At 39.8% G+C, this 144,179-nt stretch overlaps 2 protein-coding genes and 2 non-coding genes across 20 annotated transcripts; 2 read left to right on the forward strand and 2 right to left on the reverse strand.

The window, feature by feature from the left end:
- Positions 1 to 15,271: 15,271 nt before the first annotated feature.
- LOC148791843 (small nucleolar RNA R71) lies at positions 15,272 to 15,380 on the reverse strand. The gene has a single exon (XR_016076871.1). It is a non-coding gene; the product is annotated as a small nucleolar RNA R71 (small nucleolar RNA).
- A 7,299-nt stretch (positions 15,381 to 22,679) lies between these two features.
- LOC148791844 (uncharacterized) lies at positions 22,680 to 23,345 on the forward strand. Its single transcript, XM_088888313.1, has one exon. It carries the CDS (start codon positions 22,680 to 22,682, stop codon positions 23,343 to 23,345), a length of 666 nt encoding a protein of 221 aa, XP_088744439.1.
- Positions 23,346 to 30,879: 7,534 nt separating this feature from the next.
- Positions 30,880 to 99,276, reverse strand: LOC104610190 (uncharacterized). 17 transcript variants are annotated; one of them, XM_088887929.1, is made up of 12 exons: positions 98,759 to 99,275; positions 97,438 to 97,558; positions 97,286 to 97,349; positions 86,135 to 86,205; positions 74,233 to 74,297; positions 73,931 to 73,975; positions 73,735 to 73,815; positions 38,732 to 38,799; positions 36,126 to 36,171; positions 31,749 to 31,909; positions 31,295 to 31,373; positions 30,880 to 31,214 (listed from the first exon to the last, which is right to left on the reverse strand). In XM_088887929.1, exons 2-11 carry the CDS (start codon positions 97,544 to 97,546, stop codon positions 31,304 to 31,306), a joined length of 780 nt encoding a protein of 259 aa, XP_088744055.1. In that variant the 5' UTR covers positions 97,547 to 97,558; positions 98,759 to 99,275; the 3' UTR covers positions 30,880 to 31,214; positions 31,295 to 31,303. The 17 variants fall into 17 exon arrangements, with proteins under 17 accessions (XP_088744055.1, XP_088744056.1, XP_088744052.1 ...); XM_088887930.1 differs by having other exon boundaries at positions 97,286 to 97,346; positions 98,759 to 99,273; XM_088887926.1 differs by having other exon boundaries at positions 36,126 to 36,174; positions 98,833 to 99,270.
- A 33,193-nt stretch (positions 99,277 to 132,469) lies between these two features.
- Positions 132,470 to 132,576, forward strand: LOC148791845 (small nucleolar RNA R71). The gene has a single exon (XR_016076856.1). It is a non-coding gene; the product is annotated as a small nucleolar RNA R71 (small nucleolar RNA).
- The last annotated feature ends 11,603 nt before the right edge of the window (positions 132,577 to 144,179 follow it).

Below are 144,179 nucleotides of genomic sequence, written 5' to 3' on the forward strand. Positions count from 1 at the left end.
TGTACTTAAGGACTTCACATGCGCCATTGGTCATGATACCATCATGATGTATTTGAACAACACCAATGATCATTGTGGTGTAGTTTTCAGTGACAAATTGGAGGAGTTAAAATTGAAGTCTTAGTCACAAGACATACTAGAGTTCAAGCCTGACTTAAAAGATCGTGTTACTAAGGCGTAGAAGTTATCTCCCTTAGGGATGACTACCTCTATACACTTGGTCTCCATGATTTGTTGCTTTTTCAGGACAAGAGGCAGATCTTCCTCAGTTTGGGGTTTCGCATATGCTTCTCTTGTAATTGGGTGACCGATAACCATAATAAGTTGGGATTCATCCTCAAGCACTGTCTCTACATTGTACATGACATCCAGAAGGTGAGCCTTAGTGGCCATAAAGGGTGCCCTGGTTCTTCCTATTCTCACAATCTTTTCGTGACGGACTGACGGACGGCCTTGGCACTGTTGGATTTTAATCTCATGAGAGATTAAATCCAATGGGTTTGATTGATCAATTACATGAGAAATTGCACCTGTACACTTGATTGAAAAAATCAGTTTTTCTCTTACAAAATCAGTTTTGAACTTGTCCCACATTGGAAAATTAAACGGTGATTTAAATGAAGAGGTTTACATGGAACAACCAGAAGGATTTGTTCTTCCTGGAAACGAGAAGAAAGTCTGTAAACTGGTTAAATCACTATATGGATTAAAACAAGCACCTAAACAGTAGCATGAGAAATTTGATTCTTGCATTCTAGCTTTTGGTTTTAAACATAATAGTGCTGATAGATGCATCTACTCAAAATTCACTGAAAATTATGGAGTAATTGTATGTTTTTATGTTGATGATATGCTTATTGTGGGTACAAATATGGTTGGCATAAATGAAACTAAAAACTATTTATCCTCTATCTTCAAGATGAAAGATTTAGGAGAAGTAGATACCATATTGGGAATAAAAGTTAAAAACATGGTAGGGCTATGCATTAAGCCAATCACATTATATTGAGAAAGTACTTGAGAAATTTAAGCATTTAGGGTTTAAAGAATATAACACACCATATGATTCTAGTATAAGGCTAGTAGAAAATACTGGTAGAGCAATTGCATAAATTGAGTATGCTAGTGCAGTAGGAAGCTTGATGTATGTTATGCTTTGTACCTGACCTGATATTGCATTTGCAGTAAGTAAACTCAATCGGTTTACAAGTAATCTCGGTGCAGAGCACTGGAAGGCAATTGGGAGAGTTTTTGGGTATCTCAAGAGAACCTTGGAACTTGGCTTGTTTTACTGTGATTATCTAGCTGTACTAGAAGGGTACACTGATGCAAGTTGGATTACCGGTAATGGAGATAACAAGTCCACATCTCGATGGATTTTCGTCCTTGGTGAGGGTGCAATCTCTTGGGCATCCAAAAGACAAACTTGTATATCTCACTCGACCATGGAATCCGAGTTCATAGCCTTAGCGGCTGCTGGAAAAGAGGCTGAATGGATTATGAATTTATTATTGGATATAAAACTTTGGCCTAGTCCTATGCCTCCAATTTCCATTTACTGTAATAGTGAGGCAACTCTGTCAAGGGCCTATAGTGGTACCTACAATGGTAAGTCCAGATATATAAGTCTGAGACATGAATTTGTTAGACAACTGATTCAAGATGGAGTCATCACTATAACCTATGTGAGGTCAAGTAAAAACTTGGTTGATCCTCTTACCAAGGGCTTGGCCAGAGAATTGGTAAGAATAACAACCAAAGAGATGGGATTAAAACCCTTTACTTAGTCACTTGTAATGGTAACCCAACCTGAACTGAAAACCATCAGTATTGGGTTTAATGGGTAACAACAAGTTACAACAATGTGACTATTAGCACTGGCATTGAGAAATTTCCCATCACAACATAAATAGTGTTGTCCGTTATGATGAGAGGTTGAGATAAACTCTTAATGAAGTTCTGAAATGTGTCAAATAACGGAGCACATAGTTGAACTTCACCTATGTGAACATAGAAGTGGTGCCGCTTCTCATGAGGGTTTGGATTTGCTCTCGGGATTGTTCATGAAACCAGGAAAGAAGCACATGGCGATAACAGTGTTGAGCAAAACTTGAAACTCTTGCAGAGACTAGACATTTTTGTGTGTATAGGTGTCTCCGATCTGTCTTGAGAGTAATTGGTTTAAGGTCTTACCACCAATAACTTTGACAAGGCTCTGAGATAACTATACTAACCAGAGGTTTAAGTTGATAAACACCTTTTGTATGCATAATTGTGTCATAGTAATTTGGATTGAGAGAGAACTATGTAATTGATCAATCAATGTGGAGGATTGTTGGATTTTAATCTCATGAGAGATTAAATCCAATGGGTTTGATTGATCAATTACATGAGAAATTGCACCTGTACACTTGATTGAAAAAATCAGTTTTTCTCTTACAAAACCAGTTTTGAACTTGTCCCACATTGGAAAATTATAAATTTTGTTTTCAGTATTTCAATAGGAGCTGATTTACACTCCTTAGAATTAGTAGAGGAGAGTATGGGGATTCGATACCGCGCAACGCGTGCGCGCGCGTGTGCGCGCATGTGTGCGGCGCAATGGGGCACTTTAGAGGCGCACTTTGCTCGCACCCGCGTGGCTCGCGATGGGCGGCTCTGGTTTTGGTAGGTTGATGACCGTTGATGAGATCAACAGTCATGATTCGATCGAGTGTGATCAAGAGGCACAATTCAAAGTTAACAGTCACCAACTATTAACTACTTTGTAAACAGTCACAATGTTTGAAATTGTGACTATTCAAGGTGCCTTCTCTAAACCAGCACCCACCTTTTCCTCATACCTCTTCACAAATTATTTAAGGAGCACGAATCAGACTCCAAAACACACAATTTCGAAATTCAATCTCTCTCTCTCTCTCAGTCCGGTCTGCTACAGTCTCACAGAAGGTTTCTTTGGAGACTCTTCAACTTTGCTGGTTGCAGATTCTCACCCAAGGCTCTGTTGTATCCTGGGAACGAATTTGCCTGTAACCCAATAGAAAACTCAGTAAAACTAAGTGGGGGTAAATAACGTTTTAAAGACAGTGTCTTCAGACGCGCCTCAGAGCTTCTCCTCCAAAGTTACAGTGACCCCATCTTCTCCAACAGGCACACTAATGGTAGGTTGAGGGGGCCAACTACAAGCAATGGATGAACAACCTACCCAAGAATACATGGTACGTGGTTCAACCTACCATGATCTAAAACTCCACTTTGAGACTGTAGAGTGTGCATGAACTCCACGTATTGAAGTGAGGGCCCTCTACTATCATTTTTCCTCAAGTCCAAAAGAAATGGTCCTAGTCCACTATCTTGTTCCTTATGGTCCAATCTCGACTAGGGCTCTAGCCATCCTATGTTGTGCCTCCGTGGGAATGCCTTCCTCCTGGAAAAATTGCGGGAGATGTCTACTCTTGAAGAACCTCACCACCAACACCACAGGTGAAGCCATATTGAAGATGGTGCTATTAAGCATATTGATGCATCCCACGAACGAGTGAGGTAGCAGGGGCTGGTCTTCTACTCCTCCAGCTATCATATGGGTCAAGTCCTTCAATCACACAAACTCCTCAAAGTACTTTTGCAGCTTGTAGAAGTCCATGATGTTGTGGGAGACTGTCTGGTGGAACTCATAGAAATACTTGCTACGCTTCTCCTCCTTGGTAGGTGGTTGTACTACTAATGGCCTCTAAACCTTACCATGAACGATCAACCTCTCCATGATGACTAGTGATGTAGACACCTTAGCCTGGCCAATGACACATCGACACGTGCCCGAGGGTGGAGCCAATCAGCGCATCCAACAGGGCGGAGGTCGGCGCTCAATGTGGGACCAATGGCATGACCACACGTGGCGACCTCGGATGGCTGCACGCCCAGGGCCGGATCGCATCCTAGCCGTCTGCACCCATCCACCGCCAAGCAATCTCAAGTATAAATTGGGCATGATTACCCCAAGGTAAGGGGCTGGGTCCTAGACTTTGGGCTAGACACTCATCTCTCTCAGTCCTCCAGCTTACTAGCAACCTCGTCCGATCTCCTCAGACCTCGCCTGCCCTCTTTGCTAGAAGGTAAGGGGCTGGATCCTGACATTCCCTTCTCCGTAGGTTCTCGTCCTTGGTTAACCTCAGACACTCATAGGAACTCGACCTCGACCGCACTACAGGCCTCAGACTCTACTGGTCCTCGACCTCAGCAGCCCTCGGATCCTTCCACCAGTAGCTCGTCTAGGAAGCAAATTTATAGTGTTGTCCTCAGCCCTTTCTGAGCAACAACAATTGGCGCCATCTGGGAATGACTGCTAATACTTCCCCCAATCTACAGCTAAGCTTCCAACAAAATGGATAGGAACAATAGAACTACCCAGAACTAGGTCACAAGGGACCAACTCCAAGCAGTCCTCAACCGGCTGGATGACCTCTAGCAAAGGCTAGATGAGGTGGAGCGACTGGTAGGAGGCCACCCTGTTGGAATCCTAGGGTACTGCCGCCAACGCTCTTCACGATCTCCGCCGACTCAGCACCCTATCAGACCTACCCGTGCTGACTTCCTAGAGTCTGGCAGAAGCGGCCGAAGTGTGAGTCAGCCGTCGAGGACCCTCCAACCTCCCAGCCGAAGGGAGAACGAATCAGCATGGTCTCGCAACCACCGCCGAAGCCAAAGACACCTCCGCCAATGAGAAAGCCCTCTGTACGAAGGCGAGCGATCGGGCCACCACAACCCCCCTCTTAGACCTTTGAGAACTCCTTGAGGACCAATAGGCCAAAAGGAACCAAGAAGCATCTGCATCCGCCAACCTGATGAGCAAGGCCAGCCCATCCCACTTTCAAGGAGACCTGGATGAGGCTGAGGTGCCTGTCGGCTAGAAGATCGCCGACCTACAGGTGCAGCTCAGCGCGGTGAAAGACAAAATTCGACAAGTAAAGGAGAGTAGAGGTGACACCTTGGCAAGTCAGAACCTCTCCACCAAGATGGACGCCTTCACCATTGCCATCACCTCGGAGCCTCTTCAACATCACTTCAAAGCTCCCACATTGGAGACTTACGCTGGCACCTTGGACCCAGACGAGCAGTTGGAGAGCTTCTAGGCACTCATGCTCCTATATGGGGTATTCCAACACCTTGATGTGCCGAGCTTTCCAGGCAACCTTCAAGGGGGCAGCTCGCCTATGGTTCTCCAGGCTCCCGCCTTGCTCCATCAGCTCGTGGGAGAAGCTCACCAACCTTTTCCTCGCCCATTTCATCAGCAGTCGACGGTCCCAAAAGAGCATCGTCTCACTTATGGTCGTCTGACAGAGACATGGCGAGAGTCTGTGATCCTACATCGACCGCTTCAAGAAAGAAGAACTCGAGGTCCGCGACCTTAACCCCATGGTCTCCATGCATGCAGCAATCCAAGGCCTCCTCCCCGAGTTGGCCCTTAAGTGCTTTATCACTAAGACACCACCCAAAACCAAGGCGGAATTTTTGAGAAAGGCACAAAAGTACATCACTGCCAAGGAAGCCTCAGCCAACGAGCACCGAGGTGGAGAGGCTGACCACGACCATGGTGACACTAAGAAGAAGAGGAAGAACAGAGATAGTCGTGACAACAACGATAACAAGAAACCGTCAGCCCTGACCTACGATCAGTATGCACCACTCAACTCCACCTGAGCCCATATCCTCATGCAGGTAGGAGAAGAGGAGTATATGAAGTGGCCTAAGAAGATGAAGAGGAACCCCAAGAGGGGTAACCCAAGGAAATACTGCACATATCACTGCGGCATTGGCCACGACACCGAGGACTATTATGAGCTCCAAGACGAGATCGAGTCCCTCATCCGCCACAGATATTTGAAGTAGTACATTGACAACATCCTCATCTCCTTGCCCCAGCAGCAACAATTGTAATTAGTCATCATCAAGAGCTCGGCCTCGGGCGTACCCTCATGACCGACCATAAGAGCTCAGCCTTGAGCATACCCACAGGCCCGATCATGTAAAAAAATTTTGAATTAAAGCAAGTTTCTCTCACCTCGCCTCAAACCCTCAGCGTATACGTTCTCATCCCAATCAAGCGACCAGCCACAACATACAACATTTACCAAGGTTACATAAATTACACGCTCGAACTGGACCTCGATCCACGGCACACGGCTCTTTGAGGTCATATGCCTAGTCGCGAGGTCCCCCTCAATCGACCGGCTGGCGGCGGCCTACAACATTCACCAAGGTTACGCACCCGAACTGGACGTCAACCCAAGACATACGATCATTGGAGGCCACACACCTACTTGCCCCTTTTGACAAGGGATCTAATGGACCTCGGCCGTAGCTGACGGGGTGGCCCTCGATATTGGCCTCAGCCTCAGAAGACCCTCCTACAAAACCGAGCGAGTCTTTATCCAGGATGGAGAGCCGGCACCGGCCCTTTGCTTAGCACAAACCATGGCAGAACAAACACGTTGAAGGGAACAACGCCACCTTGCTAAGACCAGGGTGCTCTGCGGCACCGGCCAGGCACCACATAGCCTCGACTACGCAAGGGTTCACATGCTCTGTCCCCTATGGAAAGGGTATCCAAGATAGATAAGGTGTGTGCCTCCCTTTCCTTCTCGCTAAGGAAAGGGGCCTAGTATCCTGGGCAATGAAGCATGGCCTTGGCCTGACCCACCTGATTGCTTGAGTAGAAGAAATGCAACCGCAAAAAGGCACAAGATACGCAAAAATTACATTCTATATCGGGCAACTCATAACAAGCTTCAAGCCACGGCTGCCATAGACTCCTCCCTGGCAAAGTCACCTCGGACGCCGGCCACCTCTTGATGGATGCACACCCCTTGCCATTGACCTAACCACCTCAGCTCGTGGCATCATCACCTTGGACACCAGCCACACCCCGGAGGATGCACGTCCCTCCTCGCTGAAGGGACGTGCACCACACCCCGGGGTGTCATCACCTTGGATGCATGCCCCACCTAGGCGGCCCCCTCTTCCCTCCTCTCAACGGACGTGCACCCCACCTCGGATCGGGGCAGCGTCACCTTGGATGCATGTAGCTTTTCGTCTGTCACCCTCCTTGCGTAGAAGTTGCAAGATGATGGCATGACAAGTAACCCACAGTGGAAGCGCAATCGCCAATGAAGTACTCACCTCGGCTACCCCTACGGGCAACCCGGTTGAGGTGCCCTCCCGGCCGAGGTGCTCTCCTGGCTAGCGCCCTCCCGGCCGAGGTGCTCTCTTGACTAGCGCCCTCCCGGCCGAGGTGCCCTCTTGATTGGAGCCCTCCTAGTCGACCTGATCGAGGTGCCCTATTGACACCTGTCTACCGAACGGGCCCTCGCCCAGTGCCCTTTCTAGGTACTTACCTTGGTCACCCCTACAGGAAGCCCGGCCAAGGCGCCCTCCTAGCTGAGGTGCCCTCCAGACTAGAACCCTCTTGGCCGACCTAGCCGAGGCACCCTCCTCGCCAAGGCGTTCCCTTGACACCTGTCTACTGAACGAGCCCTCGCCTAACGCCCTCCCCAGCAACTTGGCCTTCTCAATCAGCAAGTGCCTGGCGTTCAGCGACACCCTTACACAAGCACGAGCTACTCAATGCTTACAAATGGAAAGCTAAGCCGATGTATCGGGCTGATAGCAGGAATCCTCCTACCAATGTGAATGAAGCCGAGGCCAGCTCGCGTCAAATCTTCCTTCGCCACTAGGGGCTCAGCTCGGCTCCCCACCAAATCGACCTAAACGACCAACCCTCTACACTGGAAGCAAAGAAAGACCACCTTCGTCTCGCACAACCAGACGCCCACCTCGGACACGGTCTGAACCTTCAATGCTAAGACTCGTCACACACGCGAACAATACCCGACTCTGGAACTCATCTCGTGCACGACCACTGGTGTGTCCGGAAGCATGTTGTTAAACACTTCGGAACACCAGTTTAAACATTTATCAAATTTTTCTGACTCTCAAACAACAACTAACATAGTAAATGGGTGAGAATAGGTCGTATCCATAGGGAAGCAAGTGAAAAATTAATATATACTTAGATCCAAACAAGAGAATGCAATCGAGAATGGCAGAAAATACGAAAATAAAATCTATTATTGCTGAAATTAAATGTTTCAAATTTAAACAAGACAATAGATAAAAATAAGAATTTAATAAAGTATGGGAATCAACAAAGGAAATAAAAGAAATAAATAAAAAAATGATCCATAATCCGGATCCGGTGGCGGTAGATGTAGATCGACCAAACAACTTGCAGAAACCCCTCCTAACAAGAACCAGGCGTCTATCCTTTCTACAACCCTTGAACCCCTCGAGACAGCTTAGCCTTGAACCGAACGAATTCAGATCTACAAAACAGAGAAACGAAAAAAAGAATTAAATCTAAAAGATTGCAGAAATAAACATAATAGAAAAGAAATTAAAGAAAAGAAAAGAATGGTTGATCAGATCTAGTGGCGGTAGTTGCATAATGGTTGCACAGCTTGCAAGAACCCCTCTTGACAAGATCTAAGTGTCCTCCCCTTCTATAACCCTTGACCTCCTCAAGAAACATTATCCTTGTTAACTAGGTGAATTGACCAACCCCTTCTACAGGGCCCCTGGGACCCTTTTTATAGAGAAGGGTGGACACAACTGGAAATAGGGAGAAAGATGGGGGGCAGCAGTTGGGATTTAGCAAAGTTAGGGCTGCCCTAGGGTTTCTAATGGATGGCTAAGATGGTCTTGGGGTGATCCTATGGCAGAAAATAAAAGGAGAGGGCGCCCAATATTTTGTAGGGATGAGATTTGGGCGCCCAGAAATGGAGGGTGTAGATTAGAACATCTAGGGTTGAAGGGTTAAGATTAAAAGAATAGGTGGTGCCCTAGATTGAATGGTTGGGATATAAGATGGAGGGAGTGGCTGAGATTTAATGGTGGGGAGCTGAATGGTGAGGATTAGCAAAATAGGTGGCACCCTAGGGTTTAAAAACTATAAAGGAGAGCCCTAAAATGAGTGGTTGAGATTAAAAGAGGTGGAGGATGGAGGTTAAACACCAAGGGCGGCTAGGGTTTGCTAAGAGTGAAAGGCTTAGGTTAAAAAGGCTCCATAGGGTTTGCTAAGGAGAGAGGAGAATGGTAATACAATAGGATGGGCGCCAATTGGGTTTAGTAGATAGGAGGCGCCCTCCTGTTCTCAGTTCTTTACAAAAACACCCCCTCTCTCAGCAAAACTTCACAGCAGCTTCCCAAAAACAGAATTTCAGCCTAGAAAAATTCTCAGTTTTCTACATAATTTGCATAGAGACCCCTAGAGGTCACATACTTGATTTTAACTGGGAAAAGGGAACATTTTGACTTTTTTAAGGCCAAAAATACCCCTGAATTGATGCCCTTAAGGCATCAAAATGCGGAGTTATCATCCACGGCACGCCCGCTCATCATCTATATCTCACACGTTGGTGATCGGCCAGAAGCTGACGTCTGGCCCACGCACGGACTCATCAGCTCATCTAAAGCACACGACTGGGGGGCACGCACACCTCATACCCGTGCAAAGCATAGTACTGAGCACTCTGAGACCGAGGCTAATGCCTCCACACTCTTCGGTTCTCCACAACCCTCTCAAGAGGTAGAATCAACACAATAGCTAACGGAAGCCCCTCGAAGCCGAGGACGACGTCTATACGCTCATAGGCCAAACTACCTCCAACGAGGCCTCGGCCAAAGCCAACGTCTCCATGCTTCCAATCCAAGCTATCCTTAGCAACTTCAAAATCGAGGCCATCACCTGCATGCCCGAAGACCGCTCTCTCCATATCAGCCATTGCTGAGGTCCTCGCCATAGAAGGCCACTCAGCACCTCCTAGCAAAAATGACACTCCCTTCCGCCGAAGCCAAGGTCCTCAGCTAAGACCTCTACCACGGCCTTCAGAGTGGTTGTAGGCGCTTTAGACAGGCCAATGGCGCATCGACACATGGCCGAGGGCGGATCCAATCAGTGCGTCCAACATGGCCAGGCGCAACCACACACAACGACCTCGAATGGCTACGCACCCAAGGTTGGATCACATTTTATCCGTCCATGCCCATCCACCTCTAGGTGACCTCAAGTATAAATAGGGCATGACTCCCCTAAGGTAAGGGGCTGGATCCTAAACTATGGACTACACACTCATCTCTCTCAACTCTCCAACTTACTAGCGACCTCGTTCGAGCTCCTCGGACATCACCCACCCTCTTTGCTATGCCCTCACTAACTTGACCGTTGGAGTCCCTGCCTCGGGTTAGCACCTGGGGCCTCTAATGTTCCCTTCTCCATAGTTTCTCGGCCTTAGCCGACCTCAGACACTCGTAGGCACTCGACCTCGACCACACCATGGGCCTCGGACTCTACCGGTCCTCGACTTTTAGTAGCCCTCGGATCCTTCCACCAGCCAGCTCGTCTAGCAAGCACATTTACAGTGTTGTTCTTAGCCCAATGTAAGCAACAACAACTAGCACCTCCTTCCTGCAAGCAAATGACATAAGGGCTAGCTACCACGGTGAGCCTGATCCTCCTCTTCTTCCTTCAACTAAGTACATTTCCTCTGCCCTTTTCCCTCTTCAATGTACGAGTTGTTTTCCTAGCACACTACCATAGGCTGGTGAAGTCTTGCAGGTTCTTGAGGTTGATTATGTAATGAGGGTGCATGTTCCTGATGTACTCCTCCACCAAATCAACTTTCTTCACCTTGTCATCATGCAGCTTGTGGGTAGCACTTTGATAGCATAGTATTGGGCTTCCATTAGGTGGTAAGCCTCATCTCCATGATGAACTATTTGGATAGGAACTTCTCCACCATCTCCTCCCATGGTTGGAGGTTCCCAGCGGCAAATTGATAAACCAAGTGTAAGTTAGGCTAGTCAAAGACTTAGTAATCTCCTTGACCTTCAGATCTCCATCCATGGAGAATAGGCCAAGGGAATCCTCGAACTTATTGATGTCCTTCCTAGAATTTTCATTGATGCCATCATACTATTATAAAGAAGGTGGAAAGTATCACTACGAGTAGGGATTCTAAGTGATGTGCAAACAATAAGGCTTCTAGTACAAAGATTTATAGACTTTGTTGCTTAAACCACCTCTAATGGCCGATTGGAGCAGTTCAATAACTCTTCCTTGGACATCTACTACAAACAATCATGCCAATAACCTCCAATTGGTGATCATGGATTTGACATTCCTAGAATTTGGGACGTTGGTTGATAACCCTGCATTTTGATGCCTTGAGGGCATCAATAAAGGGGTATTTTTGGCCTTAGAATAGTCAAGGTGTGCCCTTTTCCTAGTTAAATGCAATGTTGTGGCCTCTAAGGGTCTCTGTGCAAATTTTGGGGAAAACTAGAAAGTTTTCATGGTTGAAATGCAGATTTTGGGAAGCTAGTGTGAAGTCCAACTAAGAGAGGGGGTGTTTTTGTAAAAACTAAAAGCAGGAGGGCGCCTCCTAGCTGCTAAACCCAGTTTGGCGCCCCTCCTATTGTATTAGCATGCTCCCCACTTCTTAGCAAACCCTAGGGCGCCTTTTAACCCATTCTTTTCACTCTTAACAAACCCTAGCCACCCCTAACTGCTAAATCCTCACCTTCCATACCTTCTAATCTCCACCATTCATTCTAGGGCACTCTCTTTTTAGCATTATAACCCTAAGAGCCACCTAACTTCCAATCTTCACCATTCAGCCTTTAGCCATTAAATCTCAGCCTTACATAATATTGGGTGTCTTCTCCTTTTCTTCTTAGCCTTAGGATCACCCTAGAACCATCCTAACCCTTCATTCTAAACCCTTGGGCACCCATGTTTTTGCTAAAACCCAGCTATCACCCCCTTCTTTCTCTCTATTCCCAGTTGTGTCCACCCTTCTCTATAAAAAGGGTCCCAGGGGCCCTATAGAAGGGGTTGGTCAATTCACCCACTTAACAAGGCTAAGGTTTCTTGAGGAGTTCAAGAGTTGTAGAAGGGGAGGATGCCCAGATCTTGTCAGGAGGGGTTCCTGCAAACTGTTCAACCATTCTACCACTACCGCCACTAGATCTGATAAACCATTCTTTTCTTTTCTTTGTTTTCTTTTCTGTTATTTTTATTTATGAAATCTTTTAAATTTAATTCTTGTTCATTTCTCTGTTTTGTAAATCTGAATTTGTTCGGTTCAAGGCTAAGGTGTCTCGAGGGGTTTGAGGGTTGTACAGAGGACGAACGCTTGGTTCTTGTCAGGAGGGGTTTCTGCAAGCTGTTTGGCCGATCTACAGCTACCGCCACCAGATCCGGATTTTGAATCATTTTTTTTAATTTATTTCTTTTATTTCCTTTGTTGATTCCCATACTTTATTAAATTCTGATTTGTATTTATTGTCTCGTTTAAATTCAAAACATTTAATTTCAGCAATAATAGATTTTATTTTCCTATTTTCTGCCATTCCTGATTGCATTCTCTTGTCCGGATCTAAGTATATATTAATTTTTCACTCGCTTCCTTGTGGATACGACCCGTTCTCATCCCTTTACTGCGTTAGTAGTTGTTTGAGAATTGGTAAAAATTATAAATGTTTATACTGGTGTTCCGGAGTGTTTAACAACGCACTTTCAGTCACACCAAGTTTTTGGTGCCGTTGTCGGGGAAGCACAGAGAAAAATTTTTATTTACTTTTTCCGGATCTATTTCATTATTTTTTCCTTTTTGTTTTATTACTTGATCCGTTATCTCAGTTTAATTCTTGTTTCTCTTTGATTCTGAAGGACGGAATAGCGAAAGGTGGGATACCGGAGCATTGCGGGACTACGGGACGGAAGAGAAGAGAAGAGAAATTGGATTCCGTTTCAGGTGTAATCATTCCACTTTACTTTTGATTTTTTTATTTTTATTTTCGAACTCTTTTTTTAGTTGAATAGTGATTTTTGAATTTTTATTTAATTTTTTTAGATCCGATTTCTTTTTTTTTCTAGTATTATTTTTCTTCCATTTTGTTTCTAGATCTATTCTTCTTTCTTTATTTTAGCTTCTTGTTCAATTTTTTTTGCTTTATTAGGTTTGTGTTTTTCTTTTATTCAGATTTAAAAAAATTGTTTATTTTATTTTATTTTATTTTATTTCTTGCAGCATAATTTTCTTTTCTTTATTTTATTTTGTTTTATTTTCGGTTTAAATTTTAGATTCGTTTTTTTCTTTTATTTCAGATAAAAAAACAAAAAAAAGAAATAAAAAAATTTCATTTATTTTATTTTATTTATTTTTGCAGCATATTTTTCTTCGTTAAATTTATTTTCGTATTAATTTTTAGATTTGTGTTTTTCTTTTATTAAAAAAACGAAAAAAAATATAAATACAAAAAAATCCGATTATTTTTTTTCTTTTGTTTATTTTATTTTTGGTTTAATTTTTTTAGATTTGTATTTTTTTCTTTTTTTTAATCTAGTTCTTGCATAATTTTCTTTTTGATCATTTTATTTTCAGTTTAATTTTTAGATTATTAATTAGTTTGTTAGAATTTATTTTTGGTAGTTGTCAATTCTGTTTAGCACAATTAATTGTTGTTTTATTTAATTTCTTTTCTTTTAGTTATTTAATTGAATAATTAATCATTAAATAGGAAATTGTTTAAATTTTTTATTTTGAGTTTAAATTTCGAATTTGAATTTAAATTTAAATTTTAATTCACATCTGAATTTGAATTTGAATTTCTCGAATTTCAAAAAAAATTAAAAAAAATAAAAAAATCGAAAAATATATTAAAAAAATAATTAAAATTTTAAAAGTTTTGCATTTGCATTCCAACATCTAGGATTTGATATGTTTTAGAGCATGCATCATATAGGATTATTTAATTGCTGAAATTATTTTGTTAGTTATGAATGTGGTAGGTTTCTTTTTATTTTAATTGCTTCTTGTGCTTAGTTTATTTTATTCTTTTATGTTATATTGCTGAATTGCATTTTAGAAATAATTGTGTATACATTGTAATTAGTTGCACTTGCTTTGTTTATTTTGTTTCTTTTATTCTTTTATGTTATATTGCTGAATTGCATTTTAGAAATAAATGTGCATACATTGTAATTAGTTGCACTTGCTTTGTTTATTTTGTTTCTTTTCGTTAATCCATTCTAAGGGCATCCAACTTAAATAAGATAAGGTGGGGATTTCATCGCCCTTCCTTGGCCCAAAAATCACCACCCTTCATGTGCGGTTTACCCCAAACCCTAATTTGAAATTTGGATAGCAAGATCCTTTAGGGAAGCCTCACATTTGGTTCAAAGGTGTGCTGAATTTTAGGAAAGCTTGTAATTACTTTCCATAATCGGTGGTTGGTGTCTAAGGAAAGAGGTTAAATGGCTACACCAAAGCGGGTTTTGTGGTTACTTAATTAGGTCCTTGCGAGAGCAAGGGGAGCCTCCCACATCCCCACCTCTTACCTGGCTAACCAAAGGAAGTGGTGTAATTCCAAGTGAACCTAAGAGGATTCACATTGGTTGAACCCTTAGTTTAGGAAACCCTAGGTCAGCCCCTAGGTCGTGTGGTTGATTTGTTTGCCTTTACAAAAAAAATGAAAAAAAAAGAAGAAAAAAAATTTAAAAATTCCAACTTGAATTTAGATTTTAGGAATTTAAATTTCAAAGGCTGAGTTTGAATTTAAATTTCAGAAAAAAAGGAGAAAGTTTCAAAAGTTGAGTTTAAATTTCAGAATTCAAGTTGCAAAATCCACATTTGAAATTAAACTCAAAATTTTAAATTCAAATAAGAAGAAAAGGGACTTCTATGTTGTATGTTAGGAAGGAGATCTTTAAGGAGAGAAACTGTAGAACCTATACCTGAAATAGAGAGATACCTCCATCATCAACACCGAAATCAAATGGTCAGAATCAATGATGCCCAACCTAGAAAGTTGAAGGAATACTTCACTCCAACACAATACAACCCTTCATCTTGCATCCAGTTACCTGATACTCAGGCCTTACAGTATGAAATTAAGTCAAGTACAATCTAGATGCTCCCATCCTTCTATGGGAACCCAAGTGAGGACCCATACAAGCACATAGATGAGTTCCTAGAAATATGTTCAACTGTAAGGATTCAGAATTTCAATGGTGATGACCTTAGATTGGCTCTTTTCCCCTTCTCCTTGAAGGATAAGGCCAAGCATTGGTTAGGGACTATAGGGAGACCCATTAGGACTTGGGCAGAAATGCAACAAGAATTCCTTAGGAAGTTCTATCCTATAGGCAGAACCAATACCATGTGGAAAGCTATCACAGGATTCACTCAAACACCGGGTGAACAAATTCATGAGGCTTGGGAGAGGATGAAAGAGTTAATGAGAAAATGCCCACACCATGGCCTGTCTCAATGGCAAATTCTCCAGGCCTAACCAATCAATACAGGTAGATGGTAGATGCATCGTGTGGGGGGGCATTTATGAGCAAGAGCGAGGATGAAGCTTATAATCTTTTCGAAACCCTGAGTGAGAGTTCTATCAATAATGCGTCGTTGCATTCCTATGAAAGGTCGGTGGGACCCTCAAAGAGGGCAGGGCTCTATGAGGTCAGAAATAATATAGAGCCCGAGGCAAAAATGGACTTGAATGCCATTTATAGAAAGTTGGATAGGGTAGACCTTCTAGCCCAGAAACTCGACCAGTTTTTCACTCTTAACCAGCAATCGGGCCCATCTACTTCTTATCCCAAAGTATGTTCCATTTGTGCCAGCCTGACCCACCAGGTTGATGATTGTCCTACTGTGGCTCAATTTCCACCTTTTATCCAAGAACAAGTTCAGGCAGCCCAGAGTTTCTCAAGGCCCAATAATGATCCATATTCTAATACTTATAACCTTGGGTGGAGAAACCATCCTAACTTTTCTTGGAGGACACATCAACCCAATGTACAGTCTCATCAGCATCTGTCCAACTCCATGGCCCAACAGTTTCAGAGGCCAGTAGTACAAAACTAGTTCCAGTAGGTGTACCCTAGGAGTCAACCAGCCCAACCATATCAGGGCTACCCACAACCCCCTCAATCCCGATCAGTAGACAACCAATTTATGTAGTTGCAGCAGTTGATCCTAAATCAACAGTAGTCCATTGCTAGGTTAGAAAGCCAAATAGGACAGCTAGCTGAAGCTAATGCAAGGAGGGCAGTGGGGCAACTACCGAGTCAACTAGTTGCAAACCCTAGGAATCAACCACCGGGTTTCTCTCAACAAATTCAACCACCTCCTCATAATCCTCAATTCGAAAATGCTAAAGCTATAACAACTTTAAGGAGTGGGAGAATTTCGGAAGACCCGTATGAGAAAGAAAGTAAAGAAGAAGAAAAGGAGTCAAAAAACCCTAAGTTGGGGGGGGGGGGAAGAAAAAGAAAGGGAAAACTTAGAAAAAGAGCCTAAAGTAAACCAATTTATAGTCCCCTTTCCTACCGCACTCACAGTCGGGCCGTCACGAAAAAAGAAAGAGATTCGCAATGAGGAGATCAGGAAACTTTTCAAACAAGTATACATTAACATCTCGCTCCTCGATGCGATTCAACATGTCCCAGCTTATGCAAAGTTTCTGAAAGAGCTATGCACCCAAATGAGGGAGCCATGATCGGCCTCACAAAAAGTGATGCTCTCAGCAGATGTGAGTGCGGTCCTCCTGAAACAACTTTCCCGGAAAATGAAAGACCCGGTTGCTCCTCTTAGTAGCTGTATAATTTTTGGAATCACCTTTGATAGGGCCCTATTGGATCTAGGGGCTAGTGTGAACCTACTTCCGTCCATTATTTATGAAAGGTTCAGTCGGTCAAGACTGAACCTACCCCAATAATTCTACAACTTGCTGATCAGTCGGTCAAGACCCCTCAAGGTGTCATTGAGGATGTTATTGTTCGGATAGAAAACTATTATTTCCCTGTAGATTTTGTTGTCTTAGACATGACCCCAACCGAAGAACTGAGCCACAACTCGATAATCTTAGGACGGTCGTTTTTAGCAATGACTAATGCAAATATCAATTATAAATCGGGGGAAATGGACATCTCATTTGGGGAGCAGAAGGTCCAATTGAATGTTTTTAATGCCTCTAAGCATCCAAACCTAGGGGAAGATTAAGGCAGTGTGGACATAGTGGACAATCTTGTGAATGACCAACCTACCCCTTGATTAGCCTGATCCGGTCCTGGTTGGTATGAAAACGAAAGTGAGTATGAGAGTTTGGATGAGAGAGATGAATAGTTGCATCTGGCTGAAGACATTAAACTTAGCGTTGGTTGGGAGGCAACCCAACGTAATTTTTTCAATTAATTTTAGGATTAGTTTTTTTTTATTTTATTTTCTTGATCAAGACCAAGTGGCATACCTTGAACCCCTCAAGAAAACCCTACTCATTGTTCCCTTTGGCCCAAATCTTCTTTGCATCATTCTAGTTATGCCATTAGGGACAATGGCATTTAAGTTGGGGGTGAGGAAAGAGAGAGAAAATTTGAAAAAAAAATTGTGAAGCTAAGCCTTTAAAGATGGAGAATTAAAATTTCACTGAAATTTTTAAAATTTTCCATTAAAAGATATTCCCAAACAGAAAAAGTTAAGGAAATTGATAAAAGAATATTGAATTCTATAGAAATTGGTAGCAAATGATAGGAGTCAAAAATTGGTCTTGTTTGAATATTGTCGAATCCGTTTAGGAATTAGAAAACTCCCAAGTTTGCCCCTATCAAGATAGGAAGAGAAAGATTGAGAAATTAGACAAAATTCTTCAAATTGTTAAGAGACAGTTGACTACCCTGAACAATGTTGCAAAAAAAGAGAGAGAGAGAGAGAGAGAGAATAAAAGGTCAATGGACACCCTAGACTTAGTAACCGGGTCTCTTCACCTAAGTCAAGTGTCGAGATTTGCGTCAATTAGAAAAGGGAATGCCAAAGACACTTACCTAACACTCAGTAACAGGGTCTCTTCACCTAAGTCAAGTGTCGAGATTCGTGTAAAACGGTGAAAGGTAACAAAAAAAATAAGTTCAGGGGTAGAAATCCGTTGTTAGAAATAATAAGAAGAATACCTGTTTGATTTTAAAATCAATCTCATCTTATCAAGACAGTTTGCAAATGAAAGGGTAAATAAGATTTTTAAGCAATGTTTCAGTAATATTCAAAATAAGACAATTTTACCCCTAAAGCCCAATATCGATCTATACAAAGTTTGAGAATGTTGGAATCAGGATGCTTGATTAATTCTATTAGGGATGACCTTGTAATGGGAAAGATCTATATACTCAGTGTAATTTTAAGGCTGCATTGCAAAGGGACTAGTAATGTTTAAGTTGGGGAGTGTGATAACCCTACATTTTGATGCCTTAAGGGCATCAATTCAGGGGTTTTTTCGGCTTTAGAATAGTCAAGATGTGCCATTTCCCCAGTTAAATGCAATGTTGTGGCCTCTAAGGGTCTCTGTGCAAATTTTGGGGAAAATTGGAAAGTTTTCATGGCTGAAATGCAGATTTTAGGAAGCTGGTGTGAAGTCCAGCTGAGAGAGGGGGTGTTTTTGTGAAAAACTGAAAGCAAAAGGGCGCCTCCTAGCTACTAAATCCATTTTGCGCCCCTCCTACTGTATTAGCATGCTCCCCACGCCTTAGCAAACCCTAGGGTGCCTTTTAACCCATTCTTTTCACTCTTAACAAACCCTAGCCACCCCTAATTGCTAAGTCCTCACCTTCCATCCCTTCTAATCTCCACCATCCATTCTAGGGCACTCTCTTTTTAGCATTCTAACCCTAGGAGCCACCTAACTTCTAATCTTCACCATTCAGCCTTTAGCCATTAAATCTCAGCCTTACATAATATTGGGTGCCTTCTCCTTTTCTTCTCAGCCTTAGGATCACCCTAGAACCATCCTAACCCTTCATTCTAAACCCTAGGCACCCATATTTTTGCTAAAACCCAGCTATCACCCCCTCTTTCTCTTTATTCCCAGTTGTGTCCACCCTTCTCTATAAAAAGGGTCCTAGGGGCCCTGTAGAAGGGGTTGGTCAATTCACCCAGTTAACAAGGCTAAGGTTTCTTGAGGAGTTTAAGGGTTGTAGAAGGGGAGGACACCTAGATCTTGTCAAGAGGGGTTCATGCAAGCTGCTCAACCATTCTACCGCTACCGCCACTGGATCTGATCAACCATTATTTTCTTTTCTTTGTTTTCTTTTCTATTATTTTTATTTATGCAATCTTTTAGATTTAATTCTTGTTTGTTTCTCTGTTTTGCAGATCTGAATTTGTCCGATTCAAGGCTAAGGTGTCTCGAGGGGTTCGAGGATTGTAGAATGGACAGACACCTAGTTCTTGTCAGGAGGGGTTTCTACAAGGTGTCTGGCGGATCTGCAACTAGACCTATTCATGGGCCGGGCCGGAGTTTTACTCTTCATTAACAGAAATATGTTAGGCCCGAGCCCAAGCCCGGCCCGACCAACGGGCCTACAACATGGGCCCGAGCCCGACCCTAATAAAAAGCCCGAAACCCGAGCCCGAGCCCGAAGCCCGACCTAATAAAAAAAATTAGAAATTTTTCCTATTCAATAATCAATATAAATCAGAATTTATTTACATTAAAAAAATATATAAATTCAAAATTTATTTATATTAAAAAATATATATATATAAAGAAGGGAAAGAGGATGTGGAGAAGAAGAATTCGGTTGAAAAAAGAAGGGAAAGGGATGAAAAAAGAGGGGTATTCAATTAGGGTTTTTAGGTTTATTTATAGGTCGAGCCGGGCCGGGCTCGGGCAGGGCTATTTTGGCAAATCCCGAGCCCAACTCGAATTTATTGCGGGCCGGGCTTTTTGGCCCGAGGTTAAGTCCGCGGGCCTATATAGGTGTTCAAGCCCGTCCGGGGGCCGGGCCGGCCCGTCGAGCCACCTGGCCCATGAACAGGTCTATCTGCAACTACCACCACCAGATCCAAATTCTGGATCATTTTTTTAATTTATTTCTTTTATTTCCTTTGTAGATTCCCATACTTTATTAAATTCTGATTTTTATTTATTGTCTTGTTTAAATTCGAAACATTTAATTTCAGCAATAATAGATTTTATTTTCGTATTTTCTGCCATTCCCGATTGCATTCTCTTGTCCGGATCTAAGTATATATTATTTTTTCACTCGCTTCCCTATGGATTCGACACGTTCTCATCCCTTTACTGCGTTAGTAGTTGTTTGAGAATTGGTAAAAATTATAAATGTTTAAACTGGTGTTCTGGAGTGTCTATCGGACACACCATTGGTGACGAGGGTCGAAGTGGAGTCAATGGTATTCTTGGTGAAGTTTTGACTTACGAAGAATTAGTCTGGTGGTGCTCCTACTCTCGAGATGGCCCAACATTCAGTTCTTGGTCATTGTGATGGTGGATCGATGGCTAAGATGTTGATCTGGGCTCTAGAGCTCCTACTACCATTGGGTTTCTAGTGCTGTAAAATTTTCTTTCAACCATTTGAAAAGTTGGTCCTACTTCTCCTCAATCTTGGTGAAGCATTGGTGCTTGATGTCTTCCAGTCAAGGTTTAAAATATCATAACGTACTGGGCCGTACCGGTCAATACGTACCATTCCGATAAGAACCCGATACATGGAACGCATATAAATCATTTGCTCCATTTCTTTTCATATGTATCAGTCGATACGGGCCCGCATCGGGTTGTTTCGGATATGTATCGGTCAATACGAGGCCGAAATAGGCCGATACAAACCGAATTGTTTCGGTTCTCCTTCTTCCATTAATTTGGTAAATTTATATTTATTATTGATTCTCTCTCATTAATGTCATTTGTTACTCCTATATTTATGTCTAACTTCTCCTTCATTAATTAGTTCATTAGTCCTATATTTATGTCTAACTTTTCCTTCATTAATTAGTTAATTAGTCCTATATTTTCAAAAAAAATAGTCCTATAGCCAAATTTAAATTCAAATTTGAATTTTAGTGTCTTCTATTAATTAATGATCCTCTCTATCATTAATTTTGTTTTGTTAGTATAAAAACTACAAATATTAACAATAGCAAGACTTAAACCTTAGTCACTAGATTTTAACACCTATAACTTCGCCACTAAGCCATTCCAATTTATTTGTTATAAGTATATACATTTTTAGTTTTAAGTAAATTTTATCTTTCCTTAGTGGTACTTGTTAATAAATGCTGAAATTAATTATTAAAATTTATATACTAATAAATATTAAGATAAATTATATTGGTTATTTTAAAATTAATGTATATACATTCACATTTTAGTTTTTTTTTTTTTGCTTTTTTCACATTTTAGTTATTCCATCATTTTTCAATGGTTACTAATTATATCTTGCTGTCACATTTTATATAAATATTAAATAATGGTTTTTTTACATTTAAATGACTTATTTACAATCATATAAAACTTGTAAGTATTGTTACTAATATATTTTTTATGGTTTATTTGAATTTCCTATCATATTTATGCGTATCTTGATTTTTTGTTTGTATCCATGCGTATCTAAAATGTATCCTGATACGTTTCTTAAAATTGTCTTTCCGATACACCTTGTGTTCCAATACTACAAGCCTTGCTTCCAGTTTGTTGGGACACTCCTCCATGCCGTAGACTTTGCCAACTAGACTGGCCAGGTGATCATGAATGGGATCTTCGTTTGAGAACTCTTCCTAATGTGCATGCATTAGAGAAACTGGTGATATATCCTTTGGTGCTGGTTATTGTTGTTCTTCTCTGACGGTGACATTAATATTCTTGTGAGACAGCATCCTGCTGAGAGATTCTAATGTAGGTATGCCACTATAGAGATGGTCTAAGTTGGAGGTAGAGAGTAGAATACCGACTAGAACAAAGGCATCAAGGATGAGACTGGATTGGGAAGATGAGAATGAAACTCTTAGGGAATAAAGGACGGAATTATGCTAAGTTTAGAATGCTCAATTGCTCGGAGTGATAGAACGGTTAGAGCTGAAATAACTCTATGGTTAGGTCATTGGTGACAAAATGACTCCAAAGGTATCAAATGATTCGAATTTTGAATATGACCCCCTTCATGTCATGTACCCTGCTATTTATAAATGAATAGATGTCTTGCTTCATGCATGGGCAAGGAACATGAATTACAAAATAGTCCTTAGGCAGTTAAAGGTAGTTCGTCTCAAAGGAGACGATCTATCGTACAAACAATTTTTTTAGTTATTTGCTTCCTAGACTACAACTTGCTTTAGTTACTTTGCCTTACGTCCAATTGAAGGGTGAAGAGTGTCCTCTTTGGACAAATCCTACTAACCAGACAATCACAGAGCCTGTAGTTCTGCTGTTGTAGTTAGTCCATGGTGATACTTCAGAATTATATAAGTGTATCCCCTTTACACTAGTGATAATGAGGAGTTATTATAACAAATCATTTACAAGTTAGGAGTGTACTCTTAAAGATATGGGGAATCTCTCCTTCCTTGGCATCAAGCTTTATCACATTCTTAGCATTGAATTTATATGGCCTGCTTTTCTCCATATTGGCTTCACATTTCTAAGATCTAACACCGCTACAACTATTTCATGATAATCTTATTATATTCTATACGTCCATTAACCCTGTTTTACTTGTCAAAACTAAACATATTGAATTACAAGATATGTAGGGGGGAAACTGGAACAAAATGGGGGAGCAGCCTGGGGATTCTCGAGGTGCTCCTTCCTTTGCTTCGGTGGTTGCTGCTATCGTGAATCCTTTTTCTGTTGTTCTTGATCCACCAGCGGTGGATATTCCTTTGAAGGTACCTTCGATCAAATGGGGAGAATCGGCGGTGCTGTTCTCAGAAGAAGGTATTGAGAAATCTCTCTCCCCTCTCCAATTTGCTTTGGTAGGAAAATGTTCGTATGGTCGTCCTTCCCTAGCGGACATCAGGGAATTTTTGGTAGGTACTTTTAGACTCCAAAAAGCCATTATGGTCACTGCATTAGATCCGAGACATGTGCTTCTCAGATTTGAAAGTGAGGAGGAATACCTTAGGGTTTGGCTGAGAGAGGCTGTTATTATCAAAGACTTTCTGCTAAGATTTCTGAAATGGACCCCTGGGTTGGAGTTAGATTGGGAACCATTAGTGGTTCCTCTTTGGATTTATCTACCAATGTTGTCGATCAATTTGTACAATGACAAGTACCTGCAATCAATTGTGCATGTAGTAGGAAGGGTGCTAAAAGTTGATCCGACTATTGCTCATTTGACCAAAACAACCGCAGCTAGGGTTTGCGTGGAGGTGGATCTGCAAAAAGAAAACCCTAGTCGTGTTTGGGTTGGGCTCAGCAAGGAAGGTTTCTGGTAGAAAATTGTTTATGAGAACCTCCCCAAATATTGCGCTTTCTGCTTCAAACATGGTCATGGTGAGGGGGAATGCAAACTAAAACTGAAGAGAAATTCAAAATCTGAGGGAGAAGTCGCCAAGTCTAAAACCCACTTCAGATAAAATGCCTGGTAATCCTGAAGCACCCAAGAAAAAACAAACTGTGAAGCAGGTTTACCAGGAGGTTCGAAGAACCCCAGCACCGGTCTCAGAAGTTGTAGTGATAGAAAACACAGACACAGAAGAGATCCAGGATCAGCAACCTGAAATCCTAGAAGAGATGATATTACTTGCAGAGGGGGTGTGGACATCTTTTGCTTCTAAAGATGATATCAGTTTGAAGCCTGTTCGGCCAGTCAGTCTGGAGATGATCTTTTTCTCGTCTAGGAAACCTGATAGAATCTGGAGTCTAGAGGAGCTGCAACAATCCAAGTTGGAATTGGACGAGAGGCTTTCTTGTAGGGGGTACAACACTGGCCTCAGTTCTAATGCCGAGCTATTCGATAAAATTACTGAGAGAGCTCAAAATTCTTCCTACGCCTTATCTGAGGACGAAGTCGGCCTAGAAGTGGAACCGAACTGGACACAAGTGGTTTGCAAGAAAAGGCCTCGAAAAATATATGTACAGAGTGAGAACAAACTAGTTATCAGATCGCAGACTGGCCAAGGTATGACTACTTCTAGATGTTCTTAATGAATGATCGTTTCTGGAATATTAGAGGGATTGCAAATAATCCCTCTATCACTCATCTGAAATAACTTTGTAAACTGCATAAGTTAGTGGTAGTAGGAGACTCAATATGACTGGTTTTATGGTGAACATCAATAGTAAAATTGTTATTTTTTGGAATAGCCTTTTCTCTGTACAGTTGATTGATGACTGTGATCAAATCCTATCGGTGAAAGTCACCACCACTACCAATGAGAGTTTCATTCTCTCTATAGTTTATGCCAAATGTGATCGGCTAGAAAGAATGTCTCTTTGGGATAGAATTCAGAACTTAGCCTCTGGTATTTTTAAACCCTGGTTGTTAGCTGGAAATTTCAATGTGATCACTTGTAGAGAGGAGAAAGTGGGGGGAAGAAATCTTGATGTGTCTACAATGGAGGATTTTGTGGATCTAATAAATGTTGCAGGACTGGTTGATTTGGGTTTAACTGGAAGTCGATTTACTTGGTGCAATAACAGAGAGAGCTTGGGCTGTGTTTGGGCTCGTCTAGATCGACTTTTGGTTAATCCAAGCTGGGCGCAATCCTTCCCTTTGAAGCCTATGACTCATCTTAATTGCAGCTATTTAGACCACTGCCCTCTAGTTTTTTCTATGGAGGAGGAAAGGCAAACAGGTCCTAAACCTTTTAGGTTTCAGCAGATGTGGCACTCTCATCCCTCTTTTCACACGATGGTCAGGGATTGTTGGACTAAGGAGGTTCATGCCAATCCATTGATGAGTTTATTTCTCAAACTACATAAATTAAGGAGTAAACTCAAGCAATGGAAGTAGGAGGTCTTTGGGAATGTTCATCAGGTTGTCAAGGAGGCCGAAGACAGGGTTCAACAGGCTGAATTGAATCATTTATAGATGAACTCTACCGCTAGCTCCACGGAGTTAAGGGAGGAGAGGAAGAAACTTCATGAAGTTCACAAACAGGAGGAAATTTTCTGGAGGAAGGAATCGAGAATTAAATGGTTGAAAGAGGGGGATAGAAACTCAAAATTTTTTCATATGTCTGTAAGCTTAACCGAATGTGGAGCATAATTAGCAAGATTAAAAATTCCACATGTGATTGGATTTTTAACCTTGAGGAGTTGAAACAAGGTGCTGTAAACTATTTTTGTAGTGTTCTCTTAGAGGAAGGCGTAGTTGGTGATGAGGAATTGTTGGATACCATTCCATGTGTGGTTAATCAGGAAGACAATGCCAATCTTTTGGCCGTACCTTTTGAGACAGAAATTCAAGAGGTGGTCCATGCCATGGACAGAGACGGCGCACCAGGGCTTGATGGTTTTACAGGACACTTTTTTGTCTCGTGCTGGGACATTGTTGGAGCAGATGTGGTAGGGGTTGTCTAGTTCTTTTTTAATGGTGGCCAGCTTTCGGTGAGTTACACTTTCTCCTTTATTTCTTTGATACCAAAATGCAAGGTCCTTGAGAGTTTCACAGATTTTCGTCCCATCAGCTTAGGTAATTTCTACTACAAACTTATTGCAAAGATCTTTACTAAAAGACTACCTAATATTTTACCTAAGTTAATTTCACTAGAACAAGGTGTTTTTATTCAGGGGCGAAACATCATGGATAATGTATCTTTGGTACAGGAAATGGTAACAGATATTGATAAAAAGGTTGTGGGGGGAAATGTTGTGCTAAAACTGGATATGCCTAAAGCCTACGACTGGCTGAATTGGGACTTCCTCTTCAAAGTCCTGAGACGGTTCAGTTTTAGTGAACATTGGATTGATCTTATTAGAAAAATGGTTGTGAATTGTTGGTTTCCAGTTCTTTGGAATGGAGCAGTCACAGGGTTTTTTCAGTCCACCAGAGGCTTGCGGCAAGGGTCCCCTTTCGCCATATTTGTTTATCATTGCAGAGGAGGTACTCAGCAGAAACTTGTCCAAGCTGGGCGTACAGTATCCTGCAAATGCTTATGTGACTCACAGGGGATGCCCTCCTATCACCCACAATCTCTATGCTGATGACACCATTATCTTCACAAGAGGGTCCAAGCAGGTGTTAGACAAAGTAATGTCAATAATCCGAAGGTACGTGCAATGTTCGGGTTAATTGGTGAACAAGGCGAAGAACTATTTTTTCACTTCAACAAAAGCCTCTCATAGCAGAATCCAAATCATAAATTCAATCATGGGCTACGTACATAAGTCTCTAACCTTCACCTACCTGGGGATCCCCATTGGTAAGGGCCGAGTGAAAGCAGAAGCATTTGATGGGATTGTGCAGAAAGTGGCAACTAAAATTTTTGGCTGAAAAGGGAAAATGATTTTAGCTGGAGGTATGTTTGTCCTAATTAAACATGTATTGAGAAGTATTCCGATATACTTGATGTCGGCAGTTGCAACTCCCAAGAAGATTATCAAATGCCTGGATCAATTGATGAAAGGATTTCTTTGGTCTAATTCAGAGACAGGTAGTCATCACCATTGGATAGCTTGGAGGAAATTTGTGAGTCCTTTTTCTGAAGGTGGGCTGCACATTAAAAGCTTATCTGATGTCCAAAAAGCACTCAGGTTGAAAGCTTTGTGGCGAGTGTTGTTTCAAAATTCTTTGTGGGCTGAATTCTTTAGAGCCAAGGTGCTGAAGGGTGATCATTCCTATACAACCATCCCTTCGTGCTATACTTCTCATACCTAGAAGGTGAGCATGGAACTAAGAGGTGACTTAGTCCTTCTCTCGAGGTGGTTAGCGGGAAGGAGAGAAATCAGCTTCTGGCTGGATAATTGAACCATGATGGTCCTTTAATTGGGAAATTCATTCAGCTAGATGGTCTTAATTTGCAATTGAGAGTTTGTGATATTGTTGATGAGGCAGGAATTTGGAGTCTGGATCATGTTAGGAGGTTTCTTGAGGATGAGGCTCTCCGACATGTTCAGAGGTCAGGTGTAAAGCTCTCTAACAGACAAGACAAGATAGTTTGGCTTCCTGAAATGAAAGGGGAGTTCTCTATTAAAACAGCTTGGTCCTTCTATAGGGATGCTCATTCTACGGTGGAATGGTACAAGGTAGTTTGGAATGCTCTAGTGCCCACTAAGATAAGCTTCTTTGTCTGGAAACTTATGGTGGGGAAGGTATGGGTGGACTCTGATATAAAGGAGTTGGGGATCCCTTTTGTATCCAGATGTGTCTATTGCCGTGACCACTTAGAGGAGAATGTTAATCATTTGTTGGTGCATGGCTGTCTAGCTAGAAGAGTTTGGCTTTTCTTTAGCCGATTGTTTGGGCTTCCCTTCAGGGGTAACGAGAGTATTAAGGAGCTCCTCTCTGTTTGGTTTTCAGCAGCCTCAGAAAAAAACCAATGGGCTGTTACAGTAGGGCTGGTTGCTTGTTTTGCAGTCTGGAAAATATGGAAGGAAAGAAACAGGCGCAGAATAGAAAATAAATTCAGATGCTCTAATATGGTGATGCGATGGATTCATGAGGTATCCTCTCCTCTAAATCTCACCCATAGAGTGAGTTTTACTCAACAGCTCTCTATAGGGTTTGGGGTTGCGAATTCATCCCACTAAGAATAGGTACATCAAGGTGGTGCATTTATTAGAAGTTCCAGAGGGTTACTTTAAGTTGAATGTTGATGGTGCTTTTAGAGGAAATCCTGGCCCATGTGGTGGAGAGGGTATCATCAGAGATGGAAAAAATTGTTTCATTAGTGCTTTCTCTAACACTTATGGTTCAGACTCCAATTTAGCTGTAGAGGCTATGACTTTGCTGGATGGCTTACACCTGGCGGTTGCACTTAATTTAGAGAAGATAATGGTGGAGTCAGACTCTAAACTTCTAATTGATATTCTCAATGGTACTTGTACAACCCCTTGGAAACTTTGGTTTTGGTTATCTCAGGTTCAAGAGCTTAGAAATAGATTGGACTTCTTTTGTGTCCATATTTACAGAGAGGCTAACCAACCGGCGGATGCTCTTGCGAAGCTTGGTTGCTTAGAGTCTCAAAAGACTGTTTATGATTGCACAAATACACTTCCTTCACACGTATAGTACTTGATTACAGCAGATGGTTTAGGCCTTCCTTTTTTGAGAATTTATTGATTTTAGGTTGCTTGGACGCTTAATGTTTATACGAGTCAGACTCCCTTTTATATAGAGCGAGGGGTAAGGTTTCACGTTCCCCTCCACAGTTTTCTACATATTAATAAAATTTCGGTGGGCACCCCTCCACCGGGAGTAAATTTTGGGGCTCAAAAAAAAAACAGAATTACAAAATACGTCTCATCTAGCTCACAATTTGCAAATATATTCACCAAACCCTTATAAGCCCAAGACATTCTTCAACAATTTGTTCAAACTAGAAGTTCAAGCACCAATGGGGTTTGATAGAAGAGGCAACAATGGGGTTTACGGGGGATTGTAAGAGATCAAGGGCAATGAGCCCAATATTCTTGAGGCCTTGATGGAAGATGCAACAATAGAGTTTCCTATTGGGAAACTTAATTTCTTTCCCGTTACTTCTTTCTATTGTAATTGTAATTCTAATAGACATTGAATTGTGCTTCCTATTGTATCAAGGACAGCCATCCCTCTCTTTTATTTAATACAATTAATTCTTGTGAGTCATGACATTGGACTCACACGCTCTCTCTCCTACTCTCTTTCTTAAACTTCATTACGTAGGTCAATTAATTGCTATTGAATATTTGTCCGAACTTTTTTGAAGTTGTTTATTAACATTTTGGACTATCAACATATCCAATTTTACCACTAGTCAAAACTTGTTAGATATATGAATTTTACCCCCAAAACTGGAAAAAATCTAATAATTAAAAAAAGTATTTTTTATATGTTTTAAATGATTTTCATTGCATAAAAGAACCATAAGATGGATATATCAATGATCAATCAAACTCATTGATCTAACAATACTTTATGCGGAATGATTTTTTTCTTAATTTTTTAGGAAAAATCCCAAAATTAATAAAACAATTAATTTTGTATATTATAAATGATTTTAATGGCAAGTAACAACTATAAGATGAATCCATCAATTATCTTTCAAACTCAAAGATCTAACAACAATTTAATGTATCTTGTACTAAACTTTTTGTAGGTTGGAAGATCACACATTGTTTGGCATATTATCAATGAAACTATCGTATATCTACATTCTTAGACTTGTATTGTTGATTTGATTGTAATGTATCATTTCATGTAAACTATTGAAGTGTGTATTCCTACAGTATTTAAACTTGGTATTATTGATGTATTTGTGGGATTTGTAAGAATTTCCCCAATGCATCCAAGTGTATCTATATCTTTCCATTATATCAATGTATATCCAAAGCATATAGTGATGCACATCCATATCCAATCTTACAATATGCTTTTTTGAACCGCGAAGCCCAAGCTTACATACTTAAGCCCCTTGCCTTAGCTCCCCAACTGGAATGGGCAAGCCAGCAAATAGCTATAACCAGATCCTACCTATCAAGGCTGCTACAGTTGATCATTAAAAACCGAAAAACTGAAAAGCCAAACCCAACTAACAAGACTGAATTGAAAATTCTAGTTAACCGAACTAATTAGTTCAATATTTTTGAAAAATTGAAGGTATCAGTTCACTTTTGTTTAACGAATATAAAACCAACATATGTTTATATATATTATATATATTTTTCACATATATCTATAATATATAATATGTAATATATTATTTATTATTTATAATATAACATTTTACATGTATTTCTAAAATTCTAATTTCTTTATTATATATTTATATATTTATTTTAATATATATTATAAAAATAAAAAACCAAAAAACCGATGAACCAAATCGACGATTTACCGAACCAATTAACCAGTTAACTGATCGGCTTTTATTCAATTTCAGTTACCAATTTTCCTAAAAATGGTACCATCGGTTTGGTTTGGAAAGAGGCCCATAATTTGGTTAACTGAACCATCAGCACCCTAAAGACTATGTCCATGTTCAAATCACCTTGAAGCCCCCACAAGAGTGACAATCTCACGCTATCGAGCCCAACAAGCTTACAATATGATATGCAATACATGTATGTAGAAAATTTGACCAAACCAGCCATTCGAATCGATTAAGCCATTGAAATAACTAGAAACCGGTGAAAACCAACTGACCTACAAGTTTAACCAAAAATCAGATGAGCCGATCCCAATTTCATGAAACATTTCAGGTTATTAAGTAATTGAAATTTAAAACGTGTACAATAGTATTTGAACCCATGAGTTCTTGCTTTCAAGTATTACTTAATTACCACTAGCCCATCTCTTTATTTGTGTCAATTAATGACTATTGTATATGTTACTTTATTATGCATGTATTTTAAAGAAAATGTAAATTAAAAAACTTAAACATTGGTAATATATTTAGTATCTATGACTTGTAAGATATATATGTATATGCCACATCATCACGATTCAACCTCCAATTAAACCCTACTTGAATCTTTGACCCAAAAACCTCTCCCTTTTCCAATTCTATGCCCAGTCCAGTTCTCTGAACATTGTGCAAAACCAATATTTTGAACATTGCTTAGAAGCGCATGTTAACAAATGGTCTGTCTTCAAAGATCAGCCCCCAAAAGCTCAGTAGGTCTTTTGATCAATTGAGCTTTTGAAAAATCTTTAGAAAGACTTGGCAAACACCACTAAGATATACTTATATATCTTAATTCAGAAAATCAACATAATTATCGTTAATCTTAATAAATATATAAATCAATTATTAAATTTGTTAATAGGCATAAACTAAGAAGAGAAAATGTCAATTAAAATATAGAATTTAACTAACAATTAAAATATATAGTACAAAGAGAATTTTACCAAAAAAAAGTACAAAGAGAATAAGCAGTAGTGTTATTGCAACGACGAACATGTTGAAAAAGACACCAATGGAATGATTCAAAGAAGTTTCCCTTGCGTCCAAAATAGTTGTTTGAATTTGCCATGAAAACAGTTTATCGTCAAACTTCATGTAAACGATGACACTAAGGCAATCACCGAAAACACTAATCTTATATCCATTGACCTCTTTTCAAACCATTAGCCTTAACTATTACAGATTTTTTGAAGCCAAACCTTCTTACAATTCCCTCACCTCCATTTGTCAGCCTTCCGACAAACAGAAGTGTATAAACTGAAAAGAAAACAGCAAGGCATTAATTGGGTTTTCCAGTAATAAACAAATGTGCAGCTGGGGGTGGGGGTATTACTTACCTCAAAATGTTAAATGATCATCTTTCTGAGGGTATTCACGTACGTGTAACTGGAGAATGAGACAAACAGTTTCCGAAACCTACAGAATCACAAAAGAAGAGAATATAAAAAGGATCAAAGAAACAACTCTGACAAGATATATGGGTTATGCCCTATCAAGGCCAGGCCCCAGAAACTGAATGATCCAGAATGTCAACTTGCTGACCCATGTATTATAGTGCAGAGGCAGGGATATGGTTATGGGTGCAGGTTGGGTAACCGATTTGAAGAACTTACACAGGTCCAGGCCCATTCAAATTCTAACAAACCTTCCCAAGTTGCACCCCTAGCTATGGTTCATTCGCTTGCCCCCTGCATTAGCTTTTTCATGTTTGCCTAATGAAATATTTCTTTACCAACTTTAACAGACAAGGGCATTTTCATAAAGTAGAAGATGAAAGAAAGGTACGCATACCAGATCCATTGGCTCTCATGCTGTGACATTACAAGGAAGCTTTTACAAGGGTTCTCATTAAGCAAGCAATGCATTTGTCCTCTTTGGTAATAGTGGGCATATAAGACTGACAACCACAAATCCACTGGTCCACTATACTTTCGAATTATGCTTGTACTAAGCTGGAAGAAAGAAACACTAAACATCATAATAAATATTGACCCATCCATCAAATATCTCCGGGCAAAAGCTGTTAGTAGAAAGAATAAAAAGATTTGTACAATAACCTATAAGACTGGAAGACAGAAACTTGAATGTGCAAGGGTTTTTTGAAATTTTTCCATTTTTCTAATAAATTTTCAGTATACTTGATCTTGAGAAGGGCGGACTGGATACAGACTTAATCTCTTTTTTCTTTCTTTTTTTTCTTTTTACTTTTTTTTTGGGGGGTGGCACAAAGTGGTTATTCTCAAGTTCAAACCTGCAGTCTCATGCTTGTCTACATCAGCCAAGCTTTTACCATTACATGAAGCAGTGGCTCCTGTGAACAACGTCCTAACCTATATTGTTCCTTTTCTTACGTTTGTAATGAATAAATGAAGTTTTGAAACCACTGGTTACTCGAGTTGTTTGATGAAATTACATCTAGGAGTGATTCCTAGATCTTCAAATGCAATTCCGAGATAAGCAATAGTTCTAGGGCTTTCAAAGAAAACTGATTATGGGGTTCAATACAACTCCCACTTCTTTTATACTTTATGAAATGAACGAGCAGCTATATATCCGCCCCTTATTAAATGAATGTGTGATGTCCTCCAGGCCACGCTACACCCCCATGAAGCACTCAAAGAGAAGTATGGTCCATAGCGCACCAAGTACCCATGCCGCAACCGTCTGTTAATTTGCATAAGATCACATTGCTTAACCCATCCATGACAAGTAACAAACAGAACAAGGAATATAAGCTTCTGTACACATCTCTAAGTAAGAACAAAAACCACATTGCCATTATTGAAAGAGATTAATAATGACATCTTTACAAGTTGGGAACCACAAAGTTTTTTACAAAATAAAGTAATGACCATAAGTACAAAACTGCAATTTCACATAAACATTTTGTCCCTAGCACTGATGAGCGAGGCATATCCTACAGCAGCAATGGACGCCTCTACCAACAGCAGCTGCTTCTCCAACTCGACAGCACTTCCCACACCAATGGGCGAGGAGGTAACCAATCCAACCTTCCAAAAGTAGTGCGTTAACTGCACTACCCTGTGATGCATGAGCCACACTTTGAAGCCCATCATCTTGTAGACATCACACATCTTCGTCCATTGTGCGAACACTACCTAGCTAAGCTCCTCCACAAGCTTAACTGTTAGACAGTGTATGCCCTTAGCTCCAATTAGTTTGATGTACAAATACATTTATTGTAAATGAATAAAAGTACATTATTGTTTCATGTTGTCATTGGTATGTTTTTGTAAAATTATTCTTTAAACTGGACACTTAAGAGACTCGTGTTAGTTTAGAATGTTCTCAGCCGTTGGATAGACTTGGGGAGTATCCTGCCAAGGTTGATACTGATGTGCTGCCAAAGAAGTTGGGGCAGCTAAGGTTGGACCCAAAGCACATGCAGTGAATGTTATGCCCGAACCAATTTCCAATTATACCCTGGACCTTGGAGACTGATGTGCAAAACTAGGAAGTTACATATAACCCCTAGACATGATTATGGTACTGTACTGGGTGTCAGATTGGGTTGTTTTTGATATACCAATCAATGAGATCCTTTGGGGGTCAAAACCTGGGTATATTGGGGCAGTCTGAGAATTCACTTAAGTGGATGATCATAGTGATAGGATCGGCCCCTTTGTCGAACAAAGTGAATGATCGGGACTACACTCTCTCTGATGGAAACCTAAACTACTAGCAGTGGATTTCAACCATGCTTGAGATTTGTTTTGCAAAATATATTTATATATATCATGTTTTAAGAAAAGTGTTGGCAAAAAGGTTTTAATTCCTGGGACCCATCTGTGTAGAGAGTGTGACATTGCACCTTGCAGTCAGGGGAGAGGTAACAAAAATGCTTGTTGGGCCTTGCAACAATGCCCAAGCCCAAACTTCTCTTTACAATTGTAACATAACCCCTTCTCCCTTCTAGCTTGCATCTTGGCCCATGTCAGCCTCTTAAAGGGAATATTAGGCCCAACTTGGTTGCTGTTGTGATTTCCCCAGATGCCCATCCTATTTAACAACTCCGACCGGGTCTCTATTAACCGATACACCCGACCAGTCCAGCCTTCTTACACGGTTCAACTTCTCATCCTATAGCTAGGCTTACCTGACTGCAGCCATCACCATACCCGGTTGCATGGCCTTCACTTCCAACCTAATCTCTTCCTTCAACCCCCTAACAAAACAGCCAACTAAGGCCTTCTCTGACCACCCTGAATGCGGGTAGTTAAGTGTTCAAACTCCATCTAATACTCCCTCACCAATCCAAATTGCCTGAGTTTTGACAATGTCTCATCATAGTCCATGAACCTTGATGGCCCAAATCGAGTTGTGACTGGATCAGTCGGGTCAAGCCAAGGGCACCCTATCCAGCCCAGGTACTTCATTGTAATCAAAATATTGCTCAGCTCGAAAAATCCAGGGGACTGGATCATCATCGCTCTCGATTAATGGTCACCATTTGCACTCAACCCTTCTTGATCACTTTCCTTGTTTCTGCCCTGAAACATCTGATCCACCTTAGATAGCACCGCCGATAAGGCTTCTTTGATGTCCTTTAGGTTAGTGTTCACCTTTTTAAGGTCCTCTTCCACCTGATTTACCTTCGTCTCCATCGTTGAGGCTCGGGAGTTAGCCATGAAACCTGCCTCTAATACTTGATCATAGGTTACTGCCTATCATAGAGTTCCTTCGAGGGGAACCGACCTCTAAAGAAGAAGACAGAAAATTGAAAGGGTTTTTTTGATGCCTTTATTATATGATCGATAGAGTTCATATATATGGCTCAGTTTACTACAGGTGCTCTACTCAAGTTGTTACATGGGATTATCTTGCGCCTGGAATCATTCCAGGGAAGGTGTTGCATGTGCTCTACGACTATAGACCTGTTTAATGGTGGGTAAGTCGCATGTGATAGGTGAGTAGCCAATGGTTGTAGTCGTGGTCTGAATGAGTCGTAACACTATAGCTATAAGGGTGCCCACATGAGAGTCTTAGGAAGCAAGAAAATCCTGATCCCAAGAGATTCTCATTATACATGTGGCAAAACCCTAGAGGAGCTTACCCGTTATGAATGTGGTGAATTAGAACCGCCTTTCTAAGACAAGAAAGTTCCCTCTTGTCATTTTCTTGTCTCCCTTTATAGCCTCACCCACTCATCTATAAACAGGAGAGCCCCAAAAACCTCCACACGAGATTGTCTTGAGAGCATTGAGAAAATCATTACCTTCCTGCTTCCCTTGCTAACATCCTTATATCCCTCTCACCGAGACCTTTTCTTTTCCCCACATGTTCCTAGTCATCTGTCTTTCAAGCGGACCAATCACTCTTGCCTTACCACCATACTTAGATGCTTTAAAAAATATCTTGGACAAAGGGATTTTGTTCTCCAAACATGGGCATTTCAGAGTGAAAGTATATGCAGGTGCTGATTAGACAAGTTTAATGATTGATAGGCAACCTACATTGCACATGGAGAATTAAAATACAAACTATTATGGCAAGGTCAAATTTAAAGATGGAATATAGAGTAATGTTTCATGGTATACTTGTAGTTTGGTGGTTGACAAACCTGTTAGAAGAGTTGGCTTTTCCAATTTCTAGTACCATGTTACTATGACAATAGGAAAATTACTAGTGTTGCCTGTAACTCCATTCAGCACAAAAGCAGTTGACTGAAATATTCACTAAAGATTGTAAATAGCTGATGACATGATCTGTGTAGTAAGTTGGGTATGTATGATATATATATATATATATATATATATCCACTTTAAGGGGAGTGTTGTAATACTTAATGCACTAGCAGCAGGGACATTCTTGTCCTTACGCTGAGATTTACATTATTAATTTAATATAAATAAGAGACTGGGTGCCACCATTCATAACATTCTCTCTAGTCTACGACTGTTCACACTTGACTTTATTTCTTCAACTGATTTATTGCAAAAAAATGAAAAATAAAAAATAAACATTGAATAGAGATGAAGTTTATATCTGTAATACTTGTACGTATATCTTAGAGAAACAAAATAAATCTTGGATGAAAAAAAAATGAATAAGATTTTTTACTTGGATACAAAAACGCATTCATTAGAATACCAAGGAAAAAGAGAAATGAAAAACTCAACTGATAGACGAAGGTAAAAGAAAACATACAAGTTCCCAAGCTTCAATATCTCTATGCGGTCTTTCATATAAGGTCCTACTGTTCATCAAATTTTCCAGAATAACATAAATATCAAAGAATACCATCAGAACATTATAAATTACCAACTAGTCATTGTACAACTAGAAATTTTAAACATACCATGAATGGACTAATCAAATTCATAGCAGAATCTCACAGAAAACATCTAAAAATTGTTGATAAAAATAAAAAAAAAAGAACTCCTAAATCTGTTTCAACATACATAGACTAAAGTGCAAGTCTGTCATATATGACCCAGAAAAGATCTTTAAAGTAAGAATATCCAGAAAGTAATTGAACTTGATCTTATCTTCAAGTCAGATGGATTATTCCACATTGCCCAAGCTTGGCATATCACCTTCCATGATCTTTATTTCTAAATCAACACTGTCTTCAACTTTCTCATTCTTGGTTTATAAGTTAGTTTTTTTTTACTGATATTGATCAAATTATCTTTTTCGTAAATTTTCCATATTGCTCATCAACACAAATGTTCCAATCTAAAATCCAACACAAGCCCTCAACTTTGTTAATAGTCTCATGTTTATGTATTCAGGGTGGTTTTGTATGAATATTTACATAACTGTGGATTGTAATTTCTTTATTTTTATTTCAGTTTTTTTGATAGATGTTATTTTTATTTGAGTTTAGTATAGATATTTGTGCAAGTATTGATTGACCATGGACATCTCTCTTTCCTAGAATTTTGCATTGTCTAACAGTAAAAGAAAATACATATTAGAATTGGTTTCTTCTGCAAACATGGACCTTTCATAGGACTTGGTTTTAGAAGATCCCTAAGAGATTCTGAAACTGAAGAGTAAACAAACTTTTCGGAAGAAATAAAGGCAGTTTTATTTAGTCCAACTAAGGAGGATACAAGAATTTGGTTCCTAAAGCAACATGGATGACTTATTTAGGGGTGCAACTTGGGTGTGCTCGGGTTGGGCTTTTGTCAAAATTTGAATGGACCTGGCTTGAAGGCCCAAGCCCAAAGCACTATAAAATGGGGCCAACCTGAGTTGCACCCCTTGACTTATTTGAGGAGGTGGGAGATTGTCATGGGATTTTCTGTTAGAAAACTGGAAAAGGGTGCTGAATGGTTAGCAACAGACCTTGGGAAAAGAAAATTAAATTTTAGCTACTTCTGTTTAGGTAATCAAGGAGTTTCTAGAATTGAAAGTGATAAGGAATGTTGAAAATTATTACCAAAAAAATGCTGGAAAACATTCTTCCCGGATTTTTAGGACCTCTTGATGTGGTTAATTATATTAGAGCATAAATATATTATAAATTAGATGATGCTAGGGAATGGAGTAATTAGAAATTATAAAGTTGACTTCTTTCAAGAACTGCTCATTCAGGTGGACTTCTAGAGCTGCAAATTGTTTGGCATACTTTCCTGCAAGATCCGTGGTTTAGGGCTGCAAACAGTATCTGATTGTCTGAATTCAAATTCAAATTCAATCCCATTAAGGGTGATTGAATGTTGTGTTTAAAATTTATATTGTATCTATTAGAAGAGTAGGTTTAAATGTTGTGTTTTTACTAAATTGTCATAGATTTAAGTTTCATACAAGTAATTTTCAATACATTTTGTTCATTAAATACAATACCAAAGCCATTTTTAGTTGATTTAGTTAATAATATAATATTGATCATTTTTAGTTTAATTTATTTATACTATTCAATATTCAATTGCAACCTAAATTCACATTCAAATTTGATGGATAACATCTAATTCAAATCCAAATATAAATGAAAGTAGGTATGGTTCAGTTCAGCAGTACCAATTCCTGTGTCTTCCAGTTGACTCTAAAATAACAGCAATAGTTTTTCTTATTAATAGTCTCAGCTTAAAGTTGCTTACCAAAAAAGGTGATGATATGCAGGGAGAAGCTAAATTTGGCAAGGTTCAGAGATCATTCACACAAGGGATGAAAAAACAACTACATGTTCAAACCTGAAAACTTCGGGAAACTGGAGTTCTAGGTAGAGCTTTGGGATGAAAATTTGAAGGATTAATGGAAATAACGAATTTAGAGCTACTTCAACAGCTGATCAACTGGAATCAAAAACAGGGATAAAAAAGCATGAAAGAAAGAGAGAGATGATCCTGGAATTACTTGATAGGGGCTCAGAATCATTCTAGGGTTTATGGGAATCATTCATCATAGCAGGAATAAGCAAAATTTCACTGAACAAATCAATTGCCTAATTTTTTACTCAAAATATATATAGACTCTAGGGTCAGCCATGCTCCTACTAAATTCAATTACTAACTACTCAGCTTATCACTCTAGAATTTTAAACATAACTATTAGAAGCCTACTGAGATTCCAAGACAAACCTTGAAAAAAAAACAAATCCATGTTCCCTATAAATGAAAAAATTCAAACAAATTTTAATCTTAACTTTGCTCCCGCCCCACCTAGAACATACTGAGGAAATAAAGTGTAAACAATAACCAAATAAAGAGCACTTCCAGAAAAGAGGAATAAAAAGTGACATCTTATAGCATAAAGCAGGAAATGCGTTCATAAAGTCAAAGAAGGTAGAAAAAATATCAACTTACCATACACCATGATGCACATCACGGTGATTCCTATGACCCGAAACTCCATAATTGTCAAAAGTAATTAACTAAGAGCCACCAAATAAATGAAGGGAAATAAGAAACACAAACATATTATTATGAATGAAAATAAACCAGGACCTTACTGGTTCTAAAAAAACAGTTTGAAAATGTTTTATATCACTAGGAATATCACTCAAGGGAAATGGAGATATTTTGTGGATATATCACCCATCACTGCTAACAATATTATAAAACTTGGGAACATTCAAAATAATGATTGAATGTTCAGAAAAAAAATTGAAATTTTTTTAATGAAATCCCAGAAAATGTTTAAAGAAGAATATTTATAGTATTTAGGATCAACATATCTATCAAAAAATTCACATCTCCAAAAAGGAGAATAAGAAATAAAAAAGACGCACCCTATGATTCTAGCAAAATAAAATTCTTGCATCTTCTCTACCACTAACTACTACGAATTATTGGTGCAGATATGATCAAGCATAAATCATATCCAAATAGCCTCCAATTATGGTTTAAATTGATAAGAAAACATTACCTACATTTGCTTTTCATTTTTTTTTTATCAATAACACACAATTCATTAATTATCACAATAATTACAAAGAGGAGGAAGACAAACTTTCTTATTTTCCAACTACATTATGAGCCCCAAGAGAAGAAACAAGAGAGAAAGAGAGAACATATGAAGAGAAAAATTAAAATACATCTGTGCCCAAAACATGACATCCCTGTCCACCCCTTGTTTAGCTAACCTATCAGCAAAAGAATTAGCTGATCTTTTTACCCAACTGATTTTAACTTCCATTTCTCGAACCAGCCATCTGAATTTCCTCTTCAAGTTACTATTACTCCATAAACCACTCTCTTCTTTGTTCAGCTACCCAGCCACCACCTCCGAGTCTCCTTCAATTATAAGTTTTCTGATATTCATCTCCCTAGCTTTCTGGACACCTTCCATAACTGCGTGGATCTCAGCTCTAAGAGAGTCACCCACTCCAATTGGGCCTTATAACATGGCAGAAACGACCACATTCTCATCCCTGAAGGCACCCCCCAATCCCTGATTGACCGGGTTCCCTATGCTACTTCCATCAAAGTTTAGTTTTATGAAGCCCGCAAGTGGGGGAGTCCAAGACACACTCACCCCAGCTTTAGTCTGGGTACAGCTAGCAATCTCACCCCACTTCCTCAGCATATCATCCACTATATATTCTGTGAAAAGCTCTAGGGACTTCATCCACTGAATAACCCTTATGTGGATCAAGGCCCTCAACTCTTCATCACCTCTCTCTACATCAGAGAAGATTCTAAAATTTCTTTCTTCCCACAAAGACCAGCATATTGCTGCCCTCAGTCCTCTCCACATAGTCCTTCCCCTTTTCATATGCCACCTAGAAAAAGAAGGATAAAAAAGGCCTTGCAAATTCGAAGGAGGAATCCAGGTACACCCAAAAAGAGAGCAAGCCCACTCCCAAATAGACTTTGCTATATGGCAAGACACCAGAAGATGAAAACCAATCTCCCCATCAGCTTTACAAAGAACACACCGATGAGGGGACAAACAAGTATTGGGTCTCTTCTTTTGGAGCAGATCACCAGTATTGATTCTTTCCAAAAGGGCTTCCCAACAAAAACTACCAACCTTAGGAGGGATTCGTCTGCACCAAACCTCATTAACAAGGAAAGGGGGGGGGGGGTTTACAGGATTGGTGGGCTGGCTTAGTACTTTAAAGAAAGAGGCACAGGAGAAACAACCAGTAGGGGTGGGGGTCCAGATTCTGCAGTCATCCTTAAAAGGGTCCAAGAAAACATTATTAAGAATAAAGAGGAGACATGAGATACTGTCTAGGTCTAAGTCTCTCACAGCCCTTCTCAAACCCAAATTCCAACCAAACCCAGAAATGGAAGATGATGGGGTCAAAAAAGAGGAAACTAGCTCATTTTTAAAATCAAAAAGAGCATACAAAGAAGGAAACTAGTCCTTAAGAGGTGCATTCCCCACCCACATTTGTTCCCAGAATTTTATGGAGTTGCCTAAGTTCAAATTATACATGATAAGAGGGGAGAAAACTGGTAATAAGTCATGAATGGCTTTCCAAAGCGAGGCACTTGTGGTCCTAGCCAGAATTCCAACATCCCATCTTACCACTATTTTGGCCCATAGTTTATCCTTCTCTAGTGGGAATCTCCACAACCATTTCCCCAAGAGTACCAAATTCCTTTCTCTAATATTCCCAAGCCCTAACCCACCATTGTTTTTACTCCTGGTCACCACCTTCCAGCTTACCCTATGGTCCCTCTTCTCCTCTCCCGACTCCCAAAGGAAGTCTCTCATCATTTTTTCCAATCTATTAGCAACCTTTACTGGGATTTTGAACACTGAAAGGAAATAGATGGGTGAATTTGCTAGAGTAGCCTTAATCAATGTTGTCCTACCTCCAAGAGAAAGATAATTCTTTTTCCAAGCTACAAGTCTCTTCTCAAATCTTTCCACCATCGGATTCCAGAAACTCTCCCTCTTTGGATTGCCACTCAAAGGAAACCCCAAGTAGTTCAATGGCCATCCTAAGACCACACACCCTAGCACTTCTGCACTCTCCCTAGTTTCTTGCTCCTCCAAATTCACACCCACTACACAACTTTTCTCAAAGTTCACCTTCAAATTTGACATTCGTTCAAAAAGTAGTACCACCAAGTTCATGTTCCTAATATACCCCAAGTTTCCTCCTTCACAAAACAAAATCGTGTCATCTGCAAATTGTAGGTGGGTGAGGGGGTTTCCTCCCTAGAGTCAGCTCTATGAATTAGTCTCCTCAAAACATCAGCAATCAATGTGAACAAGAAAGGAAAGAGGGGCTCCCCTTGTCTTATACCCCTAATAGCTAGAAAGAAATCAACCACTGGCCCATTCACTAGTACAAAATAATGACAATTCCTAACACACCCTATAATCCACTTGCACCATCTATCCCCAAATCCAAATTTGAACATGACGCTCCTCAAAAAGTCCCAATCTACCAAGTCATAAGCCTTTTCTAGATCCAGCTTACATACCACTCCCTTCTTCCCATCCTTTCTGAAATGCTCAACACTCTCATTAGCAATTAGGATTTGGTCGGTAATTTGTCTTCCACTCACAAAGGCTCCTTGATTTGGTGTAATGATATCCGGCAATACTTCCTTCAATCTCAAAGACAACACCTTAACCACAATCTTATACAAACTATTTACCAAACTAATTGACCTAAAGTTCTTTGGGTGGGATGCATCTTTCTTTTATAGAACTACAGCTAAAAAGGTGGAATTCACACCTGGGTTAACCACTCCTCTCCTATGAAATTCCTCAAACATCAACAATAGATCATCTTTCAAAGTATCCCAACAATCTTGATAAAAAGCCATTGTGAAACCATCTGGACCTAGAGCTTTTGTTCTATCCATTGAGAAGACAGCCTCCTTAATTTCTTCCAACTCAAACCTTCTTTCCAATCTTCTCTTATTATCAACCCCCACATCTGGCCAGTCCAAGCCTTCCAACCACACCCCCTACTCACAGGCCTCCTTAAGATAGATTTAAAATGTCCTACAAAGGCCCCTACAATCTCATCTTGTTGTGTCAACTCCATCCACCTCTAGTTTGGAAATAAAATTTCTCCTTCTCCTTCCATTAAACAAAGAATGAAAGAACCTGGTATTCCTATCCCCCTCTTGCAGCCACTTACATCTAGATTTTTGCCTCCAACTTATTTCCTCCTTATGTAGGCAGTCCTCTAAACTGTCTTCTCAAACTTCTTCTTTGCTCCTTGTTTGTCTCCCCAAACTCTCCCCTCTCTTCTTTCACATCTAAGCTCACAATTTGGTCCATCAAAGCTCTCTTTCTATCTTCAGTCCTTCCAAACTCCAATTGATTCCATTCCTTGATCTTTGCTTTCAGAAATTGTAATTTATTATGGAATCCCATTCCTTCCCATTCCACCATTGGGTTACATTCACTCCACCACTCCCTTACTCTTTTAGTGAACCCCGAATGGAGTAACCACATATTTTCAAACTTAAATGGGGAAGGACCTCCACTCCTCCTCTGCTCCTTGCAGATCACAATAGGCCAGTGGTCAGAGGTCAATCTAGGATGAACTCTAGAATCTAAATTCCCCCAATGTTCCTCCCAATCCAAAGAGAACATGAACCTATCTAGCTTGGAGCAAATGGGATTTGCTTGGAGATTTGACCAGGTGAATATCTTATGGGCTAAGGGAATCTCTTTAAGTTCAAATGCATCCACAAACCGGTTAAACTTCCTCATACTAGTTGTCACCCTTTGATTGGTATTATTGGTTTCCTCCTTGAATCTTACCACATTAAAGTCCCCACCCACACACCAGGGCCCATCCCAAAGCCCTCTGATATCAGCCAGCTCCTCCCACAATTCCTTTCTCTCTCTCTAGTCATTTGGTCCATAAACATTTGTGAGCACCCACATAAAACCAGTCCTCCTGTTGCTTGAACTTCAATGATACTGAGTACTTTCCAATCAATTCCTCCATGCCTAAAACTACATCCCTCTTCCACATTGTCACTATCCCCCCCGAGGCACCCCAAGAGGGAGCAGCCACCCAGCTAATCCCCCTGGCTTTCAAGACACTCCTTGCCCATCTATCATAAAACCCCATTCTCTCGGATTCCTGTATTAAAACAATGTCTAGGTCATACTTCTTAATTACCTCTTTGGTCGTAGCTCTCTTCCTTGCACTTCCTATGCCCCTCACATTCCAACTAAGTATCTTCATAGTCACCTTTTCCTTATCTCCCTACTACTACTCACCACTACTTCTCCCCTTTTCTTCTATCACCTTTCATCCCAAAGCTCTTATCAAATTCCACATCCCTTTTCAATCTCTCAATTTCACTCATTTTCCTTTTCTTTGTTTTGATTTCCTTCTTCTTCTTCTGTAGGCCATTTTTCAAATCATTCAAGTCCTTCATTCTACATCCAAGCTTCCCCACAAAGTCTGCTATCAAGTCTTCTCTATTAGATCCCTCCACCGCTTTCCTCTCTAAAAATTCCTTTCCATTTCTCCCTTCCTCTCCTTCTCCCCACTCAATTGATCCCTCCCCTCTTCTTTCTTTTAAATCCTTCCTCCACATCACATTCTGTTCAATTTCACTGAAGATACTTTCAATAATTTCCCATATTTTCTCATTCCTATGCCTTCCTTCCACCATCTCCCCATAGTCCATCAAACCCTTTTCCATAAGCTTAGCTGACCCACCATCTTGGTTGGCTACACATACACGGGCTGCTGGACTTGGAGTGGGAACTGAATCTGGAACATAGGACATAGAAAAGACATTAGTAGCACAAACTGAATTCACTTGGTTACCTGGGTTTGACCAGCAAGTGGGAGAGGTACAAGTGGCACTGTTCCCAGCCCCCCTTTCATGTTCAGAGGATTGGTAAAATATTGTCTCCTTAGGTTGGTTGGGAAGCCCTTCAGTCCTTTGGACACCATGGCAATCTCTCCTCTTAGCCCTTGGTTCATCCCTTATTAGTACATTTTGGCTTTACCGCAAGTTCCCTCGGTTTACAACTTCTTTTACGCCTTGCCCGATCTGAAGTCTTGAGAGTGGGTTATTCCGGCAATTGTCCTTAGTCTCATTTACTTCATGAGTCCCAAATCTGCTTCCATTCCCTATCGTACCTCCTTGGCCGTCTGGAGTAGAGATTTGTTTTTCCTCTAAGTCTTCTTGAAAAAGACTTTCAGCATTCAGCAGGACCATCTCAACCACATTGCATCCACCTTCGTCATTCACACTTCCTATGCTAGTTCCGCCCTCTAAACTCTCTCCTAGATCTTCCTTGTCTGCGCTACAGTGCACCCAGCCTTCGTCCAGTTCTTCCCTCTCTTCATTTCTCTATCTTGCATACCTTGGATTCAATTTTTCTGAAGAACGTCGCACCGAACTTCGAATCTCAAAATTTCTTCTAGGCATCCACTAGAACACTGAGTTGTTCATCTCTCCGCCTTTGTAACTGAGCACTCGCAGATTTCGCCGTTTTAGACAAAGATAGACCCAAACCCAAGTCTGCAGTCGAAACTATTTCCAACCCCTTGCCCCAACCCACATGATTCTTTAAGTTAGCACGTGGGTGCTTAAAATTAAAACTCGGTTTATTATTCGGCCTGCCTAACACCGGTTCAGACTAAGCGTTTCGAGTGCAACATCCTTCTAATCCCTTTGCTACATCAGCATAAGAAAGGTGGCCCACTCTGATTGAATTCAAGTCTATTAAATTTGAATTAAATTCCTTTACTGGCATGTGTGTCGTTTGGTTTACCCTAGACGACTAAATACGTGCCAATTTAATTTCCCCCTGTAAATCCTTTTCACACCCCAATCTCTTTCCTCCATGTGTCCACCACCCTACCACCTCACCTTCGTCTTCGACCTTGGGAGTTCTTCCCCACCACACCTGTTCTGTTAGACAGTGTATGCCCTTAGCTCCAACCAAATTAATGTACTAATACATTTACTGTAAATGAGTAAAAGTACATAATTGTTTCATTTTATGATTGGTGTGTTTTTGTGTAATTACCCTTTAAACTATGAGACTTGTGTTAGTTTAGAAAGTTCTCGACTGTTGGATAGACTTGGGGAGTTTATCCTGTCAAGGCTGACACATAATGTGCTGCCAAAAAGGTTGGGGCAATCTGTCTCAGTTGGCAGGGTTGGACTTGAAGCACATGTAGTGTGTGTTTGTTTGAAACACTGAACCCAAACCAATTTCCAATTACGCCCTAGACCTTGGAGATTGATGGGCAAAATTGGAAAGTTACACCTAACCCCTAGACTCGATTATGACACTACATTAGGTGTTGGATCGGGTTGTCTTTGATATGCCAATCAGTGAGATCCTTTAGGGGTCAAAACCTAGGTATGTTGGGGCAATCTGAGAATTCACTCGAGTGGGTGATCATAATGACAAAATCAGCCCCTTTGTCGGACAAAGTGAATGATCAGGACTGCACTTTCTCGGATGGAAACCAAAATTGTCGACAGTCAATTTCAGCCATGTTTGAGATTTATTTTGCAAAATACATTTATATGATAATATATACATATGTTTTAAGAAAAAGGTTTGCAAAAGGTTTTAATTCCCGGGACCCATTCGAGCAGACAATGCAACATTGCACCTTACGACCAAGGGAGAGGTCCTTCCCTGTCGGGCAGTGTTTGATCATTATGGGCTGAGAGGTTAAGTGTAAGAGACCATTAAGGGCTTTTTACCTAATGGGCTATATTTTACTTAAGTCCATTACCTTAGGCCTTCATAGGATGGCTGGACTCAATGATCATTTAATGTAAATGTTGGGCCCATTAAGAGGCCATACTGATGGACTCAGGGGTTCACTGTACTTGACAGTGAATTCGGCCAGGCCTTTCACAGAGGTTGGGCCGAACCCATGTGGGCTAATGTAAGGTCATTGTTGAGGTCCCACGCCATACACAGTGAACCTAAATGGGCCAGCAACTACCTAGGGACGTGAGCCACTTGCTTAATGGGCCTAAAGCCCGTGATTAATTGGATTAATCAAGTGGTCACATGACAGCTTAAGCATTCATGTGACATGAGCGAATATGGGTTTGGATAAGGGTATGAAGCACCCATTAGGATAAGAGGATAAGTCTTATCCACTTAGAGAGTCCAAATCCAAATAAAGATTTGGATTAGGAACCTCTTAAGTCAATTAGGAGTGGTGCTACTTAAAGCTTATAAAAGGAGAGATCGAACTACTCCAGTTACACACTCTGCTATCATCTCTTTCTCTCTGCTCTTGCTGCCCTAGAAACCCTAATTCGTTCTCCATCTTTGTGACTGATCTTGATCAATTTCAACTTTTGATTTTTGCAAGAAAATATCAGAATTATTTCGTGCTCACCTCCCTTGTACGATCCAATTTGTTGGATTGCAGTTTTGCTGAAAACTGCGTTGCTGAACCGGCTTCATCTCAAGCTACACCATCTTTAGTGGAGGCTGGTTTTGGGATTCACTTTGGGCATGAACTACCACTTTGCGAGTTACACTTGTGGAATCCGTATCAGGTATACTTCTCCCTTTCTTTTGGTTTCAGAATTGGTCCCATTTCGGTGCAAGAACGATCCTTGAAAAATGCAATTTTTCTAAAATTGGGAATACGATTCCCGTTTCGGTTCTCAATTTTTGGATGAATTGATCTGAAATTTTTTATTATATTCTGATATAATTTAGAATTGTTCTACTGTGATTTCTTTGGTTCTTGGGTTGTTTGTGTGATGGAGATCGAGTTCTTTATTGGTGCCAAGATCTGCGCACCCGTGAATTTATTTATTTGATTATTGGTCTGTAATAATTTTTTTTCTTTTTAGAAAAATTTATTAGGATATTTTCTGATGTAAGTAATAGAAAATTAGGGTTTTTCTATTTTTTTTATATCGGAAGACTTGTTGGAGCACGAGAAGGAAGATTTTGCAGAAAATCTACAATCTACAATTAATAGTTTTTTTGCAGGTTTGCAGTTCGTCCGGATCAGATTTGGACCATCACACTTGCAGCCCTAGATTATTGTTTATTTGTTGTGATTGATTGTCAATTTTCGGTTGTTAAAATTTCAGATCAGATTCATATGAATTGTTGCAAGTTTTGGACACCAAACCCTAGGCCAATTTAACCTAGTTTGGTCCAAATTAGTTGGGCCGAACTAATGGTTCGATGGGGTCTGATCACAGCCCCATGGGTCACATTTTTGGTGGCTCAAAATCGGTTATGGGCCAAGGATTTGATGGCCCATCACATGGACCAACTCGGCCCTCCCTTGAAAACCCATTTTATGTTAAGTTAAAGCAACATCAGCCCATTTCAGCATAACTGCTATGTGGGTCGAAATGCTTTTTACAGTTTAGCCCATATACTAAGATAAAATTATTGGATAATTTTTGGGCCTTTAATGGGTTGATTGTGTTAAATTAATTAGGGTTTTACAAGCCTTTTGATTGATTGGATCAATTTGTATTTGTGTTTGTGTTGTGCTGAATGCGATTCGTTCATGGGCCATGTGGGTCGAAATGCTTTTTACAGTTTAGCCCATATACTAAGATAAAATTATTGGATAATTTTTGGGCCTTTAATGGGTTGATTGTGTTAAATTAATTAGGGTTTTACAACCCTTTTGATTGATTGGATCAATTTGTATTTGTGTTTGTGTTGTGCTGAATGCGATTCGTTCATGGGCCATAAGTACTTGGCCCATGTTTAGACGTACACATCATTGCCATGATGCCCATATATCATTGCATGATATCCCTTTTTCAACGGGCCCCTAATCAGCTTCCTCCCCAAGAGGAACCTCACGGAACCCTAGCCCGATTTGGGCCCATTCAAATCTAACTTTATGAAAGTCAGTGGGAGCCACGTTGGTATGACCTAAATCAGACCTAGGGATTGTTTTTCACGTTCCCTACAGATTAATATAAGTGCAATGAGATAGGGAATATCATATGATGAATTCTCTAAAGGCCTTCTGTCATTAGCATGAAAACGGGCCGAATCGGTGGGTGGAGATGCACTATAAAATTGGGTTATCCATTTTGCTAGTTAGTCCAGTCGGTGGGATTGCTTCATGAGATGATAGGGACGTCATAGACAGAGGTAGGAGAGGCCTATCCTAAAATGGAAGACACTTTCACAGTACCTAAGGGTCCACGATATGATGGGTCAATACTTACCAGACAGAAAGGTTTAACCTAAAATGGCAATGAACCTTGTCTGATGGAGGCCAAAGGGAAAGCTCATTGGATGGGTGGATACTTGATCCTTCACAGAAAGTGGTGGGATTATGCAATTGAAACAGTTGGCTCCATGCACCTATGTGATTTCCCACATTTCCATGGACATGCACAGCGTCCTCATCACTGAGATAGGAGGGAAATCTCGAAGATGAATAAATGGAGATGGAACATAGATAAGAGACCGTTTTATGTAAGATAGCATGAAACAATTTTAGGTCGTGGACTAATAATTGTTGCCTTTTATCAAAAATGACACACGGACAATTCGCCAAACCGTTGGACAACAACAAACTAAAGGGACCTAATTAGGTTGACTGGTACCGTAACCTTAATCAGGTTCTCACGTCCAAGAAATTGGACAAGGTTGCCAAGTACCCAGCTCTGGAACGTCCAGGTGACGGGGCTTCTGAAGCACGTAAGAGAGAATATCAGGAATGGGAGGAGAACAACTCTCTTGCTCGGTGTTACGTTGTAGCATCTTTAGACAACTCTATCCAAAGACAATTCAATAAAATCGAAATCTATAAAGACATTCTGGATAGTCTAAAGATTGTATGAAGAACATAATCATTTTGCCAGACAGAAGGTCCTCAAGCTGTTGATGACCACAAGGATGACCGAGAGCCAACAAGTCCATGACCATGTCATGCGAATGATGGGGTATATAAATGAACTAGAGGCTCTTGGATCCCAGCTAGATGATGACACCAAGACTAATGGCGTCCTAAACTCCCTGCCTCCCTCCTTCAATCAATTTGTCATGAACTATAACATGAACAAGCTAAAGGTTAGCCTTCAAGAACTCAACAATATGTTGTAGAGGGCTGAAGAACTGATTAAGAAGGATAAGGCGGTAGCCATGCTTGCTGAAGGTGGCAAATCGGGTTAAAGGAAGAGGAAGGGCGAGGCCTCAGAAGAAAGCAATCAAACCGAAAAGGTAGAAGAAAGACAAATCATCGGATGAATGTCACTTCTGCAAACAGACCAAACACTGGAAGAGGAACTATCCTCAGTATCTAGAATCCCGCAAGAACAAAGAAGGTAATTTCGAATCTCTTGTCATAGAGACCAATATGTTGGTCACTTCTGCATCCGAGTGTATCGACTCTGGGGCTTCTACTCATGCATATAACACATTGCAGGGGTTCAAGGAAAGCAAAAGGTTGAATGATGACGAGGTGGTGCTCTACTTGGGGACTACTGCAACTGTTGCATCTACTGCTATAGGAACAATAGATTTAATTTTCAGAGAAGGAATTGTAACACTTAAATATTGTCTTTATGTACCATTACTTAGAAGGAATCTGATTTTAGTTTCTAAATTGTTTAAGGATGGTTATTCTGTTTTATTAAGTAATAAGATTACAATTAAATTGAATAACAAATTCCTTACCTATGGAGAACTTGAAAATGGTCTTTATGTCCTTCGTCCTTCTCTAGAAATGAACATAATCAAAACTACGTCAAAACTTATCCCCAAGAAAAGAACACATGATATGGTTAATCCCACGTGCCTGTGGCATTACCGACTTGGCCATATAGAACGTATCACAAGATTAGTAAATGATGGTCATTTGGATTTTTTAACTATAGAAGATCTACCAACTTGTGAGCCTTTCCTTTAGGGTAAGATGACTAAATGGCCATTTATGGGTAAGCCTAAAAGATCAGCGAGCACACTTCACCTGATACATACTGATGTATGTGGTCCCATGAATGTTAGGACACGCAACCAGCACTGTTATTGTCATAACTTTCACTGATGATTACTCTCAGAATGGTTACGTGTACCTAATGACACATAAGTCTGAATCCTTCGAAAAGTTCAGGGAGTTTAGATATGAAATCAAGAAACAGTTGGAGAGACATCAAAACCCTTCGATCAGATCAAGAAGGTGAATATCTCTCCGACGAATTCAGGAACTACCTTAAGGACAATGGGATTATATCACAATTGTCTCCTGCTACACCGCAATTAAACGGTGTCTCAGAGAGAAGAAACCAAACTCTATTAGATAAGGTTCGACCACTTCTCGTTCATTCAGAACTACCTATATCCTTTTGGGACACGCATTGGAAACTATTGTATACGTACTGAATCGGGTTCCAACCAAATCTGTTCCTAAGACTCCCTATGAGCTATGGACCGGTAAAAAACCAAGTGTAAGACATTTGAAGATTTGGGGTTGTTCAGCACATGTTAAAAAAACAAGTGCAGTCAAATTGGAATCCAAGACCAGTCGTTGCCTATTTATAAACTACCTCAAGGGCTCTGTAGGATACCTTTTCTATGACCCAAGAGAACAAAAAGTGTTTTGTAGTCGAAATGCTTACTTCTTGGAGGAGGATTACATCTTGAACGATCATCATCAGGAAATTGTTCTTGATGAGGAGAGCTCGGGAGTAGTGAGAGATGTCCCACAAATTTTAGATAATACCCAACTTAGAAGATCTACCCAGGTTTCTAGACTTCCAATTCGTTATGGCTATGAGCAAGAAATTTAGTTGATGAAAGCCACAATCAGTGAGGAAGATCCCGTGACTTATGCGGAAGCTATGATGGACATAAATTCCTTGAAGTGGGTAGATGCCATGAAAGTCAAGATGGACTCAATGAAAACCAACAGAGTCTAGACTCTCGTAAACCCACCCCTTGGGGTAAAAGTAATTGATTGCAAATGGATCTACAAGAGGAAGAAGGGCCCTGATGGAAAGGTTGAGACCTATAAAGCTCGTCTTGTAGCGAAAGGGTACACTCAAAAAGGAGTCGATTATGAGAAAACCTTTTTGCATGTGGCCATGCTTAAATCCATTCAGATTCTGTTAACTGTAGCAGTGCACTACGATTATGAGATTTAGCATATGGATGTCAAAACCGCATTCCTGAAAGGAGATCTTATTGAAGATATCTATATGCAGCAGCCGCAAGGCTTCATTGCATCTAGTCAGGAATATATGGTGTGTGTTGAGCAAGAGCAAGAGAAGAGAGGAGAGGAGAAGAGAGAAGAGAGGAGAGTCGAGTGGACTGAAAGCCCTCCAGAATACAGGGGGCGAGTGAAAGAGTTATTATTTATACTGGCCCAGTCGTACAATATAAACAAGAGAGAAATTACAACAGTACCCTTGTGGTACTAAACCTAAGTACGCAAACAACTGTCAACACTCCCCCTCAAGTTGAAGCATAGATATCAATCATGCCCAACTTGTCACAAAGATCATGATGTCTGGAAAGGTTTAAACCCTTTGTAAAGATGTCTGCAAGCTGGTTCTCAGAAGTGACATAGGGAGTACACACTTCGCCTGTGATAACTTTCTCTCTGATAAAATGCTTGTCAACTTCGATGTGCTTTGTTCTATCATGTAGCACCGGATTGGCAGCAATACTTATAGTTGCTTTGTTATCACAGAATAGAGTTATAGGTTTGGCCACTGGGAAACCCAACTCCCCCCCAACAAATTCTTTATCCACATGCCTTCAGCAACCCCGTGGGCCATAGCACGATATTCAGATTCAGCACTGGATCTAGCCACCACATTTTGCTTTTTACTCCTCCATGTAACAAGGTTCCCTCCTATAAAGGTGCAGTATCCACTAGTAAACTTTCTGTCACTTTGGGATCCAGCCCAATCTGCATCTGTATAAACTTCAACTTTCAAATGTCCGTGCTTTTGAAATAACAAGCCAACACCTGGATACTTCTTTAAATATCGGAGGATTCTCTCTGCTGCTTCAAGATGAGAGGACCTAGGAGCATGCATGAACTGACTGAGGACACCAACAGCATATGCAATGTCTGGGCGAGTCATAGAAAGGTATAACAATCTCCCTACAAGCCTCTGAAACTGTTTCACATCCTTGAGAGGTTCACCACGACTGTCACCTAATTTATGGTTGGGGTCAATGGGAGAGTCAACTGGCTTCACCCCCATCTTCCCAGTGTCCTGAAGTAAATCTAGGACATATTTCCTTTGAGAAATGAAGATACCCTTCTTTGATCGGGCGACTTCAATTCCAAGGAAGTACCTGGCAGGTCCTAGATCCTTCACTTCAAACTGAGTGGCAAGAAAAAACTTAATCTCTGAATTTCATCCTCCCAGTCACCAGTAACAATTATGTCATCCACATATACAATTAGAGCAGCAGGTTTGCCTTCTCCTCTTTTCACAAACAGTGTGTGATCTGATTGGCATTGCCTGTATCCGTTCTGTTGAACTGCCACATGGAATCTACTGAACCAAGCTCTTGGTGATTGTTTCAGCCCATATAAGGACTTCTTCAACTTGCACACTTTCTGTTCATTGCCTTGAGCTAGAAAACCAGGAGGTTGAATCATGTACACTTCCTCTTCAAGGTCACCATTCAAGAATGCATTCTTGATGTCAAGCTGGTGTAAATCCCAATCCAGATTAGCCGCAAGAGAGAAAATGACTCTAATAGAGTTCATCTTGGCAATGGGGGCAAAAGTTTCTACATAATCAACCCCATACACTTGAGTAAATCCCTTTGCCACTAAGCGAGCTTTATACCTTTCCACTGTTCCATCAGCCTTATGCTTGACTGTGAACACCCATTTACATCCAACTGGAACCTTTCCCTTAGGAAGATCAACAAGTTCCCATGTGCCATTTTTGTGAAGGGCATTAATTTCTTCCTTCATGGCATTTGTCCATTCAGGAACTAAAAGAGCTTCTGCCACATTCTTAGGGATAGGAACATTGTCAATAGAGGTAAGGAAAGCACGGAATGAGGATGAAATGTTCTCATAGGAGACAAAATTGGAAATGGGATGTTTAGTGGTGCACAATCTAACACCCTTCCTGTGAGCAATAGAACGATCAAGATCATTAGCAGTAGAGGAATCATTTTCAATAGATTCAAGGACATCATTGGGAGACAAAATACCTGAGTGAGTATGATCCTCCCCCGAGGAGTCTGGTGGCACTAGAGGTACAGCTTCCAGATTCTCTACAGCTCTTGAATTTGGTTGGCCTTTGCGACAATGAGAAAAAACACGAAAAGGTGGAGGGTCAGGAAGAGAAGGAAGTTGAACCAGTTTCTCCTCATGCCTACACTCCCCCTGAGGAGAAATAGGAAAGAAAGACTCATCTTCAAAGAAAAAAACATCCATGGAGACAGAATTTTCGAGAAACAGGATCAAAACAACGTATCCCTTTTGAGTGAAGGAGTAACCAAGAAATATGCAAGAGATAGCACGAGAGTCCAATTTCCCACAGGTGGGAGACAGATTTTGGAAACACTGGCAACCAAAGACACGCAGAGGAATAGAAAGAAGAGGAGCCTTAGGAAAGAGAAGTTTATTTGGGGCTTTGACTCTAACCGACGAGAGGGCATACGGTTTATAAGGTAGGTGGAACAAAGAACAGCTTCAAGCCAAAAACGTTTGGGAACATTCATATGAAGTAGTAAACCCCGAGCCACTTCAAGGAGATGTCAGTTCTTCCGTTCGGCCACACCATTTTGTTGTGGTGTGCGGGCACAAGAGCTACGGTGAAGGGAACCATGCGAAGCAAAAAACTCCGTGAGGTCACTATGAAAAAATTCTTTTGCATTGTCTGATTGAAAAACCTGGATTTCAGTTTGAAATTGAGTGAAGACCATCCGCTGGAAATCTTGAATGATTTTTGGTACTTCTTCCCTGGTTCGCATCGGGTATACCCAAGTATATCTAGAATAATCATCAATGAGGGTAATGAAATACTTGTAGCCACTCTCAGATGGTAAAGTAACAGGGCCTCATACATCAGAATGAACAATGTGAAAAGGAGATTCAGATTTACTATTTCTTTGAAGAAAATGAGTTCTACAATGTTTACTTAACTGACACGTTTGACAAGAAAAATCAGAAACAGACATTGACTTAAACAGTTCTGGGAATACAACTTTCAAAGACTCAAAAGACAAATGACCAAGACGACTGCCATAAATAGACTTTTTTCTTACAGGACTGACTCATAGACTCTGTAACATGAAGACCAGCCTTATTCTTCAGCATATAAAGTCCATCAGCCATACGTCCCTTACCAATCGTCCTCCCCGAGGCCAGATCCTGAATCACACAATGAGAAGGGAAAAAAGTCACTGAGCAATTCAAGAAATTAGTAACAATACTAACAGAGAACAAATTAATGGGAAATTTTGGAACATGAAGGACATCAGAAAGGGTAAGACCAAGAGGAAGAGAGAGAGTTCCTTGACCAGCTATGGAAGTGTATGATCCATCGGCTTGTCTCACCTTGTCTCTTCCAGAAAGAGGGTGATAGGTTTGAAAGTAAGAGGACGTACCAGTCATGTGTTTTGACGCTCCAGAATCAATGATCCATGGAGAGTTAGGGGTGTGAGAAGCAACATGGAAAGCAGTGGCAGGGTTACCTGACGTAGATGCAAATGAGGTTGAGGGAGGAGCATCCATCTGACGAATTGCTCTACCATAGAGCTCTAAATGGTCACGGAAGGAATTCATAATATCCTCCCTCGGGTCAGGTCCAGTGAGATGTGTCTGAGTCACAATAGAAATGGGGGGCTGATTCTCCCGAGTAGCCATGTTGGCCATGTGATGTTTCTTTGTACCTTGCTGTCTGGACTTCTTATTCACCTCTGAACCTTGCTTCTTAGTCAGATCTTGAGCCCATTTTTGGTTTCCCATGAAAATCCCAACAGGTATCTTTGGTGTGTCAGGGTTTCTGGCAATGAGTGCACCACAATTTGTCCTTATCTTCTGTTTTTTTCTAGAGATCTCCTTTCCTGGAGGATGATCCCACACCAGTAGAGACACCCCCTTTTGCTACCAACACAACAGCATCCCCACCAGGGTTGTTCATCAAATTTCTCCTGCTTTCTTCAGACTGTACAAGAGCATAGACTTCCTGAACAGATGGGAGATCCTTAGAGCTGAGAATCTGAACCCTGATAGATTCATACATAGGATTCAAACCATGTAAGAATGCAAACACGCTTTGCTGGGAGACAAGCTGCTTGTACTTTTTGGCATCCTCATCACACTTCCAATCCACACTCTGGTAGTGATCCAACTCCTTCCAGACAGATGTCAAGTCAGAGTAATAAACTGATAAACACCTCTCCCCCTGTCTACAAGTAGATGATGCTGCCTGCAGTTGATAAATTTTGGCATAGTGTCGCAATTCTGAATATGTAGACTTTGCTTGTCCCCAGATTTCATTTGCAGTTTCAGCCCACATGAAATTCTTCCTTATTTGAGGTTGCATAGAGACCAAGAGCCAGGACATAACAATATTGTTCTTCTGATTCCATCTTTCAGAGGATGGTTCTTTTATCCTCCCATTAATATAGCCTATCTTCCCCCTTGCAGTGATGTATAATTTGATCCCTCTTGACCACTCCAGGTAATTTAAACCATCAAGAGGGACAACAGCCATAGGAAAAGATAGGTCACCCCCACCCATTCCATTCAGCATTGAGGAAACTCCAGATGTGGCTGAATCTTCACTGCCCATGATATCAGAATAAAAACGAAACAGCAACCAAATGAGTACTGTCGTACAAGGCTATTGCAGAAACAGGTCCTTCTGACCTCCGATTTCACTGAGAGCAAAATCAGAACACTGCTGTTGCAGTACAAGAACAGGTCCTTCTAACCTACGGTTTCACTAAGAACCAAAAAAAAAACTGAACACTGTTGTTGCAGTACTGAAACAGGTCCTTCTGACCTACAGTTTCACTGAGAACAAAGTCTGAACACTGCTGTTGCAGTACAAGAACAGGTCTGTATGACCTACGATTTTGTAGGAATCAAAGCAAAACACTGCAGTTGCAGTACATCACTAGGTCTGAATGGCCTAATCAGTAAGCCTGATAGCCAACCAGTCGATGAGATGAACAGGGTAGCCGAACAGTCAATCAATAAGATTAATACAATATCAGCTTCAGGGCATCAACAATCCATAATACCAAAGAAAAAGAGTTGAATACAGTTACTTTGTTAAGGAATACAATCACTCAAGATGACCAGTACCTCTTTTAGTTTCAGATGATAGTCTCCCTGTAAACCAGAACTCCCTCTACGAACCTCAAACAATAGCCTCTCTACAGTCGAGCAGACAAGAGGTGCAACTTCTGGGCTAGAAGATGAAAAGACTCTATAACTTCTGGGTCGAACTGATTACACCAGATTAGGAGTTCGATGGAGATAGCTCTGGGAGATGATAGGTCACTATAACTTCAGGGTCGAACTGGATGCAACAGCTTAGCATTTTGAGGGATGCAGCTCTAGGAGATGGAGAGACCATCTGCACGACATTGAACATCAGGTTTGCTTGACACCACCCTTCAGGCCTGGACGACTTTCTCTGATACCATGTTGGGCAAGAGCAAGAGAAGAGAGGAGAGGAGAAGAGAGAAGAGAGGAGAGTCGAGTGGACTGAAAGCCCTCCAAAATACAAGGGGCGAGTGAAAGAGTTATTATTTATACTGGCCCAGTCGTACAATATAAACAAGAGAGAAATTACAACAATACCCTTGTGGTACTAAACCTGAGTACACAAACAACTGTCAACAGTGTGCAAACTAAACAAATCCATTTATGAACTAAAGCAAGTTTCAGGAATTTGGAACATCCAATTTGACTCTACGGTCAAACAGTTTGACTTTGAGCAGAATCCGGATGAACCCTGTGTTTACAGGAAATCAGTGGAGACAAGGTTACATTTCTGGTTCTGTATGTAAACGACATTCTACTCATTGGGAATGATATAGGAATGTTGACTACGGTGAAGGTATGGCTTTCGCAGCAATTCTTCATGAAAGATCGTGGAGAAGCCTCCTACATCTTGGAACTTCGACTCTACAGAGATAGATCGACGAAGATAATAGGATTATCCCAATCTACTTACATTGACAAGATTGTCAATAGATACAACATTGAGAACTCCAAGAAGGGATTTGTCCATTTCAAACACAGAGTCACTCTCTCCAAGGGTATGTCTCCCAAGACTCCTAAGGAGATTGAGGGGATGAGAGGGATTCCCTATGCCTCAGTCGTAGGGAGCATCATGTATGCCATGTTGTGCACTCGGCCAAACATTGCTCAGGCTGAGTGTGGTAAGTAGATACTAATCAAACCCAGGACAGGAGCATTGGACTGTCGTGAAAAACATAATCAAATACCTACGAAGGACAAAAGAATAGTCTTGTCTTCGATGGTAGTTCAGTACAGATCATCAGGTATACTGATGCCGACTTTCAGTCAGACCTAGATGATAGAAAGTCTACATCTAGTTACACTTTCACGATGAGGTCCTATATAGTATGAAAAATAATCCACGACCCAGGCCAAGCACAATGCCATAAGTGAGGCTGCCTAATGGATGAAGTTGTTCGTCCTGGGATTTGGAATCCTACCATACCACTCGTTCCACTGTTGTGTGACAACACTAGGTTTATGGGAGATTGTTGGTAGAGGGGGCATCCAGATTCAAAAGGTAGCATCAGCAGAGAATGTGGCAAACTCATTAACTAAACCATTGACACAGAAAGTGTTTGAGAAACACGTGGACAGTATGGGACTAAGGCTTGTACCAGATTGAACCTAGGTGCAAGTGGGAGCTGTTAGACAATGTATGCCCTTAGCTCTAATCAAATTGATGTACTGATACATTTATTGTAAATGAGTAAAAGTACATAATTGTTTCATGTTATGATTAGTGTGTTTTTGTGTAATTACCCCTTAAACTGGACACAAGGTTTAAAATGTCGATGTCGATGGCAATGTCGCTTACCAAAATATAGGACAAATGTCGAAAATGTCGATAGGAAATATTGTAAAAATTATAGACATTATAGAAATATTATGAAATGTGGAAATATGCAATGATATTTGTAAAATGATAAAAAAGCATTAATACATATTTCTAGACTATCTTATTCCCAACCATCATATAAAGCTAAGAAACTAAGATCAATAACAAATTAGTAAATGACGATTTACTCATTTATTATGCATTTTGATGTTTTTACAAGGTTATCCGATATTTTCTTCTCTAATTTTTAATTCTGATTTATTATAAATTCTAATATATTTATTTCACACTAGTAAATAGAAATACATTTATTCTGATTTTTTAAATATTAAAGTTATAGTACATTATGTTTTATTATAGATTTAATAAACTGATTCTCCTTTCTGTAGCATTAATATTATGATAAATTCTGATTTCTTATAAAACTTAATGAATTTATTATGATTTTTAATACTAAATTTATAATAAATTATGATTTAGTATAAAATTTAATAAATTTATTCTGATCTTTTATATTAAATGTAGAATATGATTTATTATAAAATTTAATAAACATTTTCTGATTTTAATAAATATTTTAAAAATACTAACTAGTTAACATTTTATTACTTGAAAAATATTTTATGTTTTATATTATAAAGTAATTAATTTATTCTTTCGTTTTTATTTTTTGTTAATTCTTTTTTATAAATATTTTATAAAAATACTAACTAGTTAACATTTTCTGATTTTTATTTTTGTTTTCTAATGAATATTGTAATTTTATCTCAAACATTAATTTTCTTATTATTTATTCATTTTAGTGGCTTTTGTAGTGAGGGTCTACGTTATTGTTGTAGACCTTCATGTACTGTAATAAGAGTGAAATAAAGATTCTATTTATAAGTTTTCATTTATGAGGTCTATAATATTACAATAGACCCTCTTGCATCGTAACATGTTTATATAAAGGTGTTTTAAAGATTTCATTTTAGGGCTTGTTATTGTGATGGTCTATAGGCTTCCATAGACCATCAAGAAAAAAATAGAAGATGACCAAGAGCATTCTCCTTCTCGACCTTGAGTTCACACCTTCCACTGCTCTCTCTCTCTCTCTCTCTCTTCTTTTTTCCTAGGTTTTTCATGGTTATTCACCATGAGAGAGAAATAGGGTTATTGCATATCTGAATCAAGATGAGAGAAATTTCTTTCAAGTTTCATAAGCTGAACGTCCTACTTCCAAGAAAAAGATATTTCAGCGCATGACCACTCTTGTGCTTGGTTAGATCCTGAAGTGCTCCAGCTCCAAGTACACAAGCTAAAACGTAAAACCCTCTTCTTTTTTTATCAAAAAACCCTCTTCTTTTCCCCTTTAATGTCTCTTTTTGTTTGATATGAGATGTTTGTAGTTCAAATATATGCTGAGTTGTCGCCATATACTTGGAAATATTTCGATATATTATATAATTTTTTTGTTTTTTGGAACAATATTGTCAACATTTACCAAAATGGTTGAAATATCGACCGACATATTGTATTTTTTTTTTAATTCATGTAAAATTTATGTCGTTGGGTCTCGACACCGACATATCGCGGGTGACATTTCCAACATTTTGCGACATTTTAAACCATAACTGGACACTTACAAGACTTGTGTTAGTTTAGAAAGTTCTCAACCGTTGGATAGACTTGGGGAGTTTATCCTACCAAGGCTAACACTAATGTGCTGCCATAAAGGTTGGGGCAGCCTGTCTCAACTGCCAGGGTTGGACCCGAAACACATGTTGTAATTATTCAAATCTATCTTAATAAAATAGTGTTAGGGTGTTGAGAGAGTGTTAGGTTCGAAACTCTCATTCTCGGACCCTCATTGCCGAACTCTCAAGCTCTCCTCTCTTCAGTTTTCTTCATGGTATCAGAGCAAGCCTAAACTTCAATATTCTAGGGCTGGAAGCTTAGGCTCGTGTTGCCTGATTCTTGGAGGTCATTGGAAGTGCCCAAGACTAGAATCTCTTGGAGAAGTGATTCGGTGGCCAGGAAGAATTAGAGAAAGAAGGGAAGGGGAACAGCTCGGTTCTGGTTTGAAGCTCGAAACTGTAAGTTGTGCTCAAATTTTTGGGTTAGTTTCTGATGTGTTTGGACTGTTGAAGTGTCCGAAATTTCTGGTTGTTCTGTACTACTTTTGACTGCCATTTAATCTGGTTTAACCCAGAAATTTCTAGGCTGTTTCTTGAACTGTCAAAACTACCGAAACATCCTTGTAACAAGGTTGTGGATTGTTACTTCTATTTGGCTGTTTTTGGGGGCTGTACGGACTGTTCTTGAGACCTTTTTTCTTTTTGACAGTGGGGTTGTCTCTATTGCCCACACTGTATTTGTAAAAAGGCCTTTTCAACAATACCAATTGGTATTTACTCTTGGCTATTTCTTTGGTGATTACCTTGAAGCCCCAGATTTGAAAAGGAACTTCGGTTGAGTGCACAGTGCCTAGAAGTTTCTGATTACTTCTTGAAGGCTGAACCAAGCTGTTTTTGGTGCCTCGTGTAGAAGTTTCTGCTTGGGTCTTGGTTCTCATAACTTTCGGGTGTAGTTTGACCTTGTGTATTGCCTTCTTGTGGTCGGCTGAACTCAGTTCTTGCTTGTCCTCATTCAGTATACTTGTAGAAGTCATCTGAAATCGTATTTGAAGTGTTTACATGATGTACTCCTTAGAGTTTGAAAACAAGAGTGGTGCTGAATATGGACTGGTTCAAGGGACTCCAAGTGATTCCTTATTGACTGTGACCACAGTTAAACTAGATGGAACTAATTATCTGGCATAGTCACAATCAATAAAGATTTATGTATGCAGTAGAGGAAAGTGGAGGTTCATTTCCGGGAGTAAGAAGGCTCCCCCAGAAGATGATCCATCCTACGAGAAGTGGATGCAAGAAAATTACACTGTCATTGGATGGCTTGTGAACTCAATGCAGCCACAAATTAGCCAACACTACCTATGGATGAATTCAGCAAAGGAAACTTGGGACAATGTTGCAGAAACCTATTCCCAAAAACTCAATGTAGCCTGAGCATATAAATTGAGAAGTGATGTAAAAAATTTAAGGCAAGGGGAGAAACCTCTAACTGTATATTTCTCAACCCTGAAGTCTCTATGGCAAGAGATTGACCTAATAAAGCTGTAACTTGGGACACCACCAATGATACAGAGACCTACAGAAAATTGGTTGAAAGGAACAGGGTGTTTGAGTTCTTAACTGGACTAAACCCAGAATATGATATCACAAAACAGAATATTCTTTCCAAGGAGTGTCTCATTGTCACAAGCTTATGCATTGGTGAGTAGTGAAGAGAGCAGAAGGGCTGTCCAGGTTCAAGGGGCTGATATTAGTGATCACTTTGCGAATATGGGGATTAAACCTAAAGGGAATGCTGGAACTTCTGGTGGCACAGGAAAGAAAGAAGTTATATGTGAGTACTGCAAGAAGCCGAAGCACACCAAAGACAAGTGCTGGAAAATTACATCCTAATCTTGTTCCCATTCGGTTTTAGAAAAACATGATAGTAAAAGATCAGGAAGTGCAAATGTAGCTTTCGGGCCAGATGAAGAGATGTCTGCTTCTGCACAGTTGGCAGCCATGAGAGCAGAATATGAAAAGTTTGGGAAGATGATCAGTTAGCTGGGTGATGTGACTTCTCCTTCCAACCCTTCAGGAAATTCTGCTTCTTCTGCATTTGCTCATTCAGATATAAGGGCTTTTGCCAATCATGCTACCACTTCAGGTAATCTCAAAATCCCTTGGATTATTGACTCAGGTGCTTCTGACCATATGACCAATCTACCTTGTTTGTTTCATATGACTTGCTTCCTGGACGTGATAAAATCACTTTAACTGATGGTTCACTTGCCCCTATCTCTGGTAAGGGAACCATCAAGGCTACGGATTCCTTGTTCCTACCTTTTGCCCTTCATGTACCTAAGCTAAATACAAATTTGCTGTCTGTAAGTAGTTTAACCAAGTCACTAAACTATCGTATAACCTTTTTTCCTTCCTACTGTGTTTTTCAGGATCTGGAGTCTCAGAAGGTGATTGGGAGTGGCCATGAGGCGAACGGAATATACCTGCTTGATACCCCGGGACAATGCACTGATCATCTTGGGAATGTTGCTCTCGGATCTGTTTCTTCAGAGTTTGTCAGTCGGATTATGTTGTGTCATCGTCGTTTTGGTCATCTGTCTTTTTCTGCCTTGAGTCATTTATTCCCTAAACTGTTTAAGGGAAGTAGTTTGTCAAGTCTTCATTGTGAGTCTTGTGAGTTATCAAAGCATTGTAGAAACAATTATCCTTTGAGCAATAAAAGATCTTTTCCTTTTAATATTGTGCACTCTGATGTGTGGAGACCTTACCACTTACCCTCCATGGGTGGCTACAAATATTTTATCCTGTTTATTGATAACTTTTCTCGGTTCACTTGGATATTCCTGATGAAATCCCATGATGAAGTTCCAAGACTTGTAAGACAATTCCATGAATTTGTTCTAACCCAATTTGATACCAGGATTAAAATCTTCAGATCTGACAATGCAAAAGAATACTTTGAGAAGAACCTATCCTGCTATCTCTCTGACATGGGGGTTATTCATCAAAGCTCATGTGCTAGGACCCCATAACAGAATGGAGTTGCTGAGAGGAAAAATAGGCATATTGTTGAAGTTGCAAGAAGTATCTTATTTGCCTCACATGTTCCTACAAGGTTTTGGAGTGATGCTGTTCTTACTGCTACCTACCTTATAAACCGTATGCCATCCAGGGTTTTGGGGTTTAAGTCTCCCGTCAATCTCCTTCATCCGGACAAGGACCTTTTTCCTGTTCCTATTCATTTCTTTGGCTGCACCTGTTACGTACATGTTCCAAGTGTCCAAAGGCATAAATTTGAACCCAAAGCTCAAAAGTGTATCTTCCTTGGTTATTTCCCCACACAAAAGGGTTATTGTTGTTTTGATCCAAAGACTGGCACTCGGTATGTCTCAATGGATGTCACCTTTGATGAGCTTTCCCCCTTTTATGGTTCCTCTCCAGGACATTGTCCACAGGGGGAGGATTTGTTAGAGGTGTTTGCTATTCCTCTTCCTATCCCTGTTGAGTCTCTTAATGTGTCTGCTTCACCTTCAAATGTATCAAGGGTGGATCAATCGTTCCATTCTCCCTGTCCCAGTACTCTACCTCCTCGTCCTATCCTCAATCCCAAGGTGTATCAAAGGCAAAGATCCAGAAATGTGCAGGTTGTTTCTCCTACAATACATGAGCCTCATACACTTCCAGTCACAGAAGAGACAACAGGTACTGTTTCAGCACCTTTGGAGTCATCACTTTCTTACAGATTGCTTTCACCTTCATACTTTGCCTATCTCTCTTCAGTTGCTTCTAACCCTATTCCCAGGTCTGTGTCAGAAGCTCTTAAGACTTCAGAATGAAGGGATGCTATGAGATCTGAAATCGATGCCCTACACAAGAATGACACATGGGAAGTGGTGGATTTGCCTGAAGGGAAGGATCCAGTCGGTTGCAAGTGGGTCTTTACTATCAAATACCGAGCTGATGGCACCATTGAAAGGTACAAGGCCAGGCTGGTTGCAAAAGGCTATACACAGACATATGGGATTGATTATTTGGAGACCTTTGCACCTGTTGCCAAGATGACATCTATGAGGGTTCTTCTATCTTTAGCTGCTCACTTTGACTGGCCCCTTTATCAATTGGATGTGAATAATGCATTTCTGAATGGTGAATTACATGAGGAGGTTTATATGTCTCTTCCTCCAGGGATGTATGGAACAGATATGAAAGGGAAGGTATGCAGGCTGAAGAAATCTCTTTATGGACTAAAACAGTCCCCTAGAGCATGGTTTGAGAGATTTAGAACAGCACTTGTTAACTTTGGTTATGTGCAGACACAGTCCGATCATACTCTTTTTGTGAAGAGGAGTGGACCTCTGGCAGTATACCTCATTGTGTATGTAGATGATATTGTAGTGACTGGTAATGATGTTTCAGGAATTCATGATCTAAAATCTTTTCTCCATACAGAGTTTGAGATTAAAGATTTGGGGGAATTGAGATACTTTCTTGGCATAGAAGTGGCTCGATCTAAGGATGGGATTCTTATCTCCCAAAGGAAGTATGTTCTTGACTTGCTCTCTGAAACTGGAAAGATGGGTGCTAGACCAGTTGCTACTCCTATTGATATGAGTCATAAACTCTCAGCCTCAGATAGGACATTGTTAGAAGACAAAGGAATCTTTCTGAGACTTCTTGGGAAACTTTTGTACCTATGCATGAATCGGCCAAATATTGCATATGCAGTCTGTTGCATTAGCCAATTCATGCATGCTCCCCGAGACACTCATATGGCAGAAGCAGAGAGAATCCTATGTTATTTGAAGGACTCCCCAGGAAAGGGTATTCTGTTTGCCAAGCATGGTCATATGAAACTTGAAGCCTACATCAATGCTGACTGGGCCAGAAACATTGATGATAGAAGATCTACTTCTAGGTATTGCAGCTTGGTGGCTGGTAATATTGTTTCTTGGAGAAGCAAGAAACAATCGGTTATTGCTCGGTCTTCCGCTGAAGCAAAATACAGGGCCATGGCACATGGAGTTTCTAAATTATTATGGCTAAAATCATTGATGGAAGAACTTGGGGTTGAATATGACAAGCCAATGATGTTGTACTGTGATAATCAAGCTGCCATCAACATTGCTCACAACCCAGTGCAACATGATAGAACTAAGCATATTGAAGTTGATTGACACTTCATTAGGGAAAGGGTCTCTTCGGGTGAAGTGTCTTCCTTTCATCACATCTGAAAGACAGTTGGCAGATTTTCTCACCAAAGGCATTCCCAAGGCAAAACTTCAGCATGATACCAGCAAGCTTGGCATGATTGACATCTATGCTTAGCTTGAGGGGGAGTGTAGAGAAGATGGGCCGAATGGCCCATAGGCTGTTTAATCTTTCTTGTTATTTATGTTTTTCTGTAATGGGCCTTATTCTAGGCCCATCCTGTCTATACTATGTTCTTTGTAAATTCTTGCCCAATTAAGGGATTCCTTGTAATTATTCAAATCTATCTTAATAAAATAGTGTTAAGGTGCTGAGAGAGTGTTAGGTTCGAAACTCTCATTCTCAGACCCTCATTGCCGAACTCTCAAGCTCTCCTCTCTTCAGTTTTCTTCATAGCTTAACTCCTAGCCGCCTACATCAAGAACGGCCTTATTTTCTATAAATGGGATTAACATTGCTTCATTGCCCAAACCTAACTTCCCTGCAACTGCATTCAATACTTCCTTCCAATCTTTGACTCCCTTATCAGCCACTAAGATCATTCTTTTTTTCCATTCATTTGTCCCTACTCCTACCCATATTCTCTAGTGATTTGAGGCATAAGCAAACACCCAACCAGGAGACCCAGAGACGTGTGTTAACACTCCCAGTAGTCTCCATACCTCCCTCCTCCTGTCTCTTCCTGCCTTGACCCTTGGACTTCAAACCAGATATCTTCACATCCTGTCTTCTTTCTAGCCAAGGCAACAAGGAACTCTTGTAACTTCTCCACAAAGGCCATCCACCCACTCTGCCTTTTCCCTTCCGGTACACAGATCATTTGTTTTCCATTTCTACCAAAAAACTCAATCACAGTTATGAACCAACCTTTGCAATTCCTTTTCTGTTCAATTGCAAAGGTCTTACCAGGACTTGACATAGAGTTTTTCCAGCCTTCCTCCTTACATGAGTTAATAGCACCATCAACAAAACCTTTCACCCATGCTATAACCTCCTTCATCACCAATATTGTCTCCCTGTTACTCTCTCTAATCTTCAAGACGCCTTTACCTTCTTCAAACCTGAAACTCTTAGCTTCAATCACAACCTCTGACCTCCATCTTCCAACTTCTGTAAAGTCCTCACCCGTACCTGTCATTTTTCTCAGCTGCCCCTTCCTGTGATAGTCCTGGTTTTCCTACTCAGAATCCATTGAAGTTAAATTTTACTTCCCACTTTCACTTGTTTATTACACATTTTCAGGAAGAGATTTGGAGGGTGGGTTTTTTGCATTTGCTTTTCAATTTATCATCATCATTTGCACTTTCCCATCCAAAATGGGAACAGCAACATGAATTTTTTCCTTTCACTGTACTATACTTAAGGTAATCTATTCCCATTTTAGATATCTATTCCCATTTTTTATCTAAAATGGGAACAGCCCCTTCTTTAGCTAGAGTATCCGCCAATCCACTTGCTGTTCTTCTCATCCATTTAAAGGTAACATTCAATTCCCTTGCAAAGCTCTCAATCTCCCCAATTGTATGCCTATAGATCCAAGGGATTAGGGTGGCTACATCTTGTCCAAGAAATGACCAGGGATTAGGGTGCTACATCTTGTCCAAGAAATGACCACCTGAGAGTCCCCTTCCACTTCATAATTAACGAACCCAAAACGCTTGGGAAATTTTAGTTCATGTAGAAGTCCAAATAGTTCTGCAGCTTCTGCTGGCAGTGCATCACCATTTTCTAGAGGCCCTGAATACAAAGCTAGCACCTTTCCTTTAAGTCTCAAAAGACACCTAACCCAGCCGCAGCCTGGTTACCAAGGAAACATCCATCAAAATTAAGCTGCCCAAAGTTGGTTTCTGGGGAACCCAATCCATAAAAATTTGTCCCTTTTCTTGGCTGATAAAGCCACTTCCTTCCAAGTTCTCAGAATGTTATTCAGTGAAAATATTTGAAAGTCTTCCAAAGTTTTCGCCCATGAACAGCCTTTACTTCTACCGTTTCTTCGATTTCTGCCTCTGTCCTACTCTTTTCATTGAAGATCCTCCCATTTCTTTCTTCCAATACAGTCCATTACATGGCAGTTCTAACTTTTTTCCACTACAATCTTCCTTTTTCTTTGGCTGTCTCATGAAGTTTGGATCAAAGAGGCCCACCACCTCCTGCGGAGGAGTCCACCTGCAACCAAAGAGAGAAGAAAGATGCTCCCAAATACAAAGCACAAAAGGGCAAAATAAAAAGATATGGGATATTTCACCATTGAATTTACAGAAGATGCACAAGTGAAGGGAAAGGCACTTATTTTGCCTTCTTTTCTATAGCACGTCATAGGTGTTGGTCATTGCAAGGAAGACTTCCCAACAAAAGGCCTGAATTTTAGGACGTTTGGCTTACTCCAAATTTCCTTCACCAGGAAATTTACCCCCAAGGTAGAAGGCTGAGTTAAGAGGATAAAGAAGCACAAGTAAAAAATCTAGTAGGGGAAATTGACCAAACCCTGGTCTCCTCTACATTTTGATCCAAAAAAAACCAAGTCATGTGTGACCAAAAGAGAGATGAGAGATTCTCACTCCAATTCCCTAAGATCCCTTTTGAACTCAAAGTCGCAATTTAAGCCCGAGGGAAAGAAGCTCAAAAATAGGTTCAGAATTGTAATTGGAAAAGGCCTAGGAAATTGGACCTTTAATGGATGTTTACCTATCCAAAGGTCTACGCAGAACAAGACTCTTAGTCCATTTCCCACATCATACCAAATAAGGCTAAGAAAAAATGGATATACCACATAAAATGCTTTCCGAGGAGAGGTTGAAGTTGCAATGGGGGCTACCTTTGCGTCCCAGCTGTTGTCTGAGTGACCATGTATGCTAGAAATGACCTTGTGCCAAAGCCTATCTCTTTCTAAGGAAAGCCTCCACAACCACTTCGTAAGAGAGCTAAATTCTTTTGGACCAAGTTTCCTAACCCAAGCCCACTCTTCACTTTAGGTCTACTAACCTGTTGCCAATTCACAAGAATATGGAAAGTGGACAAGAAGTAAATGGGAAGATTGGTCAAAGCCAACTTCCTCCAAAAGAAATGTAATTCCTCTTCCAAAGTGCCAATATTTTAGTAAATCTCTCTACCACAGGCTTCCAAAAACTCTCAGATCTTGGATTTCCACCCAAGGGGAGTCCTAAGTACACTAGGGGCCAATTTTTTACTTCACAACCTATGAATTTTGAAAGAATTATTAATGTGTTTTTTTTTGTAATCAATACTTGATGTGTTTTCAAAACTCTAAATTAAATAGCATTATAAATTAACCAAAAGTAAAGTTCTAAATTAAAATAAGAATACAATTCATAAAAAAAATTACACTAAGTAAACAAACAGTTACTAGTAATTACACATGTTAAAATTAATTAAAGTCTGCCGTTTATTTTAAACCTATTGTCTTCTGGTGGGTCAGTTCTTCTAGGTAACTGAGATTGCTGTTTTTTACTTCATTAAATTGTATTCATGGTTGATCACTTGTAAGGCAGTTTCACTCTCACATTATGTCTAGAGACTTGATCATTATTCTTCTTTTTCTTCTGGTTTTAATAAAGATTTTTTCTGTGTTTTGAAGAAAAAGGAATTAGCAAAATAATATTATTTTCCACTACATTAAATAAGTTTAATAGAATATAAATTTTTGGAAGTTTACCCATCATGTCTCTGATGTCTGTACATCATGGCACCCGCTCTCATTATTCAATTAATAGATAGAAATATAATTATACATGTATTACATTTTGCCACTTAAGATACTACAGTAACCACTTTAGAAGAAAATTGCAATTATGTAGCCATTATATATCTTTAAAATTATCATTTTTGAAAAAATACAACTTCAAATAATTTCTATATAAATTAAAAGGTAATTTTGTTAGCTGCAATGAATTTTTTGTCAGGGATGGGAAAAGAATTTACTGTTACAACTTACAAGTCAAGGTGCAGATGTAGCCTCATCTCAGGATTAAAGAAAAAGATGACATCAATTTAATCAATTTTGTTGGACCATCCAACTTGAGCGAGGACTACAACATGAAACTTTTTTTTTGAAGAATCAAGAAAATTTTCATTTAAAGAAAAAGATTACATCCTAACACCCTTGATTGTCTAGATGACATACCAACTACATTCTCAAAGCTTTAAAATGAAAAAGATTCTGCATTTACAAGGCTGTAAATCAAGGAAATTCCAGAACTTGGCAATCAAAACAGCTTTGGAGACTTTATCAAATTGCCCATTCTTGCTATCAAATATTCAATGCTCGACCCATTCTCCTCCCTCCTTCCTTCTCTCATACTCCTCATAATCCAGCTAAGAAACCTCATCTTCCTGCCCATCTCCCTATTTTTTTTTGAAGAATCAAGAAAATTTTCATTTAAAGAAAAAGATTACATCCTAACACCCTTGATTGTCTAGATGACATACCAACTACATTCTCAAAGCTTTAAAATGAAAAAGATTCTGCATTTACAAGGCTGTAAATCAAGGAAATTCCAGAACTTGGCAATCAAAACAGCTTTGGAGACTTTATCAAATTGCCCATTCTTGCTATCAAATATTCAATGCTCGACCCATTCTCCTCCCTCCTTCCTTCTCTCATACTCCTCATAATCCAGCTAAGAAACCTCATCTTCCTGCCCATCTCCCTATTTTCCACCAACCCCAATATCACTCAATCTCATCCAGTCCCTCCTCTTCTCCCCCTTCCTCATCCCACCCCTTGATTTTTTCTAAGTATTCTTCCTTTTTCTTTTTCTCTTCTATTTCTTTTTTTTTCAAACTTCTCAAATGCTATTTTCGCAAAGTCTTCCCCTCCCCAAAAAACTAAACCAAGAGGCTTTCCTATCTCGACCTCCCTCTCCACCAATTTATTGATATTCACCTTCCCATTCTGTACTAATCCCTTGACTTCTTGGTCCTTTTGAATCTGTTCTGCTCTTTTTCTCTCTATTCCTGTCCCCAGTCTTTGAAACTTCTTCTCCTTGTTTTTCTTCTTCTGTTCTCCTGATTGCAACCTCTCTCTCCACTAATCTCTGGAGAACTACATCACCTGACTCTCCATCAATAATATCACTACTTTGCAGCAACATGTTTACACCAAAATCAGGCTCAACCCCACTTATCTCACTTTCCTGTTGTTCCTTCGTCTGAAGGGGGACCGAAGACTGGATTTGCTCTGTTGCCTCCCTATGATTTGTACCAGATGTCCCATTACCCCTCATTCTTTTCCTCTTCTACACCCATTTGTATTTTTTTGTAGGTTGCCCCTGCCAAGCCAAATTTTAGCCTTGAAAAAATCTGTCACATGTACGATGTTATGGTTTCTCAAATTACATGGCTTCTTTTTGGTCATCTCGTTAATCTGTTCCTCCTCCTGAAAATTGCTCCCTCTGCCCAAATTGATGCCCACCCTTCCAACCTTAACCTCCTTGTAGAGTAGTCTATCCTCTACAAGGTTTTCACCCTGTCCTTCAGGGAATTCTTCACCACCAGATGCTTCCTTTCCTGTAACCTCACCTTCAATCTCCAGATCTAAATCAGCGTTAGCATATCATTATATCATTTCCGAATTGTCCCCCCCCCCTCCCACCTCTCTGACTCCATAGAGACAAAAAATTCTGGTCTCGTCATGTCTGATTTTTCACATTCATATCTAGACTCTAGGGGCAACTCAACTGCATCTCCGGGCTTGGAGAAACCACAAATCCTATCAAGCTCCTTGCTAACCTGAGGAAAATGCCCGACATCACCAGTCACTGGAAAATATAAGTACTCGTCGGGAGCCTTTCCTATTCGACCTACTATCCTCTTCCTACCATTTTCATCATACTTAGCTATCACCCAAATCCATTCTTCTCTTTTTTTTTCTCTGGCCACATTCGAATATCTTCTACCTATTAGTCCACTCCTTTTAAAGTTTGGTTTGCTAAGCCTTGGAGACTTTCTCTTGTCGCCCTTCCTTCTCTTGAACCGATTTTCACCCCTGCTTTTGTGCTCTTCGGTGCTGCAGGCTTGAACTTTCTTCAGGATTTCTTCTAGGCGGTATAAATTCTTCAAGGGATTGTCCTGTTCAAAGGTAGCCGATGGAAGTTGAAAGCCACTAGTCTTTAGCACGTCTTCTGTTCTTGAGAGGGTACCCCCTGAGTTCGCTTGCTCTGAGCCCCTGTAAGTCTCATCTTGTAAATGACAAAGGGTTATAAGAGCCTTTGGCTCGGTCACTTGATCTTTAAGCGTCTCTCGTCTTCCCTTGCATCAAACTCAACTCGAAATACTAGAGCTAATAACTTTGTAACCAATAGTTTTAAACGAAGACTCGTTGGGATTATCCAGCGAGTCGCTAAAAGACCTCAGAATTCCGCCAAGTTCGGGGCACTCATTCCTGAAACTCGACCCACTCTTCTTACCTGTATTATGACAAGACCTATTCGGGTCTAACGGGGTACCCGAATTTGAAGAGACCATTCTCTTCCTTTTCTCAAGCCTCATTTCCCCATTTTCAAAATCATTTGAAGTTTTCTTCCTTTCCGAGGAACGAAACGTATTTCTCTTTCCCCCCGCTTGTTTTTCTTCCAGCTCTAGAATGTCGGTCAACAATATCCTGTCCAAGCCCTTGCTGCCACGTGACCTCCACCCTGCCACATCAACATCATCTTCAACCTTTCAACCTTCCCCCCACAATGACGCTTCATGTTCCGTCGTGATCCAAACCCTCGTCCACACACCCTTCGAGAAAACCTCAACTAATCGAGGGACGACTTCCGACTTCACTCCGACGATTTCCACCATTGCATAGCTGAGATTCATCACGCTCACGCTGCAAGAGATGAAGACTCCTCCCATTGCCGCCATTATCTTTTCCAGAATTGTCTTCTTCGAGAGGTTGAAAGGAAGTCATAATACACTGCACCAATATCACTCCCAGCCCTGTTTCGAAGCTATCGAACTCTACTATTCTTTCTCCAACAACCAATAATGCTTTTCTTTTATCAAAAGGGAAGACCGACACACCTGTAACCACTTGAAGTTTCTTTTTCAGAACGTTTAAAATAATACCCCAGTCCGAAACATCTCTACGTGCTTCCAACACCAGTCTCCTCTCCCATCCTTCTCTATTTCCATCCGAAACCAGCTTTTGGACCTTATTGACGCTGCCAACAATCACTTTATTTTCTATCACTTATTGATAGTTCTTGGGGTCTACTCCTTCAAGCAAATTATCAGCTTTCAATGACAGAAATTCTTGAAGTTTCTGAGTAAACAACCTCCACCCTGATCCCTGTTTTCCTTCTGGAAGACAGACCAAATGTTGTTGTTGCCACAGACCTCAGTTACAGCCACAAACCAACCCTTCTGATTAAGTTTTAAAACCACATGATATTTTCTCCCTTGAAGTCCCAACGAACTCATCCAACCGATTTTCTTCACTGACAAAAGTGCTCCATCGATGAACCCTTTCAGCCAACGTGTAGCTACTTCTATTAAGAAAATAGTTGCTCTTCCTTCTCTTAGTTTCAAAACTGAAATGTTTCTACTTCTTCCTTCTTCTAGTGTCAGCTTCTTCACTTCAATCGTGAACTTTCCATCTTCTTTCTACGGCAGAAAGCCCTTCCATTAGAGTTAAGATTGATTAACTAGTCCACCCGTGTATTACCTATCTCCCTCTATTTCAGACTTGGTAGCCAACAGGTTGGAGAAGATGGAAAGAGACATTTTGTGATAGATAGCTGTTTCAGAACATTCATAACTTGAGGGCAAACGGGTGGGATCTTGTGATAGATAGCTGTTAGTAGCCTATCATCTGAACCTCCCTGAAGGCTCAAGACGACACTTCATCTTCAGGTTCTGCTACAACATGAAACATATTCTTCCCAATGCCCTAGGTCATATCTTCACTAAGACCGTTAAAGGATCAAATAAGTTCTATATCAAAGGAAAGGTTCCTATCCAAATGTATCAATACCAATGAAAATTTTCCAAAAATCAATTTTCATATAAATGCATAATATTGAAAAATAAAAGCCAAGACAATTTGGAAATATTCACAATTCAGAATATTTTGATTCCCAGTAAATTCTAAGTCCCCTCTAAGAAAAGGGCAAATATGAAGGATACCATATAAATGATATAGTTCACACACATAAAAATAATAATAATAATAAAGAATAGTAACAGCCAATACATACAGGACAAAAAATTGGTGATATGGTGGTATGTTGAAAGAAAATTGCTGAAAATATTCCAAATTTAAAAATGTACCATTCAGCACTTTAGAAACTTGAAACCAACTTAATTACTGTGATGAAGCACAGGCATTGGGGTGATTATTTTACAAATCTTATCATATATAAACAACACCCCTGGATTTATGCCACTTCAAATCTTTGAATCTTTTCCTATTATAATTTCAGGGGCTACCAAAAGCCCCCAGAAGCTAATAACATCTGCAAAGAGTAACAACAAGGAGAGGAATAACTGATTTGGTAAAGAAAAGGGAAAAAAGAAAAAACTTACGAGGTCAATGTTCTGATTTGCAATTTCATCTTGGATAATACTTGACAGTAGGCTATGGCTCCACATCACCTCAAATCCATCCTATTAGTGACCTCTTTCCAAATTATAACCAAAAATACAATCAAAAATAGCTGCTTCATATTTAAAGCAAGAGATTGATATTTGTATAGGCTTTTCTGAAAAGACATAGATTCACCTGTAAATCTGGATGGTCTATGATCTTCACTTGATGGCGTGGAATCTGTATATAAATTTCAAATGTTACAAATTTTCCATAGAATGGCAAGCAGAAAATCCTGGGTTAAATGTTCCTAAGATCTTAAGACCTAGAAACTCATTGAGTTTACTTCAGTTTTGTTCCAAGGCCTAGTTTTTATTGCCATGACTAGATAGAATCAATGGTATATCATTCATTTCAACTCAGCTTCTTAGCTGGCCACATTGTATCGAAGGCAGAGTGCTAAAAATATGAATGTTTTTGTCCAAATGTTTCATCACCTTGAGGACAAGACAAGCCTGGTAAAGCTCTTCCTTTCTAATGTTTCCCTTGCCATCTGCATTACCTGGATGATAAAATATATTACAAAATAAGCGAATCCAACCATTATTTTGGAGAAAATAGTGAATATAAAACTTTAAGAACAAAATCTGATTCTGTAGATCACTATACTAGAAAAGTGTGCTTAAAATATAATTAGTTTCATAAAATGGTCCAATGAACCTTACATTGTTAAGAAAACCCACCAATAGACAGAAAGGATCATATACCAACAGTTTACCTCAAAAGTAAAAGTTCTTAAAGGAAAAGAGATCAGTTTTTATTTGGGTAACTTGTAACTCTTATAATTAAAGAATTAAAGAATTAAAGAATGATATGTATGCACAAAAGGTTGATCACATATTATAGGCTGATGACTACCACCAAATCCTTTCCATACTACTACAGAACCATTTAAATGGTTGTTCCCCAAAATAACCATCCCTGTTAGCTTAGCCCCATTCTTTGCTAGTGAATTAGCAAAGCTGTTTTCTGATCTTTGCACCACTGACAGTCGTTCCCTTAGCAGGATGGACCCATGTTAAAAGAACTTTGGGGTCTAAAGTTGAAGAGTTTGCCAAAATCTTCCACCCCTTTCAGATATTTTCCAAAGAAAATTGCTCAAAGATTTTTTATCATCTTAATCCAATATACCATTCTTATTGATATGTTTTCAAATATTAAGAACAAAAATAATATACAAAGTTGTAATAACCATGGTTAATATTTCTATGAATATTTCCATTTCCAGGAGTACCAACATGAAATTTTACTAGATTGACATATTCTCTAACGAACACTACCAGAATCAACACTATGTAGGCTACAAGAGATAGTATTATAACATAATAATAATATAGATATATAAAGCAGCAATGCTATTGCCTGTCCAAGGGACATGATTACCACTATGAACCAGATTGATATTGTTTTCAAACATGAAGCCAAATATTAGTTTTTGTTTGTGTAATAGATTATTTGGTTGATCTATTAAAATCATTTACCTTTTCTGAGTTTAAATTTTGTTTTAAGTCATTCTATCATGTATTTTTTACTCTTAGGTTGTGTTTGGTTGCAGTGCGATTTAATTTGCACTAGTACAAATGAATGGGAGAGCAAACGAAAAGAATGCAAAAACTGGTTTAATTTTGCTTTGGGTTTCACTTTATTATGCTTCAGATCTTATTTTACATCATTTGTACTGCAATCAAACAAAATAAGGTAAAGTTTGAAACAAAAGTAAATCAGAATTTGCATCCAAATCATTTGCACTACCATAATTTTGTATCAGTGCAAATAAATTTGCACTACAACCAAACACAGAATTAAGGTTGTTTTTATAGCAATATAAAAATTTCATTAAAAATAAAAGTTTTGACTCTTAAGCTTTATGAGATAACTTCTTAATGTATTATTTTGTCTATCACCTTAGTTTCTTAGCTTTGTTTAATGATTTAGAACAAGATAATAATTTAAAAAGGTGTGCCTAAGCATTTTTTACATAAAATATCATTCTATATTTTTACATATTTCTATGTTACCATCATGTCTATAATTTTAATAATATTTCCAACATTTTCGACACGTTCCCTATATTTGGATGACTGACATTTCCACTAAGACTAACATTTTAAACCTTGGTAATAACCATCATGAAATCAAACTTATGAGCCATACCGTGAAACTTTGGGATAGAATAATTGAGCAAAGATTACAACAGGAAACAAGTATATCAAATAACCAATTCAGGTTTATGCTAGGGAGATCAAATTGAAAGTTGTCTTTCTTTTGAGATGATTGATAAAAAATGTTTAGAGAGAAAAAGAAAGATCATCATATGGTGTTCATTGACATGGAAAAAGGATATTATAGAGTTTAAAGAGCAAATATGGTGGCTCTTAGAAGAAAAAGGATTTCCAAATAGGCTCTTAGAAAAGCATAAAGACCTAACTGAGGATATGTATAAGGGTGCAACAGTTAATGCTAGAACACCTGCAAAAGAGACCAGATTTTATAGTTATGATCAATGTTTTAAAAAACGACCCAGAACTGGAACCGTTCTAGCCACCAGTTTCCAAGTCGACGGTTTGACCGTCCGATTCGAATAGACAGCCCATTCTAACAAAATAAATTAAAATTTAAAAATGGCCAAAAACCGTTGGACGGGTTGACGGTTCGACCGCCCGGGTCAATGAGCCGTTGACTGATTCAACGGTTTTTGGCCAGGGACCGGGTTTGGGGTAAAACAGAACTGGTTGCATGGATGGTTTTCGGGCCGAACAGTACAACCGTCCGGATCAACGGCAGTTCAAAACCATGGTTATGATGGATCTTCACCAAGGTTCAACACTTAGCCCTTATTTATTTGTACCAATCATAGGTGCATTGATTAAATAAAAGGTAGGGAAAGGAAAGGAAAGGTAGGAAAATCTATACAAGATTTGTAAAGGTTTCCTACTCTTTCCTTTCTTTTCCTTACTTTTTCCTTCAAACCAAACATAGCCTTACTTACTAAAACTAATGAAGAATTAAATGCAAAATTAAGCATATGAACAAATGCCTTTAAAACAAGAGGTTTTGAAATAAGTAGGATTTTATAGTTATGATCAATGTTTTAAAAAACGACCCAGAACTGGAACCGTTCTAGCCACCAGTTTCCAAGTCGATGGTTTGACCGTCCGATTCGAATAGACAGCCCATTCTAACAAAATAAATTAAAATTTAAAAATGGCCAAAAACCGTTGGACGGGTTGACGGTTCGACCGCCCGGGTCAATGAGCCGTTGACTGATTCAACGGTTTTTGGCCAGGGACCGGGTTTGGGGTAAAACAGAACCGGTTGCATGGATGGTTTTCGGGCCGAACAGTACGACCGTCCGGATCAACGGCAGTTCAAAACCATGGTTATGATGGATCTTCACCAAGGTTCAACACTTAGCCCTTATTTATTTGTACCAATCATAGGTGCATTGATTAAATAAAAGGTAGGGAAAGGAAAGGAAAGGTAGGAAAATCCATACAAGATTTGTAAAGGTTTCCTACTCTTTCCTTTCTTTTCCTTACTTTTTCCTTCAAACCAAACATAGCCTTAATTACTAAAACTAATGAAGAATTAAATGCAAAATTAAGCATATGAACAAATGCCTTTAAAACAAGAGGTTTTGAAATAAGTAGGATTGGAGACCAAGAGATAACTCAATGTGACCTTTTCTGATACCTTGGTTCAATAACTCATGAGTCATAACCAAGGAGAGAGTAAGGAGAATGTCGCCCGTAAAGTTAGAGTAGGATGGGAAAAACAGAAGGGTGTGTTGGTTCGGCTGTCTTAATTTGTATGTTTATCTTTGTTGGGTCTTAAGTCATTAGTTATTGGGCCTTAGTTACTAAGCCTAATCTTATTTAGTGTTTATTTTGACTTGGTGTCCCATCACTAATCAGGGGCATTCTGGTCTATTTATGTAACATTATGTAATGTTCTTATATATAATAGATTAGGGCTGGCTGAGAACTCTTCTGCCGCCCATCTCATATCTTCTTCTTCTTCTTCTCCTCTCATTCGACAGCTCTATTTCAGCAAATATGGTATCAAAGCGCTAATCTTTCGACTGGTTACAGCAGCCGCCTCTTCTTCTACTCGCAGTTAACTCTTTCACTTCTTTTTTTTTGGTTGCTGCAAAGAAACCCTAGGGTTGGTCGTAGAACACAGCTGGACCTACATCTAGGGTTTCCCTTGGTTGTAGGGCCCAAGGGGAGTTAGACCCAGAGGCTGATGCCCTAATAGACGCAGTACAGCAGACTGTAGCCATTCGGCTAAGATAGATCTGTGTAGAACAGATCTAGGCGGAAGGACTAATCTCAGCAGTCCTAGAACTGTTCGTGGGTGAGGTTATAACCTGCGATAGCAGTGCTTAGCACACAGTAGAAACCAACACAGCAAGTTGCAGGCTGCGGCAACAGTGATTAGAACACAGCAGAAGGTAGCACAACAGATTATAATCTGTGACAGCAATAATTAGGGCACAGTGTGCAGTGCAGTGCAGTACTCGGTGTTTCAGCTCTGTGTCGGGTTCTCAGGACTGAGTTTATAGTGCAGCAAGTTCCGTAAGTGTGAAACAGTTCACTATATATTGTGTTACAGTCTTGACATTTACGAGTAAGAGAAGATGTCTTCCATATTCAGGGAAGTGTCTTCTAGAGATGTTAGGGCTTGTGGGAGATCTCCTAATTTGGAGAATCCAAATCTGCACAGCCTACAGATCACAAGTGTGTTGTTGGATGAATACAACTTCAGAGAATGGTCTGTCTCAGCCATGCTTTTCATCACATCCCGGGAACTCACTGGTTACTTGGACGGGCAGAAGAAGGAACCCGAAGTGGGGAGTGCTGAATATGCAACTTGGCGCAAGGAGAATGCTACAGTTATGTCCTGGCTACTTGCCTCAATGACTCCAAGAGTAGCTAGGACTGTTCAACATTTCTCCACGACTGCCAAGATATGAGAAAAAGTTTCTAAAACCTATGGGCAGAAAAAGAATAATGCCAGAATTTACAGACTGAATCAAGACATTGCTGCCTTGAGGCAAGGAGATACGAGTGTTGCAACATATTTTGCTACACTAGAATGACTATGGGAAGAGTTAGATCACCACCTTATTATTGATTGGGAGAATGCCAGAGACAAGGAAAAGCATGACAAACAAGTTGAAGAGGGTAGAGCATTTAAGTTTCTAGCTGGCCTAGATCCTATATATGAGAGCATAAGGTCCCAAATTCTGGGAAGGGATGAAATGCCAGACTTACATCATGTTTACTACCTTGTGAGGAATGAAGAGGTGAGAAGAAAAGAGATGCAGGTTGATACTCAAACTAAACTAGTTGAACAGTCTGTGGAACATTCGGCCCTAATCTCTACAAATCAAAGGGGAAACAGGCACTCTGACAAGAGACATCTGAAGTGCACCCACTGTGGAGGGGAAAGGCATGTGAAAGAGACCTGTTGGGTTCTCCATCCGCATCTGAAGCCAGCTGCATTGAGGAAAGATAAGAAGCATCAGAAGGGTCAATCTGCAAGTGTGAATCTGGCTACGGGTCAAAGTGATGATGGTTCAAAACACTCACCCACAGTTACTTCCTCTTCCATGGGACAGACCACTAATTCCCCTGGAACCGGGTCCTTGGGTTTTACTGCCGATGAGGTAGAGGTACTTAGCCGGGCCCTAGCCCGTCTAAGGACCAATTCTCTTCCATCCTCCTCCCTTGCCAGATCAGGTATTGTCTCTGCCTTTAGTGCATCTAGTACTATTGATCCTGCCTCTTGGATTATTGATTCTGGTGCAACTGACCACATGACACACATGTCTTCTCTATTTTCTTCCTATCATTTAATGTCTGGCCAAGATAAAATGAGGGTTGCTGATGGTTCTCTCTCTACCATCTCTAGGAAATGAGTGGTTGACCTAAGCAAGGACCTCTCACTCAAATCTTTCTTGCATGTTCCCAATCTTTCTTCAAATCTCTTATCTGTTTCAAAGCTTACCAAAAATTTGAATTGTAGCATAACCTTTTTTCCTACTCATTGTGTCTTTCAGGACAGATTGACGAAGAGAACGATTGGGAGCGGTCATGAGTGTGGAGGTCTCTACTACCTTGATGCAGACATCAGTTCAGCCTTACAAACATCTGCTACTAGTAGTCAGTCCAATGTGGAGTCAATAGCTAGGTTACATCTGTGGCATGCTAGGCTAGGTCATTTACCGTTTTCATCATTGGAAGTGTTGTTTCCAGAATTATTCAAAGGTGTTTCAAGTCAAGAGTTAGTTTGTGAAGTCTGTCAACTATCAAAGCAATGTAGAACTGTTTATTTAACTTCGAGTAATGACATTCAAGCTCCTTTTGACTTAGTCCACTCTGATGTTTGGGGCCCCTCTCCCATTATTTCTGTTGATGGCTTTCGATACTTTATCAGTTTTATTGATCACTATTCTCGATGCACATGGATCTACTTATTAAAAGCACGAGAAGAAGTACCGCGGGTAACCATGACATTTTGCAAAATGATTGAAACACAATTTGGCACGAAGATCAAACAATTCAGGTCAGATAATGCTGCAGAATACTTTGAAAGGTCCTTGAATCTGTTTATGGAGGATGCTGGAATGATTCATCAGTCATCTTGTGCTAGTACCCCCCAACAGAATGGGGTTGCTAAACAAAAGAATAGGCACCTATTGGAGACTGCTCGAGCCTTACTATTTCAGCACAAAGTTCCAAAAAACTATTGGTCTCAAGCAATCCTTACTGCATCATATCTGATAAATCGAATGCCATCCAAGGTATTGGGGATGAAAACTCCTTTCTCTGTTCTTTGCCCTCATCTTTCTGACTTTTCTCTTTCACCGAGAGTCTTTGGTTGTGTATGCTTTATACATGTCAAGGATCCAAAGAAGACCAAATTGGATCCTAGGGCTACAAAGGGAATCTTTTTGGGGTACTCCCCTACTCAGAAGGGATACAAGTGTTATGATCCAGTCACCAAGAAAAAATATGTCACAAAGGATGTGGTATTCTTTGAGTCTCAATCCTATTTTCATTCTTCCCAGAATCCTCTTCAGGGGGAGACTAGTGGGATGGAAGAGGATTCTTCTGTTCCCTCATTCTTTGTGCCTCTCTCTACCTCAGGCCTTCCATCTTCTCCTCCTAATCCACCTAGTTGTGGTATCCTGGGTGAATCTAGTGAGGCTCCCATTGTACCAATTACTACTAGTAATGTTGCAAATATTACTGAAGACTCCAACAGGCTGCAAAGAGATATCAGAATCACCTACAACAGAAGGAAGAAGGGCCCTCTAACTCGTGACAGCAACCAATTAGACTCGGATCAACCTGTCTCAGAAACTCAAGGTAATCCTATCAGTTCCTCTGACTTGGATCTTCCTATTGCCCTTCGTAAGTCTACTCGTTCTTGTACTATCAGACACCCCATTGCTGATTTTGTGTCTTACTCACATTTGTCTCCTCGTTATTGTTCTTTTGTGTCTGCTCTCTCTTCTGTGCATGTTCCTACCAGGTATTCTGAGGCAGTATCTGACCCAAAATGGAAAGAGGCTATGGACGAAGAAATGAAGGCCTTAATGAAAGCAGGGACTTGGGAATTAGTGGATCTACCAGAAGGGAAAGGCACTGTTGGATGCAAGTGGGTGTTCACTGTGAAGCATAGGGAGGACGGGTCCATTGAAAGGTACAAGGCTAGACTGGTAGCAAAAGGGTTTACTCAAAAAGAAGGGATTGACTACAAAGAAACCTTTGCTCCGGTGGCAAAACTCAACACAATCCGAGTTCTATTATCATTAGTTGCAAATTTCTCATGGGAGCTACATCAGTTGGACGTGAAGAATGCTTTCTTGAATGGCGACCTGCATGAAGAGGCGTTCATGGATCCTCCACCAGGTTATGGGTTTGGGAAGAAGGTATGTAGACTGAAAAAAGCCCTATACGGCCTTAAGTAGTCCCCTCGATCTTGGTTTGAGAAGCTATGTGGGGCCATAAAGAAAGAGGGTTACACTCAAAGTGGGGCAGATCATACCCTATTCATAAGGAAGAGAAATGGTAAACTTACAGCACTTATTGTCTATGTGGATGATATGGTAATTATAGGGGATGATCAGGAAGAGATTAAAAGACTAAAGGAGGTCTTGGCTGCTGAATTTGAGATCAAAGACCTGGGCCAACTGAGATACTTTCTTGGGATTGAAGTTGCAAGATCCAAAGAGGGCATCTATATATGTCAGCGGAAATACATTCTTGATCTTCTTCAAGAGACAAGCATGATGGGGTGTAGGCCAGCAGATACTCCAATAGAACAGAATCATGGTCTACAAGAGTCGGTAGAAGAGGACTACCTTGATAAGGAAAGATACCAAAAGCTAGTGGGGAAGTTGATTTACCTGTCCCTCACTCGCCCTGACATTGCTTATGCTGTACATGTTGTCAGTCAGTTCATGCACACTCCTAAAATTCCTCACATGAAAGCTGTGGAAAGGATCCTCAGATATTTGAAGTCTTGCCCGGGGAAAGGGATTCTGTTCAGGAAAAACAGTAAAATTGAAGTTGAAGGATATACTGATGCAGATTGGGCTGACTCTGTTGGGGATAGGAAGTCTACTTCTGGGTACTGCACCTTTGTTGGAGGAAATTTAGTTACATGGAGGAGTAAAAAACAGAATGTGGATGCTAGATCTAGTGTAGAGGCCGAATATCGAGCTATGGCTCATGGTGTTGCTGAACTTTTATGGCTTAAGATCCTGCTTGGTGAACTTGGAATTAAGATTGAGTGTCCTCTCATGTTGTACTGTGACAACAAGGCTGCCATCAACATTGCAAATAACCTAGTGCAACATGATAGAACGAAACATATTGAGATAGACCGTCACTTTGTTAGAGAAAGAATTGTCTCAGGAGAACTCTGCATCCCTTATACTCCCTCCGAGATGCAGATTGCAGATGTTCTGACTAAAGGGCTAGCTACAATGAAATTCGTGGACTTACTTGGCAAGCTAAACATGATTGACATCCATGCTTAGCTTGAGGGGGAGTGTTGGTTCGGCTGTCTTAATTTGTATGTTTATCTTTGTTGGGTCTTAAGTCATTAGTTATTGGGCCTTAGTTACTGGGCCTAATCTTATTTAGTGTTTATTTTGACTTGGTGTCCCATCACTAATCAGGGGCATTCTGGTCTATTTATGTAACATTATGTAATGTTCTTATATATAATAGATTAAGGCTGGCTAAGAACTCTTCTGCCACCCATCTCATATCTTCTTCTTCTTCTTCTCCTCTCATTCGACAGCTCTATTTCAGCAAACAGGGTGCATTCAGAGTTTTATGTGGTAGGCAAATACCACTTAGATTAAAAAGGAAAATTCTACAAAATAGCTGTATGTATGGATTAGAGTGTTGGGCAATCAAGAAACAACATTTCCAAAAAAAGTGGGTGTTGAAGAAATGTGTGCCAGTGTATGCCGAGACGGATGAGTATTAAAAACTAGAAAGGATAGGATGAGAAATGAAACCACTCATAGGAACATAAGAGTAGCTCCAAAAGGTGATAAAATGAGAGAAAGTAGATTTAGATGGTTTGGTCACATGCATAGAAGCCCATCAACAACACTGGTAAGAAGTGATTTGTTGCAAGTTGAGGGGGTTAGAGGGCTAGGGGTAGGCCCAAAAGGACATTCAGAAGTAGTAAGAAATAATTTAAGTGACAATAACTTAACAATGGATATGGATTTAAACAGAATGGAATGCAAAACAGGATTCATGAAGCCAACCCCATATAGTTCAAATAAGGATTGGATGATGATGATTGATATGATTTTAACGATCAGTTTGGGTGACAACTAATAATTTCGAAGAAGCCATTTATGCTGGCTAAAAGGAGGAGGAGGAAGCTATCTATAACTGAGGCAAAGACTTTCAACATCAACAAAGTCCCAAGGAATAAAGGCACCAATTCAAGGCCATGGGAGCAAAAATGGGTACAGTACCCCCTTGAAGATAAGTGAAGATGTAGTTTAAAGGTTTCATCAATAGTGCAGTTTACTTAAACAAGTGTAATCAATGCAATGAGGTGCTAACAAGATGCTGACTAGTCAATGAATAAAAATATATTTTCTAAACTTAAGATATTGATGTAATATCATAAATAAGTTAAATATAGACTACAAAGACTGACATTGAGTATTTAGCTTACATTCTGTTTTTTGCAAACAAAAGAAAGTTATGCTGGATAGGCTACAATAGGGAATTACAACCTTTATTTTCCAAAGAATTAGTGCAACCTAGATTATTTGATATGCCAGTTTTTGTGGCAACTTTATAATTGCAAAAACTACTGATTTGAAGAAAACTTGAAAGAACTCCTCTGCAACTTTCCTTTATTTTATGCCTTTTTACTATTTTATATACCTTCAGCCAATCATGTTCCAGTGAAGATGCTTAAAGCAGCAGTTTGAATAACATAACATGAAAATATTCTATATTATTTCAAATAATTAGAGATACAAACAAAAAAAAAATCTTCAAAATGACTTTGTGATTAACTAAGATAATTAATCATTAGTCAACTAGCTAACAAAGTCGATACGAGTAGTCCTAGGCAAGGATTGAAATATCGCAACATACCGGGCGTATCAGCCGATATGTATCATATCGGGGCCCCTCTGATACACCCCTACACCTAGTGTTTTGGGGTCCCACCTATTTCAGGGGGTAGCGCAATTGCAGGCTAAAACCAAGTATAAGTAAATCAATTAAACAACAAAAGTCTTGTTTTAGTCGTAGAAAAAAAAGGTGAAAGTTAAAATAGAAGAATGAGAAGGGGCTGGAGTCCCTGTATTTGTCTAAGAAAAAGAAGAAGAAAAAATAAAAAGACTATGAAATAGGATATAACCCATGTTTCAGTCAAAGAAGAAGATGGAGCAGATCCCTTGATTCAGTCCAAGAAAAAGAAAAAAAAAAAAAAACTGAAAACAAATTAAGAAAAGAAGAATAAGGAGGAACTAGCTCATCTTTCTTCACTTTAGCCACAAAGAGTGTCAGAAGCTAATGGAGATGTACAAGGGTAGCAATTCTATGAACAGTACAGGAAGATATCCTAGAAAGCATATGAATTAGGGTTGCACAGAATTAATATTCTAAATGACTTTTCCCCTTTCTCTACAATGACATACCTATGTACTGGCATCACATGGCATCATCATCAACAACTTGTTCTTTGGCAATTGAAGAATGGAAATCACCAATATCAGGTCAAACCAAGATATGATGCTATTCTAGCATTATTACAAAGAACTACAGTGCCTGGGGACAACACTAGAGCTGGAGCTTCGCAATATTGCAAGGGTTGAGATTGGCCAGAATCTTAACTTTGAGAATATAGCCGTGGAAGGTAATATTAAAGTGGTGGTAATGGACGCCAGGGTTCATAGAAATACAGCAATACATTGACAGAAATCAAACACCTAGCTAGGGACTTGGTAACTAATTATTGGTAAGTGCAACAATCTGGAAAAAATGTTTTCCTGGTTAGCAGTAAACAATGCTTTCAAGGACAGAAACTTATATTCCTTTTTTGCGGTTGGGAATCTTTTTGTAAATCAGGATTTGGGGGTCTAGCTCTGCTGGTGCAGTTTTTGTAAATCCCTGTATACAGCTCCTTGTTGTACATGTTTTTTGTCTTAATGAAATTCTCACATTACCTGTTTCAAAAAAAAAAAAAGAAGTGCAACAATCTGCAAATGGGTTGGCTGATAGAAATTAGAATGGCCAAACAAGAGATTCAAAGGGCACAGCATTTTTAGGCACAATTTCAAGATAAGATCTTGAGTTGAAAAAGGGAAGGGCTAGGTAGCTGATGCTAGCCTATTTTTGGGAGTTTTTGGGCACTTAGCATTGTATGTAAAAAATTCTTTTATCACAATTCACAATTAATAAAGGTTAAATGTTACCAATCAAAAAGAAAATATATCGGTTTGGGCATTTGTTGAAACAGATAACCATTACATTTCCATTTATAGGAAAATAAATTAGGTGCCTATTAACTCGACCATGACCTTGGTCACTAACCTAAGCCACAATAGCACCAGGCAGCCTACCAACTTGATCAGATCTAGAACAACTCTTCATACATCAAGTTAACCAAACTAAGGTAAGTAAAGCATAAAATATGAGCATTTCTACTTTAATCTATGTTATAAACAAAAATATCATCTATGTTACAAATTTTTCCTTCCAAGTACAATACATATTAACATACTCATGCACATAAAGGTAACTCATATAGAATCATTAAGTAATGCTACAATACCTGTTGACATGCATAAAATGTGAAAATTATATCCTCTTGACATGAAGTAAAGAATAGTTGGACAAAAGAACCTGCAAAAGTCTTGAGTGACTTAATAGGAGATTGTAATAAAGAAATGACTCGGGAAATAGAATAAACATAGTTTTTTGGGGGGTGATGTCACTGATGTGCAACTAATATATTAGGCACCTCACCCAAAAGCCAAGAAAAAATATATTAGGCGTATGCTTAGGGGACTGAAACACATATATCAAAATATACAATATTTTATTGGTTGGTTGTAGTTTTTATAATAGGACTTGTTGCATATTATCATGCTTTTGTTGTGAGGAAAGTAAAAATAAAATAACCTTCGAGGGTTTCACTTTGACAAAAGAATTGAACTTAGGAAGAGGAGAGAACAACAGTCCTCCATCGTTCTGACACAGCCCTCTAAGTCAAGGTGAGTTAATCAGTTTCCTCCTTTGTTTTGTTCTCTTTTTCCACTGATTTAAAACAGTGGTTATGCCCCATTTTTCTCCTCTTCCTTTTTGTTGGACTATAACAGGGGCTCCACCCCCATTCTTCTTTCCTGGTTTGAATCATATTATTGGACTAAAACAGGGGCTCCGCCCCCTTCTTTTGTTCTTAACTTCTTGCATTCTTCAACTTTTTGTTGTTCTCATCATTGGTATCTAGAAAAGGGGCTCCACCCCTTACTTTTCTTCTTCATTTTCTTCTTTTATTTTAGTAATTGTTCTCATCAAGCAACACTACAAGAAACACAAGCACAAAAGTAAGTGCAGAATACATAAAACCAAAAAAAAATACTAGTTCAGAAGGGGTAGAAATCCATCGTCTTCTTATTTTTAAATTCCATCGCCTAGGCACCTAGGTTCCTGGGCACCCCATGGTCGCCTAGCCTCGCCTTGGTGCCTTGAATACTATGCTAACAGAGCTAAGCAGCATAATAGGAAGGGAAAAAATTTTTTTCCCAAATAGTCAAACTTGATCTGAAAATTACAGGAGCACTTCCATGGTCTTCAGAAGTATGCCATGCTAGAAGTCAAATACAGATGGTCTCAATTGAAAAATAAACACCATCTGAATATATTCTTAACTGTAATCAGATCTGCTTTTTCTCAATTTTTGTGGGAGAAACCCAAAAAAAAATTAAATGGCTTCAAAACTTCCTAAAAATACATAAAATGTGCCTAAAATCAATCCACACCAGATGCTGACATCATCTGTATGATTGCTCATTTCACCTGCTTCTCAGGAAGGTCAATCTAAGCCAGAAACCTCTGTACCAACTTGAGTAAGTCTGAATGTGTTTTGGGTGTGAACTTCACTCCTCACACCCAAAACATTGTTATTTATATTAAAACAAAAAATTACAAGAGTGCCTCTCCTTAGGTGCCCCTTAATGCTGACTAAACACAATGATTATACTTCCCTCACTGACATAACTGACCACCTCAACATGGAGCACTCACTATGAACTCGGCAATCAAAAAATTACAAGAGTGCCTCTCCTTAGGTGCCATTGACTACTCAACTCCACGCCTTTTCAGCAAAGAATCTCCTTAGTATAAAACATTCCAAGTTGCAATGACTATAAGCTCCATGGTAGGATGCATAACATGCTTTGAGAAAGCATCTCCTTAGTAAGCTTATAGCCTTTAGGCCTTTTTTTTTTTTTTGATCATCAAAGGAAACTTTTATTTGAAATTAGATTTAAGAAGTTTTACAGCGTTGTGTATGGAACAAGAAGCCCTGCACGAATACATATTTCAGTCCCTTTTACAATGCAGCCCAAAACAGTTGTTGCCTCAAAGCCCCTTGTTTAGCAAGATAATCAGCTAGCCCATTTGCACTCCTTCTAATCCATTTGAATTCTGCTTCTATCTCCCTTGCAACCTTTTCCACTTCCCTTATCACTTGTTTGAAGGTCCACGGAGTAGTTCTATTGTTATTAGCCCAAGAGATGATCACCTTGGAATCCCCTTCAACCTCAATTTGCCTCATTCCTAGTTGCTTGGCTATCTTCAATCCTTGTAGCAATGCCATTACCTCAGCTTTTAGAGAGTTGCCCATGCCAATAGGTCCAGAGAATAATGTTAATATCCTCCCTTCAGAATTTCTGGTTACTCCCCCGATACCTAACAATCCCGGATTCCCAAATGAACTTCCATCAAAATTCAATTTAATTCTGTTACCATTTGGAGGTTTCCATTCCATCCTTACTCTCTCTTTCACTCTTGAAGATTGTGCTACTTCTGTCCACGATCTTATAATGTCTGTGACTGAGAACTCTTGGAATATATGCAAAGAACTTACCCAATGGGCTACTGATGCGGACGCGTATTGGGAGCAGCAGCAGCAATGATCCGGTGTTCTCATCCTATCCAATTCGGCAGCAACAGTCTTATCCATTCAGCAGATTAGATTAGACTATCTTGTTATTCTTATCTTATTAAATTAGTAGATTAGATTATTTTATCTTATTAGATTAGGATTAAGAGAGACTTATCTTATCTTATCAGTCTTATCTTATCAAGATAGAGTTGGAGGTCTCCCTATTCAGCAAGGAGTCTCCCTAGGAGCAGGACTCTTGTAATCTCCTATTTAAGGAGCCACTATTATTGAATAAAGGCATCCAAAAATTTCAGTCAAGAGAAGAGTTGAGAGTTAGGGTGATCTCTTGGACAAATCACCCTTAGGTTGCCACGATAGGGTCTGCACACAAAGGGAGGGGCAAGGGGAAGCTAGAGGTTCTCCCCGTGGACCGACCCGTGACGAGATCCTACGCCCGGGCCCATAACATTTTGGTATCAGAGCAAGGCGTCATGGGTGATCTGGAGCAGCTGTCGTCCAGGGTCCATGAACTCGAGCACTGGCTCATGGAGACCAGCTCGGAAGTACGGGAAATTAAGGACGAAGTCAGGGAGCTACGGCATCTGATGGAGTTATTCCTTTCTGTCAAAGAGAGGAACACAGAAGGGGTGACAACCACTAGCGGCCGCCAACCAGATCTGCTGGAGTCTTCCGGCGAACAGAAGCTCGGCAACCAGGGGGCCGCAGTCATCCCCAAGTACAGCAGGTTAGAATTCCCGTCGTACAACGGCAACGGAAATCCCTTGGGCTGGCTGTACCGGTGCAAGCAGTTTTTTCGAAATCAACGGACAGATGACCGGGATAAGGTAAGCCTAGCCGCCTTTCACTTAACAGAGGAAGCGCAACTCTGGTTCTATCGATTAGAACAGGAAGAACCTGGGCTCAGTTGGACCCAGTTCAAGTCCTACTGCCTTCTTAGATTCGGGCCCCCACTGACAAGCAACCCCTTAGGCGAGCTGATTAACCTTAAACAAACCGGCACGGTGGCAGAATACCAACACCAGTTCTAGACTCTCCTCGTGAGGGCATCTTCAGTGCGACCGGACCAGCAGGCAGACATGTTCACCGCTGGGTTAGCAAAACCCCTGCGGGTGGACGTGGAAATGCAGAATCCCCCCAACCTGGTTACAGCCATGAATATAGCTCGCGCCTTCGAACGCAAACTACAACTCAGCCGCGGAACCTTCAGTATGGGGCAGCCTCCATCAGCATGGGCATCCCCGGAACCACTCGGAATGGCTCCATATCTAGCAGCCGGCCAAGAACGGAAGCCACAGACGAGCAATAATTCCATATCAGCATCCAGTGTGGGGAGCAGTGTCGTTGCACCCCCTATTAAGCACTTGTCCAGGGCTGAGATGGCGGAACGCAGGGCGAGGGGACAATGTTTTAATTGCGATGAACTCTACTCAACAGGGCACAAGTGCAAGAGACTTTTCTGCCTCCTGGTGAAACAAGAGGAAGATGAGGATGAACCCTCTTCATTGGAACCCGATCCAGGAGGGCAAACTCATCCCACCTTTCCGGGATTCCTTTGACGGTGCTTCCCGACACCCATCCTGAATTCGAACTTGAGGACAAGCTCGTAGTCCAAGAGGGGAGTAATGATGTGGACACGTATTGGGAGCAACAGCAGCAATGATCCGGTGCTCTCATCCTATCCAATTCGGCAGCAATAGTTTTATCCATTCAGCAGATTAGATTAGACTATCTTGTTATTCTTATCTTATTAAGTTAGTAGATTAGATTATCTTATCTTATTAGATTAGGATTAAGAGAGATTATCTTATCTTATTAGATTAGGATTAAGAGAGACTTATCTTTATCTTATCAGTCTTATCTTATCAAGATAGAGTTGGAGGTCTCCCTATTTAGCAAGGAGTCTCCCTATGAACAGGACTCTTGTAATCTCCTATTTAAGGAGCCACTATTATTGAATAAAGGCATCCAAGAATTTCAGTCAAGAGAAGAGTTGAGGAGAGTTAGGGTGATCTCTTGGACAAATCACCCTTAGGTCGCCACGATAGGGTCTGCACGCAAAGGGAGGGGCAAGGGGAAGCTAGAGGTTCTCCCCGTGGACCGACCCGTGACAAGATCCTACGCCCGGGCCCATAACAGCTACTTTGACTTTGATTGTGTCAATCACCTCCTCCGTGGTTCTACTTTTTTCTAAGAATATTCTGTTATTCCTTTCTTCCCATATCACCCAACAAATAGTTGCCTTTGTAGCTTTCCACATAACCTTCCCTCTTTTCTTTGATTGCCTTAAAAAGTCACGGTTAAAAAGACCTGCCACATCTCGAGGGGAAACCCACCTGCAACCAAAGAGAAGACAAAAAGAAACCCAAACACGATGCACAAAAGAACAAGATAAAAAAAGGTGTGCAAAGGTCTCACCACTTTCCTTTCAAAGGGAGCACATGTGAGGAGAAAGGCAAGAAAAGGCCTTCTTTTTTGCAGCATATCACACATATTAACCTTACCACGGAAGATTTCCCAACAGAAGGTTGAATTTTTTGGGGTATAGGCTTGCTCCAAATTTCTTTTACAGAGAAGTCCCCAGCCGGGTTGCTAGGTGAGGCAAGGACATTAAAGAAAGAGGAACAAGAGAAGAGGCCATCTGTGGAGCCTTTCCAAATTCTGGAATCTTTAGGCCATTCCAACAAGCCTTCTACCCAATATTGCACTTATGGGGCAAGTTCTCTCTATGTTAAGGGGATAACTAGGGGAATCTCTTCTTTGCAACTGCTCCTTCCGCTGTTTAGGAGGTCAATGAATTTGATAAGTTTGAGATTTCCCAAATGAACACAATACTCTAAGGCAATTCATTGAGACAAAGTTACACCAGACTAGGCTCATCTTCACAATTACACTACAAGTCAAGGCTACAATTTTGGAATTGTTGGATGTCTGTGTAGACATCTTTGCCATGGGCCTGCTCCGTCCACTCCAAGTCAACCATAGCGTTTTTGTGTTGGAGAGTTGAGCAGCAAGGCTCTCTGTGGGATGTGCTTTTGGAAAGGGTCAGGTTTGTATTTATGTATCAAGCATTTCAATGGGATTCTTGGGAGGGGAAGTTTTTAATTTTTTCTTTCTGAAATTGTCTTCTTTTTTACTTTGTTGAAGATGATTTCTTAAGACCTTTCTTTGTAATTTTCTTTTCATATTGAAAAAAGAAAATTACTTATCTTCAAAAAAACATAGTGAGCTCCTCTTTTAACTCCTTAAAAACAGTTACTGAATGTAGCCATTTCTTCCCATGTTTTAACTATTCCTAGCTTAAGATTATAGTATCAAGCATAGGCTTGTCCCTTCAGGGAGTTGCTAAATTTAGACAAAGTTGTCGACCAAAGCTGTAATGAAGTTGTGTATTTGACCAAAGAAATCAAAAGAAAAGGATCTAGAACAGTAGGAGAGAAGAAGAAGAAGAGAGAGTTTTGGAAGAAAGAAATGTGGTTGTCTCCCAGGCCACTAATTGTGTTTTATTAGTTCTAAGCATAATTGACAGGAAAATTATAAGGTTGCCCCTAATAGGGAGTCTGCAAGAATAAACAATAAAAAGAGGCCTTAGGCCCATGACAACTAAAGACCAGATTCTGGCTCTTGTGCTTCGCTTTTTGAGACATTAACTCAGCCTTATGATCCTATTGGGTTGTCCTTCCCGGTTAAAGAAATTTGGAGCAAGCCCATTCCTCCTCGGGTTGGTAGTTTTTGTTGGGAAACTTTCTTGGAAAGAATTAACACAACTGACCTACTTCAAAAAAAGAGACCCAATTCTTGTTTACTTCCTAATAGGTGTACTCTCTGTAAAGCTTATGGGGAAACTGGTTACCACCTTATGGTTACTTGTTCGATCGCTAAAACAGTATGGGAGTGGGGTTTTCCCTCTTTGGGTGTATTTGGACTCACCCTGGGAGTGTCCAAAGCTTGTTCTCTTCTTCATTTTTCAGATGGCCGAAGAAGAGAGGGAAGATTATGTGGAGAAGCATTAGGGCAGCAATTGGCCCCTATGGGAAGAATGAAACTCACGAATATTTTCAGACAAGGAAAGATCCTTGGAAGACTTGTTAGATCTAATACTTGTAAGGGTAGTCCACTGGCTTGAAAACTATGGAGCTGTTCTCCAGTTATTCTGTGGCTGATTTGGTAAGAAATTGGAAAGAGAGCTTCCTCTGCCCTATGTAAGAGGACTCGTAGTCCTTCTTGGTCCCCTCCTCCCCCTGGGTTTATAAAACTGAATTTTGATGGTAGTTGTTTAAGGAATCCTAGGCCTTCTGGGATCGGGGGAGTTTTCAGGAATGAGGATGGGGTTATCACTGCCATGTTCTCAGGCCCAATTGGAGAAGGAAACTCTCTTAGGGCTGAGATTCTTGCAGCCCTGTAAAGTACCAAAGAGAAAGAGATTTGAACATCAGATGTTTGGTCCTTGAAGGTGGCTCGGAGGTGGTGATTAGGTGGCTAAAGGAAGAAGACAGCAGTTTGTGGAGTTGTAACAATGAGAAGAAAAAATTCAAATGGCTGAGTAGGGATATTGTGTTGCGTTACAGCTGGGTGAAGAGACTGCTAACTCAGTTGCTGATGGATTAGCCAAGCAAGGGGTGAATAGGGAATTTATATTTTGGGCTAACTTTTGACTTTCTTCCAATGTATTTTGTTGGTGGGGAGTTAAGACATTTTACCTCCCCCCTTTGTACCTAAAGTTTCACATAGTTTCATATCATTGATAAAGTTTCTTGTTACTGATCAAAAAAAAATAATAATACAAAGAAGGTACAACTAGAGCTGCTTGGCCCAATACCTCAACACTGCCCCTCAAACTGAGCATAGATATCAATCATGCCCAGCTTGCTTATATAATTTTGCAGCTTGGCCTTGGGAACTCCCTTAGTGAGAATATCTTACAACTACCCCTTTGAAGCAACAAACGATAGACAGATATCACCAGATACCGTTCTCTACCGTATCAAATGTCTATCTACCTCAATATGTTTCGTCCTATCATGCTGGTTGAGGTCATGAGCTATATTGGTAGAGAATTGATTGTTACAATACAGTACCACTGGTTTGTCATAGCTAATACCCAACTCTAGAAGAGATCTAAAGCATACTAATTCCAACAACCAATGAGCCATTGCTTTATATTCCACTTCTATTGAAGATCTTGCCACAACATTCTACTTCTTACTTCTCCAAGAAACAAGACTACTAGCAACCAAGATACAGTATCCATACATAGACCTCTTGACATCAATACTACCTGCCCAATCTGCATTTGTAAACGCCTCTATCCTCCTATGTCTATGGTTAGCAAACAAGAGACCTCTTCACGGAGATCCCTTAAAGTAGCATAATGTCCTTTCAGCAGAAGCCAAATGAGTGTCTCTAAGGGCGTGCATAAACTGGCTTATCGTACTCACCACATAAGATAATCAGGCTGCGTCATACATAGGTAGAATAACTTCCCAACAAGTCTCTAAAACACTCCCCTATCAGCCAACAACTCCCCTTTTGTGGCAGACAACTTATGATTTACATCAATAGGTGTAGAAACAGGTTTGGTCTGGCACCAAATTTAGTAGTTTCACTTAACAAGTCAATCACATATTTCCTCTGTGAAATAAAATGTCATCTTTGGGCCTTGCCAATTGCCACTTCAACACCCAAAAAATATCACAACTCACCAAGATCCTTAATTTCAAATTCTATACTGAGAAAAACGCTTAAGATTCCCAATCCCCTCCACATCATCCCTAATAACAACAATATCATCAACATAAACAATAAGAATAGTAACTATTGCATCTCCCCTCTTTACAAAGAGGGTGTGGTCAAATTAAGTCTGCACATAGCCAACACCAACAACAGCACGAAATCTCTCAAATCAAACTCGTGGAGGTTACTTGAGCCCAGTGTTTTAAAAGCGCAAGGCGCAAAAAAAGCACAAGGACCAATTTGCGCCTGAGGCACAAGGTGCGTGCCTTTTTGAAGCAAGGCGCATATTACCAAAAAAAAATGCTAAAAACTAAAAATATGTCAAAATTTCAAAAAAAATGCCAAAAGTTAAAAAAAATGCAACAAAAATTCAAAAAAAAAATATTAAGCATAATGGTAATAAAAAATATAAACTTAAATTTTAAAATAATTTTTTTAAAAAACCTATTATCTAAAATTAAAACACATAAACATAACATGTAAAGTGTATTCAAATGAAAATTTAAAAATAAAAGCAAACATATAAAGCATCTTCAAGCATGTAAAATCCACAATCTCTTTTTTTCCTCAATTGCATTACTTCAAGTGGCTAATTTGATGTAAAACATATTGCATTCTTGATTCTATGAGTCGCCTTTGTACCAAGCCCCTCAAGGCAAGCCCAAACAAGTCCATGTTAGGGTCTTAAATTCTTATTTCTCACATAAAAAATAATGATTTTGTAACTTTAATTGCCTTTTAAGAAGATATTTTATTGAAATGAATGAATGAACAACATTAGCCCCAGCCCAACCATTAGGCTCAAAAAAGAAAAGCAAAAAGCGTAGAATTTTAAAAAGGCACACGCCTAGGATGAGGCGCAAGGTGCATCAGATGCGCCGCATGTGCGCCTAGGCACGCCTTTTAAATCACTACTTGAGCCCATAGAGATCAACAAACCTTCCCTACTAACTCCTTACCATACATACCTAGAGGAAGAGACATATACACTTCTTCATGGAATTGTATTATAGGGTGTAGGGCTTGATATTGATGTAGGAATTAGGATTATACTCAACGGTTTGAGGCAAGATCTGGGAGGGTTAGGGTGGCTTGGTAGTCTGAATTGTGAATTTGGGGGGGTAGTTTCATTGTGAAATAATGTTCAGGTCTCTAGTTTTAATGATGGGTTGGGGGTTCTTTGTGTTGTTTCTTTTGGGTTCTGGAAGGTTTGTTAGAAATTTTAAGGAAAGGTTTGGGATGGAGGTTTTGTTTTCTTGGGTATTCCTTATCACCTTATTGTATTCTCTTTCTCCTTTTTCTTCAATAAATTTTATTCTTCATTTACTTTCGAAAAAACAGAGCAGAGTTCCTAAAAGTCAGCCTCCTCAATCCTATCTATCTTTCTTTTCTCTTGCATGTTGTTCCTACATTATTCATCCTTGCTACGTCTAAGGCTCTTAACGATTAAAACCATATTTATGTTTTTTCTTTTTTTTTTTTTTTTGATGAGTCAAAACCATATTTATGTCCACATGTATTTGTTTTGCATGGTCGAGAGTTAAAACCATCTTTTTGCATTTAGATGGTATTGTTAGTGGTTCAAGGATCACAAACGGTGATACTTTGGAACCAAAGTTACCCCACCTCCCTTTTGAACACTACATAATGTAATCTATACTCTTCTAATATTTGTATGACATATGAGTTATGTAGTGTAAAGCTCATGCACTGAAAGTGCTGAGAGCCCAGGTTTACACCACATACCAGCTCAACCAACGTGTGGCAGGTTGGGCACATAAAGCACCACATCCACAACAAACCCAATCTCAGGCATGCTTCTTTACATGGTAAAAGGCCCAAAGCCCAGCTAACTGATTATAAATTAAAATCTCAAGCCCATATAATGATATTGGAGTAAACAAACTGAGATCGTAAGCAAATGGGTCAACATTAGATCAAAATCTTACTACTTTTGGTTCATGATACTTCATACACAATCAATTTTCACCATGTGACTTGGAAGTAAAATAGGCAATTCCAAAATTCATTTCATTGTTCAGCAAAGAGAAACCAAGTTCATATAACACTTTTTCCTGCATTTTGTGGTTCAGAACAACTTGTTTCCATTTGCACAAAAAAAAAGAACACTTTTTCATGCACTAGCTGAATACCACCTCGGTTTGACACATCTAATCCGGTACAAAAGGAAGACAGGAGGACGAAAAAGAAGAGAGGGAGGGGTGAGGAGACTGTGGGGACTGAAGCTATACAGGTTACGGGGGAAGAGAACACTAAGAAGGGGAAGGTGGGTATTGATCAACTAGTTGACAGACAGGTGGTGATTGGGAAGTCTCTTGGCCGCTGGGGGAAGGGGGTTGAGGAAGGCAATTGAACAACTTGAAAGAAGTGGAAAGGAAGAATATAACAAAAAGAAAACAGTTGAGGAAGGGGTGAGATATGGAAGGAAGGGGAAGGAAGGGAAGAAGAAATTAAGGCTGAAAATTTAAGATGGAGATGGTATCCTGGCATGTCAAAGGATCTGAGAAAAAAAAGATGAAGAAGGTTGAATTGGTTGCAAGTCTTCTTGGTCGATTAGGCAAGCCTGACAATTAATCAAGAGGATCGATGGGGTCATCTTTTGGAAGTCTGGGGTTCAATTTGTAATTTGGACAATTATTTTGTTTTACCTTTGGGTGAATTGTAATGCTTGAGCTTGAATGTAGGTGTTGCCTACAGGCCCTACACTGGGCTAGGTTGTATCACTTTTTTTCCTTTTAATGAATTTTAGTTTTACTTATCAAAAATCAGGTACAAAATTGATGTGAACCTGGTCAAGCAGACTTTGACTTGAACGAGCTATTCCTACATTTATAAAGTGTACTGTGCATTTGGCTCACATTCCATGAACCAAGAGACACAAGTTCACTCACTTGGCAAACATTGATGTTGACAAGCACTTGTAGTTTTAGGAGGATTGTCCAAACCTTATAGGCTCAACTAAAGAAAGCAGAACCGAGAAGATTATTATAATAAAAGATTGCATGTTGAGTAATACATGAAAACTCAAGAAAAGAAACTTACATAGACTCATCATCTGGGTGGGCAATAACCAGCAAGATATTTTTCTTCTGAGTAAATCCACCTGCTTTTGACATGGTACCACACCTAATCAACAAATGCCAAGGACACCGAAAGCATCAAATGGTTCAAAATCACATATAACACTAACTTACCATCCAAAAAGCTTGCAACCTTGGATGCAGAAGAAGATGCATGAAGAACTTTGCACAGAGAAACTACCCAAAGTAAAATCATTAACATGGCAATCAAAAACCAAGCCATCTAGTATAAGCCCTGAAAACACACACAAAGAGTATAAGACAAGTGCAAATAAGTTTCATTCATGAGAGCGGTATTTTAATATTTGAACAAATTAATATATATATATATATATATATATTAAAACATAAGAATATGCACATCTAGATTTTAAAAGAAATGAAATGTTTCAAGAAGTGTATTAGCTCAATTGATTAAAACATTGTTATTTTAAACACAAAGTTTGTGGTTTCAAGTCCTATACAGTACCTAGGCTAAGATACCAAGTACCTAAACTATTTAAACTCCCAAAACAATAGTCACAATATTGTGAACTACCTATATGAATAGAAGATTAGAAACTAAACATGCCACTTGACATACAGATACAAGCATGCTAAAGTATATAAATATATATAGACATATGCGCATGCTACTTTAGGAGCACCACTAGGTGCCATGATAAAATCTTGGGCAGTCGGCCAACAAAACCATCCACTTTGTGCAAATAATGCCAAAGGTTAGGACCACATCCAGTTCACCCCTTCCAAAACCCCAAATAGTTAGGACCAACATTGGGTAATTGCCCTCATACAACAAGTCTACTTTCACTAAACCACATTATGTCTTTGATAATTTGGATGTATGTGTAGGGAGAATGACCCTCTCATTACATTCAAAGCTCTTCGGAATGGATTTTCAATTCATCTTTCACCCTTGTTTTGCCGTTCACAGAAACTATAACCAGAGCAATTAGAACACGTTATCAACCTTCAACAATGGAGGCTATGTTCAGGATTTCTTCAACGCCCTCGCCAATTCCCTCATTCGGTTCTTTTGTCGTCAAGAATTCAAGGTTTTGGCTCAAGGGAAGAGAACCCATCAGAAAACTCAGTGCCATCTCCCACGACGGCCCGGTTCCTTGCAATAGTGCGAATCTGGTTTGCTTTTCTTACTCTTCTTTTCCTTTTGTTTACTCGTCTTCCGTTACTCTTCTTTACCATAAAACATGTTTCTTTTTTAAATCCTTGGAAAATTTGGGATTATTTTTTGGATAAACAAAACTTTCATTGATCAGAACAAATTATACACAGAAGGGGCTAACCAGTCAGGCGGATCAAGCCACGGTATACAAACATCATTTAAAATTTTTTGCCTTCTGAACCAACATATGTGCCGCTAGAAAAATAAGAATAAGAATAAGAACAATCGTAGCGAGACAGAGATGAGAGATACAGAATTCAGTTGATGAGAGATACAGATTTTCAGAGTTGATGAGCAGAATGTATGTTGGAGCTAACACGACACACCAGCGTTTCTTCTACTCTCAGCCGGCGTGAATGACGAACGAAAGACTCACAGCGGTGTATGGAATGTGAAAATGAAAAAAAAAAAAAAAAAAAAAGAACGGAGAAGAGAGGGAGAAAGAGAGAGGAAGAAAAAGAAATAAAAATCAGTGAAGGGAGGGGTTCCGTTCGCCGTTTCTCTTGCTCTGTTCGGAGGTTGGGGATGATGGACAGTGACCTTCCTTCGAGTCCGGCTTTGGTTTCACAGAGAAGGGACGTCACGCTAAAGTTAGAACTGACCGGAGAGGGGGAAGAGAAGAAGACGCTGCCGCCGGGATCGAGAGGTTTTTGCCGCTGAGTCGCCGCCGCTCTGCTTTCATTCGAATGGGGGAAGACGATGAACAGTCGATTATCTCCCCTCTCTGCTTGGGGCGAAAATGAAGCATTCGACTCCTGTTAAAGAACACCAGGGGACTTTTTGTGAGTTTACAAAGAATTGGGATAAAACTGAAATTTGTAGGATTGGGTCAAAACCGGTCCAGGGGGTTCAAGCAGGGTTTTTAATCTGGACATTTCTGGGTCCAAGAGTGGAAGGTCGAGATGAAACTGATCACAAAGAGGGGGGTTTACAAGTATGGGCCAATGAGATTGGCCGAAAAGGAATCTTTTTGTAAAAGTGAAGCAAATTGGGGGATTTTTAGCTGAAATTTGGTAAAGTGGGTTTTGGGGACTGGTGGGGTCAAATTGGCCCAACTAGGCTCAAATCGGGAAGATCTGGAAAAGGCTCGATTTGGTTAATATGAAGCTTTGAAATAGAATCTATAAGTGATCAAGGGGTAAACAGGGTCTGCTTTGGATGAAACTTCTCAATGTAGGGTTTTTGGGTAGTCTGAGGTGATTGGTAAGGTCAGACTAGCTCAAATAGGCTCAGATTGGAAGGACTTGGCATTCGGTAAATTTGGAGCCTTAAAATAGAATATTAGTGCGGTTGAAGGGTAAATAGAGTTATTTTGGGCTGAGATTTCACAGGTGGATATTTGGGGGTGTTCAGGATCTGGTGATGGGGTCTAATCAGTCTTAGAGGGTCAAGATCGTAGGAATTTAGGTTAACAGGATGTTTTAGAATGGAATCTCGATTTGATGAAAGGGCAAATAGGGGAATCCGGGGTTGAAACTTTATGGGCAGGTGTTATGTCTCCAGAGTTTAATGGTGTGGTTTGACTGGTTCGGATGTGTTAAGATGAAGGGAATTTGGGTTCTGAGTGTTTAGGCTAACAAGAGAGGTCAAAATGGAATCTTTGTTTGATGAGAGGGTAAACAGGGGAATCTTGCGTTAAAATTTTACCGATAGGTGTTTTGGGAGGTCCTGGGTCTGATGGTTGTGTATGATCTAATGGCTAAGGTGTAAGTGGGGATCGATCGGGGCTATCAAATAGGTATCGGGTAGGTCCAACGGTGGATTTGAGGCCTTTAGGGCTAAAAGTTGGGTTTTCTGGGTTTTTGGGTGTTTCAAGGAGATTAGGAGGGTCTGATCGGATGTTCAAGGTGAATTGGGTGTTCAGGTGGCAGACTAAGAAAAAATCGGGTGATGGCAACTATATATATATATATAATAAAAAATTATAAATATATAAAATGTTATATTTTAAATAATAAATAACATATCATATATTATAAATATATATTTATATATATAATGCATATTTATTAATTTATAATATATAAAATATATCTATACTACTAATAAAGGAGCGAATAGCCCCATTTTCTGGACTTTTTATTAGACATTTTTACCCCTTATCTAAGCAACATACAACTGGCATAAAAAAGGGAATATGTTCTTTACCCTCACTCCAAAAACTGCCCACTTATAACTATTCAAAAACTGTTTATGATTGTAAATAGTTTTGTCTTGAAGATGTTGTCACGTGCAAATGCACGTACATGTTTACTAGTATATATATAAAACATATATAATATACATAAATATATAGAAATATGTGTATACTGGTTGGTTCAGTTAAACGTCGATTTTTTGGTTCAGTTTTAGTCGGTTTGGTTTTTCGGTTTTTTTGCTCACTCCTACTCGGTTGGAATGTGCATCCATTGCCTGATCAAGTCCTCGTGGCTTGCCGTAATCAACTCGTTTGCTCATACATATGATGCTTTTGACACGAGCAAACCCTTCTACTTGACTACATACTCCATCCATGGAGTTGCCCCAGGAAAGGTAGCCATGGTTTCTGCACTAATCTCCTCATATTCCCTACCCTTAAGATATGTGGCTTGCATTGTTGCTATAGTCGTCGATTTGCTCCAATCTTGATCAATTGCTTAGCCCATGCCAATATCCTTGCCTTGGTTTATGCCTACATAAATGACTTTGTCCTTGCTTTGGACCTGGTTGTCGTGTTGTACCGCCCTTCGTTACTTGTTAGAGGTGGCAATTTTCCCCGTCCCCGACAGGTACCCGGGCTCCCCGACCCTGTCGGGGGGTACTTTGGTGGGGTCGGGGTCAGGGATGGGGCGATCCCTGAATCCCCGATCAAGTTCGGGGACGGGGATGGGGAATGCAGTCCCCACCCCAACCCGGCCCCGATTAATATATATAATATAATATTACATATATTATAATATTATAATATTATTCATTTTTTAAAATATTAAAACTTAAAAAACAGTAAAAGTGTAAAGCACAAAACCCTCGACAGTTCAACTTCAAGTCTATGACAAAGAGAAGAGAGAACTCTCAACTCTGTCTCTGGAACAGCTGAACCCTAGCTTCGTGCGTGCCTTCGTCTTCGTTGTTGAATCATCGATTCGCCAACCGCCGTCATCGTCAGAACCCTAGCTTCGTGCCTTCTCGAGTGATAGAGAAGAGATACTCAAAGAAGAATTTCAGTCCTTCAACCTTCATCTACCATCGCCGACCGGTGTCGCTGTCGCCCGTCGGACTCTCTCTCTCGTCACCGACCCCAACTCTCGCAACGGTCCTCTCTCTCTCTCTCTCAGTCTCAATCTCTTTGTTACATTTATTACATACTCACCCAAGCTTACACTGATACACTCCAGTTCGTCGAGGATTCAGGTCTCCGACAGTGAATTCATCCACGTCGGGGTCAGGGATGGAGGGGGGATTCCTTTCCCCGTCGGGGATTAGGGATGGGGATGAAGGGGGGATTCCTTTCCCCACGGGGTATCAAGGACGGGGATGGGGATGATTTGGGGGTCAGGGTCGAGGATGGGGAATGTAATCCCCACCTCGAACCCGCCCCATTGCCATTCCTATTGCTTGTCCACCCCTCTTTGGACTAGATTGGATTAGACCAAATCCAGTCCAATTGGCACCCCTATGGATATGGGCATAGCCTGTAATTGTTAAAGAAGTCCATACCCAATATCATTTGGTAGTTGTCCATTGGCACCATGGTTACATTTATGGTGCCCTACCAGCTCCCTAGTTGGATGCTCACCCCTTGATCAACGCCCTCAGTCTCACGTGCTTGGGAATTGACTGCCTCCACATACATCAAGCCTTGACCCGGTCGTGGTCTTGGTTGCCTCCTTAACTGGCCCCTCTAGCTTCTTAACACTGCAAAGTAATTGCAGTGACCCAATCTTGGCCTCCTTATGGTCATCTTCTTTCTGCCCCATCTGTACTACTAGTGCAGTAAGCGTTCTTCATTGTGGATAGTCACAAGCATAGTGGTTCCCTTTACAAATGAAGCAACTCAGTTTTGCCTTGCCCTTGTCCTTTGACTTAGGTTGAGTGGCCTTGCCATCCCGAGCATTGGTCTAGGCCCTCTTGCCCTAGTTATCACTTTGCTTTTCCTGATCGTCCCTATGGTTGTAGTGATCTCCCCCACCTATACCATGGTTACCCCTTATAAACTTGGGATCCATTAAGCTACCCATGTTGCTCTCCTCCAACTTCTCCACCTCGGCCATGCCAGTGGCTAGGTCTTGCACGCCCCTGCGTTGTATCTCCATTTCCATCCATGGTTGGAACCCACCCATGAAGTTGAACATAAACTCCTTGCCAACCATGTTGGGTATCTCAAGCATGAGTGTGGAAAACTCCCACACATAATCCATAATCAACCTAATATGCTTAAACTTCCTTAGGTCACGTCATGCCAAGTACTCTACGTTCTCTAGATAGAATTGATGCTTGATGTCCCACTTGAACTCATCCCATGTGTCAATGTAACACTGCCCCTTCTCCATGTCTACACAACACCACCTCCACCACAAGACAATTGTGTTATGATTTTCTTCCTTTGTTATTCTTTTGCTTTATTAGTTACTCTTTGTGCTTACGCTTGTTTGGGAATTCCATGTGGACCCCACTTAATTGACACAAGAGGGGGTGCTTAACCCTTTCCCTCTCCCATCCGAGTCTTACCCGAATTGGTGTAATCAATGCCTTGGGTCTTGGAGTCACTATAAAATGATAAATGATTTTTATGCCATTCTCGAAGGTCCCATTACCTCCATTTCCACAACTGATTGGTGGTGACTCCAAATCAGCCCAAGTGAGCCATTTTTTGATGCTCACACCAACTAGAATGAATCAAAATTCACAGGTATTCAATCATAGGTGGAGGTGTGGGTAAATAAAATTGAAAAACTAATAGTAGTTTAAGCAATGAGAGAAAAGAGAGGGAAAATGAATATAAATAAAACCTATTGATCCTATCCCTCTTCTTTAACTTGAGGGAAACCCGTTAACAATGATTTTTTTTTTTAAAAAAAAACAAGAACAAGAAACAACATGGATAAGTTTTCCAATCCAAAAGAAGAGGATTAAGTTCCTCCTCCTCTTTCATGGCATTGTCAAGGAAACCAAATGAGGAGTAAAGCATATTAGCAATTTGATCTACAATGTGACCAAAGTAGTTTCCAAAATCTTCCTTGAGAATGTGGTCCACAATGTTGCAACCTACACTAAGAAAGCTCATCGTAAAATTGTTATAGTGATGGTCATGGTTTATACTCTTAATAGGCAAGGTAGGAGTCTTTGTGGAATTGATGGTTAGGGTTTTCAAAAGAAAAGTCTTGCTATCAAGAAAAAGAAAGAGAACAATTGTTTTCTTTTCCCTATATTATTTCTTCCCTATTTGAAAAAGGCTATTTTGGTGATATCTTTGTTGGTTTTACAAGGAGATACGGGTGCAAGTCAAGAGGGCTAGGCTAGGTTTTTAACTCAACCCTAAGAATTAGGCCTAAAGGCCGTACTCAGACTGAGCCCAAGGTTAAGCCTAAAGTTATTTTTTTTAAGTTAGCCCACAATAAAAATAGATATAAATGTATGTGTACATGTATGGTTTACCAAAAATATGCATTTATGGATGTATATTATCGGGCCAGGCTTGGGTTAGGATAAGGCCAAGCTAGGTTCAAGCTAATCTTAGATATAAATATATGTGTACATAAAATAAAGAAGCTCGATCTTTTGGGCTCAAGCCCAACCCAAGGACAAAAAAATCCAAGTCTAACCCATATAAAATTATAGGTTGGGTTAGTCCAGGCTTAGATTTAGATTGGGTCATCTCAATTTGCATCCCTACAAGGAAATGACTTATAGAATTAGTGGAGAATGTCCTAAGATGAATTTTCCTATAAAAAATGTATTTGTTCTAAGAAATATGTTATTCAAGTTTCCGGGACTAGGTCTAACCCACACAAGTTGTTCTATGCTTTTCCCAACAATGTGGCAAGTAATTGAGCCTATTAAAATAGTATGTTATGAGCCATATTCAAATAAGTTAACTCATATTGATTTATTGTGCAAGGAAATCAACCAAAAGCAAGAAAGTGTAACTTCCTTGAATGGACAATTCCAATGAATGCTACAATAAGCTTCGACAATTCCAATGAGTGCTACAATAAGCTTCAACGGTCTCAATTAATAATAATATCAACAATTGACACTATGCGAGCATTTATATCCAAATCAGACACAATTCTTAGACTTAGGAAAATAAAACCTAGTTGCATGTTAAATTTCACAACCAACCTCCAAAGATCCATTGCTCATCATATGAACATTCCTTTTAATGGTATCAATCAATGCAATATTCAAACCTCGGTGTCACAAAAATCAGATCCAACACATACACTACCTCAAAAACACCAAGTATGTATTTGATATAGCTTCCATTTATTAAATAAATGTTTGTACTTGATTTGTCTTCAAAACTGAGAAAAAGTGGTTGATAAACATTTTTCTAGGATTTTTTAACAACTAGATGCCACTAGGCACTATTAGGTGCCACATCAGCAGAACAGTAAATAAATGCTTTTGCATTAGGGGAAGTGTTAAAATGAAGTTTCCCCCAACAGTTGGTTTGCACGTAAATCAAAATAAGAATTTATCAATAAATATGCAAACAAAATAACATGATGGGACAAATGCTGATTTGGCGATGACATAGCACCATTTATCAAATAAACGGAAGCCATTCGAAACACCACCTAAGATGCAATCATCTACCAAATCTTGTCTCAAAACTCCAAAAAAGATTAACCATAAAAGTTGTCAAGAAACCATTTTAACAACCTTGGATGAACACAACTAAAACAACCAAGAACAATAAATTCTCTACCAAATCTGAACCTTCTATATTATTCATCACCAAAGATTCTAATTTGTCATTTACGCTTAAATCACATCAAAATCTGTAGTTTAAATCAATGCTTTCAACCTGTCGTTGACCCGACCGGTTGAACCATTCAAACCATCACTCGATCAAGATTCTAGGTCCAGTTTGAGTAAAATCTAGAGAAGGTAAATAAAACCATTGACTTGGTCAAAAAACTGTCAGACCGAACGGTTGGACCATTGACCCATTCGACCCGGTGACTAGGTTGTAGGTTGCATACTAACTGTGTAAGAAAACTTTAGGAGGCCATAACTTTGTACTCCAATGTCCGATGAGGTGATTTTGTTTTTGATTTTGGGTAACTTTTCGAGATCTATGCGTTCCAAGGGCCATAAGCGTTTTGCCCCGTTATCTTTTCCAAAACCCCCTTTTTGGCCTCAAATTGCAATTTTTATTTTTTTTACAAATAAAGATTTTAAAATTGAATTAAAAACATAAATTAAATATAAAACATTTCATATATTACATGTAAAACATAATTATACATTATTTATGGATAAAATGCATGTTTATACATACCTACCTACACACACAAACACACATATATATTTAGATTTCCATATGGCTGTCGCGGCACAGTTAAACCCGATCGGTCAAACCGATGACTTGCTACTTGGAGGAAAAAATAGTTTCGACGTCTTGTTTGGTTTTTAAAACACTGCTTTAAATAACCAAATCCCTCCCATAGTTGTCAAGGTGTTGCTTAGGCATCGCCTTGGCGACTCACCCTAACACCATGAATTTTAGCAACTAAACACTGCCTAGGCAACTAAGTGCCCACCTAGGCAACAAAAATGACAAGGCAGGTGCCTTTTATAATATAATTTATATTGTTGTGTCTTATTAATGTATGTGTTAAAAGATTTTATTGTATGCTACATATATCAATTATACTTTTCTTTAATGTTTTACTACTGAAAAAATCAAAGGGTTTTGAGGAGAGAAAAAGAAAAAAAGACAGAGGAAAGAAAGAATAAAATCATAAAGAGGTTATTTTTTCTATTCACTCTCTCTAATTAAATAAGATAGAAACTCCATCCTCATTTTTTTCTATTTTACTTTCCATCTTGAATATTTATCATATAAAGTTAATAACCTTCTTTAGTTGCTAATTGATATGAAATTGCTCTGTTAAATACTTATTATAGAAGTATCAATGTTTTAAAGGGCATAGGAGGCGTACTCTTGGAGGCACGCCTCCAGGCAAGGTGCCCCCAAAATGCCTTGAGGCATATGCCAAAGGTGCTAACACCTATGAGGTGGATGCCTCGGGTGCAAGAGTTATACGCCTTGTACGCTTTTTTCATAAGGCATGCCGCATGCTAGAGGTGTACATCTCATGTGCCTCATGCACACCTCATGTAAAAAGATAGGAAAAAAAAGAAAAAAGAGGAAAGGAAAGGAAAAGAAAAGAAAGGGAAGGGGAAGAAAAAGAAAGAAAGAGAAGAAAAAAGAGTATTTTTATTAAAAATAAAGAAAAATGAGATTTTTCTTCCTCTTCTTCCTTCTCATCCCCCTCCTTTTAAGGAGGCTTATACCTCTTACTAAAGAGAATTGCTATTTTATCAATTAATATATATGATAAGTGGTATATAAAACTAGGGAACTATCCAAAAGTTAGTTTAATATATTACAAAATTTTTATTGCCTTGGCAACTAGGTGCCCTAATGTCGTCCATAATCACTTAGACACCTTGAAAACTATGATCCCTTCCACCAAGTCTAGAAACCTTAAAAATGATCTACCCATCTAATCCCATGCATAAATTCCTTGATCTTATTCCATAAGATTCTAGGCATTGAAAAATACTTACCCACCAAATTTCATATCAAGACTCCCTCTTCGGACCCACCATCAAACCAAGATTCTATTTTAATAATTCTTATTTATTGAACATTGTCAACCATAGATCTCCATCACAAAGGCCCATTTTAACGAATTAAATATGAAATTGTGATTCATGGACACCCACAACCTCTAGTAAATGGAATCCCCACGAATGGATAAAATGAGTATGCAAGGTCCAAGCTCCAGTTTATATGTATTAGGTACTCCAAACCTGTGTTGCAGTTTCTACCTCCTCTAACTTTATGTTAATTGAGTTTCTACTCCTAACTCACCTCTTCACTGATTCCCCTTTTCTTTTGCTCTCTCTCTCTCTCTCTCTCTCTCTCCCCCCCCCTTATCTCTTTAGTATTCACCATGACTTCCCTCTTCTTGTCTTCTTGTCCCTTCTCCTTCATCTTGCTCATTCTCTCTTCCTCACTACCTTTCCTCTTCACTCCCTTCTTCCCTCTTCTTGTCTCTCAGCAGAAAACTAACTCACTGGACCCTTTTTCTTTCCCCTATCTCTTTGTTCCTGTGCTCACCCCTCCATTTTTTTTCTTTTACTGGAGGTGGTCCCCTTCAAAACCCTTAGAAACCAGGTCCTTTTTCTTTCCCTCTCACTCACTCTCATTCTCTCTCTCTCTCTCTCTCTCTCTTCCTATCTTCACCCCACCCTTTTCTTTTTTCTGACCAGAGGAGGTCCCCTTCAAAACCCTTAGAAACTTTATTCGAGTACCTCCCTTCCCTCTTCTTCTTAGTCATGGGAAGGGAGTTTTATTTTCCCCCAAACCCTACTGCCCTTAGAAACCCTATTTGAGTACTCTTCCCTCTTCTCCTCAGTCATTAGAAAGGAGTTCTCTTTTCTCCCAAAATCTAAAGGTTTTGTTTTACTCCAATACCCCCTCTTCCCTCTTCTTCTAAGTCATAACCATTTGCATGATGATGGAGTTTTTTTTAGAGTTTATCTACTATGTCGTTCATTGGATTACCAACTTCCTTTTTGTCTCAGTAACAGTCCTTTGCATGTTGATGGGTTTTTTTAGAGTTTATCTGCTATTGCCTTCCTTTGTACGAAGATAAAGTTCTTGCTAGAGTTCATCCTAATTGATGGCTATTGTCTCCTTCGTCAGATTATTGGTGACCTTATAGAGATGAGTGGAGCTTTACCTCAATAGGTAATTAATGACTTAATCTTTATTAGTTATAATTAACTATAATATAATTAATTATATATCTTAAGTCAATTTTTTTAAGAATTTGCTAGTAGTAGGATACCTTTATTCAGTATTCCCCCTAAATTTCCACTATGTAAACCTATTACTCAGGCAAATTTATCATACATGCCAATTAGATATAATAATATGCTTTAGCCCATCCTCTTGAAGTCCACTCTTAGAAATTTATTTCTGTTGATCTCGTGTGTAGTTATAATTGATTATTATGGTCTTGAAGATTAGCATTACTACTATTACTTATATCATGTGATGGGTGTAAAACTTGCATTAGTATATGCCCTTAGCTCCAACCAGATTGATGTACATAAATATTTTTTAGTAAATGGATAAAGTACATCATTGTTTTATATTTAAATTGATGTGTTTTTGTGAATTACTCCTTAAACTGGATACTTATGAGACTCATGTTAGCTTAGAATGTTCTCAACCATTGGATAGACTTGAAGAGTTTATCCTAACAAGATTGACACTGGTGTGTTGTCGAATTGGTGGAGTAGCTTGTTTCAACTTCTAGGGTTAGACCTTAAGCACAATCAATGGGTGTTTGGAAGAAACACTAAACTCAGACCAATTTCAAATTATGCCTTGGATCTTAAAAATAGATGGACAAAATTGAAAAGTTACACTTAAACCCAAACTTGATTATGATATTGCACTAGGTTTTGGACTGAATTATCTTTGATATTCCACCAGTGAGATCCATCAAGGGTCAACTATCTAGGTATGTTGGGGTAGTTTAGGAAATTACTTGAGTGGTGATAATAGTGATAGGATCGACCCCTTTGTTAAACAAGGTGAATATTAGGCTTTACACTCTCTTTGATGAAAAGCTAAACTACCAATAGTGGATTTCAATTGTATTTGAAATTTAATTTACAAAATATATTTATGTGTTATATTACTATTTTCTGAAAAAGGTTTGCAAAATTTTTTAATCCTAGGATCCATCTAAGTAAAGAGTGTGACATTACATTTTGCAGTCAGTGAAGTGGTCCTTCCTTGTGGGCGGTGTTTTGATGATTATGGCCAAAAGGTTAAGTGTAAAAGACTATTATAAGGTTGATTACCTCATGGGCTTTATATTACATAATTTCATTGTTCTTAGATCTTCATAGGGTGTATAAATCCAAGGATCATTTATGTGTAAATGTTGGGCCCCAAACTAAACCCAAGCTGATTGGATTGGAGGTTTACTGTCCTTGAGTAGTGAATTTGATCTAACCTTTGCAGAGGTCAGGTTGATGCCATATAGGCTTGTGTGAGACCTTTGTGGGTCCCATTCCATACAATATTTAGGCACAAAGTGGCTATGCAACACATTGGAATGTGAACCATTAAAGAAAATGGGCCTAAGGCCCATTGCTAATATGATTAGTTAAGAGATTGCATGAGAACTTAAGTTGTCATGTGATTTAGGTTGAAAATGGTATAGATATGGGTATGCAACACCCATTCTCTTAAGAAAATAATGCTTATCAATTAAATATAAAGTCTTGATCCAAATCTAATTTGGATCAGCTCCTAATAGGAACGAGAGAGTGCTCTATATAAGGGACTAAGAGGGGAGTGATGGTTCACCCACCTATGTTAGGGGTTGATTTCTGTCAATTCCCTAATATGTTTTAGAAGAAAAACATTAGAGGATACCAGGTTCGCACAACAATATTGATCTAAGTAAGTTGGGAATAAGTTTTGCTGAAACGGTGTTGTTGAATTGGCTTTGCACAAACAACCACGCCATCTTTAGTTGAACGCCAATTTTGAGTATGATATTGGGCATGAACTATCGCTATAGGAGCTACACATCATAGTTTTTGTATTAGATATATACAATTAGTTTTAACTTGGGTTTCAATTCCAGTCTAGTTCAGTGCAAGATCGATCCTAAAATTTTAAATTTCAAATCTCTAGGAAATCAATTCTCAGGTCGGGTTAGAAAAATTTTAAAAATTCGGACAATCACTAGACCTAGTTCAACCATGTTTAACATGATTTCTAACTCTTCTAATAGAGGTATTAGATCACTAGGTTAAGTTCTTTGACTAAACCAAATCAAATTTGAAACAAATGTCAAATCGACATGAACTTGTCTATTCGATTTAGCCTAATTGACATACGAATTGAGAATTTGGTTCTTCATTTAGCGCTAATGATTTGAAATATAATTATTTTATTTTACAATGACGGAGATCGAATTCCATGTGGTGGTAAGTTTAATGCACACCATGTAATTTTATATTCATATTCGGTCTATTATTAATAATTACTGATGTAAGCACTATAAATTAAGGTTTTCTAATTTTCTTTATAGTAGAAGACAAGATGGAGATCGCAGAGGATAATGGAATACAAGTTTGTTATGGAGATAGTAGATTGATGGATTCTTGCAAATTTTTTGGATCAGATTCGGACCATCACACTATCAGCCATAGTTATTTCATTCTATTATCTTCTTACTGATCATTTGCTGATTTGATTATGAATCATACATGAGAATTTTCAAATCATATTCTTTTTGAATTGATGCATGTTTTGGGCTCTAAACCTTAGGATGATTTGATCTAGCTTTGGCCCACCTTACATAGGTCAAACCTAAGGTTATTTTGGGGACTGTTAATAGCCTCTTAGATAACTGATTAAGTGATCATTCTAAGACCTAGGCCAGGGGTTTGATGGGCCATTACATAGACCAATTTGGGCCATACTTGTGAAACCTAGTTGGATTTATATTATATCAAGATAAGCCCGTTTCAACATGGATTGCTATATAGGCTAAACTACTTTTTGTAGTTGGGCTTATATACCAAGTCAAATTTTATTGGATAAATGGGTCCATTTATGGGCTAATAATGTATTTATCTAAATGGATATAGGTTTTACAATATTTAAGTTAATTCTTAATTGACTATGTGTGATGTGCTATGTGAATGTGGTTCGTACATGGGTCATAAGTGCTTAACCCATGTGAATACTTTATATGATGCTTTATGTCCATCGTAGCTGAATGCACATCATTGCGATGATGTCCATGGATCATTGAATGACCTCCCACCTAATGGGCCCTTCTCTTGTTTCCTCTTCAAAGAGGGAACCCCATAGGAACCCTAGCCCATTTAGGGCCCATTTAAATAAGGCTTTATAAAAGTCAGTGGGAGCCACTATGGTATGACCTAAAATTGACTTAGGGACTGATATGATTATTCCCTCATCGATGATATAAGTGGTAGATGATATGGAAAATCATAAGATGACATCTATAAAGGCCTTCATCATTAGCATGAAAACGAGTTGAATCTATGGGTAGAGACGTGCCATGAAATTGGGTTATTTGTTTCACTAAGATAGTTAGTTGAATTACTTTATTGGATGATATGGGTGTCATAGACCAGTGCGAGAGACATATCATAAAATGGAAGACTCTTTCATAGTACCTTGGGGCTCTCGATATGACAAGTCAACTCTTATTGATTAAAAAGGTTTAACTTAAAATGGCTATGAACCTTGTTTGTTGGAGGCCAATGAGGAAGCTCATAAAATATATGTGAATTCTTGATCTTTCACAAAAAGTGAAGGAGTTATGCAGTTAAAACAATTGGTCCCATGCACCTATGTGATTTCCCACATTTGTAGAGGCAAAATAGCCAAATAGAAAGCATTAGAATGTCCCAATAGAAAAGATTTATAGACTAGAAAGAAGGAATATCAGGAATGAGAGGAGAAAAACTCTCTTGCTTGTTGTTATATCATTACTTCAATGGAAAATTCTATCCAATGACAATTTGATAAGATAACCTTTTGTAAATAAATATTGAATAGTCTTAAGACCATGTATGGGGAATATAATCGTTATGCTTGTCAAAAGGTTTTCAAATTGTTGATGACCACCAAGATGATCAAGAACTAGCTTGTTTATGAGCATGTCATGATGATTATAGGGTTCATAAATGAACTAGAGGCTCTTAACTCCAAATTAGATGATATAACAAAAACAACTTATTTTTGATCATGTCATGATGATGATAAGGTTCATAAATGAACTAGAGGCTCTTGACTTCAAATTAGAAGATGAAACAAAAAAAGATGCCATCATATACTCCCTGCCTACATCCTTCAATCGGTTTATCCTCAATTGGAACATGAACAAGCTAGAAGCTAGATTGCAAGAGCTTAGTAATATGTTGCGATGTGACGAGGAACTGATTAGAAAGGATAAGTAAGTGGCCATGCTTATTGAAGGAGTCTGATTTGGCAAGAAGAAATGTAAGGGTAAAAAGATGTTTTAGAAGAAGGTTGGAAAATTGAATAAGTAAAAAATGGTAAGTCATTAGATGAGTGTCGCTTTTGCAAGCAGACTGGGCACTGGAAAAGGAATTGTCATCGATATCTAGATTCCCTTAAGAAGAAAAAAGAAGATATTTTCGAAAATCAAGTTAAAGAGACCAATATGTTGGTTACTCCTGGGGCTTCAATATGGTGTATTGAATATGGGGCTTTTACTCATAATGTAACACTTTGTAGGGGTTCAAGGAAAAGAAAAGGCTGAGTAATGATGAAATCGTGCTCTATATGTGTACATATGCAACTATTGCAGTTATTACTATAGCATTGTTAGATTTAGTTTTTAGAGGGATTATTACCTAAAAGATTGTCATCATGTTTTGTAAGTTAGGAGAAATTTGATTTTGGTTTTTAACTTATGTTAAGATGGTTATTCTATTTTATTTAGAAATAAGATTATAATTAAATTGAATAACAAGTTCCTTGCTTATAGAGAACTTGAGAATGGTCTCTATATACTCCACCATTTTTATAAACAAATGTGACCAAAACAATTTTGAAATACATCCCCATGAAAAGAACATGAGAAATTGTTTATCCCTCATGCCTATGGAATTATCGACTTGGGCACATAAATATAGAACAAATCACAAGATTGATGAATGATGCTCCTCAAGATTTTTTCATAGTAGAAGATGTCACAAATTGTGAATGTTGATTTTAAGGAAAGATGACGAAAAGACCATTTACAATTAAGCCTAAAATAAGCACAAGCACATTTAATCTTATACATATGGATGTATGTGGTCCTCTAAATGTTAGGACACGTAACCAACATTCACATTTTATGATTTTTATTGATGACTATTCTCGGTATGGATATGTGTATCTAATGAGACATAAGTTTGAATCATTTGAAAACTTCCAAGAATTCAGACATGAAGTCAAAAAATAGTTAGGGAGACAAATCAAAATCCTTTTATTAGATCGATGAGGTGAATATCTATGTAATGATTTCAAGGACTATTTAAAGGACAGTGGCATTATATGACAACTGTCTTTTCTTGTTACTCCACAATTAAATGGTGTATCAAAAATAAGAAATCATACTTTGTTAGATCCAGTTTGATCACTCTTCATCCACTTAGAACTATCCATGCATTGTTAAATGTTTATGGATCTTTCTCTCTTTTTTGCTATATATAGTTATAACCTTTTTTCTTGTGAAACCCTATTTTCTTAGTTTTTTTTACATTCCCAACTTTAAATTGCAACTGTAGGATTCTAGTACTTCTCTATCCTGTTTTAGTCTCTCCATATTTTCCACCCATTCTATAGGAATTGACTTGTGAGTTCGAATGCTTGTTGGGGAAAAAAGTAAGATCTGAACTAAGAGTTCGTATTTTCCACATGTGGTTTTGTATTTTCCATCTAAGGTCTACAATTGAACAGGCCTGAACTCCAACACAATTAAAATCTTACTCTATTGTAATTTAATTTTAGCCTAGCCCCTAGAAATTGCAACACCAACTGAAGTAGTTGCAATGACATACCTGTAAATGCCATATTTTGGAGGGAGATACCCCTTCAATTTGTTGCTTCTTTTCATTTTCTACAATTTTTATAATTTTTTGAAATATTTGATATTTTTTGGTAAATTTTGTATTTTCTATAATTTATAATAATTTCAAGATTGTTGTTGTTTCAATTTTTTTTTTTCGGATTGAATGGGATCCAATCCAATCCTTTTGCATTAAAATGGATCGGATTGGACTCTCTGTCCAATTTATTTGGATTGAATTGAACTGCCCATCATTGGGTACACATTGGATTGGGTTAGGTTGGGGCACAACCTGTCCAATTGGCACCCCTATTTTACACAAATGAATGTAAGCTTTGAGCTACATATATTGAAGAGGTGTCATCATTTTCTTTTGGTTGTATGACTATATTAATAGGTGAAGCGAGATATTGCAATCCACTTTAGTTTTTCCTAGAGGTGCAAATCAAGTACCCAATTTGAAGAATTTATGTTGCTTCTAGTTGGGCTTTTGTGATAGGTCCATTAAAATTTTAACAATTTCCCAACCCAAGCCCATCCAAGTTGCACTTGTAATTTTTTCCACTATAAGTAGGTTGACTCCACTTATAGGTACCTCTTTAGTTCATTCAGAATCTTCTTCTTCTTCTTCTTCTTCTTCTTCTTCTTCTCTCTCTCTCCTCTCCCCCACCCCCACTTTAACCTAACTCAGAAAAGCCTTAATCCCTATCTATATGGGGGTTACTATACAAATCCTTTTTCCTCATTTCACTCTTTAAAGGGCTCTCTCTATAAAAAAAAGCATAAAATAAAAAATTAAAACCCAAATCCTTTTTCCTCATATTCCCCCCTAAAAAAATAAAGAAACTATCTTGAAATAGACAATCCACATACAACTCACTCCTCTCAACTCACTTTGGCCAATCTATTTCTTGTTTGGAAAACTCTTACCAAATTGTTTGTTTTGCATGGATATACTATTTTATTTTTCTCTATTGATCAACATAAATGTATATGCAATTACTTTATTGTTTTATGTATGTAGAAGACACGAAGGCTTTTGTTGTGAGTTCATCGCACGTCATAGTAGGTGTGGCTCCATCGCACACTTAGGTGTGTTTGGGTCTCTTGGACGGGTCTTTCTGAGGTTCATTTAGGTTTGGGTGTTGACTGGACTTGGTGGACCGTGGGTTTATTGCGGTTTTGCTTAATGTTTTGTGGGTTCATCGCAAAGGTGGCGGTGTACCACAAGTTTATTGAAGCGTGGGGGTAGATTGTACGCTGTTCATAAGTGCTTCTGTGGTGTTACTCTTAGTGTTTGAGTGTTCTTTGAGGGTTCGAGTGAGTTGTACATTCCTACATTAACCCCCCTTCTTATTGGTAAAATGGAGCTTATCGATAAGCATATTGCCTTTTCATCTTCGGGTTTGGTGTTTTTGCCTGCTTTGTGGTTTTGTGTCGATTGTATGCACCTTGTGTTCTTGTTTGGTGGCTCATTATAATCTGAGGCTTAGCCTCTTGTCTTTTGGTGATTTGTTTTTTGGCAACAGTTAGTGTTGCTCGTTAATTGTGTGCTCTAGCCCCCCCGATTGTTGATAGGAAGAAAATCAGCAAAAGACAACGCAAACTATAGTAATGAGTGCAGCCTTTTGACAATAATGACCAAGTTGCGGCCATAGTCATCATTTCGTTGATTCCAGTGTAAGAGGTGCCGCGTGTGTCGATTGGGTTTCTAGTGTTTAAGTGATGGCGCTAGGTGCATCATTACATCTAGATAAGTGTTTCATGGCATCCCGTTTTCTTGGGGGCATATTTATGAGCTATGTTGTATTGCCTTTCGCAACGATTCGTCTAGGTGTGCCTATTTGGCTCCCTCTCACCAAGTCGTAGGTTGTTTATAAAAGGGTGCGGTGTGTCCTATTTCTTATCATCATTTGTGTTCAACCTATCTATCTTGTTTTGGTTGTCTTGTTCTCCCTTGCGATTTGCGGTTAGTGATGGCTCTTGATCAGAATAGTGCGTAGATGGCTATCAGCGAGTCTGTTGGCTCTAATCCGCAATCTCTGGCGAAGTTGGTACCTTGTGGGGTAGATGACAATTCAGAGTTGGCCTTGGTCTGTCAGCTGCTTGTGCAGTATTTTGAGGAAAACTTCATAGCCCCTTTGGGGTACGAAGCCATCGAAGGCGTCCCTGTCCAAGGCATTCGTCTGGGTGATAGGGGCAGTGGTGAGATTCATGGAGGCGATCATTCGAGGTGGCTGGTTGCTGCCCTTCGAACTTCTCTCTATTGTCATCAATCTGGCATTAAACACCCTTGTGATGGTGATGTCTGAGATAATGAATCTCCCTTTCAACCAGATATCTTGGTCTGTCCTCGCGTAGTGGTTTAGGACTTGTGAGAGTTTTTTTGCCATTGGCTTTCACACCGAGTATATTGAAGAATGCATCATTTGATTGGCGCATGTATTCTAGAAAGCCGGGCTTGAAAAGTCGCCGTTGATTTATGGATGGTTGATGGGGGATGTGCCCCGTCACGTTGAGGCAGCTGAGGCAAAGTTGACTGAAGCTGCTACGAGGCTCGTAGGCCTTGAGGCGGAGTGCCATCGCTAGCGTCAACTGGTGGTGGAGTATGAAGCAGAGGTGGGTGAGCTGATGGCGTTTGAAGCTCGAAGGCCACTGCTCGAGAGCATAAAAGCAATGAGGGATGAGTGGGATGCTCTATGAAATCTGTATTTTATTTTATTTATTTTATATATTTGTTGTTTGTAATTATGTGAATTAATGTTGAATGAATGCAATGAGCTTTTTCCGCATTTTAGTGGACTTAATTTACTGTCTTTCACATTATATTGTATTTCTGAGAATGGATTGTGGGTAGCTTTAGTTTGGTTTAATCGTTTGTAGCTAGATTGCACCCATGGTGTGGTGGTGTTTATCCTAATTCAAGCAACGCTCATTTTAGTTCTCCGGTTCAGCTACATTTCTGTCCTCCCCTTGGGTGTTGGTAATGTTGCTGCCCCCCCTTTTTTGTGTGCTTCGGTCTTGCTGGCTGATCTGTATATAGCGATTACACCGTCAGTCCTTCTCGGACTGTTAGCCTTTCAAGGAAGGAATGGCTTGTGGGGGGAGGCCTTCTCTGTGTGACCGCCAGATCGATTTTGTGTCTACCTCTTGTCAAGGACAAGTGGTTTAGTTTCCTACCGGCGTTTTGTGATTGATTAGGACTGAGGGGTTTACCTGGGACAGTCACATGGCACTCGTTGGTAGTGGCGGGACGAATTCGATGCCTGATACAATGCGGTGACGGTTAGTGATGTGTCACTTTGTTTGAATTAATGTGCCTCCCTGATCCCACTTTTTTGGGTGTATTGAGGTAATTGTCTCCATTTTCATTTTTGCTAAGGATCATTTTGGGTATTGGACAGGCATCTGTTCATCTTCACCGGCGCCGTTTGGTCTGCTGCACGTACGAGTATCCGATAATCTCTATAAAACTTGAGAAAGGAACTCGGGTAGTTTTCCTTTCACCTTCAGTTTGTGTTTTCCTCTCCCGTTGACTTTTCGTTATTTTAGTTTCCGTGTTTGGTATCTACTATTTATTTTCTTTTCTTGTTCCGCTCTCCGTCTATGGCTCCATGTCGTCACTAGGTTGTTAGGGTGTCCGAGGAGCAGGTGGGGAAGAAGGTTGAGAAAAAGGTTGAATGCCCTTTTATTGACTTTGTTAGGGAGGTTGATATGGCGGAGTTGTTGTCTGAGAGGTAGGCTGCTCTAACCGTCGCAGGGGAGCAGGGTTTTTGGCCTCCAGTTCCGGTGACCAGAGGCGTAGAAGGCATATTCGATCCCATTCGGGGAAATGAACTGTTGTGCTTATGTGGTCAGTCCGACCAATCTATGTCTTACAAGTGTTCGGAACCTAGGAATGACAGATCGAAATCTCCCAATAGCTACATTACGTGGGCGGAGTTTATTTTCGAAAACCCCATGTACTATTGGATATTGTAGGATTCTAGTCTGCTTAGGCTCGTGGACTGTTACACGGGTCTATCTAGTAGGGAAGGTGTAGAGTATGTGGGGCATTTATTGGAGCATTGATGCTGCCGCACTCACACGTTCGTCGGGGCCTTTGGGGAGTTCATAGTGACAGTCGAAGATGCGGCTGCCTTGCTGGCACTGCCCATTGGCGGTGCTCTATCTGCCCACCATCTCCTGCATGTCGAGTCTGTTCCGGCAGATTACAGGGAGTTATGCAACGAGCTTCATTGTGAGATTGTGGTGTTCAAGGCACAAGAAGATTGGACTACCTCCCGTGGGAAGATGTCATTAGACCATTGTTTCAAGTTCTGGTTCGAATCCCACAACAGACAAGACATAATGGTAAGAAGTGCGGATAGTCAATGCCATCTCACGGCTTTCATTTTGTACGTTGTCTCTCAATTCCTCTTCCCCGGTCCTCCGGATTACAGTCTGCGTACATCGTTGGTGTCACTTGGTGTTCTTGCCACATCTGAGCATCAACTTCCCCTGACTTCGATGTTCGTGGGGTATCTCTATGAGCAGCTGGACGATACTGTGCAACAGTTAGTGGATCCTAGCTACAAGAGGTGTGTCAGTTACATATGTGCACCATTTTTATGGATGTATTTGTGCGAGCGGTTCGATCTTGTTGTCATCCTGCGCTCGCTCCACTGTGTCTGGGTCATTGTAGCAACTTTGCACGGGGAAGAATTCGAAGATACGATTTTTGAAGTTTGTAGAGGGAAGAGGTGGTTGCAAGCCACTCGTCATAAGAGCTTTAAGATGGCTGAAATCAGCGTGAGGTTGGCTTCGTTAGATGGGTTTGAATGGAGGCCTTACACCCACCTGGTTCACAATGCCATCCCATTTTGTGTTGGTGCGCCTGTTCCTAGCGACGCGGATCAACAGTGTGCTATAGATGTTAATAGTCCTGCTGCGGGTATAGTGCGGTTAGTCGCGTGGCCCGGGGTGGTGACCTACCTTGACCACAATGGTGAGGTGCAACTGGCCATTTACTGTCCAAATCGGGTGATGCGTCAGTTTGGGTATGATGATCTGGGTGGCCAGTTTCTACAGTCCTCGGGAGAAGATGTTTTCTAGACTTGACGACACAATCATGCTTTTTTGGGGTACCCGCATTTTCCGGTTGCGCGTTTATTCAGGGTGCCAAGATGTAGGGCTCTACAGTTATCGTATCTTTGTGTGCTGTTCGTGGGTTTTCAGGAGGTAGTCAGGAAGACCTCTAGGCTTCAACATTCCTTAGCCCCTCCGAAAGGTCACACTACCAACTGTGGTGCCATCCCAACCTCTGTCGTGCTACAGTCGTCGGAGAAGGTTGGGGCCAAGTGCAAGAAGGGGCCTTTGGTGTTGGAGGAGGGGGAGAGTAGTCATCCCCCTGTTGTGAAGAGGGTAAGGTCTGCGAGGGTGCCCTGCCCTCCATGGCTTAGTGCGGTGCCAGAACCTCCAGTTGTCACCTCATCGCATGTTTTTACAGATGGCCAAGGGGCTCCAACAGCAAATCCTGTGGAAGGAGCTGCTTCAATTGTGAACCTAGCGGGGCTAGTAGTTGTGGTACCCTCTCCCGGGAGAGCTATCGTTTTCGAGTGGGCGAATGAAGAGGAAGGCTTCCCCTCACACAAAGCAAGATCTTGGAAATGATGATTTTGTAAGCTTCTTATAAGTTGTGCTCTGTTTTTCTTTCTGGGCTGTGTTGAAACGAAATTGTTCTAAGCTTGTTTATCTTTTCGTTTTTGCAGCCTGTCGGGAGTGATGGCGATCAGGTTGTCATAGATGCTCCGGTGGTCCCTCCGGAGCAGATGGCGGAGGCCCCAACAACCTCCTCTATTGGGCCAAGTTTGGTGAGTACTTAAGCCCGTGTCTTAATTTTAGTCTGTTATGTTTATTATATGTTGCAAGGACTAACTGTGAAATAGTCTTTTGTTCTGAGGCGGGTTGACCGTGATGAAGCTTAACCCGACAGAGGTGTTTTAGGAGTTGATGAGGCGGGTCAAGAGTTAAGTCACAGTTGTATTTCATTGTCTGTTTGTAACTTGGCCTGTGACCAGTTTCATTAGGCTGACTGCTTGTATCTGACTTTCGTAGGCTCTATTCTCTAAATATCCTACCAGGGCGCCACACCGCCTTTCTTCAAGCGTCTAGCCAAGGAGTTGAGGGCAACGCAGCCCCCCAGGGTTGAACCTGTTGTTGCTGAAGATGTTGAAGGTGGCCGTGACGTCTGTGGCTCTATTGTCCAGGAGGTACAGTAGGCCAATTAGCCGGATATGGGATCAGAGGCAGCAGCACAATGTGTGGAATCTATCATTGCCGTTGACGATGCTAATGCCTCCGGGAATGCAGGGGGATAGCGTCTTCCGAGTTTCGATCCCCTGTTGCGATTAGCTATGCTTCCAGGGATGCTTCTCCACAGCCTGAGGTCAACGATGTTGCGACGCCTGAAGCATCGGGTTACTTGGAACGCCACTCGGGGAATGGAGACATGGAGCCCATGTTTATTGTTCCTTCTAAGGAATAATCATACGAGGAGGAGCTGGCCCAGATATGGCGGGAGTTGTTGAGTATTGCGACAACCACATGAAAGGATGAGAGATCCATCATATGGATGGCTCAATACTGCAGGAAGGTTGGGGGAAATTTCAAAAATTTCTCTCTCTCCCGTCTGGGAATCGCATTCCCTATTTTAGAAAATTGCATTTTCAAGGACCAATCTTGAACCAAACTGGATCAGATCTAAAACCAAAAGGGAAGAGAGAGATATACCTGATACAAAGTAGCAGTAACTCCCAATGAAAGTGTTCATGCCCAAGGAGAAAACCAAAACCTGCTTCCACTGAAAATGACACAGTGTGAGGTGAAGTAGGATCAGCAGGACGACTCTTTAGCAAAAACCGAATTCTTCAGCAAGAATGGAGTAGAAGGTTGGTGAGCACGACTTCAGATTGCTTCTTCTATCAAGAAGCAATATTAAGAACAAGTGGAGATCAAACTAGGTAGGGGCGGCAAGAACAAGGAAGAACTCTGCAATTTACTATGTCTTGTCTGGTGTATTTTTCATGTCCGCCCTGCTCTCTTATTTATAGCCTTAAAGAGACAACTTCCTTATCTGATTAGGAGTTTCCAAATCTTTATTTGGATTTGGACTCTTTTAGTGGTAAAGATAATCCCTTATCTTATCTGCAGTTTAAGATCAGCTTAATCCTAATCAAATTAGGAGTTTCTTGATCCAAATCTTTATTTGGACTTGGACTCTTTAAGTGGATAAGACTTATCCTCTTATCCTTATTTGCTAATCCAAACCCAGATCCTCCCCTATTTAATCAATCTAATTAACCCAGTTCGAAATTGGGCTTTAGGCCCATTATGTTTGTGTGCTCACTTAACCTCTTAACCTGCTGCCCAGTTGGCTCTCTTTGTATGGCATGGGACCCAAACATTTATCTACACATCAACCACATGGGTTCAACCCAGCCTTTGCTACAAGGCCTGACCGAATTCACTGTAGAAGACAGTGAACCCGTGAATTCATCACTATGGACTCTTAATGGACCCAACATTTACACTAAATGGTCATTGGGTCCAACCACCTTATGAAAACCTAAGGACTGTGGCAGATGCAAGATTAGCCAATCAGGTATTACCTTCAATGGTCTCACACTTAACCTCTCAGCCCATAATGATTATACACTGCCCAACTAGAGATGACCTCTCCTTCAACTGCAAGGAACAGTGCTGCACTCTCTACTCACATGGATCCCGGGAATTAAAACCTTTTGCAGACATTTTGGAACCATAATATATATATATATATATATATATATATATATATATATATATATATATATTAAAACCTTTTGCAAACATTTTGGAACCATAATATATATACATATATATATATATATATATGTATATCTCTATATAAATATATTTTGCAAAACAAATTTCAACGGATTAAATCAACTACCGGCAGTTTAGGTTTCCATCAGAGAGAGTACATCCCTGATCATTCACTTTGTCCGACAAAGGGGCTGATCCTGTCACTATGATCACCCACTCAAATGAATTCTCGGACTGTCCCAACATACTCTAGTTTTGACCACCTCTAAGGATCTCACTGATTGGCATATCAAAGAAAGCTCGATCCAACACCTAGTGTAGTACCATAATCGAGTCCAGGGGTCAGGTGTAACATTCCAGTTTTGCCCATCTATCTCCAAAGTCTAAGGCAATACTGGAATTTTGGTCTGGTTCAGGGTTTCAAGATAACCCACACTACATGTACCTCAGGCCTCACCCTAGCAGTTGAGACAAGCCACACCAACCAACTTGGCGGCACATTAGTGTCAACCTTGGCAGGATAAATCTCCCCAGATCTATTCAACGATTGTGAAGATTCTAAAGTAACATGAGTCTCATAAGTGTCCAGTTTAAGGGTATTACACAGAAACACACCACAATGACATGAATCAATTATGTACTTTATTCATTTACAATAAATATCAAAAGATACATCAATCTGATTTGAGCTAAGGGCATAACTGTCTAACAGCTCCTACTTGCACTTAGGTCCAATCGGGTACTATCCGAAGTCCCATACTTTCCACGTGTTTCTCAAACACTTTCTATGTTAGTGGCTTAGTTAATGGGTCTGCTACATTTTCTACTGATGCTACCTTCTGAATCATGATGTCCCCTCTTTCAACTATCTCCTGCAGTACATGATACTTCCTCTCGATATGCTTCGACTTCGAGTGGACTTGTGACTCCTTAGCCTGAGCAATGGCTCTAGTGTTGTCACAAAACAATGGAATTAGTGATGTGCTGGATGAAACTACTCCTAATTCCTGAATGAACTTCTTCATCGAAACGACTTCCTTGGTAGCTTAACTTACAACAATGTATTTGGCCTTGGTTGTGGAATCTGCGGTGGACCCCTGTTTGCTGCTTTTTCAGCTAACAGCACACGATCCTATCATGAAGATATAACCAGATGTAGACTTTCTATCATCTGGATCTGATAGGAAATCAACATCAGTATACCCCTGGATCTATAGTGAACTACTATCGAATACCAGACAAAATTCTTTTGTCCTTCGAAGGTATTTTAGTATGTTTTTCACAGCGGTCCAATGCTCCTACCCTGGGTTAGATTGATATCTGCTTACCACACTCACTACTTGAGAAATGTTAGGATGAGTGCATAGTATGACATACATGATGCTCCCTACGGCTGAGGCATAGGGAGTCTCTTTCATGCCCTCAATCTCTTCGGGAATCTTGGGAGACATACCCTTGGAGAGAGTGACTCCATGCCTGAAAGGAACATTTCCTTTCTTGGAGTTCTCCATAGTGTATCTCTTGAATATCTTGTCAATGTAACCAGACTGGGATAATCCTATTATCCTCTTCGATCTATCTCTATAGAGTCGAATACCCAATATATAGGAGACTTCTCCAAGATCTTTCATGGAGAATTGTTGTGAAAGCCACACTTTCACCGTATTTAACATTCCTACATCATTCCCAATGAGTAGAATGTCATCTACATACAGAACCAAGAACATAACTTTATCCCCATTGGTCTTCCTATAAACACAGGGGGATCATCCAGATTTTGCTTAAAGTCAAACTGCTTGACGATAGAGTCAAACTGGATGTTCCAACTCCTAGAAACTTGCTTAAGTCCATATATGGAATGGTTGAGTTTACGTACCATATGTTCCTAACTTGCAGCTATGAAACCAACCTTGTGGTTGCTGCATATAGATATCTTTAGTAAGATCTCCATTTAGGAATGCGGTTTTGACATTCATTTGCCAAATCTTGTAGTCATGGTACGGTGCTATATCTAGTAGGATCCTAATGGATTTAAGCATGGCCACGGGCAAAAAGGTTTCCTCATAATTGATTCCCTCTTTCTGAGTGTACCCTTTCGCCACAAGATGAGCCTTGTAGGTCTCAACTTTACCGTTGGGGCCATTCTTCCTCTTATAGATCCATTTGCAACCAATTGCCTTTACCCCAGGGGAGGATCTACTAGAGTCCAGACTCCATTGGTTTCCATTGAGTTCATCTCATCTCTCATGGCATCTACCCACTTCAAGGAATCTGTGTCAAACATAGCTTCCGAATAAGTTACGGGATCCTCCTCACTAGTCGTGGCTTCCACCAAGTCACCCGGGTAGATCTTCTAGGTTGGTTATTTTTTAGAGCTGGTGGGACATCTCCCACTACCCCTAGGATCTCCTCATCAAGAACAACTTCCTGATGATGATTATCCAGGATGTAATCTTCTTCTAGGAAGTGGGCATTTTGACTGCAAAACATCTTTTGCTCTTTTGGATCATAGAATAAGTAACTTACGAAGCCTTTGGGATATTTACAAATAGGCAACGACTAGTCTTGGATTCCAATTTGTCAGCACTAGTTCTTTTAACATGTGCTGGACAACCCCAAATCTTTAAGTGTTTTACACTTGGTTCCTTACTAGTCCATAGCTCATATGGAGTCTTAGGAACAAATTTGGTTGGAACCCGGTTCAACATGTAAATCGTAGTCTTTAATGCGAAACCCTAAAATGATGTAGGTAACTTTGAGTGGATGAGAAGTGATCAAACCATATCTAATAGAGTCCGATTTCTCCTCTCTAACACACCGTTTAATTGTGGTGTAGCATTAGGAGCTATTTGTGATACAATCCCATTTTCCTTTAAGTAGTTCATGAATTCGTCAGAGAGATAATCGCTGCCCCGATCTGATCGAAGGGTCTTAATTTCTCTCCCAAACTGTTTCTCAACTTCTTGTCTGAATTCTTTAAACTTTTCAAAAGATTTAGACTTATATCTCATTAGGTACACATAACCATACTGTGAGTAATCATCGGTAAAGGTTATAAAATAAACGTGTTGATTACATGTCCTAACATTTAGGGGACCACATACATCAGTATGTATAAGGTCAAGTGTGACTGTAGATCTTTCAGGCTTATCGGTAAATGGCCGCTTCGTCATCTTACCTTGAAGGCAAGGTTCACAAGCAAGAAGATCTTCTACAGTTAGAAAATCCAAAGGACCATTCTTTACCAGCCTTGTGATACGATCTATATTAATGTGGCCAAGTCGGTAATGCCACAGGCACGTGGGATTAACTGTATCATGAGTCCTCTTCTTGGGGATTATTTCCGACGTAGTTTCAGTAATGTTTGTTTTAGAGAAGGATGGAGAACATAGAGACCATTCTCAAGTTCTCCGTATGCGAGGAATTTGTTATTCCATTTAATAGTAATCACATTACTGAATAAGATAGAATAACCATCCATGCACAATTTTGAGACAGAAATCAATTTTCTTCTTAAATTGGGTACGAAAAAACAATCTTTAAGTACAATTGTTCCTTCTCTGAAAACAAGTTCTACAATTCTTATGGCTGTAGCTGCAACTGTTGCAAAAGTCCCCAAGTAGAGCGTCACTTCTCCGTTACTCAGTCTTCTGCTTATCTTGAACCCCTGCAGTGAGTTACATATATAAGTTGAAGCCCCAGAGTCAATACACCAGGAAACAGAAGTGACTAACAAATTGGTCTCTATTATAAAAGATTCAAAATTACCTTGCTTCTTAGTCTCTAGATATTGAGGACAATTCCTCTTCTAGTGGCTGGTCTGTTTGTAGAAGTGACAGGCATCCGATGGTTTATCTTTCTTCTACTTTTTAGTTTTGCTACCATTCTTTTGAGCCTTCCTTTTAACCTTTCGCTTTTTCTTACTCGATTTGCCACGTTCAACAAGCATGGCTATCGAGTTATCCTTCTTAATCAGTTCTTCAACCCTCTGCAATATATTGCTGAGTTCCTAAAGGCTAGCGTTTAGCTTATTCATGTTGTAATTCATGATAAACTGATTGAAGGACGGATGTAAGGAATTAAGAACAACATCAATTTTGGTGTCATGATCTAGCCTTGACCCGAGAGCCTCCAATTCATTGATATAATCCATCATCTTTAGACAATGGTCATGAACCTGTTGGTTCTCTATCATCTGTGTGGTCATAAACAATTTTAAGACCTTTTGTCGAGTAGAATAGTTTTGCTCTTCATACATAGTCTTCGGACTATCCAATATATCTTTGGACACTACGATCTTATCGAATTGTCGTTGTTTCAGATTGTCTAAAGAGGCTATAATATAACATCGGGAAAGAAAATTTTTCTCTTTCCATTCTTGATACTCTCTTCTTCGGGCCTCAGAATCCCTGTCACCCGGATGATCCAGAGTAGGGTTCTTAGCAATTTTGTCCAATTTGTCCGACGTTAGAACCAACATAATGCTTCGGAATCAGTCAGCATAATTAGGGCCCTTGAGTTTGTTATCATCCAACAATTTGGTGAAGTTTCCGTTTGCCATTTCTGGTAAAGGCAAGGCAAATTTATAAGTCCACAACCTAATTAATTCATGTCATCACATAGAAAGGGTTTTTAATCTATGTTCCATTTCCATTTTGGGCATATCTGAGATTCCCTCCAATCTCAGTGACGGAGACAGTTGTATCCCTGGAAATGTGGGAAACTACATGGGATGCATGGAGCCAATTGTTTCAGCTGCAAAACCCCACCACCTTCTGTGAAGGATCTCATCCACTCATCCATCATGTTCCTGAACGCCAAGGTACATAGCTATTTTAGGTTAAACCTTTCTATCTAGTAAGTGCTCACCCATCATGTTCGTGAACGCCAAGGTACCATGTGAGAGTCTTCCATTTTAGGATATGCCCCTCCTACATCGGTCTATGACGCCCCTATCATCTTATGAAGCAATCCTGCCAATTGCATTAGTAGATGGATAACCCAATTTTATGTTGCATCCCCACCGATCAATACATCCAACCTTTATAGTAATGATGGAAGACCTTTAGAGAATTCATCATATGAAAAACTCGGCCTAGTTCTGATTTAGGTCAAACCAAAGTGGCTCCCACTGGCTTTCATAAAGCCAGATTTAGATGGTCCCTAAACGGCTAGGGTTCCGTGCAGTTCCTCTTGGGGAGGAAGCTAATGTGGGGCCCATTCAATGGGGAGATCATCCAATGATCCTATGGACACCATGGCAATGATGTGCGAAAGAGCCACTATCGAATCAGCATGGGCTAAGTGCTTATGGCCGATGAACGTAGCACATCAAACATCCACACATTACATGTATCAAATCCATAATTGATCCAATCATATAAATAACTATAAAACCCATAAATAAAGCCCATTTAATTTCATAATATTACCAATTAAAATTATCTAGGTATATGGGTTGTACTGTGAAATTCTCTCCTTTGCGTTTTCAGCTTCGTCTTCGAATGAAATAAAAATAGAAAATCTAATTTTTCTATTAATATTACATTAGATTCAAATTCCTACACATTCCATCTAAAATAAAAAAAATAAGCTTAATTACAGACCAAGAATGAATAGAAGATATTGCAGATTTCCTACGCCAATAAAAGAATTCGATCTCCACCATATGAACAACCCAAAATCCAAGAAAAATATATAGAACAGTTCTAAATATAAATCATATTAATAAAGATTTAATTTCAGATCATTCGCCCAAAAACTGGGAACCGATTTCCCAGAAAAATGCTAACTGCGCAAATCGGGTAGAACGCCTTCTGCCCATTTGCACAGATTCATATCTGGTTTAATTCGGTTCAAGATTTGAACCTGGCTCTGATACCACTGGAGGGATGAGAGATCCATCATATGGATGGACGAACCCTGCAGGATGGTTGGGCGAAGTTCAAAAATTTCTCTCTCTCTCTCTCTCTCGTCTAGGAATCGCATTCCCTATTTTAGAAAACTGCATTTTCAATGATCAATCTTGAACCAAACCGGATCAGATCTGAAACCAAAAGGGAGGAGAGGGATATACCTGATACAAAATAGCAGTAACTTCCAATGAAGGTGTTCACACCCAAGGAGAAAACCAAAACCTGCCTCCACTGAAGATGACACAGTGTGAGGTGAAGTAGGATCAGCAGGACGAATCTTCAGCAAGAACCGAATTCTTTAGCAAGAATGGAGTAGAGGGCTAGTGAGCACGACTTCTGATTATTTATTGCAAAAGTGTTTACCTTCATCACTAAGATAGCCCTCGATGTACCAAATCTAGTAAAAATATTTTTTTTAAGAATTTGTTTACAACCTTAGCATCATTAGTGGGACATGCAATTGCTTCCACACATTTACTCACATAATCAATAGCTACAAGTATATACTCATTATTGAAAGATTTTGAAAAAGGACCCATGAAATCAATGCCTCAAATATAAAAAATATCACAAATGAGAATATTGTTTAGGGGCATCTCATTTTTCCTTAATATATTACCTGTCCGTTGGCATCGATTACAAGAACTTACATATGCATAAGCATCGTTGAATAAGGTAGGCTGATAAAATCCACTTTGTAAGACCTTTGCCACCGTCTTGGATGTTTCATGGTATCCACCTGTTTCTTTTTCATGACAAAAATTGAGTATACTCTGCATCTCTTCATTTGGTATGCATCTTCTCACCATGCTATCTGCACAAATCTTGTATAGATATGGTTCCTCCCAAAGATAGTGCCTTACATCAGATAATTTTTTTTTCTTTTGATGAAAAGAAATGTCAGGGGCAACTCATTACCTACAAGAAAATTAGCAAAATCAGCATACCATGGTTTATCATTATCATGCACAAAGCATAATTTCTAATTAGGAAATTCATCATGCAAAGGGTGTTCATTCATGCTCTCCACATACTCCCCGTCCAATCTAGACAAGTGATCAGCTACCATGTTTTCAATGCCTTTCTTGTCTTTGACTTCTAGGTCAAATTCTTGCAACAAAAAAATCCATCTTAACAACCTAGGTTTTGCATCTTTTTTAGCAAGTAGATACTTCAGTGCAAAATGGTCAGTATAGACAATCACTTTAGACAAGATCAAATAAGGTCTAAATTTTTCAATAGAAAATATTAAAGCAAGTAGTTCATTTTCAGTTGAATAGTTTCTTTGTGCATCATTCATGGTTCTAATTGCATAATAAATGGTACGAAATTTCTTGTCTATTCTTTGTCCTAAAATTGCACCTAAAGTATAATCACTTGCATCACACATGGTCTCAAAAGGTAAATTCCAGATGGGGGCTGAAACTATGGGGGCTTGGATCAATTTCTCTTTTAAGCAATTAAATGCATGTAAACAAGCACTATCAATCATAGAAGATGCATCATTCACTAAAAGATTAGTTAAAGGCCTATCAATTTTAGAAAAGTCCTTAATGAACCTCTTGTAAACGCCTGCATGTCCCAAAAAACCTCTATCTTCTTTCAACAATTTTGGAGGAGGAAGCTTTTCAATTAATTCAATTTTAGTTCTATCCACTTCAATACCATTAGAAGATATTTTGTGGCCTAAAACAATTCCTTCCCTAACCATAAAGTGATATTTTTTCCAATTAAGAATAAGGTTAGATTCCTCACATCTTTTAAGCATAAAAAATAAACTATGCAAGCATGCATCGAATGAAGATCCAAAAACATAAAAGTCATCCATAAATATCTCCATAAAATCATCAATGAAATATGAAAATAGAGACATCATGCATATTTGAAAAGTAGTAGGGGGCATTGCATAAACCAAAAGGCATTCTCCTAAATGCAAATGTTCCATAGGGGTATTTAAAGGTAGTTTTTTCTTGGTCTTCAGAAGCAATGGGAATTTGGTGATAATCAGAATAACCATTAAGAAAATAATAGAATTTCCTTTGATCAATAAAGGGAAGGGGAAAGTGATATTATCTAGTAGCATCATTCAATTTCCTATAGTCGATACATACCCTCCAACCTGTTACTATCCTTTGTAAGGATTAATTCATGATTTTCATTTTTGACCACAGTGATCCCACCTTTTTTAGGCACAACTTGCACAAGACTTACCCAAAAAGAATCAGAGATAGGAAAGATAATACCTGAATCAAGCCATTTTATCACCTCTTTCTTTACTACCTCTTTCATATTAGGATTTAACTTCCTTTGGGGTTGCACCATAAGATTGAATCCTTCTTCCATCAAGATTTTGTGCATGCAAATTGATGGGCTTATTCCTAGTATGTCGCCAATGCTCCATCAAATTGCCCTTTTGTGCTCCGTAAGCACCCTTATCAACTTTTCTTCTTCAAGACCTGCCAAGTAAGAAGAAATAATCATAGGTAAGGTAAATTAATTCCCCAAATAAACATATTTTAAATGTGAAGGAAGTAATTTAAGTTCAAGAGTAGGAGGCATCTCAATTGATGGTTTGGCTTTTGAAGAAGAAGAAGAAATATCCAAAGGAAATTTTTTTTCTATTTTTGTCATGAATCCTCTTTACTTTTCTCCCAAGTAGCCTATGGCCTCCTTATGCTTTTCATCTATAATTTGTTCCTTCACATCAAAAGAGTTAGCAATGTAATTTTCTATGGGATCATCTAACCTTAATGCATGAAACTTTCTATCTACCAAATCATCAATGCAATCTATCATTAAGACTTCTTTTTCATCATTGGAATGTTTCATAGCCTTAAACACATTAAAAATATCTTCCTCATCATTAATTCTAAGGCTAAGTTATCCTTGTTGGACATCAATTAAAGCTCTTCTTGTGGCAAGAAAATGTCTCCCTAAAATTAGGGGCATATCATAATCTTCTTCCATGTCCAAAATGATAAAATCAACAGGAAAAATAAATTTATCTACTTTTACCAAAACATCTTCCACTACTCTCCTTGGATATTTGATACTTCTATCAGCCAATTGAAGAGAAACAGTGGTAGGTGTTGGATCGTTCAACCCAAGCTTCTTGAAGACAGAAAAATGGAATCAAATTAATGCTTGCACCAAGATCACATAAAGCCTTGTCAAAATTAATTTTTCCAGTAGTGCACGGAATAGAGAAGCTCCTTGAATCCTTGAGTTTTAGGGGTAATTTATTTTGTAGGATTGTTGAGCATTTGTAATTAAGTTTTACCATCTCAAACTCCTCCAACTTTCTTTTGATTGAAATTATTTCCTTCAGGAATTTGGCATAACTTGGCATCTGGGAAATAGCATCAAGAAGAGGGATGTTAATATGCAATTTTTGAAACACCTCTACAAATTTAGCAAATTGCTTATCCAAGTTAGCCTTAAGAAATCTTTTAGGAAAAGGAAGAGAGGGTTTGTAAGATTTTAAATTAAGAGTAGAAGAACTTCCCTTTTTCTCCATTGATGACTCGCTGTCTCCTTCTTTGGCTTCAAGGTTTCGGCTTTCTTCCTCTTTTACATGCTCATCATCTCTTTCTTCTTTTCTAAGTTCTTTTCCACTTCACAGAGTGATGGCCTTTACTTGTTCCCTGGGATTCTTCTCAGTATTACTAGGTAATCCTCCTTGTGGCTTTGTTGAAATTGCTTGAGCAAGTTGTCCAATTTGAATTTCCAACCCTTGAATTCTTGCCTCCGTATTGTTGATAAATTTTGCCATCATATACTCCAAATTTATCTTCTTCTCTTGTGGATTTTGTTGGTGTTGCTGTTGAAAGCCAGGAGGTGCCCTATGTTGGTTATTACTCCAAAAAAAATTTGGACGGCTTCTCCATCCTGGATTATAAGTGTTGGAGTAGGGATTGAAATTAGACCTGTTGCCACCATAAGAAACAAAATTAGCTTGTTCAGAAGAAGAAGAAAATGGATTTCCTACTTGACAGTCTACACTAGCGTGTCCCCCTTGCCCACAGAGCTCACAAAAAGGAAAATGAACAGAAGAAACATTCATAGCAGAAACCCCCAAATTTTCCAATTTCTTATTTAATGCAAAAAGTTGAGCTGATAAAGTAGTGATAGAATCAACATTATAAATTATAACTCCCTTTTTATTTGTTCTCTCATTGCCCCATTGATAACTATTGGCCACCATCTCCTCCCAAAGTTCATATGCTTCTTTGGGAGTTTTCCTCATAAGGGTACCACCTGCTGCTGCATTTAACATTGAATGATTAGATTGATTAATGCCACTATAAAAAGTTTGCACTTGCATCCAAACAGGTAGACCATGGTGAAGACACTTCCTAAACAGTTCCTTAAATCTCTCCTGTGACTCATATAAGGTTTCATTGTCAAATTGAAAAAAAGTTGTTATGTCATTCCTTAATTTAGCCATTTTAATAGGTGGAAAATACTTAGATAAATATTGTTTTGCCAAGTCATCCCATGTTGTAATCGAACCTACAGGAAGAGAATTAAGCCAATCTCTTGCTTTATCTCTTAAGGAGAAGGGAAACAACCCAAGTCTAATGGAATCATCACTAACTCCATTATGCTTAAAAGTATCACATATTTCAAGAAAATTAGCAATATGAGAGTTAGGGTCATCATTGGGGCCAAAAAGTTGCACACTCATCTAGATCATCTAAATAATTGCAGGCTTGATCTCAAAATTGTTTGCTTGCACATTCGGCCTCCTAATGCTTGATATAGTACCATCCAAAGTAGGTATAGCATAGGAGCTCAATGTTCTTGGATTATTTTTGTCTTGAGCCATCTTTTTCTTTATCTCCCTTGTTCGCTTTTTCAAAGTCCTTTTGATTTCTTGATCAAGGGGTATTAATTCTCCACCACTAGTGTGTGTCATGCACTAGGAACGTACAAAGAAAAGAAAAAATTAAAAATTTCCAAAAAAAAATTTATAAAGCCGAACCCAACAGAAATTGAAAATAGAAAAGAAAATTTTAAATCCTAAAACAACTAAATGTTTAATCTAAGGCTAATTTAGGTAGTTTTGATATGGAATAAACTAGTCCCCGACAACGGCACCAAAAACGTATTGTGTGATTTATGCACAGTTAATTAGGCAAGTGTACCTTAGTCAAATGTGCATATAATGTTGAGAAAAGTGTCAAGCTTATAGAGAGTAGATCATAGTAATCAATTTTAAACTAACCTAAGTTTGACTCATGAATCAATTGAATGAATAAAAACTAAAATAATTAATGCAAATCCATGAACTTAATAAAAACTGAATCGATGAATGAATGCAGCTTGGGTTTATATTTCATTAAATCAAGGTTATATAATTACCTATTTAATCCAACTCAAGACCGAAATTACCCTAAGGTAGATTAAAGTTATTTGCATGTGATTGTGGATTTCCCTAAATTAATTAATAAGCTTTCTCAAGTCATATTAATCCTTTATTAATCCAATTTTACCATCAAATTTCTAAGTGGTTGTCAAAAGGAAAAATAAGCATTAAGTTATTTGGAAACCTCTAATCGTAGAAGGGGATTTGACTCACTAAGCATCATTGATTCCCACACATGAGCTAATCATCTTTCGATATCATAGTCTAACATGCGATTTTTATTGCCTAGGGATCTAATTCATAACAATCCTTTGGTCAGTCATGCATGAATCATCGAATCATTAAAAGATTGGTCAATTCTTTTAAAGCATTAAGCACAACAATAAAAATTCCTCATGCAAATAATAAATGTCTTGAATTGAATTAAACAAATAACTATATAATCTTAAGATCAAAATTCATCTAAACCCTAGCTAAGAGAATTTAGCTAGACATAATTAAATTCAACACATTCAAGAAAATTAAAGAAGAAACACAACAAAAACACATCAAGGAATGAATAGAATAACAAGAAAACTATAGCCTTTGAAGGTAGAAGACAAGTGCAGCAACTAAGCCTTCCTCCCTCTTGGATTTAGATTCTTCCTCTCCTTTCCTAGCATGCTAAAACTGCTTCCTCTCCTCTTCTAATGTGCTAAGACTACTTCTTTTCTTCTCTACCGAATTCTCTCTAAGGGTGTGCCCTTTGTCTTGAGTCTATGATTGTTTTTATAGTGCAACCCCCCTAGACTCCTAATTCAACACAAATTAGGTCTCTTAGTCTTTATCAAAGTTGAATGCCTATCTCTTCTGCACTGCCAACTGTCAGACCCGAAACTTGTAGCTCAAATTGCACTTAGTTGGCGGTGGAATTGTGGTGATCGATAAACATAAGTTTTAGTCATATCTCTTAGCTTTAATTATCCATTTGACACACCTCAATCCGAGTTATATGCAGGAAGTTATGCCTAAAATACGAGAACTATATCAAAACATTAAATTTCCCTTTTTTGTGCATGCATATCAAATCCGATTTCAATGGATTCTCTCCTTCATGGCTACATCAAGGAGCATCATTGTTGCATGGTCCTTCCTCTATGATTATCTTGATCAAGTAAATCAAAATCCTCCTTAAAATTTCACAATTAAACTACAAATCACCTTGCAAGACAATTTCATCATAATTAGTGCAATACCATGCTAATTCCAAAAACATTATTACCAAAATCATCAAGTTAGATGTATGAAAATATGTAGAAATATAGGCTTATCATTTAGTTACCCGAAGGAAGGCTGCATCTGGATATTGTAGGCCTTGCCCTGAATACTGTTGCCACGTTGATGAGTCGGGTAATGGCCCATCCGTCAGAGGATTTCTTATGGATTGATTTTATCTGCTGGCTGGAGGCGTGTCGGGCATTTTCGTCGATGGGTTTTTTCATGGACTAAATCGAGGAGCGTGTTGTGGTGTTAGCGCACGCCTTTTGGAATGTTAGCCAGGACACACCTTAGATTGATCTGTTCCGTTCCATGAAGGATGTTTGTGGGCGCCAGAAGGTAATTGAGGCAGTTGTTGTTAGAGTCACAAAGAAGCTCGAGGATTTAAGGGAAGAATGCGCACAGTTGGAGTGGATCCTTGAAGAATATAAAGCGGAGTTGGAGGACATGAAGAAGTTTGAAAAAACTAGCGGGGTATTGGACACCATATCCGCCATATGGAAAGAGTGGGCCAAGTGACCATTAATTTTGTTGTGGTGTAATGGACTATTCCAAGATTGTCCCGTTATTGTATAATAATAATTTTGTTAAATAGTACAAAATTTGATTGAGTTCAGTATCCATTTTGTAAAGAATTTGATTGTGTTTAACCTTGTTAGTCACATTGTGTGCTTCTGGTCTTACGCGGTAGCGTTTATCACAGTGTTTTAAGGTAATTGAACGAGGTTACTAGTGTGTTTTATAGGGGTTATTAAGTGTGTCATTTGTTATGACTGGGTCTTCGAGATGGGCTCTATGAGCGGTAATTTGTAGTTTGGATATTTAGAAGACTTGATCGTGGTATGCTGCTCTCGTGTTTACACATGTCGTGCAATAGAGATTTAGTGGTGAGCGTAACTTAACGAATTCCCTAGTCGGCTTTATCATAGTTGAGGGCGAGCATAATGTTGCTTTATCATGGGTTATTTATAAAGGGCAAGTGGTGTGGGCTATCACCTTATCGCAAACTATTGATGAGCTATGCAATGGACGCTAATTCTGTCGCACTCGTTAATGCAAGTGGCATATTATTGTCAATGTTGCGTGGGTGAAATTTGGTCTCCCAGATTTTGCTATGGGAGTGGGTATCTGTGTTTGTGAAATTTGGTGGGGGGGTCATGCGTTCTGTCAATGGATCCCCCGATGATTTCATGGACGTGTGCCATCCTTGTGTAGGAGTCATGCCAATCTTCCTTGTATCTTTCCTGTTTTGTCGTTAGTTGGGCTCAATCATGGTATAAGTAGGTAGCATAGGTTGGATTTTCATCGCAACTATGTTTTGAGAAGTGAAATGATGTTTGTTAGCAAAGTTTTATTATCAATATAGAGACAAATGAAGTTTATCTTCCATTAGTTCATCGCATTTCGATAGAGTGTCTGTATGAATTGACTAGGAATCACTTCTGCCATCGGTAAAGCCCCCTAGTGATTACATGGGGTGTGGTTGCACCTAGGTTCATTAGGACTTCAGCTGTGCCTGGGGTTGCTAGGGCTTTGTTTGTGCTTGGGGTTGCCAGAGCTTTGTTTGTGCCTAGGGTTTCCCGGGCTTTGTTTGTGCCTTGGGTTGCCAGGGCTTTGTCTATGCCTGGGGTGCTGGGGCTTATTGATGTGCCTGGGGTGTCTAGGGCTTTGTAGTGTGCCTGGGGTGCCGAGGCTTACTAAGGTGCCCAGGGTGTCCAAGGCTTTGTATATGTGCCCGGGGTGCTAGGGCTTAGTAGATATGTATGTAAGAAAGTAAAAGATATGTATGGCTATAAGTAAGATATGTATGTAAGCAAATAAAAGATTGATCATTCATTTTGTCACAAATTATGGTTATGAACAAGACATGTATATGAGAAAATAAAAGAATAATTCATTTTGTTACAGATGCATATATTCTTAGTTGAAGGGTAGGGCAACTTTATCTTAATGATAATGCAAGACTTCATCGCAAGCAAAGAGTTAAAAAATGATCATGCAAAACATAGTAGATTTATTCATAAAACATGTGCATTGGCTTGTGTGATTACAGAAGTACATATCTAATCAAAGTAAGTTTTCAACCAGTAACCATTTATGGTTTCATCATCTTTTCCTGTATCTACAGTTTTTAGTACATAGTAGCCCAAGCAGTGAGCTTCTTTTATCAAGTAGGGCCCTTCCCATGTTGGTGCGAACTTTCTTACAGACCTGCCTTGTCTAACATTGAGAGCTGTCTTTAATACTTTATTCCCTTCTTTGAAGCTTCTAGGCGTTAAGTGTCTATTGAAGTTGTTAGCTTGGGCCTGTTTGTTTTTGCTTTGCTTCTGCGAGGCTGCATATCTAATTTCATCTACTACCTCGAGTTTGTTTGCAAGTAATGCATCTAAGTCTTCTGACCTGATCTTCTTACCCATTATGAAGGCTACCCTAGCAAATACAACTTTTATCTCTGTTGGGAGTATTGCTTTCTTGACCGTAGAATAAGGAGTAGGGTGTTGCCTGTGTGCTTTTTCTGATAGATGTGCGATAAGCCCAAAGTGTTTCCAATAGTTTATTTGCCCAATCCCTTTGATTATCGGCCACTGTTTTGCTCAACATTCTTAGTAGTGTCTTGTTTGTGGCCTCTGCTTGACCATTTCCCTAGGGGTAATATGTTGTAGACGTTCTTAATCTTGCCTCGTACTTCCCTAGGAGGTCACAGACTTCTTGGTTTTTGATGGACTTGCCATTATCGGTCAGTATCCGCATTGGTACCCCGAATCTATGGACTATGTTTTGTCTCAGGAAGTTCGCTATGTTGGCTGCACAGATTTGTCGTAGGGAAATGGCTTCTGCCCACTTAGTGAAGTAATCTGTGGCTATGATGATGAAACAATACCCCCTAGAGGGTGGGTGCATCTTTCCTATAAGATCTACCCCCTAAGTGTGAAAGGGCCAGGGTGTGATGATTGGATCCAGGCTGTTGGCAGGCTTGTGGATTCTTTTGCCATGGATTTGCACTTGTGACATTGGCGCACATGCCGCTGCGTGTAGGATATGGTTATGTAGGGCAAGCTGACCTTGGTTGGTTGTAGGTTCAAAACTATGGGCTGCTTCTAATACGTCTTCGATTTCCTCATTGGCTAAAAATCACAGAGGTTTTCCTGCGTGCAATTTCCTATACAACACTCCATCTTGGAGGTAGAACCTCTTGACCTTAGATAATAGCTTCCTCTACAATTGGATATCGATGGGGAGTGTGTTCCCGTAGGTACTCTATGTACATCCTCCTCCAGTCCTCATCACAGACTACTAAACATTCTTTGCTATTAGTTTGTGGAACGCATTTGTCACATTCACTTTGTACCTTAGTAGAGTCCCACTTCATCGTGGGCTAGTAATACCCTTACCGTTGCAGTTTATGGAATAGGGTACTTGTGACATCCCTACAATTGGCCTTATGAACTTCGTGCAGCACCGCTTCCACCTATGACTTGCCTAGGCACCTTGTCCTTATGCCATCTAATTCTCTGTGATATAGCACCCCGTTCACTAGTTGGAACTTTGCAATTAGCCTAATGTCTTGTATCCCTATGGCCTGACTTTTTGGCTTCTTTATTACTTCATACCTCCAATCGTCAGCTGCTATTTGTTCCTCATCTTCCACTCGGTCTCTCAGGGTGAAAGTTGATTGTTTGTCAACCAATTGGATGGTAATCCATATCGGCTTTGGATTGGCTTGCATCTTCGAACCTAAGGTTGCTAATGCATCGGTGAACCTATTTTTTCCTCTATTCTGATGTTTGAATTCTACATCCAGGTTGCGAACTAGCTTTTGGATCAGTGTCCTATATGGTAGGATGGTTAGCCCTTCACGGTCATGCTTCCATCAAGCTGTCCGATCACCAGCTTGGCGCCACCAATTACCTTTGTCATTTTTGCACTGGCTTCTATGACTTTTATTAGGTCGAGGACCAATGCTTTGTACTCTGCTATATTGTGGGAACATGGGAATTGAAGCTTAAATGAGTAAGCAGAGGTTTTGTCTGTCAAGGGAAGTAAAGGTTACTCCAGTGTCGGCCAAGGGGTTCGTGCTGCTCCTGTCGAAGGTTAGGATCCACTCTCTACTTTTTGGCTAGGGTGAATATGGGTATGTCTCTGGGAACCTCTTCTGATATGGAAAAGTCAGAGCTCGATGGGAAAGTGGCCAGTAGGTCCACTGCTGCCTGACACTTAATGGCTTTATGTTGTGTGTACTTTATTGCATACTCGTTGAGTTGCACCATCCACTTGACAAGTCTGCCAGAGAGAGGAAGTCTGTCCATGAAGAACTTAATTAGGTCATTTTGTGCAATGAGCCTCACCTTTTGCCCTAGGATGTAATGTCTAAATTTCTATGTAGAAAAAACTAGGGCTAGGCATTGTTGCTCCATGTGGGAATAGTTCTTCTCCATTGGTTTGAGGGTTCTACTGGCATAATATTAGGGGAGTTCCACTTTGCCCTTGTCCTCCTATGCTAGTAGGCATCCTATGGCCTATGTCCCTGTTGTGATGTATATTCTGAATTCTCGCCTATATTTGGGCATCAACATTGTCGGTGCCCTTGCTAGTGTTGCCTTTAATTGCTCAAAGGTATTTTCATGTTCCTGAGTCCATCTAAATTCTGCAGACTTCTTGACTAATTTCATCAATGACAAAGCTGTGTGCGCGAGGCCAAGGATGAACCTTCTTAAATATGAGTTCCTAGGAATGTTTTGAACTAGGACTCATTCGTTGGTGGCGAAAGGTCTAAGATGGCTTTGACTTTGCTTTCATCTGGGTATATCCCGGTTTGATCTACCCAGTTCAATCTTAACTTGAATTCTCTACATCTCGTGAATACCTTTCTCAAAACCTCTGAGTGATCTTCTTTTCTCCTTACCTTGGTGATTATTTCATCCACGTAACACTATTTCCTTATGGATCATGTCATGAACAACACTAGTCATCACTCTCTAGTATGTGGCTCCAGCATTCTTCAAGTCGAAGGGCATCATCTTGTAATAAAAGTTCCCTATGGGTGTCTTGAAGGCTGTGTGAGGTGCGTCTGCAGGGTCCCTGAAAATTTGGTTGTACCCATTGTAGGCATCTAGGAAGGAGAAAAGCTCATGACCCGTGGTTGAGTCTATCAACACCTCCGTGTTGGGGAGAGGGAACTCGTCTTTTAGATATGCCCTGTTTAGGTCCCTAAAATTGGCGCAACATCTGCGATAAGGTGATGTTAGTATTTGGGTGTTTGACTATTGTTAAGGGACTAGGCGGGAAAGGTACTAACCTCTATTGCCCATTCTTCTTCTTTACTGGAATTACATTAGCAAGCCATTGAGGATGAGCTATAGGTTTGATGAAGCCTACTTTCAAAAGCCACTCTATTTCCTCAATCTTTAAAGTTATTTCCGGATTAAAGATCCTTTGCAGCTACTTCACTGGCCGAAACTTTGGATCTATGCATAGAGAATGGCGAACAAGCTCTAAATCGAGTCCTGGCATCTTGTCATATGACTAGGCAAATATATCCTGAAATTCCGTGAGAGAGATGCAGGTTAGACTGGTTTTGGGTTCTAAAGCTTCTATGATAAGGATATTTCCTTACCTTTTAGAAGTGCGATGAGTTTTCCTTTGTCTCTGGCTGCTAGCTTGGTGGATATGTATAAAGATCTTTTATCTGTTCCATCAGTTGCTAGATTAATCTCCTCTAATGGTTCCTCGACCGTGTTGATGGAGCCCGTCATGCACCTCGGAATGTATCTATCTATCAACTCCTGAAGTTGTCCAAGTTTATTTGTTTCAAATTTTGGGGAAATTCGTGTCTATATAGGTTTGTGATTTTAATGTTGTACCTTTGTGTCGTGTTCAGTAGTTGGAATTTTGCCTGATGGTAAGATCGTAGCGACATCGGTTTGCGATGTAGTGAAATGGTACTGGTTGAGACATTACTTAGAGTCTTCCGTTAGAGACATGCAAAGTTTTTGAAAAAAAATATATTTGATTTGGAAAATATAAGTTAAACTTCATTTTTTTAATACAATCTGCGATAAGGCTATGTAAACAAATTACGAAATCATCATACCTCAGGGATCACTTTCTTAGCTACAAGTGGTTCAGCGTCCTCATTGTCCTCGACGATGGTGTAGTATTCCTTCCCATTGTCACCTGCCATCCTAACACATATGCTCCTTTTCCGACGTTCTAATGCTCCTGCGGGTTCGCTCTCACGTGGGCATGGTAGCTTTGTTCCCTCGATTTTGGCTATTCTTATTTCACCATCCTCTACTAACTCTGTGAAGTAGATGACGTCTTGGAGGTGCATCTCGGTTTTGTCAAACGGGGCCCTGGTTGCCAACATCCTTATCGATCTCCCTCAGTGTTTGACTTTGATGCATTGGTGGTATGTCGATGGGACGAGGGCCAAGTCGTGTATCAATGGACGCCCCAAGAGAATGTGATAGTAGGTCCTTCTTGGGATTACCTGGAACTCTTGCGTTATGGTGAATGGTTCGATCGCCACCTGTAGTTCGATGGACGCTTTGGTGACGGATGGGTTCCCGTTGAAGTCTGTTACTTCTAGAGGCAATCCTTTGATGTCCTGCTTTTGAATGTTCATAACTCTAGTGTATGGATGGAGATGAAATTAACCGAACTTCCCGGGTCAACCATCGTTCTTCTCATGTCAAAGCCCCCTATCCTTGCCATGATGTACAAGGGTTTGTTGTGGTGAGGATCATCAACGGCCAACATGTCGTCTGTTGTGAACTTGACACTACTATGGTTGCAGGGGGTGCCGGAATACTTCGACCAATGCCTTGATGGCCAACTTTTGTGTTGTTGTGTTGGCCCCCTGTTTGGTGAAGAACTATTGTAGTTCTTCTCTTTGCTCCAGCTTTTCTATCAGAGCGTCAGCCTGGTACTTTCCGGACGCCCCTACCATGTTGAAGCTACCTTCTTGGGTATGGGCCGGGAGGGGGTCAATTTCCATGTGAGCCGGGTCTTTCTTTATAAATTGCTCTAACTTTACTTTCTGTGCGAATATCCTCCTCAAGGTGAAACAGTCCATTAAGTCATGGTGAGGCGTCTGATGGTAGTTGCATCACCTTCCTCCACGCTTGTGTTTATCTGGGTCTACTCCTGGTAGTGGTAGTAGAAGGTTGATGACCCTATCGTCTACTAGCTTATTCATAATCATGATCACCTCCTTCCTTGTGTAGGGGAAAGGAGGGGTTGGTAGTGGGATTCTCTTCCCCTGAGTATTGTCTTGCTGATACGGCCCTTGTCTAGCTCCTCCGTTATTCCTGGGCCTCCTGTCAACCATGTATGCCTCGTTTCTGTTGTAAGGAGAAGTGTCTTTGACGGTTTGCGTCGTTCTCTCCGTGCATCTCCAGAGTTGGCTGAAGGTTTCGACTTCGATATTTTCGATGCCGATTTTATAGGTAGGGCGCATACCTTGGACACACTACTTGACAAAGCTTCTTTCAGTGGCATGCTCATCGAAGACAGAATGAGTAAGTTTCTGGAATCTCATGATGTAGGCCAGGAGATCTTCAACTCGTCCTTGCTTTATGTTCTGTAGATCGGCCATTATCAGTTTCCTTTCTAAGGTGAACCATTTTGACAAAAATGTCTTGGCTATTTCACCCCATGAATTGACGCTCCCAGGGGTGAAACTTATGAACCATGTGTATGCTAGGCCAGTCAGCAACTTTGAAAACTCTCACACTTTGAGGTCTCCGTCGAGAGCAAATGAACCGAGGATGTCCTCGAACTTGCTGGCGTCATCCTGCAGGCTACCTCTCTGTCCATTGTACTGAGGCCATTGTTGAGGAGGGGTGTACCCGATAGGGTAGGGCCTGTATAGGATGCGATCAGAGTAGGGCTTTTGCAAGACGGCCGAATCCTGGACCCAGTTGCTGCTTTCGACTACCAGCCCCTTGACGTATTCCCTCAGCTCATCTCGGTTGAGAGGGGTCTCCGTTATCAGGTCGGTGTGGGGGAAGGTGTGAAATTGGTGAGTGGTCTTATGACATGTTTGAGTTGGATTAGGGTTGGCTCTGTTGGGCTGTTCTGGGGTGGTGGGTATAGGGTTAGCGGCGTGGCGACTGGGGTTGGGGTTGGAATTCGAGGTGTCGGGAATAGTAGCGGTAGGGGTTTGTATGGCTTGGAACAATTGAGTAGGATCTGGGGAGCGCTCCTTGTCTCTTCTTGGCTCTCTTCGAGTTTTCTGAACCATTCTTTGAAAAGCACCTCAAACCCGTAGACCTTGCTTGACAAGATCTCAATATCTGCTTGGATGGGCGTTTGCATTTCAGGCTGGTTTTCAGCTTTGAGGTTGGTGTTCTCCTGAGTATTGTCTTGCTCCTCAAGGATGGTGGTGAGGTTGGTTCTCGTTGAGGCCATTCTCTATGATCAAAGACGAACCAAAGATTTTACTATAGGAGTGTAAGGCTGGGGTGAAGGGTGGTCTCTTTGAAAGACAAAGGAAGGCCCGTAAGGAAGGAAGGATTAGGCTCTTAGGTCAGGGTTGCATGATCGGAGAGTTAGGGCATCGGGAGTACTAGATGGTAACATGCTTAGGATCCGATGAGTTCCAATGTGAGGAGGATCTCTATTTATGGAGGAGGTCCCGAGATCCTAAAAGGTAGGAGATGAGGATATTTGCTTTGTATCGGGGAAGGGAATATTTGATTCACTGTTAATTGTTGGATGCACTAATGGGGTATCGCCACGTGTCTCATGAGGATCTTCTCAAGGATTGGCTTTCCTTATCCTTGAGATACCTCATTACTCACGTGTGCTACTACCTTTTTGTGTGTCATAACTAATCCTATGTGGCAACAATGATGTCACCATTCGGTGGTTGGTACTTCGTCAGTTCCACGTGGTGGTTCACAAAGTCCTTGGCTGTCGTGGGTTCATGTGTGTTCAGGCACACGTGGCCTCACCGTGGGCTTCGCCTACTATCCTTTCTAACTTGTCATCTAGAGTGGGCTTGAAGGTTGTGAGTTCATTGCACGTCACAGTAGGTGTGGCTCCACTGCACACTTAGGTGTGTTTGGGCCTCTTGGATGGGTCTTTTTGAGGTTCATTTAGGTTCGGGCGTTGACTGGACTTGGTGGACCGTTGGTTTATCGCAGTTTTGCTTAATGTTTTACGGGTTCATCGCAAAGGTGGCGGTGTACCGCTAGTTCATTGCAGCGTGGGGGTTGGTTACAAGCTGCTCATAAGTGATTTTATGGTATTACTCTTGGTGTCTAAGTGTTCTTTGAGGGCCCGGGTGAGCGGTACATACCTACACATTTCAAAATATTTGTTTTTTACTTTTCCCAGTAGTAATAAAGGACAAGTTAGCAATTCTAACAAACCACCGACAATACTTAATAGCCAAAATTGATGCCACCTATGCC

Source organism: Nelumbo nucifera, chromosome 5, assembly GCF_055504915.1.
Source record: "Nelumbo nucifera cultivar China Antique chromosome 5, China Antique-T2T, whole genome shotgun sequence".
NCBI lineage: Eukaryota > Viridiplantae > Streptophyta > Magnoliopsida > Proteales > Nelumbonaceae > Nelumbo > Nelumbo nucifera.

Excerpts from the sequence above, each read along its gene's own strand:
- LOC104610190 (XM_088887926.1), bottom strand. The coding sequence starts at position 97,546 with ATGGCTTGGTTTTTGATTGCCATGTTAATGATTTTACTTTGGGTAGTT. Across the intron at positions 31,910-36,125 it reads ATATTGAAGCTTGGGAACTT|CTTAGTACAAGCATAATTCG; the intron begins GTATGTTTTCTT and ends TCTTTCTTCCAG. Across the intron at positions 31,374-31,748 it reads CATGAGAGCCAATGGATCTG|GTTTCGGAAACTGTTTGTCT; the intron begins GTATGCGTACCT and ends GTGATTCTGTAG.
- LOC148791844 (XM_088888313.1), top strand. The coding sequence starts at position 22,680 with ATGGGGGAGCAGCCTGGGGATTCTCGAGGTGCTCCTTCCTTTGCTTCG.